This window comes from Pseudopipra pipra, chromosome Z (genome assembly GCF_036250125.1).
Source record: "Pseudopipra pipra isolate bDixPip1 chromosome Z, bDixPip1.hap1, whole genome shotgun sequence".
Taxonomy (NCBI): Eukaryota; Metazoa; Chordata; class Aves; order Passeriformes; family Pipridae; genus Pseudopipra; species Pseudopipra pipra.
In genome coordinates, this window is record NC_087581.1 from 29,772,541 (window position 1) to 29,916,719 (window position 144,179).

At 41.5% G+C, this 144,179-nt stretch overlaps 3 protein-coding genes and 3 long non-coding RNA genes across 9 annotated transcripts; 4 read left to right on the forward strand and 2 right to left on the reverse strand.

Annotated features, from left to right (window-relative positions):
- Positions 1-8,936: 8,936 nt before the first annotated feature.
- LOC135406963 (uncharacterized) lies at positions 8,937-27,845 on the reverse strand. 2 transcript variants are annotated; one of them, XR_010426604.1, is made up of 2 exons: positions 26,734-27,845; positions 8,937-17,005 (listed from the first exon to the last, which is right to left on the reverse strand). It is a non-coding gene; the product is annotated as an uncharacterized LOC135406963 (long non-coding RNA). The 2 variants fall into 2 exon arrangements; XR_010426603.1 differs by lacking the exon at positions 26,734-27,845 and adding an exon at positions 18,400-18,870.
- On the forward strand, positions 19,782-21,148 carry LOC135406961 (probable splicing factor, arginine/serine-rich 7). 2 transcript variants are annotated; one of them, XM_064641578.1, is made up of 2 exons: positions 19,782-19,911; positions 20,319-21,148. In XM_064641578.1, the coding sequence occupies exon 2, from the start codon at positions 20,325-20,327 to the stop codon at positions 21,027-21,029; it is 705 nt and encodes a 234-aa protein (XP_064497648.1). In that variant the 5' UTR covers positions 19,782-19,911; positions 20,319-20,324; the 3' UTR covers positions 21,030-21,148. The 2 variants fall into 2 exon arrangements, with proteins under 2 accessions (XP_064497648.1, XP_064497647.1); XM_064641577.1 differs by having other exon boundaries at positions 19,811-20,092.
- LOC135406960 (E3 ubiquitin-protein ligase Topors-like) lies at positions 21,483-22,981 on the forward strand. Its single transcript, XM_064641576.1, has 2 exons — positions 21,483-21,758; positions 21,986-22,981. Exons 1-2 carry the CDS (start codon positions 21,663-21,665, stop codon positions 22,715-22,717), a joined length of 828 nt encoding a protein of 275 aa, XP_064497646.1. The 5' UTR covers positions 21,483-21,662; the 3' UTR covers positions 22,718-22,981.
- Positions 27,846-33,057: 5,212 nt separating the features above from the next.
- Positions 33,058-38,557, reverse strand: LOC135406962 (uncharacterized). The gene is made up of 3 exons (XR_010426602.1): positions 37,829-38,557; positions 36,107-36,192; positions 33,058-34,548 (listed from the first exon to the last, which is right to left on the reverse strand). It is a non-coding gene; the product is annotated as an uncharacterized LOC135406962 (long non-coding RNA).
- Positions 37,279-119,422, forward strand: PLCXD3 (phosphatidylinositol specific phospholipase C X domain containing 3). Of its 2 annotated transcripts, none has more exons than XM_064641574.1 (3): positions 37,279-37,423; positions 87,304-88,012; positions 111,991-119,422. In XM_064641574.1, exons 1-3 carry the CDS (start codon positions 37,321-37,323, stop codon positions 112,145-112,147), a joined length of 969 nt encoding a protein of 322 aa, XP_064497644.1. In that variant the 5' UTR covers positions 37,279-37,320; the 3' UTR covers positions 112,148-119,422. The 2 variants fall into 2 exon arrangements, with proteins under 2 accessions (XP_064497644.1, XP_064497645.1); XM_064641575.1 differs by lacking the exon at positions 37,279-37,423 and adding an exon at positions 85,467-85,591.
- On the forward strand, positions 67,459-71,420 carry LOC135406965 (uncharacterized). Its single transcript, XR_010426605.1, has 3 exons — positions 67,459-68,613; positions 70,540-70,630; positions 71,046-71,420. It is a non-coding gene; the product is annotated as an uncharacterized LOC135406965 (long non-coding RNA).
- Positions 119,423-144,179: the final 24,757 nt, after the last annotated feature.

Genomic DNA, 144,179 nt, shown 5'->3' on the forward strand with positions numbered 1-144,179 from the left:
AAACTTTTTGGGTTCTGGTTAAGCAGTCACTTTTGTCTGTGTAGGTCTGTATATTAGTGAGTTACCCAGGCTCTACTTCTCCCCCTTTGTTCCGTCCCTCCCATTGTGCATCCTCAGGGAGCTTGTGAAATACTTCTTATGAAATATCATACCTCTGTAGAGTATACAACAGTTTTCCTTACTTTCCTTTTTGCAAAAACCCCAATGCTTGGAAAATCTAAACTGAAGGGCAGAGAGGAGTTGATGGAGGTTTTACCCAGACAAGACATACCATGAGCATTAATGATGTTGTATCAGTATTAGGAAACACTTTAAGATTCAACTTCACCTTTTAGTCTGACCAGTATTTTAAGCAGCTCAAAGCAAGTAAGCAAAGTACAGTATAGCATATACACATTATGTATATGTTTGTTTTGTGTTGGGTCAGAAAGTTTTCAGGTAGTCCAGAAACTTTTTTTTCCCAAGCAAAGAAACATCTCTACTGATCCATATTCCTGTCACGTTTAGTATAGAGTCTTACAACTCTTTAACAACTCTTTATTCCTCTGTCTTAATATAAGGAACCCTATGATTGTACAGCATGCAGCTAACATGTCTCAAAAGCAATGCTGGCCAATGTGAGCAATTCACAACTGTGCTTTGCTAACCATGTTTCATCCTCCTCAGTTTTAGAACAGAGTTCAAAATCCTCCTCCTCATCGACAGAGTCACTGCCAGAATAATCATAAGTTCTCTGCTACTCTGTCATTCTGAAAACTCCATGCTTCAGGAAAGATAACACTTCCAGGACAGGTTCTTGGTCACTGGAGACACAGAGGGCATCTTCAGTTGAGTATCCCTGTAGGAAGAGGGGAGAGTGGGCTGAGCATGAGCCTGACTGAATTGTATAGCACATTCTTCTTTAAGACCAGGGATTGGTACTAAAGCCAATACCATGGCAGAGGGGTTGGAACTACATGACGCCTAAGGTCTCTTCCAACCTAACCCAACCCCTTCTATGATTCTAACACATGCTAAAAAAACCAAAACCACCAACCACTCTCCCCCCAAAGAAGACATCTAACTCCATATGTATACATATATATACACACACATATATATATATATATTCACACCCTGCAATAGGGCAAAGAAATGGGCCAGGCAAGTAGGAAGCAGATTTGTGATTAAGGTGTTGTCCCCAGGCTTTATGTCTAGGCTCCTCTTGTCCATTTCTTAAATCTTTCTGGACCTTGCTATGTCATTTGTAAAATGATAGCTTGAAATACTGCTTTTGCCTTTTATCCAGACAAAATTAAATTATGTCAACAGATGATTGTTAGAAACCAAGATAACGTGAGGATGAGAAAAATACTATTTGCTTTTGAATCTATAGTCCTACTCAGATAAAATCAAACTGAATGCATGAATATCAAAGATTGTTTTCTAAAATTACAAATGGCGGACAAATAAAGAATTCAAGATATGTTTAATATCTTGGAGCACTTTGGGTGAAAGTCACTATAAAATTGTTCATTCTCATATTTCTACACTGGATCAGAGAGTAGCAGCTTTCCCCGTTTTTTTTGGTCTCACCTTACCTTTCTTTAGAAGATACGTTTGATGCTTTGATACTGTTTTTCGCTTAAATTATAACACTGTTGGTTCTACAAAATGGCATAAGTCCAGAGCACATGTCCCACTTGTGCTTTTAAAAAGTTACCACCACGATGCCACACTGCTTGCAAATGTGACCAAGCCTGCCTTGGTTAAACCTCCAGTAACCTCCTGAGCTGAAGAAACCACCTGCTAAAGCTGATTGTCACAAAGCCATTAGTTCTAGTTTTAAGCCATAAGTTCTGTAGCACTAGCAATATGTCTCAAGTCTGGGTAGATGTTTGGCTCCTTTCATTTTGTCTTGGTAAACCATGTTGCAAGAAATTACTTAGTCTAGCTGAGATTTAATAAAGCAGTGCTATTATATTTTATGTTGTGGAAAATGATGTTGAAGGAAGAACATATTCAGCAGGAAAAAGGCTGTGCTTTTTCGTAATGGTTGTCTACCCAAGAAAGAGGCTGTTGTCTGCAAGGACTTGCTATTCCACAGCTCTCCTGGAACTTTGAGGTTGTGGTTCTCACTGCTGTTAATTAATGGGAGACACTCCTCTGTGTGAAAGCAAGCCCTGCTGGCAGCAGGAAAAATTCAACTCATTCCTTTCTTTCTCTTCCCTTCTTCACATTTTTTGTAATCTTGGTAATGACTGCTATTACTATTTTGAAATCAGTAAGCAACAAATTTTTCAGATTTCATATATACCACTGTTAATTAAAAAAAAAAAAAGTCAAATTGCTGCAATGTGAAGACATGGATACCAGTAGTAAGTACAGTGGAGTGAAATGAAATCAGTCACATTACTACTGAAAAAGCTGTTGTGATTATCAAGTAACTAGCATGTTCAGGGATTATTCCCAATTAATTTGGCATACATGATATTCATTCCCTTTGCTATACACACAGTTATTTCTACAGTGGCCAGAAAAATTAAGCTCTCATACACCTGCAGGCTCTGCTCTCATATGCAGTTTAATATGCCAATAAGAATAATGCAATTTCCTGAGGATGAATAACTAGGGCTTGCTGGTTCAAGGTGTGTACAGATGCAATCACACCCTTCTGGTCATTAATCCCTGGGATCAGCATGTTCTGATTATTACTGTGTAATTAGTTAATAAAGCCCCTTTCAAAGTGGAAGAGAACTGCTTTCTCTGAGCACAATGTGCACTGCATCTATCATGGGTTTATTCATTCCAGATGAATCTGATTCCCATTTAAGAAAATGTATTCCGGGGACTTAACATCTCTATTGTGATGTTTCTGTTGTTTCCAGCATTTCAAAAATAAAAGATCGTGACAATTATTAATGATTTTAATCTGAAGCAAATTTCTAAGAACCAACTTACATCAGGCCCAGTGTTTTGGTTCAAATACAAAAAAAAAGAGGTGAAGGAGGAAACTGATATTTCAGAGTGAGAGGTTTACATATGTGACTTGGAGAAGATGACATATATTCTGAACAATAAATATTTTCACTTTCTGGTGTCCAGAAATGGAGTTAGTTATATTTGATTTACTATCTACTATTAAATTCCTCTTCACTAAATTTCTATTCCTACTATTAAAAGTATTTTTTTAATAACTATCTTGAAGAGCAGCTAGTCTTCAAAAATAATTATCTTGAGTTGTTTTAATTTAATGCATATGTTGCATGGTATTTCAATGTAAGTTGCCAGGCCAAATGTTTTGGAACTCCAAGCAACTTAACATTAGTGCTTTCCATGTCAGATCATAGAGTAAATTATTTGAACAGAAAATTCACAGAAACAAATACAAAGAGACCCTATTGTGATCATGTTAAATTATTGTACTGTCTTAACCAAATATTCACAGATAGGGTTGGGTTTTGTTGCTGTTGGTTGTTTTTGGTTCTGTTTGTTTTGTTGGGTTTTTTTTTCTCCCCGGCAGTACTTGGCCAAGATTAACTCATCAGCTTCCCAAATCAGAAAACAGGTCCTACTCCTTCCTCTGTGAAAGTCTGATGAGTTTATGTCATAGTCCAGAAGATGTAGTGAGAATCAAATCCTGCCAAAATTGTCTCAATCCCTAGTCAGTAGCAGCCTGACTTTTTTCATTATTGAAAGGGTCTTTTTCAAGATACCGAGACCAACCATTGCCAGTATCCTGAAATGGGAATGCTGATCCCCTCACTGGTACTGCTTGACAAATGGAGCTGTTACACATTTGTATAAGCAACGAACACAATTGTCTCTCTTCTGACAGCCTCAGATCAACAGTAGTCTGCTTTGAATTACAAATCTCTGCTTGGAAATTAATGGCAGCACATTTGTGCCCCTTATGGAATAACAAAACCTGAAGAAGAGGTGGATGAAGTGAGTCCAGCAGAGAGCCACCAGGATGTTCAGGGGCTGGAGCACCTGCCCTGCAAGGGGAGCCTGGCAGACAGGACTGCTTCTGCCTGGAGAAGAGTAGGCACCTCAGAGCAGCCTTCTGCCTATGGACAGGTCACTGAGGAAACGGAGCCACGCTTCCCACAACACAAGGGAGCAGGATGAGAGAGTGTGGGCCCAAGTTGAAACAGGAGGAGCCCACATTATACAAAAAGGGAAACCTTTTTTTCCCCTGTTGGGGCTGTCCAGTGTAGGGCAAGTTGCCAAGAGAGGCAGTGGAGTCAGTGTTCTTGGAGCTTTTCAAAATTGGTCTACAGAAAGCCCCAAGTCACACGTTCTGACCTTGCTACTGCTGTTTTGAGCAGGCAGTGGCACTGGGTACCTCCAGCCATCCCTTCCAGACTGGGTTACCAAAGCCCTTTAGAAGAGTCCAGGGACACCTGTGTGCCACAGCTATTTGGTTAAATTGTGGTATGTTGAATTTGGTAAGCCATGAAGTCTCCCCCAGTCCTATCCATGTAAGTCTATTTTCTATTTATTCCCTCTGTTTTTTAAACCAAATTTATAGTTTGAAACCCTTGCTAGTCCATTTTCTGCTCAATGTCTGACTCATGCTGTGACACACTCATGTCATACTTCTCTGTATCTCAAAACTTCCCATTTTAAGAAACAGTTCTCTCTCAAAAGCTAAGAAACTAACTCAAGATGTTTAACCAAGTACTGTGAACAGTCATTCTTTTTGCATATATATATATACATATATATATACATATATATATATACACACACACAGCCCTCTAAGTATTCAACATGCTCTCCCTTCCTTATGTGCATCAGTGTGATCAGTCTTTAAAAGTCATCCAGAGCCCTGGGTGCAACAGAGCTCACACTGCATAGGCAAAGTTGCTACAGTCTGTATTTTTTAGGTCAAATGAATGTTTCTTCTTCTATGATTGAATTTTCTCAGCTTGGGGATTACCTCAGTGAGGATTATGCTGTGCATATCTGCTCTCTGCTGATTTCTCAAGTGCACTGTACCTTGTTTACAGTCTATGCAAGCTTTCTGAGTAATACATGTTCATTTTTTTTTTCATTTTTTAGCTCATTACTTATTTTATGAGCAAGCCCCTGTGCACTGGAGCTCTAGAAACTATAGCTGATAACAGTTTTTCAGATTTCGGGTAATATTTTTCACTATTATCTTATAAGAAACATTCCAACACATTAGCCAGTTCATGTGCTTTGAAGGTATTTTGGAGTGCTCATCTTTCAATTGTGACTGTAAAAAACAGTCAAGCACATTTTACTATCACCATTCAAGACTTCAAGCCAGTTTCCTTTACATTCTGCCACTCAGTAATTAAACCCACTCTCTGGCAAAACTTATTTTCCAAATTCAATGCATAAGCTATTTCTCCAGCTACAACTAAGGGGCATCAACTCTGGAAAATAAAAGGAGAGCAAGGAGCACAGAGAATACAGAAAGCTGGGGGAAGGCCACAAAGACCTTAACCTTTGAGATTAACTGCATCTTCTTCTTGACTGCAGAGAGAAAACCTTCACTAAACATTTGGGCAGAATAAAGAACAGCAGTGGCAGATGTGTTGCCATGGTAGATGCAAGATGGCTCTTTTTCTGTCGGCTGAAACTCCTACAATTGATTATTTGATTTTCCAGTATTTTGCCTGAGATTGCTATCATATTAGGCCACCATCTGTCATTCTGTTTGCTCCTGCTGAAGTGTGGACAATGTTGCAGCTCTTCCAGGCATCAGATATTTTCTCTGGACTCTTCTAAAATTTATGTTATATGCAAAATCAACTGTACAGAATCTTCCCCCAAAAGTTTACTTCATGACTTGGGAAAAAGGCACCTGGCCCCATTGTTTCAAGTGTTTATCTGCTACAAGCCTGGTGTGCTTCTTCGGTTACTGCTGGCCAGAGAATCATTTCATGATTGTCAGGAAAATACTTCAAGTACCTCATCTTGATTTTTCCAGATACAAAGCAGTAAATGATTATATAAAGGCAGTTTCTAATGAGGTAGAAAGAGGTGTTCATTAAACAGGTGCCCATCTTGCTTTCGTTATTTTATTTTTTTTTTCTTAAAATGCTTAAATGGAAGTTGTTTTGTTCTTTACCCAGCCTACCATGGTTCTTTATGTAACATATTAACTTCTCTTATTACACCTTCCCATAGTTAGAGCTAGACAACATATTAATTTTACCTATTCCTTCTTGTTTCTTTATTGTCTATCTAGCTTCTATCTGGTCTGTATTTGTTCAATAGGAATGTCTGACCAAAAAAAATTCCCTGCTTTGATTGTAGTAGCTTTTTGACCATCTAAAACTTATCTTAAAGAATGACAATATTCATTCTTGTTCATTTTCTTTTGTCTGGTCTTTCCTTTCAGAAGTTGCCTAAAACTATCCTCAAATAAAATAGAAGAACCATCTCCTTTTTATCAGTACTGTCACTAATCCACGAATTTTACCTCATAGGATTCAGAAAGAACTGGAACAGACACAACTGTTAAGACCTTGAAAGACTTCCAAGTGGGAATGTATACAATGAAACTTTGTGGAGAACAAAAACAACTTCTTTCAATTACCTTTTAACACAAAATTAAAATGTATGGACATCTACAGAAAGCTTAAAAACCCCTATCCCCCCACTCCTCAAAACCCCAAACAAAACAAACCCAGAGAAATACCAGTTAGCAGTCTGAAGGGATGAACATATAGGATAAAAACAGAACTGATAGGATCCAGCAGCATCAGCTAGCATCCAAGTCAAATATCCAAATTTCAAAATAACCTGACTAAGACAACAGTCCTATTGTTTATAAATATACTGTTCTCACCAGTTTATCATGTTCAAGCTACTCGTATGCATCAAACGTGGAAAAAAAGAGCTAAAAAAGGAAAAGCAAACCAGATTTCCATCCTTGGGGTTTTTTCTCTCTCTCTTTTTTTTTTTTTTTTTTTTGTGCCCTTAACTGTAATTTAAAGTCCTTAAGGTGAGCAATGGTCCCTATAACACATGCTGTAATTCTTCCACTTATGCACTTTTGTTACACATGTTTTATTCCTCTTAACCAGGTTAAAAGCAATGCTTTTAACATTTTAGACATGCAATTCCTCCCACTAGGTGTCTGTAATGCCAATTATATTAACAGTCTTCTTTAAAATAAGAAATTTCCAATTCTTTTTGCTTCTTGCTGCAATTTCTGGCAATTGGAATGTTTTCTATTCCGGTTTTCTGCCAATATAGGCCAATTTGTTTATGACTTGCTCAGTTAATATCTATGTTACATTCATCTCATTTGCATGATACTTTCTATTTTTAAACTACTACCTTCCTTAGTTCTCTCCTTCCCTCTATTCCCAATAATTACTGCTGCAACACAGGAGATACTGGTCACTCAGTCTTTAAAAAACTCTTCTGTTTAAGGCTCTGTGAAAAGAAACCCCATTTCACTATATTAAAATCACTAATGATATGTCCCTATTATTTCTATCCTGTTCCTACTTCACTCTTAGGGACAGAAAACATGGAACCAAGTCTTTTTTCTCTCATCTGGCTAGTTTTGTTTGATATCATATTTGTTCCAAAGTGCACCATCATTAGTAGTGTTTTTTGGGATGTCTAATTCCTGCAGGTCAAGTAAAACAGTCAGGATTTGTGCTTTTCTCCTCCAAAGAGACTGCAAGCACTATCCTGTTCTTGAGCCACAAAGAAGAATGGATGCCTATCAGGTAATGTCCCGTTTAACTGAGTTTTGGTTTTTCAGAAAGTTTTTTTGCAATTGATTTGCTATCAACCTGTTAACCATCTCATATCTCCAGTCACATTGAAAAACTGTTTCTACTTCTCATCTTTTACTAGGAGACTCCAGTCTGAACTGTACATGAGTAAAAGTACTGGGGTATGTCAGAGAACAGTGGTTTTCATCCAGTCTTCTGGAAATTCCTGAATATCACCAGACGCTTGAAGTGCCTTTATTTTGACAGTTCAATTAGATGTTTTTTGAAAGGGTTGTTTGATCTGGACCAGCATTAATATCTGTCTAGCTTTGTGGAGTAAAGGACTCTATGACTGATAAAGGTCTCAGCTGAAGTGTCCTCAGTGGTATGGCTGAGGACAAGAAGGTCACAATTTTTTCCCACAGCTTGAGAAACATAAGGTGCCAGTGGGGTTCCTCATACAAAACTGCAGAGCACATCTTTGTTATTTATGCATAAGCAAACACAGAGATGCTAAAATCAAACCATATGATGCTATATTGATATTTTGTTCTTAATATTTGTTCTTGACAGTGGATAAACCAGTGCAATTACAGGGATTAAAAATGTTGGAAGTTCCTATATTTGGACAATGACTGATAAATAACCTTCACAGAAAATACTTCCTTCAGATGAAGGAACTTCAATAACTGCTTTTAAGATACATGCAGGGCAATTTTGATTTTCCTCAACTTGATACCACCTTCATTGAACTCTGAGCTGCACCTGGGCTTATGAGAAGAGACTGGAATCGTGATTGTTTTGTAAGCAAATGGTGATATTGCTGTTGGGGAGGTGTGGTTTTGAGCAGCATAGAAGTGAAAGGGAAAGAATTGAGGAAGAGCCCAAAATGTCACAGCAAAAATGTTAAGTTTCAACTAGGCAAGTTGGTGCTACGTATTTTGAGTGATAGCCTGTGTCCTCTTTCATGCAGGGGAAGCCCGTATGTACTGCTGATCCTGTAACATCTCTAAACTTGGCATCTTCTTGAGCCATGTCGCTTTCTGCTGGCTTCAGACAAAGCTCTCAAAAGTTTTTTTGGGAGGAGTGGAGGATTTAGGGTTCCTGTTCACCAGCAACAATCTATTCAGTTCATTGTATCTCATAATAAATCAGTTTTTAATGTGGAATTTGATATATATTGATAAGCTATTTTTTTTATTTGTGTCCAGCAAACTCAAGGAATTTTATCAAATAAAACTAATCTTGAATTCTGCTACATGTATTTTATTTTACTTCCAATTTCCATTTAAATGTTCCCTTCACATAGCACAAACATGAAGTTTCTTAGAGACGGGGCACACACTGTTTACATTGATGTAGGCAGCTATTGAATTGTAAATGGATATTTAGCTTAACATAGTTATGCAGTCTTATTTAATCTTGTGAAGATATTGTATGCATCCTCGTGTTATCAAAAATTATAAAATCTAGAGAAGGAACTAGAGAAGTGAAAGACCTATAGCAGATGAAAACTCACATATAATTATAGCTTCACAACATGAATCAACTTTTCTTTGGCAAAACAAAAAGAGAACAGGAATAAAATGCATGACAACATGAATGAATACCTTTTATGTGGTGTTGATATGGTATTTCACATCAATTCATCCTGAAAAAAGCATGTAGATCAGGCTTTTAACTCAGTCTGGTGTAATTTGAGCATTATGAAATGTTATATATGGTAAAACTGTCACAGTGGGGGCGTGTCTTTGCCTTTGTTAAGTAGCAGTGAGATGCACCTAACACTGATAAGCAGCCAGAAGGCAGCAGGAGAAACAAATGCTGGAATTTGTAGGAAGAAAGGTGCTAATGGAGCTTGAGTGCATGTGCATTTTCATCAGGAAGCTGCCTCTCCCAGCTCGTGTCCCAGGAAGTGCAGGGCTTGCAGCCATGCAGCAGTGGGATGGGCTCCAGCCTGATGTGCACAGCACCTGAGCAGTGCTGGCTTAGTGGCTGGAAACCACTGCAGGTCCAAGTACACAATGATACCAAATTGCTAGAAACAAGCAGTTCTGAAACGGAAGAAACTTTAACCTTCATCTCTGATTAAACCAGTTCTGTGAAAGTAGGGAAATAAAAGTAGCTCTAGCCCTGTGCATGGCCAGAGTCCGTGCAGCCCCCAGCAGTGATGCAGGTGATGAGCCAGCAGCAGCGTTGCCCTTGCCTTTCCTGGAGCTTTTACACCACAGGGCTGACTTGGGCCAGGGAATAGAAATGGGAATGCTTTAACACATACTGCTAGTAACGATTCCAACAGAAAGTGTCCTCTCATTGCTCCTGTTCTATCTGGGGAGTTGGATGTAAGGGCTTAACTCTGGGGTCTCTGGCCTTAAAGCTGTCTCTCATTCCATGGAAAACTCTTGCTTCCAGAAGGGTGGCTTTCTGGCCTTTTCTGACATTAAAGCACTGCTCCCTCTGTAATGAGATTGACCTAATTCTGATTAGGTGCCTATAGTAATATCAGCAGTCATGAAAACGGAATGCAACGTAGAGGAGAAAAGACAGAAAACCCATCAGAGTTTCTACCATATATTTTTCCTAGCTTTACCCACTTAACGTACCATGGCTTTCCACCAAGGTCAACAGGTGAGAGCAGGAGTTTGGCACTCAGTTTGGTCTCCAGCACTGAACACTGTCCCACGCAGGGGAGCAGTTCAGCGCCACATCACAACCCTGTTTGTCAGCCCCTGCCAGGAGCTCAAGGAACTGGTAGAGATCATGGACCATGTGTTGGCGGGATGGAAAATGTGCTCACTCAGCCTCATCATGTCCATGGCTGGTGACAATCACAGGCATAAGACCAGCATCTGAACCTCTTCAACGAAATGTTGTGGTACTAAAGCATGAATATAATGCACTTCAGACATAAACCTTCTTTAATGACAAAAATCCCCAGTGAATCTATTCAGAATTAAGCAGAGACATCCAATGAATAGTGTTTTAAAGCGTTACAGGAACACTTAAAAAATATATCTGCATGCATCTTCTGTCTTGCTTTTCATGCACTCTGAGTTCCAACCTTAGAGTGAAAAGAACATTTTCCCTGTACTATGAATGTACAAACAGCCCTATGCTGCAAGACAAATAGTGCTGGGGCACTATTTGATATAATTATTTTAGAGTTGCTCTTTGCCTCTGCTTTTGGGACAGGTGTTTTCAGGCAGGGATCAGTGCCTGTATTTGGGCTGGGGGCGAAAGCTGTAGAGAGGAAACAGGGATGCAGAGAGGAAACAGGGACAATGCAGGGAGGAACATCTTCAAATAAGCTGTGCAGAGAACAAAGGAGCTTGCCACCTTTTAGATTCTGTGAAATAGGCATAAAAAGAAGTTTCTTACTTCATTATATGAGTAGAGGTGTACATATCCAGATGTATGTACATATATAAAAGTCTTTAAGCGTTCTTAAAAACTCTCCTCAGGAGAGAAGGACTTATAAAAATCAAGCAGCTGGAAATTAAGAGGAAGGAAAGTTACCGAGGCTGTTTAAAATCCTAAATCTCATTTATGGCCTCTTTTAAAACAGGCTGATTGAATACATGAGTGTTCCTCATAATAAATAGATGTATTTTGTTGTGCTGTCAGATTACCTCATGGGAAAGATACCAGACTCTTAAAAGCAATCATAATCTGGTTATCAGTTGCAAACTCTATTGATTTATTTTTTAAATGAAAATGTAACTGGAAAGGTACAATATTTGCTTTTAAAAGATGACAATTTTCCTGACTTGTGTGGGTTGAGAATACAAGAGGCAGCTGATTGAAAGTCTGCAGATCTGATTGAAGAATCAAACAGAAAATTATTCCTACATGAGCTGAAGCACAGACAAATAGCCCAATCTGCTGTGTTTATGATGGCTGTTAGTGGATCTGGGACCAGGGAGGGGGCAGGGATTAATAACATTTTATTGCTGTTTAGGGAAATTTTAAATGGAGCCATTGTGATCTTTTACTGGTTAAAGCTTCATCAGGGAATGAAAAATTACTCTTCTAGACAGTGAGTAAAGAAGCAAGAACTACTTGCAGATGGGTTTTGCATGTCAAGTGGGAATTGGTACCTCTAGGGCTAACGTGTGTTTAGGATGCAGGGTACAGGCACAGAAGACTACTTCATTAGGCATTTTTTCAAGTCACATAGACTGGAGAAAAATGTTCAGGAAAGGACATGTATGTCATTGAGAGAAATTTGCAAATGTGCAACACAGTTCAATGGAAGTCAAAGGAAAAGAATAGGGAAAAAAAAACCCGCCAACCAATCAAAAAACCCCAAACTTCCAGATACATACTTCAGTGCTGCTGGAAGAGCTTGAAACTCATCTCAAAAATGTCAAGCATAGACATTTCACCGATGCTTTTTCATTTCTATGACAATAAGAAAGGAAGGAAAAGCAGAAAGTGTAGATTTTGGGACATAAAGACTTCAATGTTGAGCTGCCTCAAAAGGGTTCAGAAGCAAAGTCTGTTCACTGTTTCTTTCCTGAAGTGTAGAGAGTCATTCCAGGAGGGAAGGTGCTTGTCCGCCATCATCCCATTTAACCTTTTTGGTCCAATGAAGAGAGGGGACATAGGACTGTGCTCCTCTCTTGACCTCTCCCCTCACGACAAGCCATAGCTTTGTGGATTAATGGGGAGAGGAGAGTGTCTGGTGGACCTTAAGTTCATTTCAGGAGTTTCGAGGAGGAGAGAGGGCAGGATTTATGGAGAACGTCCTTTTAGAGTGGGCACCCACCAACCTGAAGTTGCTGGCCAGTGTTTGGGTCCCCAGATGCTGCTGTCCAGCCCTGAGGGCACAATTTCCATACAAACCCCGTGGCTGTGTCTGGGTTTGCATTAAATTCATCTTCCTCCCAGGCTTCTCAGGTGGTGGATTTAATTATTACTGTTTTGCATCAACTTACTCCTAGAAATGGAGTGGTATTGCAGTGATTTGATGGAAAAGACTACCTCCAACTCTTCCAAGGGAACTATGACACACAGGCTTGCTGACAGCCCGTTTCACCTCCAAATTTAATTAGTTCTACTAGGACTAGTGTAGAAATCTGTCTTCTATTATCCCATAGTCTGACTGCTCTCTATGCAGCACTAAACACAGACTGAAAATCCATGAGCAGCCTCACTAGGACACTGAAGAAATTGGTATTTATGAACAAGCTAAAGGGTAAAAGATTAAGGTAAAACCTTAGCTCTAACAACTGTTGGGTGCTTATTTCAATTAAAATAATGAACAAAACCAAAGGTACGCCATATAAAATGAGCTTCCTAGAAGCAAACAAGTGCACATGAGGCATAATGGCTAATGAAAAGGATAGTCTGCTGATGAATAATAAAACTTTTGACACTTTTAGCTCATCCTTTAAATGTTCCTGCAGGAGAGATTATCGAAGTAAAAAAAAAAAAAAATTGTGTGCCTTGAAGCATTTTTTTCATTCTTTCAAGTATAAGAGGCTGCAATCCCAGGAAAGCATAAAAGAGAGTTATATTTCCATTGTGGTAATTTCAAACTTCATATTAAAAGTATATAAAATTGTGTAAAATTACAGATACAAATAACAAGCAGGTGAATATTAAAACAACCAAAATGCATTTGCATTTTCCACAGGTCTGGTTCTCCTTTTGCAGAGGTTTTATACCAGAAAACCTCATGCAAATGCATGTATGTGAGAAGAGGGACATTTATATTTTTCTAGAAGTATCTAGAGGCTCTTTGGGTCTCTGTGAGACCCAGAAAGCCTTTCCTTGTGTTTCCAGTAGAGAATCAGTTTCTCAATTTTAGTATCTCGTGCCATTTTACAGGGTAAGCAGCGCAGGAGTAGAAGACAGGTGTATGCCATAAAACTGAATCAGAATTTGCATCCCAAATTAAGGAAAAAGGTATTTCAGCTTGTTGATAGAACCAGACATGCAGGTAGTCCCACAAATCTGGTGATACTATTTCCATGGTTAAAGTTCTTTCGTAGCTTATAAAAGAAACTAGACTCATCCTAACTATTTTGTAGCTATAGGGGCAGTTAGCACTTCCCAAAGCTCTGAGAGATTCCTTTTCGATGTAAAATTATGTGTTTGGTTATGTTGGGTAAAAAAAAACAACTGGAAAAACAAGCCTGATTTTGGTACTGCATCGGGTCTAAAAGATCTTGTGTATTTACTTTTTAAAATTGAAAATTGCAGTGAGATCTGATCTACAGAAGCAGTGTCAATGGGAGTTTATATGTGCAAAGCCTAAAGTTTTTTTCACACAATATTGAGCATAAATCCAGGGTTATACTACTGCAAGAATTTATCATTTCAGGTCAAAATGTTACTTAAAAAAATCAACATTATGCATTACAGTTTTAGGCTCTTTTTAAATTAAGGAACAGCCACCAGCTGATGAGAATTTTGGTAGAGTATTGCAAAAAGACTTCAGTGAGAACTCTCGTAGAGAAGGTCTTGACAGAAATATGACTTTTAAATTCAGTACAAATACATGAGGTAAAGGTCGATGGTCTAATAAGTAGAAAATCCCTGCATTAAGACTCTGCTGTTACTTTTCCAAAAGGATGAGGCCCAAAAACAACGGAAAAAAACCCAAAAAATCAACCAACCAACCAACCAACCAACCAAAAGAAAAAAAAATCCAAAAATGAAATGGAGGAGGAAACCATTTGGCATAAACATACACAAGTGAAAAAAAACCCCAAAACAATCAAGCAGACTTCACAAGTACAAGGCAAGGAGGGTATTGCCTAATGTGCTGAAATTAGGCAGACTGACTTCAGAGTACAACTGCTTAGGTAGAAGCCCAGGAATTGAAACCTTGAAGGTTTGAAGGATGGTGGTAAATTGATTTCTGTCTGGAAAAGTCAGGAATTGTGGTTAACTGTGGGCTGGGATAAACCCTGACCAGTGCAGCCAGGAGTAGAGATACAAATCTAGTCCTAGTGACCCGGCTCTCAAGAGATCTTCATGCAGCCACATCATTGTTGCCATTTGAAGCTGAACCCTAAAAATGAGGGCTGGTCTACTGGTCTTTTAAAAGTTTTTCCTCTGCTTACTGACAATGGAAGCTGTAGATGCTGGTGTTACACCCAGGCTACAAGAGGGGGAGGACCCTGGCCTGCGGGTGTTTTCCATTTGACACAGACTGAAAGAAAACACACCAAGTTCATGCTCATGCTGATGTGGCAGGGAAATGCCAGGGAGAGGTGATGCTCTCTGCCTGCTCTGCATCAAGGCTGGCATGGACAGCATGTGCTCAGAAGTGTGAAACAATGGTACATTGGTTCCAGCATCAGCGGGTGGCGACCACTGGGGAGATCCCAGCATTTCAGAGGTTTTATGAATTTCCAGTAAGACTAAGATAGTAGTGGAGACAAAATGTTGACACAAGCAAGTGGTTGCTTGCTTTCTTGCTTTCACCCACAGGTCTTAGCTCTGCACCTGAAAAGCACCTAAAAAGCATTGCCTTGTGGAGGCTGATGCATAAACAGCAGCTTTCGCTCATAATATCTCAGCTTCCAAAGCAAATTTCACCTTAACAAAAACTGTAAATTTTTTTCAGGAAAATATCACTATCTGTCATGATTGTATTTGGCAAGCCTCCCTAGATTTACAGTTGTTATTTAGAAACAGTGTTTGCCAACATGATACAATCATAGATGCAAGCCTCTTTACTTCAAAGAGGAAATAGCTTTGAAATGGCAAATTAAGTTTGGCAAATTCTGGCAACTACTTTAACAGTAAATTATTACTGATTTTTCTTCTATGCAATTACTCCATTTTCTGCAAGAACTGCTGAACAGAGACTCTGAGTAGATTCCTCTGAGCTCAGAGACAGGAGACAGAGTGGTACCACTTTCATAAGCTAAGGCAAAGCCTTGGTAAAGTGTTAAGACATCTACAGCTGTCTTCTAAACTGAGTGATTTAAAGTAGATTATTCTTTGCATGCTGAGGATTTGGCAGGCTGAACTGATATGCTTAGATTATTTATTTATTTCTATGAAAAACCCATGTCTGTTCAGTCTTGCCTCTTCTTTGATGCCAGGGATAGATATTCAGGCTCCAAAGTTTTCTCTCAGCCCTCTCCATATATTGTGCCTACAAGAGTTGGCACTGCAGTTTGTTTTGTTGCTTGGAGACAGCTGCAGGAACATACAGTGGCATAAATCACACCTGACTCTGTTGCTAAGGAAATAAGACCATCTCCTGCCTTTCCTTCAGACCTTTTAGTAAAAGAGGCAAACAAAATTTATATTCAGGATATTTAAAATATTGCTTTAATTTAACAAAAGAAAAAAGGAAACTATGTAATGCCTATCTGTATCACCTTTCTTGGGGATCAAATACTGAAATTTCATTCTTTTGGAGGTGATTATTGGAAGCACAGGATTTGAATATGTTGTGTGATAGAGGATGCTAATTAGACAATATGGATTTGGGGATAAAAACTATAAACTTTTTAGTGGGCTTTTAAACTTGCAGAGCAGTGCCTCCTGCTCGCCCTAACGTCATGGAATTACAAAGAAAACAAAAAAGTAATTTTTGCTACTAGAAGTTTGACTTTGGTGAAAATTGAACTTGAGGCAGTTTTAATGTGTGGGGTTCACTGACTGGCCCTAGGCAATCCCCAGGATGGATCTTCATCTACATTGTCATTTGCCTGTCCCTCATGTTCCAGAGCCTCATACCTCTTGTTTAAGGGCCCCTGGGAAGGCACAGGAGGCCAGTAGGGATTCGTCTGTCACCTCAACAAGGGACCTGTTTCCACTACCTCCAGTATCACCACAATCCACCCTGTGATTGAAGTTATCTCTCTTGTTCCAGAGTGATGGTGTGGTCACCAATTTGCCTCTATGCTTTTAACAGAGATACATTATGCTGCAATTATAAATCGAGGGAAATTTTTGATCAGGTTAACTGATTTTTTTTTTTTATGTATACCTGAAAAGATCTGTGTGACAATGCTAATATGCACACTCTAAGATATAGAACAATATTCAACAATAAGCGTAACACGACATAAATCAGGAAAATTCCAATACAATGCAGCATTAGATTTAGAATTCCTATTGTTTGTGGTAACCACATGAAAAAAATGTCCCACCACTGAGGTTTATTCTTTCCAAGCCATGGTGTATCTCTTCTGCATTGTGATGAATGGTGATTAGAATTCTTTGTCCATTGTTTCGTATGCGGTCCAGCAGTCGACACAGGTGGTTGTGCTGCAGTAATTTTTTTCACCAGCGGAAGGTTCATTCCAGTGGGGGTGGGCAGTAAATCTTGACAGGATGTGTAGCTAGATTGTAGAAATTCATGGGTTGTGACAGAAGCCCCTAATTTGACTAAAAGCACAAATGCAGATGTTTGCTTATTTCTATAGTGATGTTTTCTCTAAGTATGGAATCAAAAATAGTTCTCATACATCCCTTTCCAACATGTATAAACATAGGTTCAAGGATTTCATCAGGATGCATTTTGAACTGAGAAACATTTTGTTCACCCTAATGGTGTTACTTTCACAGATAAATTCCCGTTTTTCCCATGCAATGCATGCATCAATATTGACAGTCTGCTATTTGTTCCCATTTTGTTGGACCCATAATTTTGTGTTATATAGGATAGAGTATAATTCTGTGGTGATTTAACCCCAGTGCAATGACGGGCTATGTGATATATAACGAAGCATTGCATATTGTAAAAACAAAAGTTTTACTTGTTGGTAGGGTCGTAAGTGAAGATGCCACCAAGACTGAAATTTTCTTTCAAATTTATTTGCATTATTCCAGATTACTTTATGAATTTCAGTGGCCAAGACACCCCCATTGTCTTCCCTTACAATTGGTGCTGCAGCAAGTTGTATCCTCAATTGAGCTTGAACACAATTAAGAGGTATTTGTATGGGCTGCACCTAGAGTTCTCACTATAAATTGATGATCCTTTTCATCAATCCTTTCCCATTGAGGTAATATATCTGATGAGAGCAACTGGTTAGTTCCTGCAATCCAATTGGTATAAATCACTTGGCACTGATTTTATTTTGTTTCCTAGGACTTTAGCATTCATGCTCTTCAGTACTCCTAATGCTGTCCCCAGGATACCAGTCTCATCTCTCCTTAATTGTTTGGGAGAGGTGAGGGTCACTGCATGCAACCATGATAACCATCCTATGTAAAATGTACTTAAGAATGGTGAATAAGCAGGTTTAATTGCAGAGGCATTAATCTGCATTGATAGTTCCACTTATTTGGGGGACCGTGAAGGATTAAATAGCACTTTTTCCTGGCCTTTACATTTGATGGCATAGGGTCTAATTTTGAAATGTGTGGAAATAGGGTTTCAACAGCCTTAATGGGAATCTTGCAGATTGTTACTTTCAAGTAAAACTGGTATGAAGAGGAGTTTTGTCAAAAGATAGAGGTGATCAAAAAAATTAATTACTGTACCAAGATAAACTGTGTTCAACTTTTGTACTGAACTACAGTCATCCTCTACTCTGTACACTCCTTTCGTCACTCCATGACTAGGACTACCACAGAGCAGAATGTTAGGATGCTGCAGCAAGGAATTCAGATCAGGATCAAGCTTGCTCACTTGCTCACTCACAGCACTGACATGCAGCAAGTTGCATTAGTTGTAAATTGTGACCTGATGGGTCACATGCAACACATGGTATGAAAACAGAACCAACACCTTTAGGGAGATGTTTAACTCTATACTGTCCTCATATTTTTGTTTTGCTTGTTGGTTTTCTGTGCAATAACTGATAAAGCCCCCGAAGTAAAAAAAAAGATGTGTCAACTTCATGGATGATCAACTTTCACGAGGCAAACCTGATTCTTCATGAACATACAGAAACATTCAAATCTTCCGACATCAGGTAACCTAGACACGCTTCCTTAGCTGCACAAGTGTGCTTTGAGTCACAAAATCATAGAATGCCTGATGTCCAAAAGGACCTCCAGAGGTCATCAGGTCCAACCTCCCCTGCTCAAGCAGAGATGGTGCCCAAGGACCACAGTCACACCGCTTTTGAGTATCTCCAAGGAGGGAGATTCCATGAGCACCCTGGGCAACCTCTGCCAGTGCTCAGTCACCCTCACAGCAAAAAAAGGTTTCCTGATGTTCAGAGGGAAGCTTTTAGCTTTGTTGTGTTTTGCTTTGCGCCTGCCGAAGAAAAGATACAAGGACTCCCTGAAACAACATCTCAGCCTTGGCCGTATTGATCACCATAACTGGTCTACTCTGGCCTGCAAACGGGAGGCCTGGAGACACACCATCTATGACGCAGCTGTCTCCTTCGAGAACACACGCAGGATCACCCTCGAGGAAAAAAGACAACGCAGAAAGAACGCAGAATACACCATCTAAGGAGTCTTTCTGCTGTGCCTTTTGCAATCGGATATGTCTGTCACGTATTGGCCTCATAAGCCACCAGCATGCCTGTAGCAAATGTGGATAGAGCCTTCCCAAATCTTCGTTCGCGAAGCCTAGCCATGGTTGTCACTGAGCATGCCTGACAAGAACCTGGCTCAGTCTTTGCTCTATCCTCCCTTCGGGTATTCATATACCCTGAAAAGTGATCCCCTCTGGAGTCTTCTCCAGGTTGAACAGCCTGGAGACAGCACTTTCCACACCTCCTAATAGGAGAGATGCTGTAGTCCCTTCATCATCCTTGTGGACCTTTGCTGGATGCTCTCCAGTATGTCCACCTCTCTTGTGTTGAGGAACCCAAGACTGGACAGAGTACTCCTGGTGCAGCCTCCCCAGTGCTGAATGGAGGGACTTGGATCAGACCTGGAAAGTTGGCAGAGTAAGAAATGCCTTGAGATGACTTATTTGGAACAAAACAGTTCTGGACATGAAGGGTGAGGCCTGTGACTTTATAAAAATAATACAGCAAGGAAATTCTGCTTGACAACAAGGCAGTCTAGTGAGATGAGCTATCGGAGCAGCTTTTGTTCCCTGAGGCCAGAGTTTCTCTGTTCTATCGGTAATCCCTGAAAGCCCTGTGGTGTCACCAGAAAATCACTATGACGTGTGACGTCAATCATTGTGCCTTCTGAGTGTGATTCCTGAAAGCTCTCTGATGTCGTCACAGGGTCATTGTGACACATGTGACATCAATCCTTGGTGTGGGGCAGGCCTGAAGGCCCAGAGTGCCTGCCCTCCTCCCATGGGAACAGACATCTGCAGTTGATCAGAGTATGGACTTCCATCCTGTTGGCTGCCTTCTAACGGATAAAAAAGATTTGCCGAGGGGCAATAGTGGCAGAGCCTGGGGAGCTGGTCCCAACGCCTGCACATACAGGCTCTGACTGCTGTTGTTGAGGGGCCAGGAACTGCTTTCCCACCTTCCCAATTCCTGTTTGCACATGTCAGAGAGGTCAGTTACCACCCTCCCCAAGAGCTGTCACATGCAAAGACACCTCTGGTGTCACTCATCTGCCTCAGGATAGTCCTTGGTACTTGTAGCACCCCAAGCACAGCCCCAAGGCCGAGCGGGAGCTGTTTAGTGCTCAACTGGGGCAGCTTGGCTGCTTTCTGCAGACTGCATCTCTGGATTGTGTCTCCAGGGCAGGTCAGGAGCTTTGTGTCTCTTTGGTTTGCAGAGCCAGATGGCAGAGGAGGTCTCACCAGGAGATGGCACCTCTTCCCCTGCTGCCAGCACCAACCAGGTGCCCCAGGCTGTGCCTCCACGTGGTTCTGAGTGCCCAATCTGCCTGGACATCATTAAGGACCAAGTCTCTGTGAGCTGGTGCAGACATACTTTCTGCTTTTCTTGCATACTAAAATGGTCTTGCATCAGACCTGTTTGCCCAAATTGCCAGGAGCCTTTCCAGTACCTCTTCCGCAAGGTGGCAGACAACAATTACGAGGTGTACTACATTAGGTTTGACAGGCCTAATCGAGCACAGAGAGCTCGTCGCGGCTCTGCAGGAAGGAGGCGGAATCGCTTCACAGGCCGCCAGCAGCGCAGCTCTTCCAGCAGGGAGCGTGGCACTGGCCGCGCCAGGACCCGAGAGAGGGAACGAAGCAGGTCCCCGAGGCGGCACCACAGGAGCCACAGCAGGGGTCAGCACGCCCGGGACTACGACTCCTCGAGCAGCAGGAGCCAGCAGCAGAGTTGGGCTGAAGACACGTCTACTGACACCTCTAGTGATGAGGACCACGCTGAAAGGCCTGAACAGGATGCCCCGGTCCGCTCAGAGAGGAGCGAGCGCCGCCAGCGAGAACGAGGGGGTTCCTCCCGGGAATCACGGGTGGCAAGGAGCCGATCCCAGAGGAGGTCCCGCAGTCCTGACAGGCGCAGGGACAGGTAGCACACCCAACCAAGAAGGGTAATGCTGTATATCCTGCTACTAGTGCCATGAATTAGAAAGCTTCACACCAAAACTGCTCCTACTTCCAACTCAAAAATAAAGTCAAATACAGCTGTCAAGCTTGAGGCGTAGGATCTATTCTCCATTTAAAAATGCATCCAAAAATCCAGAGACCTATGCAAGGCTGCCCAAGGTTGTGAGGATAACAAGCTAGAAGCTATAAGCTAGAAGAAATGCCTTGAGATGGTTTATTTCTAAAACAGAACATAGAGCTGGGCATAAACAGCAAGGCCTGTGACTTTATATGAAAAATACAGCAAGGGAATTCTGTTTGACAGGGAGTCAGCCTAGTGAAATAAGCTATCTGGGAAGCTTTTGTTCCCTGAGGCCAGGGCTTCTGTGTTCTATGGGTAGTCCCTGAAAGCACTGTGATGTCACCATAGTCATCGTGACATGTGTGACAATCTGTTTTGTGGCGTGGGGAAGCCCTGAAGGATCAGAGTGCCCACCCTCCTCCCGTGGGAACAGACATCTGCAGTTGAGGAGAGCATGGAACCCCATCCCGTTGGCTGCCTTCTGAGAGCATAGAGAGGATTTGCAGGGTGGTGAAAGTGGCAGGGCCTGGGTCCTGGTATGGACCTGCCGCATGCCCAGGCTCCAGATGCTGTAGCTGAGAGGCCAGGAACCTCATCCCCACCTTCCCAATTCCTGTTTGCACGTGTCAGAGAGGTCAGTCACCGCCCTGCCCCAAGAGCTGTCACATGCAAAGACACCTCTGGTGTCACTCATCTGCCTCAGGATAGTCCTTGGTACTTGTAGCACCCCAAGCACAGCCCCGAGGCCGAGCGGGAGCTGTTTAGCGCTCAACTGGGGCAGCTTGGCTGCTTTCTGCAGACTGCATCTCTGGATTGTGTCTCCAGGGCAGGTCAGGAGCTTTGTGTCTCTTTGGTTTGCAGAGCCAGATGGCAGAGGAGGTCTCACCAGGAGATGGCACCTCTTCCCCTGCTGCCAGCACCAACCAGGTGCCCCAGGCTGTGCCTCCACGTGACACAGAGAACCTAATGTGCCCGATCTGCATGGACACCATTAAGGACCAAGTCTCTGTGAGCTGGTGCAGCCACTCTTTTTGCTTTCCTTGCATACTGCGATGGTCCCGCAACACAGCTGTGTGCCCGATCTGCAGGGAGCCTTTCCAATACCTTCTCCGCAAGGTGGGAGACAATAATTATGAGGTGTACTCCATAGGGCACTACATCAGCTTTGTCAGGACTAATCGAGCACAGAGAGCTCGTCGCGGCTCTGCAGGAAGGAGGCGGAATCGCTTCACAGGCCGCCAGCAGCGCAGCTCTTCCAGCAGGCAGCGTGGCACTGGCCGCGCCAGGACCCGAGAGAGGGAACGAAGCAGGTCCCCGAGGCGGCACCACAGGAGCCACAGCAGGGGTCAGCACGCCCGGGACTACGACTCCTCGAGCAGCAGGAGCCAGCAGCAGAGTTGGGCTGAAGACACGTCTACTGACACCTCTAGTGATGAGGACCACGCTGAAAGGCCTGAGCAGGATGCCCCGGTCCGCTCGAGGAGGAGTGACCGGCATCAACAGAGACACCAGGTTTCCTCGCGGGAGCCCCGGGCAACAAGGAGCCGATCCCGGCGGACATCCCACAGTCCTGACGGTCACAGGGGCAGGTAGAACACCCTACCAAGAACGGTACTACTGTTTGCCCTGCTATTAGTGCCACGAATTAGAACGCTTCACACCAAAACTTCTACTAGTAATTTCAAAAATAAATTCAAATCCAACCAAGCTTGGGGCCAAGCATCCGAAAATGCACCTGAAAATCTAAAAAGACCCTTCAAGGCTGCTGAAGGTCATGAGTATAACAGGCTAGAAGCTTTAGTGTTGCTTTTCTCATCCTGTTCTATGTTACAATCATCTATAAAAGCTTGTACTTAACATTTTGTATGGATGTGCCTTTTCTCCCTATATTGCATTTCCACGCTATGATAACTGAAGATGAAAGGAAAAAAATCCTTTCTGCCCTGGTACCAACAACACAAGTGGGTTATTATATTAGATAACATCTTGTCCCTCCACATCATCCATTTTTTCACACTTTACTCCAAATATCCCCCAGAATAACTTCTCATCTTACCACTCTTCTCACAAGGTGGCAGTGATAACTGAAGATGGTTTACAATCACTCTGCTGAATCACAGAGACTGCCTATGATGCCAATCCAAAACTAACACTGGTAGCAAGCCTCTGAGAAGCCTATTTTCTTCTTTTTTCTCCTTACAGACTTTAAAAACAGTCCCCAAAGCCTTTATAGAGAAATTTGTTCCCATGGTATGCTCTGTAAACAGCCTCACCTTTAAATGCCTGCAATGGGAGTACATGCTTCAGACTCTTCAGACCTCATCCAAAGACTACCAAAGACATTTAAAAACAATGGTGGACCAAGAACACTATTACTTTCAAGTAAAACTGGTGCAAAGAGGAGCTTTCTCAAATGACAGAGGCGATTTGAAAAATTACTGGACCAAGACAAACTACTCAATTTTTGTACTGAACTACAGTCATCCTCTACCTGTACACTCCTTGTGTCAGTCCATGACTAGGACAGCCACAGAGCATTAAGGATTAGGAATTCTGATCAGGATCAAGCTGCTCACTTGCTCACTCACAGCACTGAAACGCATCAAATTGCATTGGTTGTGAATTATTGACTGCTGCAGTCACTCCATCATCCAGACTGATCTGCCTCTGTAAAGCCATGCTGTCTATCTTGGATCACCTCCTTGTCTTGTATGTGATTTAGCATTGCTTGCATGAGGATCTGCAACATTATCTACCCAGGCACAGAGGTCAGGCTAACTGGTCTGTAATTCCCCAAGTCTTCCCTGCTTCCCTTTTTAAAAATAGAAGTGATGTTTCCCTTTTTCTAATCACCAAGGACGTGGCCTCACTGCCATGACTTTTGACATACGATGGAGAACAGTTTGGCAACGACAGAGCTCAGTTGCCTCAGGACCCTGGAATGCATGTTGTCAGGCCCCATAGACTTGTGGTTGTTCAGTTTCATCAAGGGGTCCAGAACCTGCCCTTTCTTTAGAGTGGGAGAGACTTCACTCCTCTGACTGCCACCTAAAGGTTTCGGGAACTTGAGAGATGTGGGAAGCCTGACTCCCAGCCAGTGACAACTAAGGTGAAGAACTCATTGAGTACCTCAGCCTTCTCCATATCTGTTGTTAACAGTTCTCATTTCTCATTTATATGGGTCCTTTATCTTCTTGGCCTTTGTCTTCTGTTCTATGTCCTTACAGAATCTCTTCTTGTTATTCTTTGCATCGCTGGCCAGGTCTAGTTCCATCTGTGCCTTGGCTTCCTTTACCCTGTCCCTACATGTCTGAACTGTATCCCAGTACACTCCCCAGGTCACCTGTCCCTGCTTCCACCAGCTGTGCATTTCCTTCTTTCTTCTCAGTTTGAGGAGCAGACCTTTGCTCAGCCATGCTCGCTTCTGGCCTGCCTTGTGTATGTCCTACACATTGTGAGGGAAAGTTCTTGTGCTCTAATGAAAGTGGCCTTTAAGACTTGCCAGATTTGGTCAGTCCCTCTGTCCTTAAGGACAGTTTCCCAAGGGATCTAATTCACCCAGTCCTTAAACATATTTAAATTTGCTCTTCCAACCTTCAGGATTCTGATTTTTTTCCTTGCTAGGCCTATGCTCCTGGAGATTACAAACTTCACCAAGGCACGGTCATTACAGCCTGGGCTGCCTCCAGACTTAACTCCTCTGATGAGCTCATCTACATCAATGAGCACCAAGCCCCAGGCCCATTAATGCTTCCCCTCAGTTGGTCTGCCCCACACCTAGACCAGGAAGCTATCCAGGAGTGTCCTAGATTGCTTATAACCAGCTGCATTGCTTTCCCAGCGGATGCCCAGGTGGTTGAAATCCCTCATCAGGATGGGAGCTTGTGAGCAAGCTGTGTCCCGTAGCCGAACCAAGGTGGCCTCGTCAACAGGCTCCCCGATCAGGCAGCCTATAGTTACCTCCACCTCCAGGTGTCCTTTGTTCGTCCTGTCCTTGATTTTCAACCAGGCTCTCAACCTGTCTGTGACTGTTTCTCAAACACAGCTTTTCAAAATCTAACCCTTTCCTTAACAGAGAGTGCAACACTCAGCTGCAGTGTTCCAGTTGTCCCACCATGCTTCCATGATAGCAATTAGGTCATAGTTTTCTAACTGCATCATGGTTTTCAACTAATTGCTTGTTACCCATGTTGCATGCATTGGTGTAGAGGCACTTCAGCTGGGCTGTCAACTTCTTCACCTTATGGTAGAAGGCCTCTCTGATTCCTTTGGGATGACTTACGGTGCTTCCTAAGGTGTTGGTTCCTGTTTTCTCTGTTCAGAACACCCCTTTCCCCTATCAAATCCTGCTAATAAGTTCTGTCAGTCCCAGAACACTCTTAACCCACTTGGTCAGGTGCACCCCACCTGGTGTCAACATCCCCAGGCTCTTGAAGGTGCATCCCACATCACAGAACCCAAAACCCTGAGCATAGCAGCAGCCATGCAGGCAGTCATTCATCTTATCCATTTTCTCCTTTGTGCTGGGTCCCAGTCTCCAGCTGGAAGGGCAGAGGACAATATTACTTGTGTTCCTGACCCTTTCAACTTCTTTCCAAGAGACATGAAGTCCCCTTTGATATTTCTCAATCGCCTTGTTGCAGCCTAATTTAACCTTACACAAAATAGTAGTAGTGGATGTTAGTCCTCTGTTTTTACAAGGCTTGGTAGCCACTTTGTGATATCATGGATGTGGGTCCCTGGTAGGCAGCAAATGTCTCTAGAGAGGTGATCCAGATGGCAAATAGCTGGTTCTGTGCCCCTCAGGGAGAAGTCTTCAACAACTAACACCCTTTGTGCTTTTTTTAGTGGCACTTGTTCTAACATGGGTGGTTGATTGTTCCTACTTTGTAGCACTGCCCTTTTCTTGGTCTTGACTACTTGTTGCAGAGTCCTCTCCTTCCAGTCCCAGAGCATCATATCTGTTATGCAGGGGCACATGGGTAGCAAGGGGGTCACTTGTCCTTCTACTCCAAGCAGAGGCAAGAGTCTAGTCTCACCTGCCTTGTGAGTCGGTCAGGCCTGCCAGCTCAGGCTTGAACAGTAACTTACTTTCCACTTCCAAGGACTTAAGGCAGGCCTGTCGCTCTGCCTGTGATGAGTACACAAAACAATGAACCTCCCACTCAGATTCCCACATAGAACTTTGCTTGGTTAGCTCCTAATACAACACAGCAACCTGCTCCGAACACTTGCACACTTGTCACACCTGCACGCGTGACACCCACATCTGCCTTCGGGGGGCTTCCAGATTCTGGGGTTCCCTGCAGGCAGGGATCTCTGCCATTTTTGTTTTTTTGTTACACCATTTTTGTTACAGAAGCATGCTTCTCCTGGTTCCTCCCCGGTGAGGATTCAGTGTCCCTCCCTGCCGCCCCGCATCCTGGTTATATCCTGATTATACGCCCGCGCGCTCCTGGAGCCACTTAGCACTTCCCGCGCTTCCCCCTGGGATCGCACTCGCCCCGACAGCGCGTGTTTCTGGCGAGTTTCTCAGCTCCCGCCCGGGTGTCTCTGACCCGGGGAACCCTCAGCTCGTTCTACAACTCAGCCCCCAGACCTGACCGTACCGCCATCGCTGTCGCCGCTCGCCTCGCCGACGGAAGATTCCGGCGTCACCGGAATCTGCCGCGGTTGCCCCTGGCAACGCCCCGGGCACATCAGTCCCGCCTGCCAGAGCTGTCGGTTCCTGCGGGACACTCAGCTCTTCACTGAATCACAGAATCACAGACTCTCCTGAGCTGGAAGGGACCCACAAAGACCATTAAGTCCGTCTCCTGGCCCTGCGCAGGACACCCCAAGAGTCACACCATGTGCCTGAGAGCGTTGTCCAAACGCTTCTTGAACTCTCTCAGGCTTGGTGCTGTGGCCACTTACCTGGGGAGCGTGTTCCAGTGCCCAACTACCCTCTAGGTGAAGAACCTTTTCCTACTATCCAACGTAAACCTCCCCTGACTCAGATTCATGCTGTTCCCTAGAGTCCCGTCACTGGTCACCGGAGACAAGAGATCAGTGCCTGCCACTCCACTGTCCCTCACCAGGAAGCTGCAGACAGCTGTGAGGGCTTCTCCAGGCTGAACAAGTGACTTCAGCTGTTCCTAGTGTGACTTCTCCTCTAGACCCTTGCTTGGTTGTCCCTGACTCCAGGAACCCCCTGCCCAGTTTGGTCTCATACTCAGCCCCCAGAACTTACTGTAGCCACCTCTGCTGTCCCCACTGTTGCTGTGAGCCTCACTGACTGTCCCTAAGTCTTCCTCTTAACTTTTGAGATGCATCTTACACTTCTCAAGCTTTATGAGACATAACACAAGCAACATTTATTCCCTTTTAAGACTCTAGCTTAAATGCCCATTGTTTATCCTCCTGAGAAGTTTTGCTTTCAAAATTCAGGAAACAAAGCTGAGCCTCATAGACTTGACCAGAATATCTTCCTTTAGGCAGAACAAAGCTGTAAAAATTACAAATCTTTCCCAATAATTCCTCTCCTCTGATGTAGGACAAGGCTGGTGGCATGGAATGGCTGGTCCTGGTGATGGCCAGTGGAAGTGGTGGGTCCTGCAGCTTTTTCTACCACAAGGGACTTTGTGACTCTGGGAACACTGTGATGAGCTGTAGAAATTCCAAAGCAAAAGCCCACCAAGGATTTCACATGCATGTTTGACCATATGAATACTATTATGTTAATAATTCCTTAATGTTATTGATTTCTATTGCATTGATGAGTAGAGGTCCTTATTAGCATGGCACTGTGAACAACACCTGAGCAGAAGAATTCACTACTTTAGTAAAGAAAGTATATTGCAAGAAAATGAAAAAGTGAGGAAACAGTGAGGGTATGTCATTCTGCCAGAGCGTCTGCTCAGCCGTTGCAAGGTGTTTTGTAGGTGCTGTGCTGTAAGTAAATGGATTACAAGAATAATTTAAAAGAAATTACTGTTCTTTCTCCTTCCTCCTGACCTCTTATCTCTCACAGACACAGACAGCTTTAGCAGAGAGATTCATTGCCTTTTCATACTAATGTTTTCAAATATTTTTTAATGTGTGTACATGAAATGCCAGAAGTTTCTTCTGTATCTAGCAATACTTCCTTTTTTCAAGTACAGTAAAAGGACATTCAGATTATACCAATATACTTTTGTGTCGATTTTTTTTATTATACCTCAATCAGCAAACTATTTATCCACTGCTGGCACACACACAACTTCTGAAATCCTTTGCTCTCATATTTTTCTTAATTACTCTTCTTCATTGTCCTAGGGCTTCTCTTTGTGCAGCAAAAAGAAGGTGGCACTTCAAACCAATTTCAGCTGAACTTCTCTAATTTACTAGAAGTTGATCAAACAGCTTCTCCCAATAAGGAGAAATTCTAGAATATCTTCTAGTAAGAAGTGTTGGAAAAGAGAGTTGTGGTGGTGACTAGTAGGTATTATTCTCTCAGTGTTGAAATCCCTCTAGCGTGAGTGGTGAACCATGTCCCAGCCTGACTTCCGACTGCAAGTGTGGGTACATGAACCATATTTCTCAAAGCTCTTCTTGGCTTTACTCTTCCTGGAGGCACTTTACTTTCAAAGTTTGCCTTTAGTTTCATGGATTAAATATATCTGTCTCCACACGTCCAGAAAATTTTCCACCTGAGATCCAAAGTTTGGTTCCAGGGAAGAATAATGATGCAGGAGACCAGTAAGCATTTCTGACTGTCATTTGCAATGGAACAAATAGCTCCTGTTTTTCCTTCTCCTTCCGCAACACTCACTTTGTTTTGCCAACAGAACGATTTGCAAAGCTCTTGCAACGTTGCAGGGAAGGCCAAACCAGCGCTTGTGGAGGCTGGCTCTCTTGCGTTTGGCTGCCGAATCTCCTGTCAGCTTCAAAGGGGTGCGGATTTTAACCACTGTGACTCCTCAGCCTGTGTGTGATTCAAGTTGTTTATCATCTAGACCATTCACAAGCCTCCCACTGCTACTTCCCTTTCAGCAGTGGAAAATTCTTCCAAAAACTGAATTCTAAAAATGGGACAGAGTTTTGCTGTCTCTTTCACTTCATATGGCTTATGGAATAGCACATCAGTGCTCCTATTTCTCAGATGGCATAAGCTTAACATAACAGCGAGGAGACTTTAGCGTTCTACCTTTACAATTTAGCTGCTGCTGAATCATTTCCACACAGAGATTTCAAACAAAATACTTATGCCTAGAATCCATGTACATTTTCTTCTATTCATAAATATGAATTGTATGATTTTGACATTCTTACATATGTACTCTTGTAAAAATCTGCTGATTTATACAGAACTGTACCACACTTCAACTCTTGAAGAATCCTGTCTTCAAATTGAACCCAGCACTTAAAATTACATTAATTAAGTGTAATAATGACTACTTTGTTATATTCTGCCACTGTGCTCTGCTTAGAAAGGTCATTTCATTTGTCTAGAGAGAGATGAAACTGAACATGGGGCTTTCCTCTCCACGTTATTCCTCTTCTCCAAGTCTCCCTGAGCTGCCTTTGTTTCATAGTGCCTTTGCAGGCACTGTGGGGTTGCAAAGCTGTTAATTACCACAAGGAAAAGACCTTGGAACTCCCCCTAGGTGAAAGAAAACAGCATGCACGGTGGCTGAATTAAGTTTCTATTTTTCACAACAGTAGAAAATGGAAATCTGTTGCTTCACCCCCATGAGAAAGAATATATTATTGAAGTCTGTATGTCTGTGTGCAGATTCCTGCAGAAGTCTTTCACTTTTCATTGTCTTGTCTGGTTGAGCCCCCACTGACTTCACAGGACCTGGAGCCAACATGAAGAAGAGCAGACACTGCACATTGTAGCACAGTCATGCTCTGACCCGTCCAGTCCTTGCAACAACACACACTGAAAGCAGCTGGTTTGTTGAAAGGAGAGAGAACATTTATTTCTTTAACGGATTGCTTATTGCCCAAAAAGAACTGTAGAAAAAAAACTAGTATCTGAAAAAATCTAGAAAAAAACTGAGTATCTGAAAAAAACCCGGAACAACTAAAAGATCAGACATATTTTAAGGCAAAGTGATGGTATGCTGAGTTCAGCTGATGGGTAAAGAAAAGGAGCTGCCCAGCACCGTTGTGGGACGCACTGGGGCTTTGTTTTAGTCATACTCTGGATTTGCAAGTGAGACTTGGAATTTAGACTCCACTTTTGGTGAGAAACCCTTCTGCCCTTAAAAATTACAACAGATGACCTCTTGTGCATAATTTAATTTGATGAAGGCCAAGGGTGAGGAAGCAATTCAAAGCACAGAGACGTGGAGATGAGTCCAGAGGAACCAGAGTTAAATGGCATTGGAAGAGACGCTTTCTGAAGGAAAAACAAGACCATCTCCTTCACCTCATTGCCCCAGAGGATGGACATCCAGGGGCAGAGATAAACCCCAGAACTTGGTCTCTAAACTCTTGGTGATACCCCCACCTTTGGATATCAAATTTCTCCATCCTTTGGGGGATTCTTTTCCTTTCTTTGTTACTGCTCACTTTTTCCCTTCTCTTGTTACATGATTTGTTCTTTCTTACCTTACTTTCTTCAGCTAGAAGAATAAAAATCCCTGGTTTCAAGTAAGAAGTTTTATGTTTTTGCACAGGATGTTACCTTTGAGTAATGACCACGTAGCATTCCTTCACATCACGAAGTGGAGTGGGACAATGCTGCCACTGACTTCTCATACATACTTGTCATTTCTTTCTTTAGTGTCCCTGCCACCCTCTTCCTACCTCTTCCCCTACAGAAGCCAGATGTACCACATTTTTCTTTGGGGTCAAGACACCCCTGCACTTGTACTATCCAACCTGCAAATGCCAAACTGGAAACACTGCACTGCTCATGCCTATCATGAAGGGGGTGTAATTGAAAAGGAACATGACCTCTCATCCCTGCAGCTGGCACTGACTGCAGCCTGTGAAATGTGGCTGGCATACTGATTTGAGCCTTGTGCTAAAATCTCATTAGTCCTGCTGACTATTTTCAACACCTTTTGGGAATGCTTCATTACCATGCAAACAGCAAGAGCTTGTTTGGAAAGCCTCATCCAGGATGCAGGCATGCATCTTTCATGAAACATGACTCCAGTTGCCAAGAGTAGAACTGACCACTGTTAACACTCTGCAGCTCCTGTTGGGAAGTCTCTGTGTCATCCATCATCTTTTCTATTTAAAAATAAAAAAGACTTCATCTCCAGTGACTTAGGATATATAGCATGGTAGATGCATTAGCTATTAACCAACTGATACTATTTTTTCATTATTTTCACTGATTTTGAACTATTCTCCAACAGGCACAGAAATAAAAATACTTAATTACTGCCTAATATTCATTGCTTACGCAGTCATTATACATTCATTTGCTTTCACTATTTTCTCATTTAATGCAGTTCCCATTTCTTTTAGCCTCTTTTAAATAACAGGACATGAATGGTTTGACTGATGTTTGACTGATCATACAGCAAAGAAATGGGAACTACATAGTGCGTATGTGCTGCTCAGTCGCAGCCAAGATCAATTACAAAATGTCATTCTAAATATCTTGATGGTAAAGAAACAGTAAAATCAGGTAAAATCTGAGAGTTTCTTTTTTATAGCAATTAATTTCCCTACTGTGACAAATTAAAAAGTACTTTAATATTATTTTCCTTTTCTCCCTCAGTTTCTAAATACAGTGCATGGCAGGTCTGAACTGCATCCTAAATGGCTTACACATACGTTTCTGGTGGTCTTCTGTAAAATCCTGCAAGCACTGTCCACTTCTGATTATCTCATCCATTTCATTCCTGCTCCTTTCACTGTTTTTTAGTGTGTATGACCTTGTCTTTTCTTACAAAAATGTGATAACATAATGTATAGTCTATGAAAATAGCTTTTTTATTTTGCTTGGTTCTCTCTTGCATTTTTAACATTTTTTTTAAACAGCTTTTTTAACAGTTTTTACCCTGCCTTGAACATTCCTAATTTGTCTGTGCTAGTTACAACCCCAAAGGTTGTAACTCAGCACCCATACAACCTTCTGAAATGTCTTATCTGCTATTACTTTTTAAAGAAGATTTTAGTTAGACTGGTCAAAATTTTCTATTCGGACAAACTAGAGTCATGGGAATATCTGACTGCCTAGAAAACTTCTCATTTTTTTTGATACTGCTGGGAAAAGGTTGGTTTGAGGCTTTCAAGTCTTTTTTTTTTTTTTAACAAAGGTAGATACTTTCATATTGATAAAGTCTTTTGTGACTGTGTCAACAGTACATTGGGAGGCTACAAGGATTATGATCAGCACTTCATAATCCTTGTAGAGCTTCCTTCTGCTTTGTCTGGGCTAACTCCACCACTAAACTCATTTAGCTCTTTTTTTTTAAAAAAACAATGGTTTTCTACCTTGAGAATGAGGTCAAATTCAAATGCTTGAATCAAGCTTTCTCTGCAAGTTCTTAACCAAGCTGAACATGGGTCCTTCAAGTTACAGAGAAACTTGTTAATGACAAAATGTTCATGAGCTTCTATAGAAAACTTGTAAACATTGTCAGGTTGGTTTAGAAATAAAAGCCAATCTCTCTCTCCCTGTACCAAATTTGCATACTTTGCTGTGATCTTACAGCACTGGCTATAAGAAAATAGGATTTTTCATGTTCTGCTATCGCTGCTCTCAGGGAGTCTTTGCAGTAATGCCAACATAACCAAACTTGTTTGGTTTCAGCCAGGTAAAAAAGTAGCCACTGATGTGCCTTTAAGCAAACATATTAGGTGAGACACAATAGGACTCTGCATGACAAAGTTAGAAAAGAAAAAGACAAAACCTTTTTCCAGAAACCTGAAAAGTACTCTTTAGAAAGGAGTAGCTAGGGTGAAATTGATTTCCACCTGAGGACTGGATAAAAATACAATGATTTGTCTTTTATCCTCTTTATTTCAAGTTTCCAGAATTTGGTTAACTATAACAAACTGTCTTGTCATACACTCTAATTATTTTATTCTTTGTATATTTTTGTAATGTCTCTGCTTTCTTTATAAAGTATGCATGTAAAAACATGCCTTGGATCTTTATATTAACCCATCGTGTTCACAACCTCTGCAATTTATCTCAAGAGAGTGGGGATAACACTAACATCATCCTTACATTTGTCAGCTGCTCAGAACAAATATTGTTTCTTCTCAGATTCATTATTGGCACCAGCAAGGATGCTTAGATTTCCTTAGTAGAGAACAACAAATCAGAGTACAGAATAAACTAAATTTTCTTTTGCTTGTAAAACTGAAACAGACTTATTCTTTCCCATAAACGAGAAAATACTATTTCCCTGTTTCTACAAGGCTTTTTTTCTCACTACTGAGAAATTTTGTAAGCTGTTTTGACAGGACGAATACTGCTAAACAGAAATTGCTTAATGAATGCAAAGTGAGCTTGTCAAAGTAGCCAGATGAGGTATGAAATGACAACGAAATACTTGTCACCGCTTCTATTCACCCACATGGTCATTTAAAAAATTATCTCATTCAATCAGTCTACTTACTTTGAGTCTTTGAGGTTTTATGTGCTTGTCATATAAATAAAAATTACTTTTCATAACTGTTAGCCATGAAAAGTAACAAAATTGAGAATATTGCAGATCCACTGCATTCTCAAGTAACAAGAATATAATTGGGAACTCAGCTGCAAACAACTGGAATTGCTTTAGACCCCCAGCGTTACTGATGGAGTCATTTAAAGTCATGGGAGCTGCAAACACGGGATGGCAGCCAGGATTTGTTCTGAAAAACTTCTATTAATAGAAATGGGCTGTAAGAAGGAGGAAGAAACCAAACCTCAGGAGCAGAATCCACTGTAAAAGTTAAAATATTTAAATAACAGTAATTCTTCTGTTCAAAACCTCATTTTGAATTCAGTAACAATAGATTTAGAGTAAATAAATCAGATATAGAAGGAAAATTACAGAAAGTAATTAAGTCTGTAAATGACATTGTCATTTTTTTTTTACCTTTCGGAGTTGAATGTATTTTATGTAATTTACAGAAAAAGATCCTGCTACTCCTTTGTTATTCACATGATTAAAATAGATGCCAAGGACTTATGGAAAGGCAAAGTATCTGACTGTTAAAATGAGAAAGTGTAACAGTGAATGTTTACCATTAAAATGCTGGGTTTTTTAGGGGAATAAAAACAATGGAAAGTCTTTTTTAACAGTGTAATTAATTTTGAGTGCTGAAGTGACATTTCTACTGGCTAAATTACTCTGTTTTGCTGTTCCATGGAAGCAGAGGTGCTTCTATTCATCCATACTGTTATAGCTGCAGACTGGAGAGAACACAATACATGATGAACAGGCAGCACAATTTCAATTTTCCTTCACTTCATGGCATCTTCAGTGAGCTCAGCGTAGCTGTGAATAAAAGAGCAAAGATGGTATTTTTCTGTACCTTGGCACTGCCTTTCATTTTCATTGTACCTGGTACCTCCTAAGCTTTTAAAGTATTTGATTCCTGCGATCTACTTTCTTTCACAGTTCAGACTTGTTATGTGTAAGGATTTCAGTAATTTGACCAAAAATGTGGGTTTTAATTTTTTTAAATAAGAAAAAAAGTTTGTATGGATACTCTGATTTTGATTTACAGGTTGCCATTTTTCATAAATCAGTTAAAATTAGTAAAATAACAGGTTCAAGCTAAACCACAGTATGCAGCCCTTCAATCATGATAAAAGAATATTTTAGGGTTTTTTTTAATTAAACTCTTCCCAAGCAGATACACAGAGAAATTCTGAAGTCTCAAACCACTGAAAGGCTCCAAAACCTACTTTTTTCTTTAAAGTCAAAGCTTCCAAGTCAATGTTTCTTAGGTTGCTGTATAAATGTTTCTGACTTCCTGGGCCATAAAAGCTTCCTTTCCTATCCCGTTTCTCTCCAAACTATTCAAGCCTGTGTTTCCCCAAGTTCATAGAGACTCAATGATAGATTTTAAGCCTGCTATTTTAGCAGTTACATTGCATTAGAAACAGAGGCAAACCTTTTCAAACACAATTTGTGTGAGACATGTTAGAATGGACTGGTTTTCACAAAGCAGAGGATTCATGATTTGAAAATCCAGACTATGAAGAATCTTACTTTGGGCATCAAAAAAAAAAAAAAAAGATACAAAGGCTCTAATTACTTGCAGAGGGAAATGCCAACAAGTTTCTACTCAGCACAGAGGAATATAAACAGTTCTCCAGTAGAGTAGAAAGCATTACTGAGAGGTAGTTTTAGGCATTATTATACATATTAATACTTTTTAAAATTACATAGGTTTGCAGGTATTTGTTTTATGTTGCTCTGAGCTATACCCAAAGCTTCAGAGACCAGAAGAGATCAACAACAGTAATAACAACGTGTTTAACCTTTCAAAAAGATGTATACTTCAGTTTTTTCTCAGAAAAAGTAGAACATGTTTTGGATAGGATAAAAATTCACCAGCAGTTTTCCAGGTAAACAGTGCAATTCATGCATAACCTTGCCCCTTAAACTGATTTGATTCAATCATGTTGATAAAAACATTCATCGCTCCTTACTGGAATGCTCCTTAGAAATCTTAATTTTTTTAACTATAATTTCTTCCTGTTCTTTGAAGATGATGTAAAGTAATATCTTCCACCTTTAAGTCATTAGTGGGATTTATGTCCTCTGTCCAAAGTGTGGGTTTGTCTTTTTTTTATCATGCTTGCTAATACCAGTGATTTTGGAAGGAGCAGATTAGCATCTTAATAGGTAGGATGCAATACTCCAAAAACTTTAATGGCCTTGGTGGCTGTTTGTTTTCTCCTTCCCGTTTTTCATGTATTGCTCAAATCAGATTCAGCATCTCCCCCAAGGTCAACCATCTGATCACATTTCCCAGGCAAACCCCACCTTAAGAGCTATTTCTGTTGCAAAAAGTGAGTCAGCAAAATTTCCTTTATTTAAATACCTCATAAGTAGTCACTCGCTTTCCAAGAAATTGTTCCTTTATTTTGTGGTTGAAGGAAGAGTTTCTCATTATACTTGCTCTGGAAACTTAGACAGAAAGAGAAAGGTGAATTATTATTAGTTGTTCCCTGAAATTTTATTTTCAAAGCCAGTTGTTATAGAAGCCATTAAGTGAGAACACAAGGACCAGAGGATACAGGACCAGAGCCGACCCTCCTAGGAATTGTTCACGTCAAGGTGAACTGATAAATTGAACCTGTCTCAGTCATGGTTCTGTCCAGGTACTGGTTTTGACAGATCTACTGCCAACACCTACAGCCTGAACACCTGTTTGGTTTCCCACAATCTACCATATGAACTTCTACACACGTGTCAACACCTCTGATGAAAAACGGAAGTTTTCAGACACATTGAAGTCAAAAAGACCAGGCTTCTTGTAACAGTTCAAAATGGCTCACAGAGCTTTGCCAGGTTCATTCATTCATGGATCTGGAGGCAGCCAGATCTGCTTTGTTATGCCAACATTAAAACGCTTCTCCAAAGACAGGTTAGAAATGAGAATAGAAGATAGTACTTTGGATCATCCTCAAAAGGAAAATAAAAAATTATTGCCAAAAAAATTAGATCTCCCAGGAGTGTTCAACTAAGGTGTACTGTTGTTTCTTAGGTGTACTGTTGGTTTTTTTTTGTTTTTTTTTTTTTTTTTTTATGTGAGTAACCTGCTGCAAAAGCAGACGTTCGCAGCACAGGCAGCCGAGGCTGTGCAGGGTGCCGGGTCCCCCCACGGGGCACTCAGCCGACCCACGGCCGAGGTCAGGGATATGCAGCAGAGTTCGAGGGCCACGCAGGGCGGCACCGCCGGGGCCCCGAACGCAATCCCGGGCCCCGACGCCCGGTCGAACTCTGCTGCCGCCGCCCGGCCCGTGGCGGGCGCGACGGGGCCGGAGCGCTGCGGGCCGGCGGATGCCCGGTGCGGACCCGCCGGGGCTGGGCCGTGACACCGCTCCCTCCGTGGTACCGGGGGCAGGTTCGCCCGCCTCGCCCCGGCGGTGCCGGCCCGCAGGGCGCTGCGGCCGCGCCGCGGGGAGGCGGCGGGGGCTCGGCGGGGCGGGGGGAGGCGGTGCCGGGCGGGCGGGGCCCGGGCTCGGCGGGGCTGGGGCCGGGACCGGAGCCGCGCGAGTTGGAACGAGCGGCGGCGGCGGCGGCAGCAGCAGCATGGCTTCATCGCAAGGGAAGAACGAGCTGCTCTTCGCCGACTGGATGGCAGCGCTGCCCGGCAGCCTCCACAGCACCCCGCTCACCAACCTGGCCATTCCCGGTAGGTGCTCCCGGCTGCCCTTCCCACGGCCGGGAGAGCGACGCGCTCGGCGCGGTTCAGCGCTCCGCGCACACCGCTGGGCAGGCGGCGCGCCCCTGCCGTGCTGCCGTGGGGCTCCGTGGCTGTCCCTTACCGCGGTGCTCCGTGGCTGTCCCTTACCGCGGTGCTCCGTGGCTGTCCCTTACCGCGGTGCTCCGTGGCTGTCCCTTGCCGCGCTGCCGTGCGGGGCAGGTGCGGGGAGAGGCTCCCGCGGGACGCATCTCCGGCGGCGCCGCGCTGTGCCCTGCTGGGAGGCGGCGGGAGCTGTACCTGGAGCCCGAGTGGGAAGGGAGCCTGTTCCTGCACCGCCAGACCGGCGTAACAGCCCGATTAGCAGACCTCGCGTAGCTCCGAAATGCCACATACCTCCCGTTTCCTCGTAAACTTATGCGTCTCGGTGGGTCGGAGCGCGGCCGGGCGCAGGGCTGCGGCTGCCGGGAGGGGAGGCAGGCTGCGGCACTGCGCGGCTTCGTGCCTCGTCGCCGTCAGGAAACGTTCGATCTCAACACAAATTCAAATAAGATGAGAAATGGCAGGTGGTGGTGCTCAGGCTATGAACTCTTTCTTTCCTGCTCTCTCAGCTTTTTTTTTTTTTTTTTGGTTAACTATAGCTGTAGACTTAGGCAAAATGCATCTTAGAATGCAAGCCAGTAATTGATTCAGATGATCTCAGGTTTGAGGGAGCACCTCGTTTTGCTAGACCTCTTTACCAGCAGCTCGTCCTCTCTGAGGTGTCTAACGGGAATGACGTTAGAGAGATGCAGAAGCTTTAATACCTTTTAAGCTTCTCATGAGAAATGTTCACTTCTTGCAAGTTTTTGTGTATTAGCCGCTCATGTTACAGGATTTTTTTTGATGTTAAAGACATTAAGGCAATGTATTTGCAGCTACTATTTGCTAGAAGATGTTTTCTGTAGTTTCATTTAAACACAGGTGTGCCCTTCTAAAAGTATATGTCGTAGTTTCTTATAGTTTAGACAAGCTGTGTCTAGCACTTTACTTGCTACATTGTTTTTTTGTTGTTGACCGAATATATCCTGTATAAAATTATGTCCCTCTTAGGCATGGGAATCCGGCGTCCTCAACTGATACATCAACCTCTGTTGGAGCTGTAAAAATCTTTTGGTTAATAACTTTTCATTAACCCGCAAACTGCAGAATGCTCTTACTGAATACTGGCTATGATAAGAAATGAGTCTGTTTCTGATTCATGGTGGCTTCTCAGGTTAAATATTTTGGAGACATTTCCTGGTTTGAGGGCATCGTGATCAAACTTCCTTGCTTCTAGATACAAAAAATTGCCTTTGATGTGCATCACCATTAAGTGGCTTCCTTGACCGAAGGAAGCATTATGGGGCATGGTTATTGGTGCATCTATCTCACCAAGATCTCTCTGTTACATTCTCACAGCCTCATTGTGAAAACTGACCGCAGTTTTTGAGAGTGGACGTTTCTCAGAGCTTGGCAATAATAATACAATAATACCTTGTTAACATGTTTAAATTAAAACAAACTAAACAAAACAAACCTGCAGCGGCCAGTTAATCCCAATACAGCATTAAGCAGCGGGCAAGTTCTGTAGGCTGTTAAGTGCAGAGACTGATCCCTTACATTGGGAGAAGGATTTTGTTCACGTAACGGCCATGAATACAGGGTTGCTTTTTGTGAAATTAGCAGCAAAACTTATATGACTTGAGTGGCATAGTGTTAAGACCTTTGAATTTGTCCTTCTGTTAGTGTAAATTGACATAAACCTCTTATATGCCCGTCTCTGTTTTTAAATGCCAGCTTTGGCAAATAGAGTCGTATGGGGAGGGTGGCAATATGTTTCTTATGAATTTGTCAACTGGGGGGCCTGGCACACAGACTATAGGTATCAATGCAGTTTAAATATTACCTTCTAACATTAAGATTTATTATTATATTTAATATACAGTGTGGAAATGTACAATATTAAGTACAAAGGCTAACATGGGATTGATTTCATCCTTTAAGAAGAAATAACCTTTCAGACATTCCTAATATTTGAAAGTTTTCTCCCACATGTCCACAGCTGAACATTAATGATATATGTGCATAATAACTATTGACATATAACTAGTGTCCAAGTAGTTAATGCAAGGAATGTGTAAAATGCAAACTCTTATATGTCAAATTGTCATAGTTTTAACTCATGAATTTTTAACTGTTTTGGAAAATAACGTGTAAGTACTAAGGTATTCATACAAGTACTGCCATATCATGTGAATAGCATTTTATTTACATTGCCTTTTTTTTTTCCCCCAGCAGGATTTAAACTTCCCTTGCACAGTATGACCTTAATTCAGCTGGAGGAAATTCAGTTATGGAGCCAGAGTCCAAAAGTCGGTCCAGTGCAAATGCTGAAGAAAACAATTAGCTTGAAAATGTTAGAATGAATTTTCCAGTACAGAGGGTGTTCCACTGTATCAAGGGAGAAACGTTGTTTTATTAGAAATCGCCACTACATTTTTCATTGTTTAGCAGGAGTCCTTGGAACTGAGATGATATATTGTGTTGTCTTTGTACAGACATGCTTGTATTATTTTAACTGTTGTAAAGAGAGGCACAAAACCCACAGTATTCTGTCATAACTGTGTGTAAACAATATTTTGAAGGAATGTTCCGTTCATAGTATGTTTAAAAACATTGATCACACTTTTTTATTGGTCAGTTGTCAGGCTTATGCAGGCATAAATTTATATTATTTAGCACCAATTATGCTTTCATAGTCAGTGCTGGATTCTGGTATTATTTCAGTGAGTTCTTTTACTAATTTCTTTCTTCAGAGTTCAAGCCAGGTACTTTTGTTTTCCTAACTCCAAGAACCCTGTAGATGAGGCCGAGGTCTGTAATATAATGTGTCCCAGCCTTGTCCATCAGAAACTTTTCTGTTTGAGTTTCTTCCAAGTATGAGGATGATGCATTATAGCATGAGGTTTTCTGCTTTCATTGTGCTGCCTGTGTCTGTGTTCTCCTACACTGCAAGTGGCAGATTTTCCTCAAGTGATACTACTAGTAGGAAATAATAGTATACATTATTTGGAAATAAAATAGTCCCTAAGTTTCCAGAAAATGCCACACATGCTTAATCTTCTATTGCTATGACAATTAGAATATTGAAAGGGTATATTCCTGGGACTTTAGGCCAAGGTCTTCTAGTGTTTGTAAACTGCCTCTTGTGGTAAAGAATCTACCTGGCTAAACTTGCAACACTTTGGCTAAGAAAAAGATGGAGGATTTTGGTGTTTGGGGAGAGGATGTCATTCAGTAGTTGGCAGAATGTAGCTTTTTCAGTGCCTGTGCCTCTTTGATCAGGATAAGAAACAGGTTTTTGTAGGTAAGGCACGCTTATAGAACTTAAATCTTTGTGCCCCCAGATTGAGGCTGAAAGGTGAGGTATGGAGAGCCTTTTTGCTCTGCTTTGTCAATATGCTCTTCTTATCTGGATTGAGCATATGAGTTATGTGCAGTGCAGTAAATAGACGTGAGTAGGCAGCATTTCCTCATGAACTGATCCACTTACTGATCGATAAACTTTCTTATTGACAGTCTGTAAATATGTATCTAATTTTATATCAGTCTGAGGTTTTGTACAAATAATCTGTGTGATACATATTGCCTTTTTCACTGGTGCTAATATTCCAAGCCTCTGAGAAGTCCATGATAATAATTTGTCATGGAAAAGACTATTTACCTCCTCAGGTAACTAGTCCCTCCACCAAAATTTGTGCTAGCCTAAGATGTGTCGTATGAGCAGTCTGTGGTAGAGACATGTCTGTCCTTCATATAGTGTAGGTAAAGTCTTCTGAATTAATTTAACACCCAGAATATCCCTTGAATGCATAACTTCGACAGTTGTTCTTCAGGCTTTTGTTTCCTAGGAGAAGTCCCTGCTTTCTTTGAGCAGATGAAACTTCTGACCTCAGCATGTTCTCTTATTGCTGAAGGATGCACTATAAGCAACACAATTCTCAATGCCATTTATTTTCACAGTGACACCAGCTTGGCTGCTATGTGTGCCAATGTGCTAATGTAGTTCCTTAAAAGGAATGCACAGGATCTGATTGGCATCTCTTGTTTTCAGATTAAATTTTTTTTTGTTTATTTGTATTTTGACATATAAAGTTCTCTGCACATCAGCTGGAAAGCAACTGCTAGACACAGCAGAGCTAACTTGGCTCCTCTTAAATAAGAAACTGTTACGAGGTGGAATTTTTTACCATTAGCCATCTTTAGAAGGAAGCTCTGTGACTTGAATTTTGTATTTTCCACTGTCATGCTTTGAAAAGAAAACAAGACCTCATAGGGAGTTATTTACGAAAAGAAAGCATGTATGTCAGTGTCAAAGGTGTATTAGAAGATGGAAGATGGAAGATGGTATGGGGAGGCTTGAGAAAAGCATATGTGTTAGTGTAGCTGGAATATTTTAGCCATTTTTGTGAATGACAGCACTGCCGAGTTAACGTAACAGCTCTGTTTTGAATACTTGTAATAGCTTGCAAATTTTCAAGTGATTACTTTGGTTCTTGGTCAGACACTTCTCAGCCCCATGGGGAAGTTCTTTCATCTATAAAAAGGCTAGAAGTTCTTCTTTGTTGGTTACGTAGGCACACAACATTTTCACTGTTTAAATGTTATTAGGAAGCTATTTAATTTTGAGCTTGAACATCCGATGATTTGGATTTGGATTAAAAATGAAGAGTGCTTGTCTTTGAGAAGCACTTGGGACCTGTTTCACCCTTGTGTGTCCACTGCGATCAACAGAGTACCTCTGCTTTGTGTGCCAGGGTCTGATTCTGTACAAAATGAGCTCTGTCTAGAACTGTGGACTGATGATGCAGGTAAATTTATAAATAAGCCCATCATGCAAGTCACCCCTAAGCTTTTGACATGCATATAAGTATCTGGAAAAGCTGTTTCTTTTTCCAGTGCGCGCTGCACTAGTTTTTTGGTGTTCTTCTATCAGAAATAAGTACTTCATGCTTTATTTTCTGATCAGAAAATGAGCAAAGATCCTTATATCTGACCTTCGTAACTTCTTTTAGGATCTCTCTTTTCCTCCTTGTTCAAGTTCTTCTTTTTACATCAAACACTTTTCTCCCAAAATGGCCTCTCACTGGCCCTGCACACACCAGTGTGTCATTTCCAACCCTTTCAGAAATATTTCTGTGTGATACAGTTTCCTGCAGCATTCGCTGTTAATTTCTCCTGCTGCAACATGTTTCTAGCACACACAAAATGAAGCTGTTTGGTTCCTCACACTGCCACAAAATCAAACAGTTCAAGCCCTTCGCTTACTTGCCCATCTGCTACCAGAGGTAATTCGAAGCTGCCTTTGCTTGGTTTCCCCACAGGAGCTGTTTATTAATCCAGCAGTCCCTGTCCACTCTGTCTCCTGCGGCTCAGTTCCAGCAGAACGGCCTTCTCTGACCTGCCTCGCATCCTGCCACCATGGCAGGTGCAACAGAGGGAACAGCTTTGTTGCCATCTGGAATTATTTCTGTCTTTTTAATTCACTGAACTGCTGTTTTATCTCTTGTCTGAAAATTTCTTGGCTGTTCTGTAAATCCAGACTGCCCTTTCCTTCTGACAGCTTTTGACTTCATGTTTGGTGGGATGTGTTTTATGTTTGGTAACTTTCTGCAGTTCTTACTGTAGTGCAACTTGAACTGTGTCTTTCATACAAAATATACTAGGATTTGAAGATCCTCAGACGCACTCAACAGTGCAAGTAGTTAAAAATGCAGGTGCAAAGTAGACAAAGTTATGAAGATTGTAACTTTAAGACCCCTAGGAGGGCTATGCAATCTCTTCTACTGCTCTGCATAGAGATAATAATTAAAATTTTAGCAACTTATTTAGAAATTAATGATGTATAACTTACAAATAGTATTCAAATATAGTAGACAGATATGTGTTTAACAGTTCTGCTCTTCAAAGAGCAGCCAGTTCTAGGGGCAATAGCTTTCATGCTCATCTTGTCTTTTCTTCAAAGTAGGTACAAATTATGGGTGCTTTTGTGAACAGATCTCCTTGTGCAATCCCTACAGTATAGCCTATGGGACACTGCAAACTATATAATTTGAAAGAAAGATGGTTCAAAATCTGGTGGTTTGGGTTTTAATCTAAACTTTTACAAAGCTGAATGTTTTATTTGACCTACTGTAGCAAACCTTGGTTTGATTTTTTCCATTGTTTTGAACAGCTGTATAGTATCGGTCAGTAACTGTACAGAAAGGCTAAAATATATTATTTCTTGTTAGAAAGTATAGATTTCTATTTTAAAACCATTGAACCATTTTCACTGTGGTCTAATTTTTAAACAAATTGCTAAAGCTGTTTTCAGATGCTTTTTTAACCAGCTTTTAAACCATCCCTCTTCACATTAAATAAAGTTAATCTTTGCTTCATTTAATCTCTTTAATCTGGTTAGCTCACATATCTCATGCTTAAATACTTAGTGTTTCAACTGTGAAATAAACTATTGCAGAATAGCTAGAAAAAGAGAAAGGATGGGAAGAAAAAATGGATTTGCTTTGTTGTGGTTGCAGGATTTGCTCCCCTCTGTGCATGTCACTTCGGATGTTTCAGATGATTGGAGATATATGACATGTGCTGCTGCTATGAAGGGGAAAACCTATCTATGAAGTTTACTGGATTATAAATTTTGCTTGTGATTTAAAAAATCCAGGATAAAGGGCACTGAACTAATGTAGGCTTTAAGTAAATTCTGTAGCCTTTTTTTTATAACAAAACAAAACCCAGTGAGTTGAAGATTATACTTTATGCTTTACCTTCTTGTCATGCTGTCATCCACAACGTATTTGTATTTTAATAGAAGACTTTTTTTTTAAACCTGTAAAACCTTTGGCATGTGTTTATACTTTGACAGCCACGCAACTTTGTTTTATAATTACGAAAGGTTGATAAACTGGGATTTAACTAAGAGTAGAAAAAGGTAGAATAGATGAGTTATGCAATCAAACTGATGTCTTAGAGCCTCAAAGTTTATTAGCTTGTTGGTTTTCCCAGATCCTGTTATTAGAACTTTAACCATCAAAATACATGCTTCAAAAATACATGCTTCAAACTAGTCTGGGTGTTCACACCAAAACCAAATGGTGTGTTTGTACATCTTCTGAAACAGCGTGTGACTGGAATTGTCTTCTGATGTTTCATTCAGATGCCTGCCATTGAAGGGTAGAAGAGAAATGGAAAAGTTTGATGCATTTTCATTAACTGACACTGCTGAATGGTCTTATGAAGGCTATTAGAAGTCTCTGCCATGTTTTCTTCTTTGTAGGCTGGGCTGGGTAATCTCAAGACCGCTGATGTGAGGCTGGCCTTTCTCTCAGGAGGGGAACTGGGTTAGGAAGTCTGCTCCATGGATTGTGGAACATTTCAGTGATCCCTAGGCTGTGCTTTGGGAGAAAGAGCATTTGTTTTACACTGCAAAGCTCACAACAACTTTTGGTGGAGTGCTGCTTTCCAGCCGTGTGAATGCTACCCAAAAATTGGTTTGTCAGCAGAGGAGTTTGAGCATGTAGTGATTCTAGTCGCTACTACAGGAATCCCAACACATTTCCTGTTTTGGTATTAGTCTTTCTTTCTGGTGAAGCTGTGAAATTTTACAAGACTGTTCTAATTGTATAGATCATGTTCACAAATACTACCTCATAAGTCATGCAAGCTGGGTAGGTAGTATCCCTTGTATCTCATGTGTGAAAATGCATGTTCCTATCATGTGATCCAAAAATGTGAGAATTTTGGATTGATTCCCTCAGACTTGAAGTGTCTACACCTCAGAAGTGGCTCATATGTCTATGATGGGCAGATCAGGAGGTCACTTTGAAGCTACTGCAGAAGACACCTGGCAGTTGCTTTTTCCATTGCTGGGAAGCAGTGAGGACTGTGTTGGCATTCTGCATGGTACCGCAGTAGAAGTGGATAATTAGTTAGCACACTGAGGTTAGCAGAGGTTGGATGAAGCTGGTTTTGAACAGAAATTCCCCAGTTACCCTCTGGCACAAAAAGTGGGAGGAGGGTGTTTCTTGGAAGTTCTCTAGAGACAAATATCTAACTTGGACATTGAATAGCAGGTGCTATGTTTGTCTGCATTCTTCTGCATCCTCACTGCACTAAAAAAGCACTTTTAGGGTGTTGCTTCACTGGATCCCCAGAACCTCTTCTCAGCAGGTGCAGCTGGAATTAACTGTGCTTACTGCATGTGAGAATACACCACTGAGGTCAGTGGCGTATTTTTTTGGTCAACAAACTGCACGTTTGAATTCAGGACTACTTAGATCATCTAAGCATGTGAACTCAAGCCTGGAATTGTTTGTTTTGGGCCATGTTTGTGTGTTGGTTTGTTGTTTGAGGTTCTTTTTTTTTTTAGTGCTTCAGCTTCTCCCCTGGCTAGTATAGTTGTCTCACCATTTCCAGGATTGAAGTGCAGCTTCTCCAGTGGCTCAGAAGTACCTCAGTTTTGATGAACTATAATCTGCAAAGCATTGCTCAGTTGGAATTCTGGCTTACGCTGCTTCTGGTGTGAAGTTAACAGCTGTTATGCTTTCAAGTAGGAGAGAGAGCCTCAAAAAACTGCTGTCCAGCATGGGAATGGGGAGTGTATGTCTAGACATGCTTCAAGGCTTATCTGGTAGCACAGGCTCTTCCTGTGAGAGGGAGCTGGACTTGTGCCGTTAGACAAGTGTTATTTAGTGCAGGCGCCTACTGAGTGTTTTGGGGAACATTTTATAAGTTGACAATACATAAGGAGAAAACAAGCCAGCTTCAGTAATTTTTGGATGTAGCTGTATTATAGGGGAAACAAGCCAAGGGATACTGTGAAGGACAAGAACAGCATATGTACAAATGAATGCTGTTGCTTCTAGTGTGCAAGAGGCTGGAATCCCGTTAGAAATCACAGTGTGGAGTATGGAGAAAACTGGAATTTCTAAGATCAGTTTTAATGCACTGGCTGAAAATGCTTCAGACTCTTCTGACTGGAAACAGTATAAGTGTGAACCAGTAAAACCAGCATTGACTTCCTTTAGAGCTTGGGATGATGCAGAGGTGGTACTGCAGAGAAATGATTGGCTTTGGGGCCATTATGTATTTGGCCTTGTCATATCCTCCTGCTCTGCAGGGCTCAGAATAAGTCACTGGAAGGTGTAGTTGGTCTAGGATTTCAGTTCCTAGCTCCATGTTAATGTACTCTGTCCACCACAGAATTCTTAGAGCTTTCTGTGTGGCTGCATCCTTTACAAAACCAACCTCTGCTGTTGGAAAGTGCCTTCAGTTTTGCATGAGAGCCCTATTCGTGTTTGGACAAGTAAACACAGGGAGGATTAAACTGAGCCAGGCTTACACTGTTTGGTTGTCGCAAAAGTGGAAATCTATGGCCAGGGTGAGAAGTGCTGGGCTGAAGGAGATCAAAGGTGCAGTTAGTTCAGTGCCCTGGCTCTGGTTCATCTCTGGTTTGTGTACAGAAAAGGCTTAAGGACAAGGTGAGAATACAGGGATACTCCCCCTACATGTATCCCTTTACTCTTCTGCCCTGTGGACTTTCTGACCCAAAAAGTTGCATCCAAGTTATGTTGTATAACCTGATGGCCTGTTTTGCCAGCAGGCATCAAGGGAGAGCTTTTAAGATCTCACAGACTATGCCCCTTAGTGTGTAAAGGAGGCTGGAGTAGGGACTTTGCCAGTTCCCCATGGCTGCGGAAGAATACAGAGCTTGTACTGCTGAGGGGAGAGGGCACAAGAGGGGTTGTGACATAGACATGATGGGAGAACATGACTGGGACAAGAGGGACATGACTAGGACAAATTTGTGTCCCTGCTTCTGGAGCTGCTTGGGGTTTTGACACTAACTAGATACTGGTTAGAGCAACCAGTATGGAGGAAGCAGATGCAACCTGAACACCACCGCTGCAGACGTGTAGGGGTATGTCTGGACATCCTCTTCGTTCTCCCAATGCTCAGTAAATTCTGGCTATTTACAATCCATATATATCTACATTTGTCTGCACTAGAGGAAACATATCTTTCTGAATCACATGCATTGTGCTCCCTACCCTAGGGGGACTAACATTTGTGGTGGCTTCTTTAAGCTCAGCCTGTTTCTCAAGTAAGTCACTAAGCCACCGGTGTAATTTTCAGAACTGGATTTTATCTTTCTTTGTCATTGCTTTCCCATGTCCTAAGAGAGATAAGATTTCTTAATCTTTAAACCACCTATCCTAGGCTGTGAATTAGCTTGAATTTTATCAGGGAGAAGGAAGATGATGGTGTTGTCATTTTAAGGTTTTAATAATTGTTTTCATATTTCAAGAGGTATTCATAAGCGCTGATAAACAAACTTAATTCCTTGAAAGCAACTTCTCCAACTCAAGTGGGAGATAATGCCTTTTCATTTTGAAATTGCCATTGTCTAAGAGCATGCTGTTCCTGGACCACAGAATCCAAAAAGCAAAATGCAATCCCTTTTTACATCACAATTCCCATCAGGGGTTACTTGAACTGTGTCTTAAGTGTGGGATACAGGCCAGAAATACTTATAGAATATGTAAAGCCAGGACCGATATGGAGAAGTAGTCATCATCATCATGGCCAGTCTTCACGAACGAAGATTTGGGAAAGGTCTTTACCCTTCGAGCCTGCGCAGTGGATTTTTTAGGTGAGACACAGTGTGTGCTGAACTGAGCCCACCCTTTAATCCTGAGGTTCATCTGCCGGGGTCGAGCGAGCTCGGACAGTGGCAGCGAGGTCCTCAGGACGTAGGTTTGTTTAGAGTGACCTTCTCTTAGATGGATGGCCTTACAGGGCTGACGAGCTCCATCTGCCTGGAGGAGTTCCCTGACCGGGAATCAAACCCGGGCCGCGGCGGGGAGTAGTAGTATTCTACGTGGAAATCACATTTGAAAGTAGGTGGGAATAGGCTAACAGTCCTATTTCTACTAGATTAAAACAGTGCTTACAAGTTATTAACAGTCCTGTTTCTACTAGATTAAAACAGTGCTTACAAGTTATTATCTAAGACAAAGTAATGTGCTCTAAAAATTTGCACCAGCTTACAGGCAAACCAGGAAAGATTCAGGAAGAAAGAAGGGAAATATTATATTTAAAGTGAACTTTTTGTGTAAGTTCAACGCAGTTCATGGCTTGGGTGGGTTCTTTCTTTTGTTGGTTTTCAGCAGTTTATTGGATAACAGGATTCACTCACTGACAGGAGAAATTTTGACATTAGTCTGACTGGCTCTGGTTTTCTACTACCTTACACTATGTGTAAATGCAGATCTGTGTGAAGTGTCACTAAATCTGGGCAGTTACACTAATTTTTTTTTACTTTGTGCACTATGCAGACTGTAACTAAGTCTGCCTCGGTTAGCACTTGATGAATAAATTGCTCTGTGCAGCTGAAGAAAGCAATGCTGATTAGATGATGAGCTTAAATATGGCCCTCTAAAATACACAATGCAACACATTTGTTAGAAAGAAGAGTACGAGCTTATGTTGCTTGAAATCTTTAAGTGAACCATTGTTACATAGCTACATGAAAGAAAAAATAACCTATCTTCAAAGTGAAAAAATCACAAGCTTTACAATTCCGTTCTACCAAAAAGTTCTATTGTCTTTCCTTATGACCTAAATATAAATTGTAGAACAGAAAGTGAAAATCAGATTTTGGGATTTTACCTGTGGCATTTCACAGTCAACTGACAGATGATGTCTGTTGACATCATCAATACTGTGATGACTAATAGTGCTAGATCAGGGTGTTACGTAGAGAAGAGGAAGAAATAGCATATAGTCTAATTGAATATTTTGAGACAGTGCCCTACTAAAATACCACCAAGTAATATTTTGGGTTTGATCTATATTATAATGATATTTGAGCTAGTGGGCCTTACGCAGACTTGCTCCTTTTTACTGTGGAAAATATGATGAATTAACATTTATTTATAATAACATCTTTTAATATTTAGACCTATATATTTCAAAAACAAGCTGGCTTATTTTCAAATTCTTATTAAACTATCTTTTAAGATGTTAATATAATTGAAGTCTGGAGAACTCTTGGGACAAGTAAAGGTTGAAATTTCTGGGGTTTGTCTCCCAGATCAGATGTAGTGATCTTTTTCTGGAATTACTATGGAATTGAGACAGACATTGAAACAGAAGATACTCTTCAAGAAAAGGCTTTAAAATGTTCATGGTGCATTTGACGCTGCATATGGTTGTTCCATAAGAGCAGTATTGCTCAGCTTTTTGAAACCCTGGAACACCTAGGCTCATCATATCTCTTGTGAACAGCTTCTTACAATAAGACAAATCCTCTTGCTTTAGTCTCTGATCTTGGATGGATTTTCTTATCGTACTGCTAAATGTGTGATAGTTGGAAAACAGGTAGTTTAAACAATGCTGGGGAGAATGGAAGAGAAACACTGCATGGATTTCTGTATTGAATGGAAGATAAGGATTTATGGAGTTTTTGATGCCTGGACTGGACACTGAGAAGAGCAGTAGAGCTTGAGATCCTTGAGACATCACAGTGGAACTGACCAGACTGGGTGACTTTTACATTAGGCCATCCAAAGTGTGCAGCAGACACAGCTCTCACAGTGTCATCATGTGAAGACACTAACAATTGGTGATGGGGCTGGTCTAGTACAGGGCTTCTGACTTCTGGCTTTTCCTGATGCTTCCAGAGGGAGATGTTAGGTTCTGTGAAGTGGACTTAGAGCCAAAGACGTATACGTAAAGCTGCTCTAGAAGAAATGGTCAGAGCATGGAAAGTGTGTGCATCGTTTAACCATCTGCATAACCTCCACACTAAATGCAAATTGTAAAGGATTCATTTTCTGTATTATGACAGAAAAGTTCCGTGTTTTATTGACCAGAAAACTAAATTACTTGATTCAAATAGGGCATGTGAGGCAGGAATAGAAAATGAACTTGAGTTTTGTAGATCTTAATTTTTCCTAAGCATAGAGGACAAAGAAGGTATCCATGTCAGCTCATGGCAGCTGACACATTAGATTTTTATGTTTTGTACGTGAGATTTGTGTGGTTTGCACTATGTCATACCAACAAGGAAAGGAAACATTTCTCACAGGAAAGCAACACATGTTCATTAGTCATCAAATGTGATGGCACAGGGAGCGCTGCATCACAGTGCCCATCTGTGAGGTGCTCTCTGAAAAGCAGGACCAGTCAGAGGTGAGACCAGACTGTAAGTGGTTTGTCAGATCTCTATACATTAGAGGGTAAACTGGAGAAGATGAGGTTTCTGGCCTCATTTGAAAAGCAAATACAGTGTTACAGCAGCTCTAGCTGAATGGGAGGTTTACAAGCTGTGCAGGGGAAGGGCAGGCTAGCTAGCAACACATTCCGAGCTACATTAAGTGTCGCGCATGCTGTCCATTGGAGTTACATGCAAACACCACCTCGACATTATGCTGGACGTTCTCTGGTGCCATCCAGCTGCACTTCTTCCCCTTTCAATTTGTGAACCACACCGGTTTTATCTGTGTCCTGTGCCCGTGCAAAGAACCAGAATGTGAGATTGTTTCTTCATGTGAAGATTATTGAGCAAGTTGTGTATTTCTGTAGTATTTAATGTCTTCTGGTGGGGAGAGGTCTGAGGTGTGAGCACTTGGAAGCCTCCTAAGCATTGCCTGAAAGTATGAAGGCATCAGCATTTTCATCCATGCACCCAAAATCCCGCAAGAGATAATAATGTTGAAAGGGGAATAAATACACTGAAGGCTGGAGGGATGTGGACAAGCCATTTAGGTTACCACCCAAAATCCCTGTCTGGACATTAGGGGCTGAGCACTGCTAGATTTAGTTCCATCTCTTTGCAAACCATTGCTTCAGAAAGCATCTAGAGCACAGTCCAGGAGTCTTTTGCTGGCTGATTTTGCTTCCAGAACTTCATCAAAAGTGAAGGAAAATGTGTGCTCAGAAAGAGGGGGCACAGGGGACACATTAATTATGTTGCTGTTGGGGAAAATAACTGAAGTTTACAGTAACAAACCCCACATTTTACTGCTAAATAACGGGATATACCCAGGCATTTCACCAGCTGCTAAGTCTGTTTGTGGGCTCTGAAAAGACTGCTTTACTTCTGCTGTTCTCACCTATGTTCCGAAGATATGTATGGCTGCGATACTCCTATCTAGTAAATTTTGTTCTCAGAACCCCTGTTAGGAGAGAACTGTCTGTATACCATTGCAGCCCAGGCCTTCCTTTAAAAAATGTTGTAGTGACAGAATTTGCTGTGAAGTTTAAGTAAAGGGAGTGATAAACCATACAGGAAAAGGTTTCTGCAAGCTCACAGTCGAGTGGGGCTGTATTCTGACAATTTGGTGCTGACATCAAGCAATTTTGCAGTATTGAAATACTTCCTGAGTGCCAAGCTAGGATATTTAAAGTGAAAACTGTTGACAGAATTTTTTTTTATAGCTGCCAAATTTAAATCAGGATATGTAATTGCTGAAGCCCTAAAATCATGTTTGCCAGTACGCCTGTGCCTGCTGTTACACCTTTCTTGCTGCTCTTCTTGACAGTGAATTCATGATGACTGTAGAAAAATAAGCTTCAAGGAATTTCTTTGGCGGTGGAGGATGGGGCTGATTAATGACTTTGGCAAAACAACAGATTAAAACTTCTTTACTGTTATTCCCATTGTGTATGATACTTGTTAAAAGACCACAATAAATCTTGGTAGCTGTGTTTACATCCAATCAATCTGAACTTGCAGGTGAAGACAGCACTGAACAGGTAAAACTTGGTTGTGGACAGGGTGCTTTTCATTGCTGCAGTGCTTGGGTCCTGTTTCTTTAAATGTTTTTTCATTAATAACCTAGGTGAGAACAAGCTCATTAGTGCAATATGTGAGTAATACCAATTGAAAGAAGCACATGAGAAGAACAGTAAGTCTGTATTGCATCACAGAGAAATGAACTTCGTTTTGATAAAAATAAACTGAAAGGCAATTATTTTTCCAGAAGGGTGATTTAAAACATGTTAAGTTCAGGAAGAGACTTGGAGTCTGGAATTTTCACGGGTGAGAGACGTGGGAGGAAATCACCACTGCATGGGTTAGCCACATACTCAGAAACATCATGTTTAACATAGAAATGGTAGTCTGGTATGGCTGTAAATGACATATGATATTCATGGTTATTGGAAATACAGATGGAAATGAAAGCTGGAAATCATAGAATCATAGAATCAGCTAGGTTGGAAGGGACCTCTGAGATCATCAAGTCCAACCCTTGATCCACTACCGCTGCGGTTACTAGACCATGGCACTAAGTGCCACATCCAGTCTCTTTTTAAAAATCTCCAGGGACAGAGAATCCACTACTTCCCTGGGCGGCCCATTCCAATGTCTGATCACCCTCTCTGTAAAGCAATTCTTTCTAATATCTAACCCAAACCTCCCCTGGCACAACTTGAGACCATGCCCTCTTGTCTTGCTGATAGTTGCCTGGGAGAAGAGACCAACCCCCACCTGGCTACAACCTCCTTTCAGGGAGTTGTAGAGAGTGATGAGGTCTCCCCTGAGCCTCCTCTTCTCCAGGCTGAACAGGCCCCCCTCAGTCTCTCCTCACAGGACTTGTGCTCGAGTCTCTTCACCAGCCTTGTTGCCCTCCTCTGGGCCTGCTCCAGCACCTCAATGTCCTTCCTGAACTGAGGGGCCCAGAACTGGACACAGTACTCGAAGTGTGGCCTCACCAGCGCTGAGTACAGGGGAAGAATCACTTCCCTGGACCTGTTGGCCACACTGTTCCTGATCCAGGCCAGGATGCCATTGGCCTTCTGGGCCACCTAGGCACACTGCTGGCTCATGTTCAGCTTCCTGTCAATCCAAACTCCCAGGTCCCTTTCTGCCTGGCTGCTCTCCAGCCACTCTGTCCCCAGCCTGTAGCACTGCAGGGGGTTGTTGTGGCCAAAGTGCAGGACCCAACACTTGGCCTTGTTGAACCTCATCCCGCTGGAGTCAGCCCAACTCTCCAGCCTGTCTAGGTCCCTCTGCAAAGCCCTCCTGCCTTCCAGCTGATCAACACTCCCCCCCAGCTTGGTGTCATCTGCAAATTTGCTGATGATGGACTCAATCCCCTCATCTAAATCATCAATAAAGATATTAAACAGAACTGGGCCCAACACTGATCCCCGGGGGATCAGTGATAAAGGCCCTTGAGATAGTGTGTCAGTGTGAGGATTAGTGGAGCACATGGAAAATGGGCTGAGCTCAGGTAGAAGTGACATGAGGAAAATGTATGAATGATGGACAAACTTTTAATGTGATTTAAAGAAAAGTGAGGTATAAGCCTTTGAGCCCCTTTAAACATGGATTAGAAAGAGTGCTGTATTGGGTCTGGCTGAGCTGGAGTTCATTTTCTCATGGTAGCCCTCACAGTGCTGTGCTTTGCATTGGTAGCTAGAAGGGTGTTGATAAACAGAGTTATCACGATACCCAGTGGCTGTCCTGTTCAACCTAAGCATCCCTCTCTTCCCATCCTTTACTTTTCTTCAGGAAACCTAAACTGAAATGTGGTCTTTTTCAACCAGCCTCATTGTCAGTAATGAGCTATAAATCACAATAGTTCATGTGTAGAAAACTTGGGGGCTGCTGGCGGATAAGGCTGTTGAGGTCTTGAAGTTATGGCTTGACACATCTTCACCATCACCTGTAGCTGTCTTCAAATCTCCCTTCTTTTCCAGTGTCTTTAACTGTTGAACGTCTTGAGGAGGTTATGCTGCGTGTGAATAAAGTCAGATGGATTCCAGGAGCCCTGGTCATCATCTGCACAGGCTGCAGCTGCTGCACCTGCCTGCTGCAGGTTGGCAGCATGTCTGTGATGGTTTACTCATGAGGGAACTCTCCACAAAACACTTCCAGAAACTTCTTAAGAAATGAAAAATGCTCATCTATGCCTCATTGATTTCTCTTTAATTGAGATTACGTTCTGGAAGAAAGTATTTAGAAGAAGTAGTTTAGAGAGTAGCAATTAAGATGTGTTTATATTTCTTCATCAGGGACAAATTTGGAGAGGTAGTGGAAATGGGTTTGCTGCTAATTAAAACTGTGGCTGAGTTACTAAAACTGTTGCTCTATGAGTATTCATGATGCTAGTGCCTTGGTAAGGTTAGTTTTCCAATGCCACTTGAAAAGCCTGGGCAAGTGCTGAAAGAGCGATTATTTTTTACATGGCTTGACTTGCTCCCTGAGCTCTTCTCTGCAGGGGGCATCTTAAACTGCCAAAATGGAGTGCTCCTTTTCAGTGAAGTTTTGTGGTGAGTAGCTCTGTTGGTAAAGAGCCAAGATGTGTGACCTGTGGCCTGCGTCTAGGTGTGTGGCAAAGCCTAAGCCAATTGAATTACAGCCTGATAATTATGCAGAAATCCTTACTTATCAAGGAGCAAATTTTGGCTCTTATTTCTCTTATTAGTGAGGTTTTTTTATATGAATAAACCCACTGGTAGGATTGTTTACACCTTAGGAAACCTCTTCTAAACTGGAGGATGAAAACAACATTGAGCCTTAATTAGTCGTTTGTGTAACTCAGGTGAGAAGTAAATTCATGCTTTAATTATTTGCTGGAATCAAAGCATGTTCTATCCTAGAAAAAACATAAAGCAGGGAAGATGTGAGGAAATATATTAACAATTAAATGCAATATTACTTTTCAAGATACAGTGATACTTTGAGGTTGGCTGTCTCTGGGCTGTTGGAGACACCTGACCAGATACTTTACAGGGCAGTTCCCTAACAGCTGCGCTGCCTTGCAGCTCACTTCCCCTCAGACTTGAGCTAGGCAGACTGAACCATTATTTTTGGGCACTGCCTAAATGTCCTTACTTCTCTGGCAGCATTTCATCCTTAACCTCTGCAAAATCCAGACAGAAAATTTGGCTTCTCCATATGTGGTTCTGGGGTGCTAGTCATGTCTTGTGTTGCAGAAATATTTCTGTAAGATGAAGACAAACAAAAGGTTTGGTTCTGTGGAAAAAAAGACTAGTGTCTCCCTCTCTGAAACATATTTAGTAAAAATACATACTTAAAAAGAATTTCTGTTACTTCCAATTTGCACAGTTTCTGAATATGCGTGTTAAAATGCTGTGCCTGTCAGGGGGCCCACACGATACCAAATAATGAGCTTCTCCTTTAGAGAGTGATGATGACTCTCTGAGCTGTCCTTGTATCTGCAAAGGAAAGAAAGAACCAAGCCACAATCACCACAGTATTTGTCACTCTGTTCATTATACTTGAACAGCTCTTCCATCCCTAATACAATCCTCTTTTTTACCTCTTTCAAAGACTGTTCGAGGTTCAGGTATGTGGCAGTATCATTCTTACAAAAGTGTGTTTTGACTGTGCTGTGCTCCATAATCGCAGCTCTCTGATTGCCTAGGAAGAGGGTACTGCTGTTTAGTATGTCAAAGTAGGATTTCAAGGCACCAAGAGCAAATGATGAGCAATTGCTTACCCCAGCAAAGGTGAGGAAGAGGAAGCTGGCGATGGCTGGAGAAGAAGCTGAAATGTTTACTCTGCCTGTTAATTTCAGTCTCAGTGTCCTTGGGTGTCAATTGAAGATGATGTCCCATAAGTTGTTCCATGAGCTATCCTTTTAAAGCTTTTAATGACACACTTTATTCTGATACTAGAAATTATGAAATCCTGAGGAGACCATTTGCTACATCAAGACCGTGAAGAAAGTTAGTGTTAGAGACCCTGTGAGAGTCATATTTTTGATGGAACTGTCTCTTCCTACAGGGTATGAAAATGTTTCTGAGTCTGATTAAAGAATATGAGCAATGATTTTTCAGAATGGCTCTCTGGTAAGAACATAACTATCACAGCATACTCTGGAGATAGTCAAGAAGTGAAATATAAATGTCATTTTTTACTCCATATATATTCAGCCTGAAATTAAACTGCATGTTTTTACCAATGGGACTGCTAGAACAACTGATAGATTGAGAAGTGAAATCTGTTAAAAGTGAGAGTTCTTTCCAGAAAAAACACTCCATCTTAGTACAAGGTTTCAGAGTTGCTGCAGAGTCTATTAAATGGAATTATTACATGGCCTAAAACGATTTCTTCCATGCTATACAACAGTCCACCATCAATAACCATTACCTATTGTGGCCTTAGAGGTCTATAAAGAAACCTTGGTCTGAAATTCCCTTACTCTTGTTCTCTATTTTCCAGCAAATGCCTTATTATGAGGAAAAGAACTTGGAAAGTAACATGCTCTTCTTCATTAGAAGTTGATGAAAGACAACGAAAAAGGAATACCCCTTTGGGATGGAAAAGTAGGCATTTCCTGACTCAAAAATAAAAAATTTTACTTCAGTCATGAGCCAATTTAAATGTATTATTTCAGTAATGGCAAAATATGTTTCAAGCATTTATTTCAAACTAACATGTTATGTTTAAAGTGATGTATAAGTAGCAGTACTGCCATTCCCCCATAATCCTGTTCTCCAGAAGTGACCATACACAGAGTCATAGGGAAGAGCAAGAACAAGGGCAAGCAGATCTGCTAGTTGTTTTATATACTCTTGCAGTTTCCAGCTACTAACTTTGCTTTCGTTTCACTGAAATACTTCTTCTAAGTCTTTTGGTGATGCTGGATGGAGAGATGTGTGCTCTTTTAGGACCTTGAAAAATGTCCATCTAGTTCTGTTCAGAAAAGCGTAAAAGTTGGTTTTTATTCTGTGAGTTTTTCCAGATTTTGAGAGTCTTCTGACTTTTGTCTGGGTCATTTTATCAACAGGACATTTCTTGTAAAGGATTTGTTTGCAGGAAGCTGAATGCCTCTGTACAGAATACTGAGCTTCTCTGAAACAACACATAGCAAGCTTCTATTTTAAAACTATTGTAAAAAATTAACGGATTTCTTTTTGAAAGCTTCTCTTTCTGTGACATATGGAATATAGATTTTTATTATTATTTAAAAAATTTTTTTAGACTCCTTATGTTACATATTTCAGGTTTTGCTGAGTGTGGACTTAGATCAGAAATAGGACTTGTGAGATGGAAACTCTTGGCAAAGAGCCAAGATAAGCTGGACATACTCAAGAACTAAGTACCTTTCTGCTTCCAGTGTTTTAAATCCACTTCTCTCGTGGAGCTGGCTGTTTAAGGCTGATTTTGTTGAACAGCCTATATAGAGTTCTAGTATCATTTTGGTGTGAATCTGTAGATATTGTCTGTTAATTCCCTTGGGTTTTTCTGTTCTGTAAACCAACCATTTAAAATTACTTTCCTCTAAGATACTACCTTTCAGACATTCTTGAACAATAGAATGTGTAAGCATGAATTGATAGGTGAGCAAACATAAAAAATAATCTTATCTCTTGCTGACTTAAGTAATAGGAAATATTTTATGAAATGGACATGTCTTTATGAAACAGACATGTCTTTTAACAAAAATAAGCCTTTTTATATTACCTGTATGACCTGGAAAGTATGGTAGTATCACCACTTTGCAGAGGCTTCTGAAATCTGTCAGAAACCAAACCATTATCACTTCTTTTTATTTAATAAATAAAATTTTAAGAAATTTTTCAAGAGGCAGAACCTCCTGACAAGGGTATGAAAGTATATTTCACTGCAATGCCGATTTTGCTGTCTGCTTCAGGAAGAATTTCACCTGGATGACTAAATGACTGCTTTACTTTTACGTACCCTGAAACACTGATTAATTTTTAGGCTTTTAGGAGCAGAAGTTTGGGGTTTAGGAGCCAGAAGCAGGCAGTGATATCTGAAAATACTTACTTAGACAGCTAATATGTGGGCTGGCACAACATTGCTCTCCAGATTGAACAAGGAGCGATAGTTGTGGCACAGTTAATCAGGGGCATTTAATCATGGTTTCAGCAGTTTCTTAGAACTAGATTTTTCCCTTCAATTTATTTCTTCCTTCATAGTCATTAGACTTACTTATTTGATGTGCACAACAGAGAGTGCAATCCCATTGACTTGTAGAATTTTTCCTTTCTATACTCTTTCTTTTGACATTAGTTGAGAAATTTTTCATCTTTAATCTTTTAAAAATCAAACTTATTTTGTAGCATTGGAATTAGGTATTTTCTTTTCATCCTTTTTTGGAAGAAAAAGCAATGTTCGGTAAGGGTTTTTCTTTGGCTGTTTATTTTTGCTATGGCAGAATAAGGTCTCAAGTGTGGACAGTTTAGAATGAATGTATGAACATAGACTGTAATGGAGTACTTGAATTACACAGAACAGGGCGTAGCAATGAAAACCACATTGTTTTCAGCAGTAACTTTTTTTCAGTCTTTCTGTCTAAAGTATAATCCTTCCAGCATCAGAGGTGCTTAGATAGAACTTTGTTCACAGGATGTTTTATAGAAGCTCAAATTGTAAAAGCTTACTCATATGGTCAGAACAGGAGAAGTCAGACTGTAAATAGGGTGCACTGTGGCTGTCATTCTGGTTCAGTAGCTTAAAAACATTTGGGGTATAGTAAATTAAAATTCCAAAAGGTCCTTCTTGAATGCAATGACCCAGTGAACTTCCTCAAACACTTGCATAAACTTTCTTACAAGAAGCAGTTATGTGTGGGAAAACAATTTAGAGAGTTTACTCACCTCTACTCACAGCAGAGTAAATAGTCTGACTGATAAATAGGCTGCAACATTCAGACAGTACTATTAGTCCCAGCCCAATTCACTGTTTCAAAGCAAACTGTGGACCAAGTTACATAATATGAAAAGTGAAAATCTATGCTTGGAATGTGTGTAAGGACTGTGAACAGCTGAGCTATAACATAATGGATGAAAACTTATAAACTACTTAAAGACAGTGAACTGTTTTGCTAAGTGATCAGCAAAAGAGTAAAGGTAATGAAGACATTTTTACTTCCTTGTTTATAACACTGGCACTAGACTCAGAAGAAATGAATATGTGTATTTTTCATGCTTCCAGGTGCTTAATGTTGGGTGGAGATGAACAGAATGCAAATATTTTTCTGTGGTATTTAACATATTTAACAAGTGCTTACCTGACAGTCTAAGATTTTATTTTTTTACTCAGGTAACATGCATACATGATTTTACTTTCATGAGAACTAGTAAAACTTTAAATGTGGATTTTCAAATGCGCTTGGAATTCATGAAAGCATGTTCTTGAGAAGTCAGAATTAGGTCAGTGATGAGGTCCATGTACATGTTGCCCCAAGGTGGCCCATATGAACTTTAAGTAAATGTATGTGGAGGCCCCTGAGGACAAGAAGTTTTTTGTTTTCCAGGCATTTTGAAAGTGACCATGTATGGGATGTTTCCCCATTCCCTAACGCAGGGCAGACTACTGTCTGTCTTCTGGGTGTCCTGCTGATTCCACCACATGTTCTTGAATTCCTGGAAAGGACAGTGAGTGGGATTAGGATGTAAAAAATTATTGCAAGGATCCATCCCAACCTTTTAATGGTGTCTGTACATGTTGCAGAGTAACTCTTTAGGCTCACATTCAAAGAAGTCCAGCACACTTTTTAATTATATATATAAATATTTATGTATGTATGAAGAATTGTTTTAATTTTGTATATATATATATATTTATATTTTTATATATATGTGTGTGTGTGTGTGTGTAAATACAATTCATTAATTCCTGTTTTTTCCAGCTCTTGAGCTAGGCTTTCATCTATAGTGATCTCCTAAAACTGATTATCCTATGTACAGGTCTTGAGGGTAAATAAGTTAAAATGCAGTATGACTTTTCTGCTCAGAGTTTATCACTACCTAATTGGTATATTGGAGCTGGCAATATTCAGTGTCCTTAGTCCTGTGTTGGACACCAGCTGTGCCACTGATTTGAGAGATGGTTATTAAAAGTACCTGAAAGATTAACCTTCTCTTCATCAAATACTGTAACCAGCTGAACACAGAGGTTTGTAGCTACTGGTCTCCTTGAGTGAAAGTAGTATCACTCATATGTGGTCTTCATTCACTTCATTCACTTTTACTACAGAGAGATGCTTTAGTCACTGGGGTTTCTTTCTTGAGTTAGGGATGTTAGCTCTTTGAAACGCATTGTTAAAAATGGACTGATAGAGACAGGTTGGTCCAACTTGACCCTCTCCCCTCTGTGCATACTCAAAGGGCTTGAAGATCACAGAGCCTGAGCTTGCTCTATGCTGCACATGGGCACAGGGCTCATGTGCTAGAAAGGGTAGTTATGAGATGTGTTATTTTAAATCTTTGTTGAATTTGTACAGTTATGTGGCATTGCTGAGTCACGGAAGAGTTTGATTTGGAAGGGACCTTGAAAGGTGGTCTCATCCAAACCTCCTGCAATAAGGAGGGACATCTTCATGAGCAAACACTTGCCAGAGATGAGCGTGGTCTTACTTCGAGTCAGGTCCTTGTTAGACCATCCTTCCATGTAGGAAAGCTGAGGGTTGCTCTTCCTGTACTGGGAGCAGATATGCAAAACCAGCATTAACATGAACAGGGATTTAAAAAATGTAATTTCTCTCCAGTCATGGCTACTACCAGTAGTTTTCTTTCTCTTCCTTTGCACTCTTTTGTCTGTCCATCTCTTGTGCTTGTAGACTGTAAGATGTCCAGGGCAGACACTGCCTGTGGCTTAGCACACTTAAGTTCTGTGCAGGGGTACTATTAGTAAAATACCTAATTCTAAAGAGAAACCCCACCAATAAACAACAAAACAAGAAACAAAACCACAAAAAAGCTGACAAAACAAACAAACAAACAGCAAAAGAAAAACAACCCAAAACCAAAAAGGGTAATGAATCGCACTTGCATTGGACCGGCTGCTGGGCTTTTTTTGATGACGGAGTGAGAGCAGAGATCTCAAGAACTGAAAAACTATCCTGGGATGAATCCTGATTATTTTGAAGTCTGTCTTTTTGAAGACAAGACAAAACCTTTCCTCTACAGGAAAGCAGATTTCCCCTTCAAATTACAAAGGTTTCACATGATGATAAATTAATCACTTGGTTAGTAGATACAATAATTTGGACATGTGTTAATCAATGCATTGGCTCATAATATGTATGTGCATGTGTGTGTTTGCATATGTATACATACGTTTTTCTGTGTTTTTTTTCTTCAGGTGATGATTCCCTGTTGAAAGTTCTGAAGGGATGAAATTAAACTTCATTTTGCAAACTGCACAAAGTATATGGGAAAAATCCAGGGACAAATAAAGAATCTAAAAAAAGGAAAACTTGTTAAGAAAGTTTTTATCTCTTTGTAGGAAACTCTGAAAAGCTCAACAGTCCTTTTTCAGAGTAAACATTTCCACTGTGTTCTCCAGTTCTCTATTCCTCTGTTCTCTGTGTGTGTGGCAGTGTTGAACACATGGGCACCCTATACTAGGTAGAGCAGAAGCAGCTGAGCAGTGATACCTGTCTTGCTGTCATAAGAACCCATATGGGAACTCTCAGAGAACATATGTAATTTGTGTCTCAGTAGTGATTTCTGTTCTGTTTGGCAAAGAAAAAGAGTGTAATTGTCAAGGCAAATTATTTACTAGATAGTTCATATCATTACCTCTTTACCACTTGTAAATGAACATACCCCAGAGAAGTTAATTTAAATTACCAGATCCTGTAGTGACTGGACAACTCCCATTTAAAAGATAAATCACAGTTCTTTCCTTTCTTCCCCTCCCAGCACTTGTGCATGATCTGTCTGATTTGGCTGGAAAAATGTGCTGGGGGGAAGAAAACTTGATGTGGGGATTGTGTTCTGCTGTGCGGTGGCAGTTCTGTGTGTGAAAGCTGCAACCCATCTTCCTGTTGCAAGTGGGTACCAGGCACTTCTAGCAGCCCCATGATTTAAACTTGCATGTTTGCAAGAGTACGCTTAAACTCAGTAACTCTGTGTCAGAGACGTGTCCCCTGTGAATAACTTGGTGTTGATACTTTATCTTAGGTGATGAAAATCTAGAATTTAGGTCGACAGGTCAAGTGCTGTCTCTGTGCCTTCAAGCCTTCTTAGTAGCTAAAGCGTGGCTTTGGCAAAGTGCCATCTGTGCGTGCTCAGCAGTGTAGGGTGAGCTCCTCCAGGACTTCTGACCAGCTTCAGAGACAACCTTCTCTGCAATGCATGAATCTTATCTGTAGACTAAATAGTGTCATCTGAAGCAAAATAGCTTTTAGCGGTGAAACAGCCCCTGGCTTTGGAGGCTTTAGACAAATTCTGTGCCCTTCCCATTTCTTCAGTTAAATGCTTGTCATCCTCCCCAGCTTTGCTGTGATTGGACACGTGCTAAGGACGTTCTCTATCAAATGGAACCTAATAGGGCATTGAAATATTGATGAATAAAACGTTAATTTTTAATTCTCCATCAGTCTTTACTAATGGGAATCCAATGTGCTTCTGTCCAAGAGACTTTCTGACATTATGTGGTTTAATGTGTCTGCACATTAAATAAAGCATGGAGCTACAGGGTTTTACTTTGCAGGTGCTTTGTTTAATAGAAGAAAACAATGGAATCGTTTAAGTTGGAAAAGACCTCTGTGATCGTCAAGTACAGCCACTAACCTAACTAGCAGGTCCACCACTAAGCGATGTCCCTAAACACCACATCTACACGTCTTTAAATACCTCCAGGGATGGTGACTCCACTTCTTCTCTGGGCAGCCTGTTCCAAACTTTTCAGTGAAGAAATTTTTCTTAGTACCCAATCTCAACTTCTCCTGGCACAACTTGAGGCCATTTCCTCTTGTCCTATCATTTGTTACTTGGAGGAAGAGACCAACCCCCATCTGGCTGCAACTCCTTTCGGGGTAAAGTCTCCCCTGAGCCTCCTCTTCTCTGGGCTACAACACCCCACTAACTCAACCACTCCTCACGAGACTTATGCTCCAGACTCTTTGCCAGCTTTGTTGCCCTTCTCTGGATGTGCTCCAGCACCTCAAAGTCTTTCTTACCGTGTGCTACTATTTGTAGTTATGCCAATGTCCCAAACTCTGCTCTTTGGTGGTCACCACATAATGCTTCATCCATTGAGCTAAACCAGCCATAAGGTCTTCATAAGCTTATGCCACAGATCATATATTAATAAATTACATATATTAATAAATTAATAAATTCCAAAACATTATTGAGCAGATCTGGACAATGATATTATGTAAAAGCAGATGCAAAACCCGTGAGTATGTAGTTAAACATTCCTTCTTTGTGCTGGATCACTGGCTTGCCATCCTGAATAGTTGCATGTGTGTTTATGACTTGGGAGACCTGAGTCAGATAGTGTGATGATTGTCTCACTTCTGTCCTCATTTGTGTTTCGTTTTCTGATGGTTTTGCCTGATTAAAATGCATAGATGTCTATTATGTCTGTATTTTGAAATATATGATGATGGTCAAAAATCCTGATTTTTATTTATGAGATAGAACTTAACAAAAAACAATGGAAAAGAAATGTTAATCCCTGCTTTTCATAGTCAAGCATTGTTTCATTGAAATGGATAAAATGCAACTAATATATCGGAGCCTCTTCATGCTCCAGGATAAAGGAGCTTAGTAACACTATAAGAAATAGGGGCAAAGAACTTCAGAAGATAGGGAAATGTTCCCTTTTGCCTCAGGAAAAATATATTATTCAGTGACCTCCACTGTGCCTGACTGAGCCAAAACCCATCAGAGTTGTGCTCAGGTTGCATTTCTGTTGAAGTGAGCACAGGCTGTATTTGCATAAGCAATAGACACTCAGTAGGTATGGCCACGAGGAGAAGCTGGGTAGGTCACCAAAATACCTACTTCACTGGTGGTTGTCCAGAATATCAGTTCCAATTGTGTGTTTGCCATTGAAGCATTTATGTCAGGCCCTCTTTGGCATTAGAAGTTTAGCCACTCCACTGCTGGAAAAGATAAACTTGGATTCTTTTGCTCTTGCCTCCTTGATGTGTTTTTTTTTCCCTGCAAAACTGGGGAGATGATTGCTGGTATATGCATGGTAATAAAGCTTGTCAGGCACAGACAGTCAGAATTCTTCTGAATTCACATTTAATTTATTCACGGCACAGCATGCAGCAAAGCTGATGGCAAGTTAATGTGCTGCACTTTAATGAGATAACTGTTTGCCTCCCAGGTTTTGAGGTTTTTGCTAGTTTTATTTATCAACCTGGCCAAAGCCAAAGCCATAAGGCATTACAGATCTACACTAAAATATTTTATTTACTTAGCTGATGCTTTTGCCAGAGGAGAAATCGGTGAAGTAATTAAATAGTGCTGCTTTTATTTTAGAACAGACATGGGGTCTTTTTGAGTATACAATACGTCCTTCTCAGTGTTGTGGCTCACAAATACTACCTAGATCAAAATATTCTATTCACAGTTTCCGAGCTTTGATGTAATTAAATTTCCACCTGTCTTTGAAAATTGACCCCCTCATTCTCTTTAGAGGTGTGTATTTCAGGGGAGGAGAGACGGAGGGAAAAGTGTAGCAACTCTGTAGTATGAAACGCAAATGCAGAAATTTCAGTGTGACAGAGCTGCAAAGTCTTCCATTAAACAACAGATGATATGGCTCCACTCAGGTTTTGAAATCTAGTTCATGCCAATTGAGTTCTTGTGTTACAACTTAGTCTTTTAGCAATTGCAGTTCCTCCTCATTAGCTAATTACTGCATCAATAATGAAAAGAAGATGAACCTTAGTCAAGAGAATGATGTTGTGATGTATCACTAATGAAACCATTTCTGTCACACAGTGGGAGCATGCCGGGATCAGGCTGTGGATGGCTGTGAAATGCCAGTCCTCACGGGTCTGCCAGCCCCTCCCAGGGTGGGTGGAGAGGAGCACAGTGCGTGGACACCATGTCCAGTGTAGGTGTCCTCTGAGAGGCTTGTGTTAATTTATCTAAAGCCAGTTAAAATGTCATTTTAAGTCTTGCTAGTACTCATGCCACTCTTTGGTGGACTCGGAGTCCGACAATGTAGGTTGTTGGACTTGATGATCTTCAAGGTCTTTTCCAACCTAAATGATTCTGTGATTCTATACAGAAACGTTGTTTCTGTACACAAAAGAGTGCTTGGAAAAGGGTCTTTGAGACGGAGCTAACATCTTTTGTGTGTGTTAACCTTTAATGTCTAAAACCTGTCAAAGTGAAGGTCAGATTGACCTTTCAATTCACTGTTGTACCTTTGCATTATGTTTTCTGCAAAGCTAAAACCACATTTTGCAGTAGGAATACAGTCAGGTTACGAAACTGTGTAGTTATCTTTCAGTTTTGTGCACCCTTTGTGATATAAGCTATTGTCTGTTTGGCTACAAATTCATAAATAAGTAATTATTAGGAAATAACTGATAGATTTATGGGGAAATGCAATTACAGGCTTTAGTTGAAATGTGCCTGTTGTTAGGTACAATGTTCTCCTGTTTCTTTGCTGCTAACAGAAGGCTGAGAGAGTGGAGAGGAATGGGAAGGGAGTGTATAGGAGGGGATATGCCACTGAGCATAATCAGTTTTGGGAACAAGGACAATCAAATTTTGTCCAGCCCTTTGCTGAGAGACTTCAGGAAAATACATGCAAGGTTTATATTTGGAAATATCAAACTGTGTTTGGCATTCAAGTCAGGTAATGTAACCCATAGAAATCACAAGTTTGAGCCAACCTTCTGTGCGTTTCTTTAGGCAAATTAAGAAAATGTTAATTTCGGATGCTGTGCAGGTGGAAAGATGCACATAGACAAAATATCAGCACATTTGCCTATCTGTAATGCTTTTTATTTATAAATGTCTTTCTTTTCTGTTGGACCATGAGCTGCCTGTTAAGCTGTGTGTCTCCCCTCAGATGCCAATATCATGTCAAAAGGAAAAGTTGGGCATGTGAGCAGGGATGGCTGGTGGAGGTCATTGAGGGAGAGGGGCTCTGCCTTCCAGCAAGTGCCACCTCTGTACTAAGACAGTTCACACATCCTCTGGGGTTTCTTTCCCATCTGAACAATAGAGCCTTTGATATCAGAGCAGTCTGGAGTTTAGTAGTTATTTACTTGGCAGAGAAAAAGGCAAACTACTGCCACAGACTGCCAAGTGGTGTTACCTATATTGTTAAGGGCTGGCATTGAGTCTGTTGATCAAGCATTAATGGGTTTAGCTTAATGAAGAAACTTATGGTTCACAGAAAAATATTAAAAGTTTAAGAGGTTTGGGTTTTTATTAGCATCCTTCCTTTCAAGAAATCTTTTTAATGACTTAACTCCAAATTTGTGTCCAAAGGTGTTCAATCTAACATTATTGTTATTTTTCTCAATGCATTTATAGGGTTCCAGGATTACTTTGTTGCTGACAGTGGATGTTTTCATCATATTAATAAGATTTTTTTTCTTCTTTTGTCTATTACCAAATTATTTTGCCAGCATTTTAGGGTTTGCTGTTGGTTCTGTTGCACTGATGTTTTTTTAAGTGTTTTGAAACACTTTTCTTGTTTCAGTTATTTCCTGTGGAGTTGAGTTAGCTGAGTGAAACAGATGACTTCTCAGTGTTTTAAATTCTCTACCTAGTTGTATATAGTAGTTAAAAATGAATAATATTTAGAGGTTGAGGGTATAGGTCTTCTGGGTATGATGTGTAAATTTGAGAACTAAATGGTAATGTGGCTTCATTTTTCTTCATTTTGGGCAATCTCCATTCAGACACCAAATTCAGTATCTTCCCTTCAGCAGTTTCCTTATGACTGTGATAGTCCCAGGCACATAGAAAAGGTAATAATTTTTGATGACCAGCAGCTATAATTGGAAAAAATTGGATAAACTTTTAGATATAGAAAACCTTTTTCCAGGCCTGAAATGGAAGCAGCAGACTTCAAGCTAAGTACAAAAATACAACCTGACACTAATACTAGTGCCATCTAGGAATATATGCACTCTGAGTAGCTCAGTCTGTGAAACTTGAAAGTGTAACTGTCTGGATATCAAGTGGATTCCAACCTGGATTGTGCTAAGCATGTTCCAAAAACTGCTTTCCCTCAGCACATCAAAATCTGGGCGCTGTTCTCCTGTCGTGGTGGGAGAAATACCAAGACAGCTTGTGTAATTTTAGTTTGTCTGACAGAAAGTGTTACGCTGTTTCTCCCCAAGGATGTAACTTACAGAGAGCACTCAGATGGGGTTTGTGGTGGTTCTCTCTGGGCTGTGTAAGGCCACATATGTTCCTCCCTACACACTCACACACAGCAAACATGCAGAGGAAGGGTGTATTTCCCGCGGGTGTTTTTGCAGGACCCGTAGCAGCAACTCTGGTCTTGTAGGCTCTCCCTCATTTTGTCCTTGTCCACACCTCCCTGCCCACAACGTCAAACACAAGGTGCTCAGACCTGATTTTAGAACCCAGCTTGCCTCAGCCCAACAGATTAGTCCTGGTAGCTGTGCAGGGCTGGTTTTTGCTGCATCCATGTATTAATGACCCCTACTCTTGAATCTGAGTCAGCACTTCCCACAAAGCACCATCACCTTTTCTCCTGTGCTTTTCTTTTGTATTACTGTGGGGGAGAACACTGTTTGAGAATGAGAGGTTTTTTTCCAATCAGGCAGCCACTAAGCTCCATGCCACTGCTCACTCACTCCCCTGCCAGCGGGGTTGTGGAGAGAATCAGAAGAGTAAAAGCTGGAAAACTCATTGGATGAGGTAAAAACAGATTAATAGGGAAGGAAAAAGCCACACACACAAACAAAATGACACAAGGAATTCATTCACCACTTTCCATGGGGACGCAGGTGTTTGGCCAACTCCAGGAAAGCAGCTCTCCATCACACGTAATGGTTATTTGGGAAGAAAAACGCCGTCAGTCCAAACATCCCCCCCCCTTTCTTCTTCTTCTCCCTTACCTTATATACTGATTATGATCTCATGTAGTATGGAATGTCCCTTTGGTCAGTTGGGATCATCTGTCCTGACTGTGTCTCCTCCCAGTTTCCCATGCACCCCCACTCCCCTCACCAGCATGTAAGCACTGCTCAGCAATAACAAAAACATCCCTGTGTTATGTCTCTGTAGAAGTTTCTCTGATTCCTGTCTTGAGCAAGGCAGATGTGTTCCTTGTTGAGGGCTTCTTCAAGCTATCCCATACAAATGTAGCTACTGTAATTGCACCTCAGTGAGACAGAAAAGAAGTAAGACTCTTTGTTCCTTACCTATCTTCCACAGAGGGGTTTTCAGGGTTACAGTTTTAGACTTTAAACTTCTGAATTAAGTGTAGATGGACTGTAAATTCTTTCAAAGTACAAATTCCAGATTCTTGAGACCCAAAGTTGCCCATTAATAACACAGGGATAATATTTCCCTTCCTTTAAAGAGGCATTCATTAATAGTAGAGATATATATGCAGGGATTCATCTCACCTAATTTTATCTGACTGAGCTGTTTTTTCTCATTTAAAGAGTGGAGAAAAAGAGTCACCTTCACTAATGAAGCATCCTAACTTATAAAAGTCACATATATGTGAACAGGATAAATACACTCCAGAGGTCCCTCTTTGTCATCTCAGAAGGAATTTAGATGACCAGTGCTAGTTTAGATGAGGCTTAATTTTAAGTGGTTTCAACTGGGTGAAGTAGATGGTGTGTTAAACGTGGACAAGCTAAGTGAATGTTCTTCTGTGTGATGAAATTAAATACCCAATGAATTGCTGCTCCTGTAAACAGAACCTTGTTCAGATGGAGGCAGTTTTTAGTGCTAGAATTTTGTCATGATTTCCCAGTTTCTCATTGTTAATGGTGAGGATTCAAATCCATCCTGAAAATCTGTAGGTCTAAATATCACCATACGGTTGCAGGGGCAAAATCATGAAAGCGTATCTTTCCTTTGGCTTGGTTTCAAACAGGGTGACATCATTTTTATCAAACTGCCTCTATTAGTTCTTTAATTCAGCAAACAGAGATTGCTAAGTAAGGTTCCTTTTCCAGCCAAAACGTCAATCAGAACTGTAAGCTCTGCAGAGTACTGTACAAATTAACATTTAAACATCGCTATTGTAGTAATTATTTTGAACATCTTTTTTTTTTATGACACTCAGAAGAAAAGGGATGACTTGTCGTTGAGTTTCCAGACTCTAATTTTCTCCCTATATAAGTGTGCTCTGCCGAGATCTCTTTCCCTTCTGGCTGTGCAGTGTTTCTGTGCTGCTCATACCCAGCTGGGAGCTCCCTGTCTTAGTTATTGACCTGCCACAATAGAGGCAGGAAGAATCCAAACAGCCTTTGTATATGTGGTTTGAATGTTCAGGGGATCTGATGAATAGACAAACATATGATTTGACTGCTAGGGAGATGATTTGATGGCAAACAAAAGGTCACATACCAGCAAAACTGTTAAATGGTGGCATGAGAGTGGGACTGCTGTTCTGCTCCCTATTCAATTTCCTCCCACACTGGGGGCCGGATTCTGCCTCCACTGCAGCTGCTCTTGCTGCATGGGATTAGGGAGTTTTTTGGGTGATGTGCTTGTGTGAAGGCACTAATGGAGTACACAGCAGACAAGGGTGGAATTCAGCACGGATCGTAATCCTCCTTATGGGCTGTTGATGTGTGGCATCATATGCAAACCCCTGCCTGGCACCTGCATTCACACTTGCCTCATCATCCTTGAATGTATCACTGACTGTCCAGAGTGTAGTGTCCTTTTGTGCCTCTGCTCTTGCTTCACTGGTGAAAACCAATCAGTGCTATGAAATCTGGCTCTTTGTGTGCAAATAATTGGACCATCTTTTTTCTGGAGTTCTTCAAAGGATGCTGACTTGTGGAAGAGGGAAACAATTAGTGTTTCATGTGGATTTGTACCTCTTCACAGATGGGTATGCAAGTAAAATGAGGCAAAAGGTGGAACATATCTTCTGCTTTTTGGGATAGCTAAGTACCTGGAGCGAGAAATTCCTGTGCTTCAAGTGCACTTCAGCAAATAAAGAAGGCATTGTATTTCCAGTCTCTTCTCAGACAAAGTAACTTGCAGTTCAGAAGCTTTTATTCTCAAGGTTTTGTGCTGATTATTCCTTTGGCTTTCACTTACCTGCACGAAGTTTGAGTTTTGTTATTACTACTTAGGGAAGATTACAGTTCACCTAGAAGATTCAGCAAATTCATAAACTCTGCACTTGATAACTGAGCTCCAATAAGCCTTCCTGGAACAATGCTCGTAAGTCAACTGTGGATGTTGAAGAACTATATAATAATGAGATCTGAACTTCAGTAACACCAACAGCTATGTCACTATTATAAAGGGTAGAAATCTTTAATTTCAGTTTCAAAATTGTGTTTCTTCAATAGCAGTAGTACTGCATGTTGTAGTTAAGCACCACCAGTCTTAAAACTGTCTGTCTCACTTGGAAGATTCTAGCTGTCATTGACTCACAATAATAGACAGAATCCCACAAGTCAAGGTTTGAAAGGTCTTTGGAAACAGAAAGATAGAAGGATACATTCAAAGGGTTTTTTAAAAAAGCTGAAGATTAGTTTCTATGTCCTGTTGAAATGTATTTGAAAAAAATACTAGTCTCTATAGCAAAGGAATGATTTTTTTTTCTTTTTTCTTCATTGTAATCAATGAACAGATATTTTAATACTTTTACCAAGTAGTTTGCAAGTGACTTTTAGGAAACTAGAGTGCTTGAAGTGGAAACCAGGTATGTCATAATTCATTATAGGAAAAAGTATCTTTCCTTTTGCATTAATGAATTCTGTAAGATTTATGAACTGTATGTTCATAAAGATGCACAACTGCTTCAGAACAAATGCATCACAATTTTTCTAGACAGTGATTATAATTTGTGAATTAGAGCTAATTAAGGTATGTCAGTAACATAATGTAAAAAATGGCTGATTACCGGTTGCAGGAAAGATTTTGGAGCTTCCTGCGAAGTTTAATTTTGGTGAGTATATTTAGATTTAAAAATGTACCCTCTGATAAGAGGTATTTTATTCTTTGTTTATAGGTCAGTAATGTTGTTAAGAACAGAAGATTACAACCTAGGTGTTTTTCATAGGTGAGGAATAATTTTCCATGCAATTACTTTGATTCTTTCTTTTTAAAATATTGAACGTTTTAACTGTGTGCAAGGGTGAGTGGTTTACAGTCATGAGCACAGCACAAAGCTGAACTTCTGCAGAAAGCCCTCCTCTGTGGTGTGTGGGATCTGTGTGATTGCTGATGACGCTACCAGGGCGGAAGGGGAGGGCAGTGTCCTCACAACACCATCTGGAGCACCGTGTGCCTCTGAGCTCCGAGGGTGGAGTACAGGCTCTGCAGCTGCTGTCGTGGCTGTTTCTGGCTGGATGAACCGGCAGCAGTGCCGAGGGGTGCCTGGCTGCCCATGGTGTGCAGGTTTGTGGGGTGAGGGGCAGCAGTGCAGCAAGGTGGCTGTTGTGGGCAAGAGGGACATTCCTGTGGTCCATGATAGGCATTAGCAAGAACATGGTTAAGTCTTTGACTGTGTGTTTGCACCAAGCAGTGCCCCAGCTAAAAATCCAGCAATACCTAGCTCCTATGTGGCACTTCTTACTAGAAGAATTTTAATGGGAGAGGGTGTATTAATACCTCAACATTGTAGAAATGACTGTTGAGCAATGAGGAGATTTCCACCAAAGCTACGTGCTGAATTTGTCTTCCCCACTGCGCTCTGGATCACAGCTGTGTGTTGGAGGGATGGAGAGTCCTGGGAACTTTGTCTTCACATGCTCCAAAGCTTTAGTAATGTCCCAGCAGTAGGGCAGTTCTGTATCCAACAGAGAAGTTAAGGTTGTGGATAAGCTTTTTAAACAAAGTTAAATGTGAAGATCTTGGTCTCTTGCCAACTCGGTCCTCTTTTAGGTAACTGAAAGGGGCTTTTTCCCAGTACAGCTGCTCCTAAAAATAGTAGGCAGGATTTTATTTTTCCAAATACCTCAGTTACTCAAAATTTGCCAAATTACTGAAATTATATATATGTCTATAACTGGAGGAAAGGCAAAGAGGAAAAAAAGTAAAACCAATAAAGAAAAATAATGGTGCAGCTTTGACAGTCTCCTTGAAAACCAGCAGTAGCAGCAGTGTTGAACAGCTGCCATTGTGTTTGGCAATGCAGTGGGTCTGTTGAACAGAGATGCTGTCTGCTAGTGCCATTTTATTAAATAATTACTTAATGATTTAAAACAAAGGATCTTCTTCACACAAGCCATTCACATCCTCTCACATCTGGGTCAGAAATGGACCCTCTTGAGCAAGTTCTTGCAAGTGTCTTGAAAATATTCGGGGTGGCATAGACCTAGAGAGTGGAGAGGAAGGGGGTGTTAAGTCAGTTTGATCTGTGGTATTTCCAACTGAATAATAAGGGTAATTTCAATCCAGAAGAAAAGGGTGACATGTTAATTTTTTAGAGTATTCAATGGAAGCACAGAAGAATCTGTGCTGGCATCATCATGGCACTGGAAATGTCAGCTATACTATTATCATCACCTTTACCAATATCATCAGCTATGGAATTACAGCAGATAACAGTATTTTGACTTCTAAGATGTGAAAGTGTCACACTGAAGCCAAAACACTGTCAGTCTAGGTGGACTGCAGTCATTGCCATGATGTTAAAGAGAAAACATGGCTTTTTGGGGGGCACATTCAAGACTGAAAACATTCCATATTTGGGTGATTTGAAAGGTCCTTAAAATACATTTACTAATTTGTAAGTTTTGCATTGAATCGCAGAATCATAGAATCAGCTGGGTTGGTAAAGACCTTTGAGATCATCAAGTCCAACCCTTGATCTAACACCACTGTGGTTACTAGACCATGGCACCAAGTGCCACATTCAGTCTCATCTTAAAAACCTCTGGGGACGGTGAATCCACCACCTCCCTGGGCAGCCCATTCCAATGTCTGATTACTCTCTCTGTAAAAGATTTCTTCCTAATATCCAACCTAAACCTTCCCTGATAGAGCTTAAGACCATACCCTCTTGTCTTACTGATAGCTGCCTGGGAGAAGAGACCAACCCCCACCTGGCTACAACCTCCTTTCAGGGAGTTGTAGAGAGTGATGAGGTCTCCCCTGAGCCCCCTCTTCTCTAGGCTGAACAACCCCAGCCCCTTCAGCCTCTGCTCATAGGACTTGTGCTCGTGCTTAACTTGAAGTTAACTTTTGAATAGGGAGGATGAAAACAATTGAAATCAGAGGATGATGACAGTATCCAATTACATGTTAGGAAAATACCATGAAATGTTATATTTATATAGCGTTAGTACAAAACAGCTAAACTAATAATTGCTTTTAAAGACACAAGCATATCCAGCCTAAATTAGATGTATCCTGGGTCTGGGCAAAGTACAGATCATCTGTCTGTTCTTTCAGTTAATCAATAGTACCACCTGTGCTTTTTCATTGACTTCTTAATGCTAAATGGTAAACACTAACAGCCAGATCTGCAGTAGTCTAAATTGGCCTAATGGGTCATTAGAGCTGTACTGATAAATGCCAGCTGGGAATCTGGTGTGGACTGTAGGCTGAAAACTTAGGAAATGGAATAGCATAAACACTACTTTATAACTGCTTTAATTAATTTCTTGTAGTCCTCTGTATTGTCTAGTGGCTTGTTTGACTTCTGTGTTGAATAAAGCAAGGATAATGTTAGCAGCAAAGAATGCAAGAAGAACTGGACTGAAATCAGATTAGTAGGTGTTACAAGGTGTTTGATGGAACTGTATGTTGATTGATCGTGTGAGCCTTTAAATTGCCTCTTCAGTGAGGGTAGAAGAGATGTGTAGAAGACAGGTATTGAGAGTTTGAGTTCTCTCTGTTCTGTTTCTCTTTACTTGACTTCATTCTTTTTGCAAAATGAAATTAATAGTATCTTTATGTTCCTGGGCCAGAGAGGATGTGCACCAGGTGATGCAGAAGATACATACATTTTGCAATCCTACCTAAGACTCTTTCAACAGTGGCACTTGTAATGCTTACCTGTATTACAGTGTGGTGGTTTGTTTTGTTTGTTTTTATTTGATCTACAAGCTAAAATAGCATCCAGGTGTGTCCCATTTCCTGCCTGTTGATTGAGATTGATACCTCTGCTGTTTTGCAGTGTTTTATTTTCTGTTCTTTTGTGATGTATCTTGGGGTTTATGCCAAAAATGAAATTAGACATATTTGTAGCTAGGAAAATTATTCAGAGTTACAATTAAAAGTGGTAAACTCTGGAAGTGGTATTATTAAACCTCATATTTTAGGCCTTAACTTTATTCAGAAGTCACATTGTGAACCTGAGAGACAGAGGGGGTAGCAGATTATCCCATACCTCTGTCTGAAGGGCTCTTAAAACTCTGCTGAGTGTAGCCTCTCGCAGAAGGGGGACACTGTCTCATTGCAGTGTAGCTGGTCTGACAGTGCTTATCTGAACCACGCTGAGCTTCGATAGGATTTATTTTTAAATCTCCTGTTTGGTTGCAGGGAGATGATCTGCCTATCCACACCTCACAGTCAAGCAGTAAAAACACAGCTCACTTTTGTGTATATTTCCATTTAGCAGTGGGTTTTCCTTTTCCAGCAGGGTGCATTTCTCTACTGTTTGCACCTATAAAGCCTCTTGGCTCATTGTCTTCCAGTCCTGGTACCACCTTACAGCAATAGGTTATTTTTCTGGCATTGATCCAGGGTTTTACAGGTGTTGTAGTCACTTTTCTTCATTCAGTGTGCAGCAAGTCACATTTTTATCTTCTGTATATGTCCTAGAAAGGATAGTTTACAGTGGCTATATGTGACTGGAGATCTTCCATGAGAACCTGACTAGCAAAGCATGGTGCAAGAAGGGGCTGAAATACATGCATAATTGGTGAATTCCTCAAGTTCAGGCTTCAGCTGCTTAGACATGTTTTTCTGGACTTTGGCAGGGAAAAAATGCTTCGGCACAGGTGACAGTGTTTTCGATTTGCATCTCAGGGTCTGGGGGAAATTGCTTCACTATTTTCCTCTAGTGCACATGAAGTCAGACCTTACAATGTCTTTGCTTATAGTGGAGGAGACTTTCCTTGCATGAGAGAGACTGCTTTTAGAGCACCTGGTCTCAGGAGACATGTCTTGCATTCAGCAGAGTGGCTAAGGGAGTTACTTTGTTTATAGTTCTTTGTCAAATCTGCCTGGCAATTCACAAAAGTAGAACAATGTCTAATGTGAAGGTTTGAGGCAACCAACAGATAAGAAAAGATGCATAGTAAAGGGAATGGTCAAAATATAGAACACCTGAAATGCTTCCCCCTTCCTCCCCTTCCTTTGCAGTATTTTACATCCTTTTGTTACCTCTCAGGCTTGGTGTGGTCAGTCAGCTAAGTCTATATGGACAACTTAATAACAGTTATATTTTAAGAGAGTTTCTATGTGAAAGCCTTTGCAAACTGAGTCATAAAAGGGTGTAATATTTCTCCTATCTGCTCTTCCAGCTTTTTACCCCAAGAATCAGGTAAACTGCTCAGATTTGCCTCAGCTTTTCAAACTCCGAAAATGAGAAGGAAGCTAGCCTGGATTTCTTGTATGCTAATAGAAGACTCTATCAGTATTATCCCTGGGACATCCCATTTTAGAGTGCTGGTAAACTGACTGCCAGTGCACTCATTACAGTGCAGGCAGAGTCCTTATTCTCTGCATTGCAGATGTTCTTGCAGTGGAGTTTGGTACTTGAACAATTGAAAAATCTTGCCTTTTAAATTTCTTGTGGTGATCCATCTCAAATGGCAGTGGCTTTCTTGTAGAGATCTTAAAAGTAATAAGAAGCCTAATTTAAGGGATGCAGTTTCATTTTATCCAGATAGACCTCTTGGTTTTCCTTTTATTGGACTTTAAATTATACGTAAAAATGCAGAAACTACATATGCTGTGCAAGTAATTTCTGTCAGCTAAAAGATTGCTGGAACTGCTCAGTAGTGATGCTCAGATTTAGTAGAAAATACTGTGCTGTTTGTTGGGTTGAGGGTTGGGTTTCTGTTTGGTTTTTTTTTTAATTATTACTGTTTTTTAAATAGAAGAGAGAGCACAAATTAATAAGAATTATACTGAGGCTAATAGACGTGTCAATGCAGTCATGAATTAGGAAAAGGATATACTGTATATGCCAGAGAAAAAAAGTGTAGATCAAAGAAGAAGGGATAGGCAAGAGATGAGGGAAAGGCAAAATCAGATTTCAAAACAATTCTGTGTTTCCAAAAAGATACAATAAGTGGCAAGAGAGATATCAGTGTAATCAGGAGCAATTATTTTAGGGGGAAGTTCTCTAGTTACCATTAAAGGATGTTTTCCATGACGGTAAATAAAGTAAAAGCTCAAGAAGCACAGGTTTTCTGATTTGATGCTATTTTAGAGTGTGAACATTGAATTACTTGTGCTCTATGTGTGCATGGAGAGGAAGAGATATGAACGCTCTCTTTTTTAGAAGCCTTCTCGGGTGCTGTCCTGTCAATGGGTCCTGTCACTAGGGTTATGAATTATGGTCAGAAGGTGCTCACTGTGGGGAGATGCCATTTCTTGTGCTCAGCAGAGCTGCCTGGGATCATCACAGCCTCTCAGTAGTCCCAAAGCTACTGGCGCACAATTCTAGTGCTACTGATTGCCCCAGGAGATATGACTTGGATGCTGATGACATACTCAGCCAGACTGAGCTGGTGCCAGAACAAAATACATCCCAAACTATTCCTGGCACATTAATTTTATGCTTTAGATTCAGATATACCTCTTGCTATTTTTTCCTCGCTCTTTCCTTGCTTCACATTCTTGTCTGCTAGTCCCTAAATTAAGAAGAAAAGTAGCTATTACGGTACTTCTGAGACTAGCATTTAACTAAACATGCAGCAGTGAGCTTGCAGAGCAAAAAGAAAAGATAGAATAGTACTTTTTTTTCAGTGTTCACAAAAAAGCAAAAACTTGAAAGAACTGTCATTTGTGGAGTTTGGATAATTGACCATAGCTAAAGCTCTGCCCCCATGAATTTTCCAATGTGAGATCTGATAGAGAGCTCTCATGCATCTGAACATGCAGCAATGAGCTTGCAGAGCAAAAAGAAAAGATAGAATAGTACTTTTTTTTCAGTGTTCACGAAAAAGCAAAAACTTGAAAGAACTGTCATTTGTGGAGTTTGGATAATTGACCATAGCTAAAGCTCTGCCCCCATGAATTTTCCAAGTGATTAACTTTGGCTTCAAATTAGTTGTCCATTCAAAACAAGGTTTTATGTGATATGGAATATTCTATTCAATCCTCAAAAATGCAACCAAATGTATAAACAAGAAGGCCATGGTAGTCTGTCTGCTACAACACTTGATCTGAGTCATGCAGGCTGTAGTGATGTGTCCATTCTGCTGTTGAAATTATAAATTCTGATGATCTTAAACGGTATGTTTTAGGTGCTTGGTCGATCCTGATGTAAAGATTTTGTTTTAAATTGGTAGTTACTCTTGCTGTGTCAAAAATTATGAGATGATTTACTAAGTTTTGTAAGTTTGAGTTGAAGTCCTTCCATGAATTCTGTTGAGTTTTAGTCTGACAGGTGAAGGGAACCTTCTTCTCGTATAGAACTGCTATGTGTTTGCTTGCAAACCATTTTGAAATCATGTTTAGAGTTTCACTTGACTGAACAAATAAAAATAACTTTTCTAGTGGCTTACTGTGGCCAGGTTTTAAAAATTTTAGGGCTTTTGCACCTTTTAAAATTTCCAGTGCAGTGCACAAATGTTCAACAGGGAGGTTTTTTGCATGTGGTATATGCACAAGCGGTATTGCTGCCTTCCTCCTTCAACTTTTCTTCTATGTGCAGATGAGAGGTTTAGATCACATTTGGAAAAAAATAGTGGAGAAGGCACTCCAACTGATTCCGTCCTCAGCATGATCATTTCGACTTTTACTTCTATAGTGCAGAAATGTTCCCCATGCTGTTTGCCTTTGCATGTCCGCAGGAGTTCTGATGTCCTGGCTTGGGCTTGGTGAGCAGCAGGATGTGGCTCTGGGGCTGGTGGGGATGGGATGAGATGGTGAGCAGTGCTGCTGCCCCGAGCCTGCCCCACTGCAGTGTTGGGCAAGGATTCTGCTAAGCTGAGCAATCATGAGAATGAGCCTGCTCTGCCCTCTCTGTGTCCTCACCTTGCCGCACTTTTCCAGTGGTGTCAGTCTTACATTTATCTGTATAAAGTCTGTCTTCTTTAGAACCTACATTTGGTTAACTAGTAATTCACTTAATGGTGAACTTTTAGAATACAATAATCTGTGGCTCTTGGAAGGCCCCTGCCATCCACATGCTGCTGCACCATGCTGCTTTCTGAGTGCTGCCTGCGTGAAGTCTGCAAGGAAATCTGTCTGGAGGTGGTTTAACTGGGAGAGGTGGGAGGCTATCTACACTTAGCAGCCTCTCAAAAAAAATTACTTCACCTCATGCTACACAAACAATTACAGGACAGTAAGGAAGTTATCAAGTAAGAAGGGAAACATGCTCTCAGGATGGCAGCATGTGCTAAACTTCTGTTTTAAAGACCAGTTTCTTTAGAAAAATTGACTTTGTGATGGCCATAGTTGTGAATGTGCTTGCACTGTTTGGAGAGCTAGAAATATAATTATAGCTTGGTTTTTCTTATTTCTTTACTTTTCAACAGAAGTATTGAGAATTTGAAATGTGGAATTAACTGTGTAATCTTTTGAAAGGAACAGGAGCTGGTCTTTGTGTTTGCAGGAGGGAACTGTAAGAGGCTGCATGTGGGTACTTTTCTATACAACAAACGTATTAGTAGGAATTGAATAATGAGTAACCTGATCAGATTTATAGCCAAGCTTGCCTGTCATACTGTGATAATTACCAGCTACCTTGGGCCTTAATACCAAGTGGATGCTCCCCCACCTTCCAAGCCATTTGATTTTTTAGAAGTGAGTTCTTTATGGAAAAGAAGCAGTGCTTAGGGGAGGCACTGGTCTTGGCTCAATACAGTGATCAGAAACACTTCCCAATGCAGGCACTGCCATATTCCACAAGCTGTTTTTTTGAAGAGCAACTTAAATGGTAACAGCTTTGGCCTAAGAGCGGTTTGTCATGGTCATGGAAGTTACTGGCAACATCAATGGTTGTGGGCTCCCCTTGGAGACAATTATAGCCATGTTCAAAAGTACAAAACAAAATGGTGATAAGGAGATGTAAGAAGAGCAAGTAATTGCTTAAAATCCTTTCTTGTTGCATGAAAATTTTATGTGTTTATCGGGAGGACAAAAACATGGAGTCATTCCAGTCTGAAAGTTGGTCACTAGATATGGAATGCCATCTCCAGACGGATGGACTACCAGTTCTTCTTTCTTCCTAGCTAAGAAGCTGATTCAGAGAGGTGTTTTTGTTTAGTCTTCAATGGTTTGTTATATGCATACATTTTTTTTCTTTCACTCAGGAGGAGAGAGGGTTGGGCTGGATGATCTCGAGGTCTCTTCTGAACTCAGCTATTCTGTGAATATCTGAAGGATAAAGTCTTTGTTCTGTATTACATTAGTCAAAGAGCGGTTGCTTTGTGTTGGGTTTTGAGTGTTTTGTGCTTTGCCATGCACAGCTCTAGGCTGTGTCCATCGATCCAGTAACTGGTAAGTCTGTTGTAGTTGTGTTGAGAAATTTGTTGTGGATTAAGGAGCTTCAGCTGAGATGTTTTGCCGGGTAAATGCAGAGTTCCATCCATGGCAGAAGTATCATTAGAAACCCTGGCAGAGGTTGACAAGATGTAACTTTCAAGTGGTTTGTGATACAAAGGAGTTCTGTTTGCCCTTGCAAGCAAACCATGTTAGAATGTTTGCATGGTAGTTACTGTGCACTTGTCTGGTTTCTGAGATTGTACCTTTGACATGCAACTTTGACTGCAATAACAGTCCCAATAAGGCAGCACAGGGCAGACTCCTGGTGCTGTGTTCCCAGGCACAGGACCAAGGTCTGAGTTACAGTTGTGTGCAGTTGGGATGACTAGTCCAGAACTCACCTGGGGGTGGAGAGAAAATGCAACTTTATCTCCTGCAGGAGGAGGGTGGGGATGGAAGCGGAGGCTGTCGGTTCTGGGAAGTAATGGTACAGAAAGGAAGCAGACGTTTCCTTCCCTTTTCTTTTCCTACATTGTGACCAAGGTCTTCAAGGCAGAATGAGATGCAAGTAGAAGAAGAGTAGAATTTTTGGGTTTTTTGAGTGTATCAGTAGTTATATAATCTATACATGTATATATATGTTGGTTTTGTAAGGTCATGCAAGTATTCCTGTTCTCAGGACTTGTTCATTATCTGGACTTTTGCATTACCTGAGGTAGTGTCTACCTCTCTTCCCATGCCTTTAGACCATAGACTGCTGAGTGTGTATAGGTGGCTAAGCCCTGTGACCTTCACTTGGGCTTAGGGGCTCACAACCAGCCATGAACACTTTAAGAGCAACTGGAAAGTGAGGCAGTTTCCTGTGGTGACACTGGGCAATTTAAAATCTCCTTTTTTTTTTTTTTTTCCTAGTTGTTTTGGCTTTACTCTCCTGGATAATGTTTTTATCAAACAAGGCTTGTATCACCCAAGCAGTTTGCGTGCTAGAGGGAACTGGATTGTGAAATCTGAATTACATTGCTCTTGCCAGCACCCCTTGACTTCTAAAGATTTTCTGTTGCTTTGATGAAGGGAACAATGCTCAGACATCTTAAAAAGAAGGTTAAATGTAATATTGAGGTGCACTGATTCTATTGTTCATGAGTAGGTTTTGCTATTCCTTGAAATGGCAGTATGACTAGCTGAAGATTCACAGGGCTTTACCCTTGTTTGATTGATTTTTAAGGCCAAAAAAGACAGTGAGAACAAACCAAATGAGATTGCAAGAACATCTGCATTGTTCTCCTATGTATGGGAGGTCATGGACTTTGTCCTGGCTATCCAAGACACATGTTGTAGTCTGCTATCAGTCACTATAGAGCCTTCAGTGATAAGGATGAGAAGTTTGGTGGCATTGCATGTGACATTTCAGCAACAGTCACCAAGGGATGACATCTCCTAAATACAGAATGAAAACAGAAGGTAAAGCTTTTAGTGACATCCAAAGCAGCAGTAAAAGACTCCACTTCCAACAGCTGTTGGATAACTCCCAGCACAGAGACAAGAGGAGCTTGAGATCTGTGGGAAAAGGGCAAGAGAGTAAAACAGGCTAAAAACTGTGAAACTTTGCTTCTGTCTCTTGTGGTTTTTCTGATACCTGTGGATCTTCAGGGTGTGATTGCTGCTGTTGGGAGCATATTGGTCAGTGCCATTCAATTTTAGGTGCTATTTACCAGGCTGTTTTTACAAGGGATGTACAGGGAAGCAAGGGCAAGCCACAGCAAAGTTCAGCTACACTTGCTGGCTTTGTGAATGATATATTTAAGCTTAGCCACCAAAAATAATAGTTTTGCCATGCCTCTGTGTAAACCTCCAAGAGACTGAAGAAATGATTCTGAACTACAATGCATTCTCCCTAAGGGACTTCTTGCAGCACTGAGTCCAATTATTTTTTAAATGTGGGGTTTAGCCCTCCAGGGAAGCCGTAAATGTGTCCATAACTGAGCTGTAGTGGGTTAAATATTCCCGATTGTCCTATTACAGGAATTCAGCAAAGAAAATAGGAGACAGTTCTCCCTAATAAAAGTACTAGCAGCTATTTTCTAGCAATGTAAGGGATACTGCTTCATTTACTCTTGAATATCTAAATAGTGTTTGGCCACATCTAAGTTTATTTAAATTTAATGTCTCAGTGGTTGAAACTGACCACTTCTATTTTTTGAATCACCTCTGGTGTGGACTTTTTAAGTGTCTCTTGATGATTACTTATAGAATAATGGAATGGTTTGGATTGGAAAGGATCTTGAAGATCGTTTAGTTCCAACCCCCCTACCATAGGCAGGGACACCTTCAACTAGATCAGGTTACGAAGCCCCATCCAACCTTTCCTTGAACACTTTAGGGATGGAGCATCCACAACTTCCTTAGGCAACCTGTTCCAGTGCCTCTCCACCCTTATAGTAAATAATCTCTTCCTGACATCTAATCTAAATCTCTCCTCTTTGAGTTTAAAACTGTTCTTCCTTGTCCTGTGACTGTCCATGTGAGAAGTTGCTCTCCCTCTTATTTATGTGTACCCTTTAGGTACTAGAAGGCTGATGTTGACCAGCCTTCCCTTCTCAAAGCTTAGCAACCTCAGCTTTCTCAACCTGTCCTCAGAGGAAAGGTTCTTGAGCCCTCTGATCATCTTCATGGCCCTCCTTTGCACTGGCTCAAACAAGTCAACTTCCCTTCTGTGCTGGGGGCACCAGAGCTGGATGCAGAGCTCCTGATGGGGTCTTAGCAGAGCAGAGGGGCAGAATCACCTCCCTCAACTTGCTGGCCATGCTGCTTTGGATGCAGCCCAGGACATACTTGGCTTTCTTGGCTATGAACGCACATTGCCAGTTTGTGTCCAACCTCTCATCCACCAGCACCCTCAAGTCCTTCTCTCCAGGACTGCTCTTGATCTGCTCATCCCCCAGCTTGTGTTGATACCAGGTGTTGCCCTGACCCAGGTGCAGCACCTTGCACTTGACCTTGTTAAACCTCATGACATTCCCATGGGCCCAGTCCTCAAGCTTCTCCAGGTCCCTCTGAATGGCATCCCACCTTTCAGGAGGTCTCTTGCCCTGTTTTGTGCTGGAACAGCACTCTCCTTTCTTCCTTTTGCTGCTTACGGATCTGCAGGAGCAATCTCTTGCCTTTCCCATCCCTTGCAGGTTTCCCTTATGAACTGTGCCCTTTGTAACTCCCTCCCTGCCATCCTCCTCTGTTTCTCCCAGGTAGCCTGTCCCTGCTTACACTTTCTGCAATGGCTTTCCAAGGTTTGAGGTCACTCCAGAGTTACCCATTCAGCCAAACTTGCCTCCTGCATTACCTCCCTGTTTCCTCACACTCTGTACATATGCTTTAGAGAGGTTGCCTTTCAAGTTCAGCCCTTTCTCCTGAGTCTCTTGCCATTTAAGGTAATTTAGCTTTTACAGGCTACCACTTACCAATTTCCTGAACAAGCCAAGACTGCTGCTCTGAAATGTAGGATCTTTATTGTGCTTTTTGCCTTCATTGCTTTCCTGAGTATTTTAAAGTCTTACTACACCTCACAGTCACTCAATCTAAGGCTATCATCAGCCTTATGTCCTTAGCCATTCCTTCCTTAATTGATACAAGATTGAGCAGTGTGCCTTTGCTAGTTAAAGGAGTACCTGCAATAAAAAAGTCTTTGATGCTCTCCAGATTGCCTGTGCTCTGTTGTTCTATCTTCCAGCAGATGCCTCAAAGTTTCTGCATGAAGACATCTAATACTGAAGCTTCTTTCAATTGTTTAAAGACTTTGTAAGCTTTTTCTTCTTGACTGGGCACTCTGTAGCACGTGCACACACACATATGCAAACCCTTGCAAACCTCCAGCCTTGGCTTCCTGGGTCAGTGATATGTTGGGCTGTTGAAACAGTGGGAAAACAGTGTGCAATATTTTAAGAAAGTACTAGACACAAAGTAAACTGGTGAGAAAATATGTTTGCACAGAAGAGGAATATTACCTTTTGCTCCCTGCATGACTTGGGATGAGTAATTTCCCCTCTTTTCCTCCAGGTCTCAATCTGTGAAGTCTCTGTGGTAGTAGACCGACTATAATGAAGATAGGTGATGTGTAAGCACTGCTACCTTCCAGAGATTGCAGGCATCATTGCATTAATATTCCTAAATGTAGTTTGCATCCTCTCTTCATGGAAGCTGAGATTTGGTGATACAGAGAACATTCAAGATGACTGCCCAGTGAAAAAGTAGGATGGGAATGTCCCCATGCACAAAAGCGAGGTTTGCAAGGAAGCATGGTTGCTAAAAACAATGTGTATGTCTGTACAGCATTCTCTCATTACCAGGAATAAAATGATTTTGGGCATGTGGAAAAGATCATACTCTAATTTGCTCTGTGTAAGGATTTTGAATTTCTGTGAACTACATGAGTAAGCTGTCTAGTACTGCAGAGTAGGATTAAGGCAAAAGATGAGTGCATGGTAGAAATAAATATTTAAATGACCTCTTCAAATTACTCATACATGTGGAAAGACAAAACATTTGTATTTTTCAGTCAAGAGGAATCTTTACGTACTCCTGAACAGCTGACATTTGCTTCATTCAGTGTCAACCAAGTTAAGTCAAGCCTTGTTTCCTTTTTGTATTATGCTGTGGGGCTTCCTTGTTTGGGTTACGAAACATGGAGATTCTCAGTGCACTGTGCACTTTTCTCTATACCTTCCACATAGAAATACCTATTTTTAGGCTCAAGTGTGTGCACAAAGACCTTAATTAAGAAAATATGTTTTTCTGAACTACCCTGCTTGTAATGTCCAGGTGTTTCTAACTGTGGTGTTTCCCCAAGCCCACTTTCTTCTCAGTGTCTTGCATTACCAGTAGCTACCTGCTGACAAGTTTTTCATCTTAGTTTTCTACTGTAATAATTGCACTGCCTCTCTTGACTTAAGTAGTTTTAAGTAGTAGTTTAAACCAATATGTGTATACTGGCAGTGCTGGTCAAGTTTATCTACTCCTTCTTCTGCAACTTCAGGTTGCTATGTCTGTACATCAGAAAATAAAAGAACAAGTGGTTCAATTAATCTTAATACCATTTTGAGCCTGCTGCTCTAATCAGTTGATCATGTTTACACATGTACTTATTCTGACATAAAACCCTACAAAAATAAAAGGGACTTCAATGGACAAAGAGAGGGTTTGCCAAATCCATCCCTTGCTAATATCAGTAGCTATGCCTTGTTTTAAACAAGACTGGATTTACTTTGATTTCTGCATTAGTGCAGATTACACTGAGCAGAACATTTAATGTATCTCATTGATTTTGCCTGTAATACTGTTGATACAGAAGTCACTGCTCTAATCATTTGTTTTACCATTAGAATTCTGTATGCAGATCTAGTCCCTGAGGATATCAGTGTGTAACCAGATACTGCATGATCTAATCAGGTTCTGCAAGAAATATGTTATCACTTCAACACTTAGCAGCAGAAAGCTTCATCAAAATGGAAAATTTATCTAATATTTAAAGGAAAATGCAGTTCAAAGAGACAACCATGAAAAGCAGAGGTATACAAAATTTAAAGACATTTCTCAGATTAAACAAAGCCAAATCCAAGCCAGAGTCTAAGGTGATTTGTTGTGACTCCAATTACTGCTAAAGGAGAAAATGTTACAGCTGTTGCCTCCGTTTATAGGGTTTATTCCAGTTCAGGTGAAATAGCATCGCTCTCAGAAATGACTGACTGGCAGGATTTCATTAATGTGATACTTATTTGCTACAGCATGCATGCTTTGGAAAGTAATTTTGAAAAGCACCTACAAAAGCATCGGTGACAGGCAAGACTAGTGCTCTGAACTCATTTTGATGTAGGATTTGGATGTCGGAGGGCCTAGTGCTGCAGTCCATTTCAAGTCCTGCTGACCTTGAAGGAGGTTTGCAAGCAGTGTGTCTGAGGCAGAGGAGCAGATGTGCTTGCTGCCAAGAATCTCACCACAAGCATCTTCTTTGGCTGGAATAGTGAGAGTGTGGCTGTGCCAGCAGATGGACAGTGTTTTTGTGGAAACTGCCAGGTCTTACCACCAGGTATTCAGCAGGCTGAGGGTAGACAAAGGTGATAAACATCTCCTCTGGTCAGCTTATCTCTCCATAAAGCAAGATGAAGCCCCTTGCAGGGGAATGATCATGCAGATCATTCACAGATGTCCTTAGATTTATCACCTGCTTTCATGTGGATGTCTAAATGCTGAGCAAAATTAACTACTGCCTTTTTTTTTTTTTTGATTGGTTGGTTGGGGTGTTTTGGTTTTTTGGGGTTTTTGTTTGTTTTTTTTGTTTGTTTATTTGTTTGTTTGGGTTTTTGGTTGGTTGGTTGGTTTTTTGTTTTGTTTTGGGGGTTTTTGTTTGTTTGTTTTTGGGGCTTCTGGGTTTTTGTTGGTTTAGTTGGGTTTTTTTGGTTGCTTTGGGTTTTGGTGAGTTTTTTTTTTTTTTTAATGGACATACCTTAAGGCAGAGAATTTTGCATAGCAAAGTGCCACACATATTTGTATTCAACTATATTGTAGAAAATAATAACTCCTGTACATAGACATGTTAAGAAGTATACCCCATTCTTGTCAAGAGCATGCAGTGGAGTTTCTGAATTTTATCAGTGGAACGCAGTGCTGTCCTTGTTTCTATCTATTGTACTTATTTAGCAAAGTAAAGGAAAGAATTTTAGAGGTAAATTTAAGAAGGAAAACAGGATTCAGTAACCTTGTGGATGAGCAAACGAGACTTGAAATAAAGGTCAGAAAGATTACGTGTCCTTGGCATTTTTTCAACTCCTATTTTAACTGGCTATAAAGGTGTGTGTGGAATGATATTGGTTTGTTTTGTTTCCTTTGATTCTGCAAATTAGACAGTGCATGATTCAGTGTGCAGGGCCAGACTCTCCCTGTTGGCTCGAGGGATTTATTATATGACTATCTTTGCTACCAGAACTGCTTCAATGTTGAGAACCTACTGGCTTCATTGAGCTTAAAGGCATAAGTAAGAGCTGGAGGAGAGTGACCAAGCATCAGACAAGCAGTGAAACAGGCATTACCTTTTTTTCAAGTTCCTGCAAAGTGCTGGTGGGGAAATGCTGCCAGACAAATGTACTGTTATTGAGGGAAAGGGCAGGAGAGGTGGTTGATGAGTGTGGTACAGGTCAGAAAATTATGTTTATTAAGGAAAAAATCACTAATTACTTTTAATCTACAAATACAATGCTGATACTTTTCCTCTGTTGTGTTTTTAGGGTCTCATGACTCTTTTAGCTTCTACATCGATGAAGCCTCTCCAGTTGGGCCTGAACAGCCGGAAACAGTCCAGAATTTTGTGTCAGTTTTTGGGACTGTGGCTAAGAAGCTGATGAGGAAGTGGTTGGCTACACAGACCATGAACTTCACCAGCCAGTTGGGGGCAGGTATACGGTATTTTGATCTTAGAATTTCCACCAAGCCCAGAGACCCAGACAATGAGCTCTACTTCGCTCATGGTTTATTCAGTGCCAAAGTCAAGGAGGGTCTGGAGGAGATCAATGCATTTCTCACTGAGCACCCAAAAGAAGTGGTCTTCTTGGACTTCAATCACTTCTATGGGATGCAGAAGTACCATCATGAAAAGCTTGTCCAGATGCTCAAAGATACGTATGGAAACAAAATGTGTCCTGCTATATTTGCCCATGAAGTCACCCTCCAGTACCTGTGGGAGAAGGAACACCAAGTGCTGGTGTTCTACCACAGTCCAGTGGCTGTCGAGGTAGCATTTCTTTGGCCAGGCCAGATGATGCCAGCTCCTTGGGCAAACACAACGGATCCAGAAAAACTGATTCAGTTCCTCCAGGCATCAATCACTGAAAGAAGAAAGAAGGGCTCCTTTTTTATATCTCAAGTAGTGCTGACACCAAAGGCTAGTACAGTGGTGAAAGGGGTTGCTAGTGGTCTCAGAGAAACAATCACAGAAAGGTAAGTTTATGGCTGGTAAGGTGTGCTGACTGTGCCAAGTGTGTGTGTTGGTAGTGCTGTTTTTCTAATTCCTTTTAAAGAAACCCCAGCAGAGGCATTTCTCCCATGCTATTGTGGGCTAATCAGAACTTGGGCACAAATCTAAAATCTTAAAGAGAAACACATTCAAGGACAAGCTTTTATGTCCTGAATGAAAATCTGCCGCTTAAAGCCTAGTGAGATATTATGGGATTGGCTTAATTTTTACTTTCTTTTTTTTTTGTGAACACAGGTTTTGCTAATTTGTTCTGTTTTTCAAATTTGATTTCTCACCATGTCTGTCTTACCTGGGATTTCCCTACTGAATGTGGACAAATCTATCTACATGATCTAGATAATTTGAGGTTTTATTTATGCATCAGTTATTGGATAAATAATTTGTTCATCCTGGCTCATCAGCAAAGCCTGATGCTGCAGACTTAGCATCCTTAACTACATTTACACACCTTAAAGCTGCGTAGTTTCTCTATCTCCATACAATCACACATCATATCGAAGCTAGCAGGACAACATTAGACTGAATTCGACTCCTAACAGTCTCTCACTTATATAGGAAAGAGACTGCAGACCATTGTATAGGTTCTGTACATGGAATACTTTTTTGAAAGGCTATTAGTTGTTAAATTACAAAAAAAGCTGCCTGTGAAAGACCTGCATTATTTATACCTTTCTAACTTTATTAAAATCATGGCCAATTTTCAGCTTAAAGGCATACATGTGCACTATGTTCTTGACAACTTGGTAGGAAACCTGGAATTTAATGCCAACACGCGAAAGCTGTTGTTTTTGGGTTTTTTTCTCCATAAAAATAAAGAGCTGCAGAGTGTAAAAAAAAATTTACAGTGGGGGTCACTGGCCTGTTAGTATTCTGCTCTCTGCACGAATGTGCTTGTGCCAGGAAGGTCTGTTGCAAATACTATCCCATTCTATGAGATGAATGATGCAGCGCCTGCAAAGAAAACATGCCTTATCTTTGAGAAATGTTGAGCCATTTTTATGGCAGCTTTCCAGGCAACTGTTAACTTAAAAAATTAGGCGAAAATTTTACGTGAAATGGTAAAACATTGACAAAGAAGGTTTTATGAGCAGTGGAATGTGATTCAGAAGTTCTTGTGTGACTGCATTTGCAGCTGTTGGTATATCCTTCATCTATGTTTTATAGGCTCCATTGGACTGGAGAATCTCCCTTTCTGCCAAGTCTGAAGAGCACTTCTCTATGCTGAAATACTACTTTGTTGATGAGTTTTACCAATAAACACCTTGTTGTTCAGGGATTTGTTTTCTCTGCTACACATCTTTCTGACTGTTCTTTAGAACATGAAGTAGCACAATCAGGAAACTAACAGGTTGTTCTTAAAGCTTGCTGCATCAATAAAATAGCAATTAAAATCCATTTTCTTCTTCTCTAGCTCATAATGTACTTTCTTGAAGCTGCTTGGAAAAATAAAGGCTTCAAAAAGATGCTAAATATGACTTAGCTCTGAATGTCCTGAGCCTTTGAACTCATAGTATGTCTTTCTCTACATCAAATTTTGAGATTGTGACTAACCTGAAATGTCAGTGAATAATTGGGATGAAAAACCTGGAAATACTGTTTTTCCAAATTTCAACTAAGATTTTTCACATGAGCCTCAAATGTGTAATCACATCTGCTTCATGGGTACTTGCTTCTTTCTTTGCATAACTCTTATAGCCACTATGAAAAAAAAAAAGGACCTTTAAAATTATCTCCAGGCTTGGAATGTGTGATAATGTAGAGAAAAACTGAGCTTGTATGTTGAGTAAAAGTAAACATCAAGTATATTCAGAACTGCTCCTCATTTTATGATGATCCTGTTAAATAGGCGAGCAATTAGAAGATGAAATGTAATTAGTAGAACTTGCACAGTCCTCTTCAACCTCACTGCCTTAAAGTTTTGGTAACTTAAAAGTATGTAATCCGTATGAAAAGAGCCAAGATATATGTTCCAGTTGTGCTGTGTTTGCTACTTTGAACCATCTCTTAATTAGTTTTAAAAAGATTATTCTGTCCTTTTCAGAATAAATATACAGGTCAAATCTCATCACCGTGTCTAGGTAGATAACATATGGACTTTTTTTACCAGTTACTAAATAGACTTATACATATTATACTGTTTTCTCCTTTTTAAGAAATGCTGGTGAAGAGCTTTATGTTAAGATTGCTTTTGGCAGCACTTTTGTGACCGTACTTAGATGGGGGTTTTCTCGCACATTAAATTTTAAAAGATCTGAATGCAAATGTGGAAAAAGGTTGAACTTTTCAAATAATCCTAGTGCGGGGTTTTGGTTTTTTGGTGGTTTTTTTTTTTTTTTTTTTCTAAACTAGGCATTACATTTGAGAAATATTTCTTTGGCATTTTCAAATAAAACCTGTGTAATTTCTTTTGTTTTTTCCTCCGTCTGTACAGAAGCCTTTTATATATGGATAATAGAGCAAAATTCAGATCCTTTCAAATTCAATAAAACATACCAGGTTTTGATCTCTGCAGTTGTTTTTTAGTCCTGAGATTATTTATGATTTGAAGAGCAATGGCTATCTTAGAGGGAGAACCTGGCTTTCCTCAGTCACAGCATCTGTCAGACTAGAAAAACTGTGAGCAGACACTGTGCAGCAATCCATGCTCCTTTCTGCTGTTTTTTAGCTTATGTTGTGAAAGAGCACAGTGAAATATTCCTCTGTAGCCAAGATGGTTGGTTTAATGGCTTTTCATCATGACTACCTGTGGTGGTGGAGGTCCACACATTCACACTGCAGTAGAGCAGTCTCCCAAGGCAATACATTTCAGAAGGAAAAGAGAAGTTATTCCTTAACCTGTTCCCCACACCACAGATATGCAAGATGGGAGGCTCACAGTAACCTTGATTAAAAAAAAAAAATCAACAAAAAAACCAATTTCATGCTCCTAAGTCTGAATTGAGTGAAAATATACCAAGACTGTTTCCTGCTGATAAGGTTTGCTCACAGGCTTTGTCGTCATCACAGGTAGTGTTCTGTGGTACAGTAATTAGAAAGAAGGAGAAATTATAAAGTCATGAAGCCTTCTGTCCTGCACAAATATGAGAGGAAAAAGCCATTTCTTGTAAGGTCTCCCTAGGACCACAGTTCAGTGTAACAAAACTTGATAACACAGATTTCATCTTCATTACTTGAATGAGAAGAATTGCTTGCATGTGTGCACATTATGTTTCTTGGATTTGATGAAAAACTTTGAGGACTATCAGTATGTTTTCAGGCTTAACATTCTGTCACTCACACAGTTTAGATGCCAAGAAATACTCTTTGATTAGCAAACAGTATGTGCCGAATAAATTATGTTCCGTGTGTTCATTGAATTAAATTCACAGTGAGGCAGCTGCCTTTAGTACATCTAAAAGGTGGCTGTGAGACACCCTTTTGATTAGTGTAGAGCTGTTCTTCCTAATAATCTAGTTTGTTTTCTGATTTGCAGTGAAATTACTAATTTTATCTCTGACACTTGAGACAAGCATGATATTCTCTTTGTAGTCTCTGAGGTTTAGTAATATAGAAGAAGACTAGATCTCCTTCAGACGATGCAAAAAACCTGTGGTACTTTTAAAGCTTTCAAAAAAAATAGAAAATAAACGCATCCCCTGCCAATTGTCACTTGATTTCCAAATTAATCTCTAAGGATAATGTTCCCTGTGGCTCACATATGACTAAATCCTTGCCTACCATGCTAAAGCTTCCTCCTTATCAACCAAACCAAATTAAAAAAAAAAAAATCCTGCACATAAGAATGAACCTTTGGAAGTGGAGGCAAAGCATCCAATCCACACTATTAACAGCAGGGGTGGTAAGTAGGCCACAGAGGCTGTCGGGAGAAAAGGCATCTCTTGGTACAGTCATGAACTAAGCAGAGTCAGATTTAGCTAGAAATAGGTGGATATTGTATGAAAAATGATCCCTGAAGTTGCAAGAAGTGGGATTTTTTTGAGTCAGTTACTGATGGTGCCATAGCTTGATCAGCGGAATTTTTGAGTTTCTGCGTGGCAGGAAGAGTGGGAATTGATCATACTTTGATCCTTGGTACCGACTGATGCCACACTCAAACTATTTTATGTGAAAAAGCAAAACAACAGAAATGGTGATTGTGACAGCTGTATTTTTCTAATTGTCTGTGCATCCTTCCTGATTGTAACCTTGATATCTGTCTCTGTGATGGACTGCAGGAGAGCAGCAGCCTCCAGTGAGCTGGTTTGGATTTCAGAACTCGACAAGCTGATGTGTCAGCTCCTTAACTGCCGACAGGTGATCAGGGCTCTGTCCCTCACTAATGTGTGTGGTATAACATACTTGCTTGACTGGACCATGCTTGCCTTTGGAGGTGGTTGTCTTTTTTTGTCTCTTCCCCCCCCCCCCCCCCGCCCCGACCCTAGAAGGCACAAAATGGCATTCTGGTATGTTGGTAGGGAATTCAAAAGTACTCTGGCCAATCCAGATAAATCCTTAGTATTTCTATTCTTCCTCAAACTATCCTTAATTACTTTTCCGGTCTTTCCACACAAGAAGCAGTGTCTGTGTTTGCACACAGAACAGCACAGGGAGACCTTGGTTTCATTTGAAGAATCTATCTACCATGTCAACAGGCCTGCACAGTAAAATCCCAAGTTGACTGTGTATGTGTAGTGACATTTCATCGGAGCATCTGTCTGCATGAGAATTTTAATACAGCATTCCCATAGGAAGGGCCGGGTGGTTGTGTCTGAAGGCTTTGGTCATGAACCTGGAATAGTATTAAATTGCCACAAAGTAACAGGAGCAGAGGATTTTTAATAACCTCATTGAAGCATTTATCTACATACCTACTAGTATCCTGTGGGATTTTGTCCAGAAAGGAGACTGTCATGGTGATCACCAGCTCTGTAACCACCAGCATTATCAGTGTCTTGTTTTTTGGGTGTTTGTTTGAGGTAGTTGTCTTGGGTGTTTTCTTGTGGTGGGTGGGGGTGTCTCACAGTCTTTCCCTCTATTTTGTCTGCTTGTGAGCTTTATCATGTTAGGCACCGAAACACCTGCTTGCTGTGTGAGTTATATATACTGTGTTACAGTATATGCTGTGTGACTACTTGTAAATATATTTTATGTGATCCTGTCACCACACTCTGAGCACAGTGTGACCCTTCATGTACAGAAAGCAGCAAGTGTTTTCCATCACAAACAGGAAATGTTCATTCATTCATTCAGCCCCACTGCTGTAAGCTGTCACTAACATCTACTTGCCTCAAAGATTTCATGCTTCAGTCTCTATGGCTGCTGTAGTGAAATTGCAAATGTCTCACTAAGTCAGTTGGGTTTTCTTTGATCTTTCTGCATTACTCAGATCACTAAGGAAACTCAACAGCTAATAGATGCTAACAATTGCTGACCCCAGGGAAAATGCATTTGCTGATGTTGGGCCTGGGTCTATGTACCTACTTTTACCTCGTTGTGAAGGGATTGATTCCTTGATGGATTGATCCTTCTGCTCTTCATTTATAAGGTACAAAATGAACATAGATTTACACAAACAAGCTCTTCCAGATGTATTCACAAGGTGATTTTCAAGCTGGTAATAATTTTCTGTAATACAATGATATGTAATACAAACTCAAACAAATACAAACTCAGTAGGTATTGGGACATCCATGTCTCTCTGTTGTGTTAGCACCTGCAAGCTGCAAACCATTGCCATCAGGACTATATGAATAAGTAGATCTGTAGACACATCCTTGTCGAATTTTAAGCAGAGAACTGGACAGTTCTGGACTAACTAACATGTTTGGTATATGTTTGAACATGCTGTATCATTCCTGACAGACTTGAGCAATTCTCAGCATCCTCTAAAGCCTTAGAGAGCTTTCAAATGCAATCTAGGGAGAATGTATCTGCACTGTCTCATGAGAAGTCAGCTGTCTATCCCTGACTTCTGTCTACCTCCATTTGGATGGTAGGAAAGGTGTAAGATACAAAAGGGTGTTAAGGAAACCTTAGCTACAGAACCCCCTTAGATCCATTGTCAGAAGGTACACCAAGCCTGCAATTAATTTCATTAAATGCTTACAAACAAGTAGCCTCTGTGGACTGAATGAGCAGTTGGGCATGCAGGCTACAGCCAGAGTTCTGTTGGGGTAAAGTATGCAGAAGAAGCAGGAATTCTGACACCCTGGTCCCACATTGGTGAAAAAGAGATACTGGAAGAGGGGGATGGAAAAGGATTTGAAAATAGGGAAAGCAGTCAGGCCAAATATCTTGGGGATGTACCACCTTCTATATGATGCAGAATTTGCATAAGCTGTAAAAATGCCCATGCTTTTCTTCTGTTAAAACAGTAATGTCTGTGGGATACAATGCAATTCTTTCTTAAGGAGCCACTACTGTTGTGAAAGATGCAGGTTTCATGCAATATAAAGCCTGGAAATATTTAACCTTCTTTTACTGATCTTTTCTTTACAATTTTACTTCTAGCCAAATGTTTCATAATTCTAATTTCCTCCAGAATTGATTTTTTTTTTTGGGGGGGGAGAATAGGGGAAGGGCTAAGATATAAAATTGATGTAGTCAAAGATAATAATAATAGTTTGTCTATAATTATAATTATATAATTGCATGTATTGACCCTGGCTGTACAGTTGCTTCAACAGAGCACAGCTTGTTATATTAAAATGTTTTTTAGTATTTATTTCAGACCCTAAGAAAAATAATAAAAGACATGTCTTTAAGATGTTGAATGATCATACAGTGGGATTTGACCTTTGGCAATATTTTAATACTGTAGCTGTTGATCTGAGGGTTTTTGTAACTAAGCAACTGTCATCCAGAATGTATTATATCATAAAAGAGTATTAAGATATGAACGAGAGTAAGTGGTTAGAGTGGAAAAGGAGCTGTGGTGAGATGTAGGCACTTTCCCATTGAACATTTTTGTTTTCTGAGCTATAGCAAAAAAGATGAACCTTGCCATCATTTGTTTCATGGTGGGGTATTGAAACCTGCCTAATTTTATCTTTCAAACAGCATTCTGGAACTCTCAGTTCTTCCAGCATGCACTGTTGTGCAGTAAATCAAGTATGATATCAGATCTTGGGTAATGGACACCTTAATTTTGCTGCTGGACAGCAGAGGGACAGCCATGGATCTTTATTCCCTTCCTACTTGGATTTAGAATCAAAAAATCACTAATGTTGGAAGAGATCTTCAAGATCCTTGAGTCCAACCTTTGACTGAACACTGTCATGCCAACTAAACTGTAGCACTAAGTGTCACATCCAGTAGTTTCTTGAACATTTCCAGGGATGGTGTTTCCACCTCCTCCATGGGCAGCTTGTTCCAATGCCTAACCACAGTTTCAGTGAAGAAATTCTTCCTGATCTCCAATCCAAACTTCCCTTGGTGCACCTTGACACCATTTCCTCATGTCCTGGGAAAGAAGGTCAACCTCCACCTTGTTAAAACCTGTACAACGTTGTAGAGGGCAATGAGGTCGCCCCGAACCTCTTTTTCTGGAGGTGAAACAACCCCAGCTCCTTCAGCTGCTTCTTATACGACTTAATCTGTAGACCCTTCCCCAGCTCTATTGCCCTTCTCTGGGCTCATTTCAGCATCTCAATGTCTTTCCCATACTGAGGGGCTGTCTCAAGTGAGCTGTCAGCTGTGGGGGTCATGCCGCCCTCCCTGCATCAAGAAGAGGATCTGCCTCTGTGCAAGGACTACTGTTGTCACATCCTTTCCTTAGCCACCTTTCTCCATCTCATTCCTCCCACACATGCTCTTTTTACTTTGTTTTGCTTGCTTCTCTAAGCTACTGCAATCAGTCAGCCCAGCAAGTTTCATTTCCACTTCAGCTACATGTGAGGTGATGGTAAGGTTTTGGGCAGTTAAGGTGAAAATATAAATCTGAAACTAGAGTATTACCATCAGCCTTTAAAAATGGTAAAGATTTAGGAAAAAATGTTCCATACCAGGGACCCTGTTTCAGGCTGTTGTCAGGTGCTAGGCAGGTGGTCCTAAAGCTCATTGCTGGAATGTCATCAAGGTATTTGTGTGTTGTCCAAGGTACTGGCACTGTTTCTGAGAAAAGTAGGAGCTCGTGGTGTGATGAGTGCCCAGTCTGATCCATCTGTTAAGCATCCTTCTGCCAAAGGTAAAGGACAGGGCTCAGCTGAGAGGGGTAAGGTCATCACCGTGGCACTGGAAATGAGAGTGTGCTCTTGCCCTATTTTCACACTAGGCACAGTGAGTTCTTCTGAGCCTTTTGCGAATCTCAGCGCAGAACATTTGGCTGATAATGATATGCCTAGTGGTGTTGGCTGCTGGCTCCCTCTCTCGATTGGATAGCATTTCACTGCTGTTACTGTCTGGCTATGCTAGAACAGGAGAGACATAAATCTAGTTGAATGGTTTTGTCTTGATGGAAACCTCTCTCCTCTGAGCTCTCCAGTCTGAGGAACATTTTTGGAGGCATTAATCCTCCATGATAAACATCTGAATTTTTTTTTCTTCTGAGCTATTTCTTATAAGACAGATAGGGGGGCTGTTGCTTGAAAAATACTTTTCAGCTCAGGAAGGACGTTGCTTTGTTCTCTAGTAACTGAAACATAAGCATCCAAAGGAGAGCTAAAAAGATGCTGAAGGATCTAGAGGAGATACCATATGGGGAGTGTCTGAGGTCACTAGGCTTGTCCAGCCTGGAGAAGAGGAAACTGAGGGGAGACCTGATAAACTGTCTGCAGCTTCCTCACGAGGAGAAGAGGAGAGGAAGGTGCTGATCTCTTCTTTCTAGTGACAGGTCTTGAGAGAATGGCATGAAGCTGTGTCAGGGGAGGTTTAGATTGGGTATTAGGAGAAGATTCTTCACCCAGAGGGTGTTTGGATGCTGGAACAGGCTCCCCAGGGAAGTGGTCACAGCACCAACCCTGCCAGACTTTGAGAAACATTTGGACAATGCTCTTAGGCACTTGGTGTGATTCTTGGGGTTGTCCTGTGCAGGGCCAGGCATTAGACTTCAACCATTTTATGGGTCCCTTCCAAATCAGGATGTTCTGTGATTCTATGAAATAATGCACTGGGTGGACTGACAACAACGGTTGGTTTCTGTAATTCCCTCTCAGTAACCTTCCTATTCTGCTAACAGCCAGCATTCACTGTACCAGCTGCACAGCTCTTCTCAGGGTACATTTATTCTGAAATACAGACTCACATCTGCTTGTTGTGATTTTTGTAAGTGGTTTGTATTTTCTCCAGGCTTATGTTTGTGAATCCATGTCATCTCTTAAATAACATCTCTGTCGATGCACAATATACCAGTGCATTGGGTCACACTGACAGTATATAAGTCCATAGGATTTGATGAGATGCATCCTGAAGTCCTGAGGGAATTGGCTGATGGAGTTGCCAGGCTGCTCTCTATCGTATTTGAAAAGTCATGGAAATCAGGTGAAGTCACAGGTGCCTGTAAAAAGAGAAACATTGTACCCTTTTTTAAGAAGGGTAGAAAAGAAGACCCTGGGAGCTACTGACCTGTCAGCCTCACCTCTGTGCCTGGGAAGATAATGAAACAGATCCTCATAGAAGTTATGCTCAGGTACATGGAGAACAGGGAGGTGATTTGGGACAGTTAGCACGGCTTCAACAAGGGCAAGTCCTGCCTGACCAAACCAGTGGCCTTCTGTGATGCACCAGTGGACAGGGGATGTCATCTGTGTGGGCTATAAAGCCTTTGACATGGTCCTCCACAGCATCCTTCTCTCTAAATTGGAGATATGACCTTGATGATGAAAGACTGTTTGGTGAATAAGGAATTGCCTGGATAGTCACATCCAGAGGGTAGTGGTCAACAGCTCAGAGTCCTGATGGACATCAGTGACAAGTGGTGTCCCTTGGATAACCTTTAAAGGTCTATTTCAACCCAAACCAATCAGTTATTCCATGATGTCTTTATTATAGTGTTTCTCAACGAAGTGTCTATCCTGGCTTTTCTCCAGGGGAATTTTAGTGTGTTGTTGATGCATCCTCTGCAGTCCCCTACTAAATTTTTACAAGCTATATAGTGTATTTTTTAGTCTACCTTTTCCCTGATGGTTAGCAGCCATGGTTCATTGATGTGGAGTTCTCATTAAATAAAATATGAGATCAATCCAGAATTTACCAGTATTACTGGAAACATGAGACTTCTCAAAATATGTGCTTATATTTAGTGCTAGTCAGAACCAGTAAGAGCGCTACAACATTTTTGTTTTTAAAGCTAATTTGAGCTCACGTCAGTGGTATATTGGTTAATACTTTATTTCCTTTGTTAAGAGTTTGGTCTACAGTTATTGGTTTTGTTAGATGTGACATCAAGTGCATGTTTATGTAAATTGTTTCAATCCATTTGTTCTTTTTCCCATCAATGCAGCTTTTTATTGAAAACTGCAGGTGTCTTAAAGTCTACTCTTTTTCCAGGAATGCTGCTTTTGGAGTTTTTCCCCAGGGAGAAGTCTATTTTAACAAAATATTTTAGGTGAAAACATTTCCATTTTCACTTCTATTAATTCTGTCTTGTCATTAGATTTATGTTACAGTGTTAATTGCAATATTTAGTGCTGTTTCTATATTCACAGCTTTTCATTTTTGTAGTCAGAAATAGGTCTTGAACTTTTTTTGATGGGAGAGGCCAACATTTTGGTTTTGCGTTCTAATTTGAAACAAAATCCCATTTTTAAATGCTAGAGTTTTAACAGCAGTTGTTGGTTTTGATATGTTGGTTTCAGATCTATTTAGTACCACAACAGATATCTAGCATTGAAGTATCCAAGCTTTGCCTGCCCCTTGATATTGATCAAGTGACAGTCTCCAGATAGTATACTTTTTGTCTCATTCCTAAAGTCTATTTTAATTTTGCTTATGGCTATTAGAACCTACAGTTTTATCTACTATCTATAGGGTGAATACCACCAGCCAAGCAAAGTAGAATTATTATTAACAGTGTTAATTAACCTGGAGTGCGTGGTAATAAGCACTGTAGAAGGGCAGAGTTCTTCAGGGAGACACTATTGTCCAAGTAATACTGTGGCGTATTTCAGGGTCTTCTGCTTTTTTTTTACAGGAGAAATAAGTTGGAATCTGTTCTTAATTTTTCCCTGAGAAAGTTCAACCTCATTGTTTTGTCTAGAAGTTAAATGGCCCAACTGCCCTCTCTAAAATTTAAAATTATTTGAAGTCAAGACAGACAGCATGTTGGCAGCTGTAGTCTAGAGGTAGTGATTTGTGACTGTGCAATGTGGAAGAGTCTGACTCAGCTTTTTAACTGATCTGAACTTCACTGTCAGTCGTGTTATGCTGCCATTGATAGACTTCTCAAGACTGTTGGCAATAAGGTTGAATTAAGAGTAAAGATGACTATTTGTATTTGATTTGAGAATCTACCAGTAATGAATGTTAAAAAGGATGTCTTAGAGGTCACCAGAACTATCTACCAGAGTGAAAGAAGCAGATTATATTTCCTCCAGTGGATTCCTTTGTACAGTGAACTGTACCATTACTACCTTAGTGATAGGTCCTTGTGATTTGGTTAAAATAACTGGTATTAATCCCACATATCTTCATGTCCAGTTTGGAAGTTAGTTTATCAAGCAGTGTTTGAATTGTCAGGATTCCATCTGGAGACTTCTTTTGCCACTCTCAATATCATTGGGGAAGATATTTCATAATAGCTGTTAGAAGTGAATATGTTCAAGCAGAGAGCATATTCTCCATGTCTAATCTCCATAGCAGAAAAGCTAGAAGACTATCATGAGCATTGCACATGTTAAAGCAGACCTCTGAAAACAGTGGTTTAGAGTGGAGAGCAGCAAAAATTAATGACCTAATCTAAAAATGGCAGGGGAATGGTCTGAGCTGCCTCCACTGTTCACAAGAGTGAAGAGCTTAGACGGAAAAAAATGATAATTGAAGATACAGAGGTTAATGGAAAGCAGGATAAGTGTTGATGAGGTTTTGCCAAAGGTAGATAGTGTCATCATGCATTTGGTTTTGTAATCTGTTCTATGGCAATTTCACAGGAAAATTTTGGGATATCAGTAATCAAAGAATCATAGAATGGCTTGGTTTGGAAAGGACCTTTTAAATCATCTAGTTGCAACCCTCCCACCATGGCCAGGGATACCTTCTGCTAGACCAGGTTGCTCAAAGCCCCATCCAACCTGGCCTTCAACACTTCCAGGGATGGGGCATTCGCAGCTTCTCTGAGGAACCTTTTCCAGTGCATCACCACCCTCACAGTGAAAAATTTTTTCCTAAATCTAATCTAAATCTCTCCTTGTTTAGTTTAAAACTGTTCCTCCTTGTCCTCTTTTTTATAAACCCTCTTTTATAAACCCCTTTAAGTACTGGAAGGCTGCTATAAGGTCTCCCTGAAGCCTTCTCTTCTCCAGGCTGAACAACTCCAGCTCTCTCATCCTGTATTTGTAGGAGAGGTGCATCACCTCTCTGATCATCTTTGTATCCTGCTCTGGACCCACTCCAGCAGGTCCATGTCTTTCCTGTGCTGAGGACCTCGGAGCTGAATGCAGGTCTACAGGTGGGGTCTCATGAGGGCAGAGGGGCAGAATCACCTCCCTCCAGGTCACACCTGGTATGGCCAGGTGCAGCTGGTGAATAATGTATAATGCAGCTGATAAAGTGTTAAGTAGGATGTTATCAACTGAAATGGAGTTTGGAAACCCAAAACTAAGTTGGACTTGCTGAAGGGTCCTCAAAGAACTGGGTCATGTCTAGTTTTTCCATGAAGGAACTTGAAGTCAGCTGTTAGGGAACTGCTAGTGGAGTTTGCTGGTAACATGAAGAGGCTACATTGTAACAAAGGAAAGCTGAGGGGAAACATACAGCAAGACCTGGATACCTCAGTACTTAGAGATAAGATGACATTCAGTGATAAAATGTGCAAGGTCATAGTGATGGGAGCACGCTCTGGTAAGGTGAGATCTCATCAGCTGGGAATAGCAGGCAAGGCAGATGCTGGAGTGTCACCCATGGTTGGCTAAAGCTGAGCCCTCAATAGGAAAAATCTGGAATAAAGGGTGATATCCTCTTGATACACACCTAGACATTTCCAGCATGTGCAGAAAGGTGGTGATACTACTATCTGAAGTGTGGGTAGGGTATCTTTTTTGGATGTTCAGTGCAGTTCTGATCATCCATGTTCTGGGGAGTAGATAAAATTGGCACAGATGCAGAGAGGGACTACTAACTAGGATAAACAGGATGTGAATTGCTGAAGATATTGAGAGAACTTGTCTTGTTAATCCTAGCACAGTGAAGCCCGAGACACTGTGTGATTGCCTACTGTCTGTAAATATCACAGGGGAATAAATACCAGGGAGGGAGAAGAACAGCTTTGGCTAAAGGCTGCTGTTCTCAACAAGAGCAACGTGTATACACTGAATAAATAAATTTAGGCTGGAAGTGAGAGGAGGGCTCCCTGCAGTGAAGTTTTCCAGCAGTCTTACAGCTGGAAAAGTGGAATTGAGTATGCTTTTGAAAGAGAAACAGAGATCATTAGTTAGCAGGTTCCTCCCAGGCCCTCTTCTACAGGAGAACATCATGGCTGCTAACCTGGCTTTCCAAAGGCAGCTATGCTCAGGTTTGTCCATGGCACTTGCCTTATGACTGGAGATGGGAAGACAGGACCTCACAGTGTTCTGTTCCCTGCTAGTCTGCTTGCCCCAGGAGTTCTCTGGTCTTGAGACACATGGGATGGGGACCCCCACCTGGGGATGGGGAAACAGGTGCTTTTGCAGTATTCATTCATGGTTACTGAGGAGTCAAAGAAGTCTTTCTTAGAGGGACAGTTTTTCCTGACCTGGGACGAGCTTGGCAGGAAGATAACCCAGTGAGCCTCTCGGCCCCAGCTGTATCCAGAACAAACATTTCTCACTGTAAAAGAGCAGTGACTATTTTTTAATATCTCCTGGGTACTGTATTTGGGGTAATTATCATTGGCATAGTAAAGGATTTATCATGTGAATGCTCTGGGCTTTTTAATTCTGGGTTGTGAGGGAAGTAAGTAGAAGGAAAGAGGAATAGCTCAGGGAAGGCTGCTCCTGGTAAATGATTCACAGCAATGCCCAGGATGCTATTTAGAAGGATAGTGCCTCTGGGATCCAGCTGATTAACAAAGCTGGTTTAGCTGTGGGAGGCCAGAGCTAGAAGCCAGAAAATGTATAAATTATAATAAGCAGCCTAGTCCTCCTCTGTGGTGAGAGGAAGCCGTTTTTGTGGAGAAGCTAGCAGGTGTGTGACATCCCTAGACCCCTTTAGCCTATGGTCTAGGCACCAGCCTGGGGTGCTGGGTGCCAAAACCCTGGGTGGCCACGACAGTGGTGCAATAAGGACCCTTGACCCTGTGTATCCCTTTGGTACACACCTTGCCAGGGAAACTGTAAAACCAGCTATGCAGAAGAAGGCTTGGTGAAGAAAAGAATAGACAGCAGGAAGCAGAAGAAGTGGTGCCTCAGATGGAGAGAGGTACAGCAGAGAGGAATTTTGATGCTAAACAGAAATGTGCTGGGAAAACAGAATTGTGAACACTGTTGATTCAATTTGTGAAATGGGGTCAAACTTGACTAGTTATGTTTGAGGAAAATACGTAAGACAACGGTTAAGCTTAATATTTTCTACCTTAATGTTTTAGAAATATTGAAGTGTTTTGACAGTTTCAAAATAGCTTTTTTTTAAAAAAGACATCTAATTTAAAATTTTAAATTTTAAGACACCAAAGAGTGAGAAAACAATGTTTAATTGACTACATTGAAGATCATCTAGACATTTAATATTTTTTTAATTAACTGAAAAACTGTATGTTCCTATATAATTTTGTCTCAACCATCTAATTTTCTGACTTGTTTTAATCACAACATCATTCATCATCTGTAATTATGGCCAATTTCTGTTATTTGGATGTGTTATCTGAAGCCCTTACTATATCCTTTGCTTCTTGCTGTATAGATAGCAGCAAGAATAAAAAACTGCTATATTCCTGTAGCTTTTTTTTCCACAGGTAATTATTTCTGTCATAATTTACCATTTGAACTTTGTTAGGTTGATTGCTTCATTGTAAACCTTTAAACAATAAGAAAATATAAAACTCCTGCAAGATACATCTTTTTACTCGAACTTTCTCTTATTTGAATATAGTTATTTTCCTTGCATTTTTCAACATTGCCTTCCATATGAATTATTCTACATATGTCTGTCTGAATAATGTATTTTGGAATATACTGAACAAGGTACTATGGCAAATAGCTGCCTGCAGTTTCATACCTTTTAGTTGTCTCCGTATTCAATAGCAAAGAATTCCAGTATTGGTGAGATTCAGTTTCATTTCAAGGTAGGAAGAAAACAGTTTTGCAAGCTACACTATTAATCTGAAAAAAATCCACTCTGGTCTCCCTGATCACCACTGTGTGATCTCCAAAGACATAACCAATTAACGTGGAATCATAGAATGGTTTGGGTTGTAAGGGACCTTTTAAAGGTCATCTCATTCCAGCCTCTCCGCCATGGGCAGGGACACTTTCCAGTAGAGCAAGTTGCTCAAAGCTCCATCCTGGCCTTGGACACTTCCAGGGATGGGGCATCCACAGCTTCTCTGGGCAACCTGTTCCAGCGTCTCACCACCCTCACAGTAAAGAATTTCTTCCTAATAAAACCTGCCTCTTTCAGTTTAAAGCCGTTCCTCTATGTTCTATCACTACATGCTTTTGTAAAAAGTCCCTCCCCAGCTTTCCTATAGGCCCCTTTTAGGTACTGGAAGGTGCAATATGGTCTCCCCAAAGACTTTTCTTCTTCATGCTGAACAATCCCAAGTCCCTCAGTCTGTCTTCATAAGGAGAGGTGTTACAGCCTTCTGCTTCAGCTATCATCTTCATGGATTCCTCTGGAGTCATTCCAACAGGTCCATATCCTTTCTCTGCTGGAAACCCCAAACCTGGGTGCAGAGCTCCAGGTGAGTAGAGGGGCAGAATCCCCTCCCTCGACCTGCTGCCCACACTGCTTTGGATGCAGCCCAGGACACATTTGGCTGTGAGTGCACACTGACAGTTCCTGTCCAGCCTCTCATCCATCAGCATCCCCATGTCCTTCTCCTCCGGGCTTCTTTCAATCCCATCAGCCCCCAGCACGTGTTGATACGGGATGTTGCCCTGATCCATTGCAGGACCTTGCATTTGGCCTTGTTGAATTTCATGAGGTTCACACAGGCCCATCTTCCAAGTCTGTCCAAGTCCCTCTGGATGTCATCTCTTCCCTCCAGCATGTCCACTGCACCACACAGCTTGGTGTCATCCACAAACTTGCTTAGGGTGCACTTGATTCCACTGTCCATGCCACCAACAAAGATGTTAAAAAGTGCCAGTCCCAATACCAACCCTTGAGGAATGCCACTTGTCACAGCTGGACATTGAGCCATTGACCCCAGCTCTCAGAGTGTGACCATTCAGAGTGTGACCATTCAGAGTGTGACCATTCAGCTCTCAGAGTGTGACCATTCAGTGGACCATTGGTCCATCCACCAATTTAATGTTGCCTCAGTTTAGAGACAAGGATGTCATGACTGTGTCAAAGACTTTGCACAACTCCAGATCAGAGGAGCAGTTGATGAGCTTGTCTAACTTGATCTGCTGGATTACTGAATAAAAACAGCCTTTGAACAGAGGCATCCTCGCAGTAGGTAGTATTTTTCCTGTTAATCCATGGACTATTATGCATTTTCCATACTAGCATAAGTCTTGTTTTACAAGGCCTTTTTCAGTCTTGATGTAAAAGCTAAATGCCACACTTACGTGTGGTAGCAGCTCAAGCTTTTAGCTCTAGCATTGCCAGTGTAGTTCCCTACTACATTAACCAAAATAACCAAAATACTAGTTGTCTCCTTAGTGAGATCTTTTGTACTACAGCATCCACTGAATCCTTTTCCTGCTGTCTGCATTCCTAATGCTGTTAGTTAATGCTCTAGGTGAAACAGTTTAAAACATGGAATCAGGGAAAAATAGGATATTGAACATTAATCACCTCCAGAAACTACCATTTGCTGCTACTAAATATCCCATTTCATTTTTGTACAAGGATAGACATGTAGATTCAATACATTTAGCTGAAATGTTCTTTGAAGGGAGAGTAGGACTAAGCATTTTGAGCTCATTTCTGCCTCTCTTTAAAAATGAAACCCAGAAAGTCAACAATAGCTCAATCAGGGAGAGAAGACATCTGGCTCCTGGTGACTCTGAAGAGTATGCTGCTAAGATCAGTTAAAAGATTCATCTGACCCCAGCACAGTTGTTTGTGTCATCTGATTAGATGTGTTTCCAAACTGTATACAGCAATTGGAGATGACTTAATTACAGACAAATTTTTCAGAAGAATAAATTCAGTGTTGCTGGAGGTTAATGTAGGTAGTTCTTGTAACATGTCAGCTGAATGTTCATTCAGGATCCAGGGAAAGAAATTCCTACCCAGTGTTGTCCAAATTTTCTGGTTCTATTCATCCTGACCTTGGTAGTGCCAAATTTATGACAATGCTACTGCTGCCTAGAGAGGATCTGAAGGGTATGGAAGTGCATTTGTGGAATTCCTTCCCAGCCTGTTTGTGTGGAGCTCATGTAAATCTCTGTGCTTCAGTTCCTTTGTTCCTTGTTTGTCTCAATTCAGCAGTTTGGAAGGATCTGACCTGTTATAAATCAAATCTTGTCAGTGAATTAGGGACAGAGAGGGAGCAAAAATATTTGTTGTGTTTCTCTTAATCCAGACCATTTCCATGTGCTGTTTTTATTTTTCCTCTACAGATCTATTAGCACAACTGAGAGAATTGTAAATTTTGATCAGGGAGCAGAAATAAACAGCTGGCATATAAAAGAGGACCTTTTAAACTAGTTTTACCACAGATAAAATTATGGTAGAATTATATCGTGTGGAATGGTACCTAAGATTCATCCTCTACAGAGAAGCTTATTTACTGATGAAGAGTAAATCTTTAGCAGGAGCAGAGTGAGGACATGGTGAACACTCTTGAGCAGCATGCCTTAATGCCATCATTTTGGTGGCATCCATTTGTGGTTAGTCCAGTTGGAGGTAATGAGGATGTATAAGGTTTTTTATATAGGGATATTCTGAATACAGAGAAAGTTTGTACGTACTGATTAAATTGAACATTTTCCAGGAGTGATTTGTATCACTCATCTTCATGTAGCTGATCCTGCTCAAGGTGGGCTGGATGAATTTGAATGACTTTTCAAAGTTCTTTCCAGTCGTGATTTTTATGATTCAGTGACACACAAGACATTCACTGCTCCCACTGGAGCGATGAATCTCAGCATCCTTGAAAAACCAAAGTCAGCATGTGCTGAGTTACGGCTCCAGAATTCAGTGTTCTTCCAAAGGTTGGTAAAATTGGATGGAGCAGGGGAAAGTTAAGGACTATAGGGATTCCTATTCAGGCTCGTGTGAGTACGTCCTCATGCAGAGGGGTTCTGTTTTTTGTTGAACAGTAACACCAACTTGCTAGAAAGGCTACAGGGAGGGAGGGTGTGTGCTTCGTTGGAGGGGGAAGAAATGCCACATGTCACTTTGCCCTGAGCAAAGGGACCTGCTGCAGTTCTCACTGGTGTTATTGGTAATGGGGACTTAATGCTAGTCAGCATCACACCCTGTGAATGAGACTAATTTCTCTTAGTGACTCCTTGCACTCCCAGAGAAAACCTGTTCTCTACCTTTAGTGATCAAACTCTAAACAGCAAACAGCTCTTTTGTTTTGTGTTTGCAAAGTTGCTTTTTCTCCTCCTTTTCCCTGAAAGCTCTGCAGAGAGGAATGGCTGTTTCACCATGGGAGGTCCTGTCTTAGAGTGCTGCTGTCATTAGTCTTCTGTCACATTGTCAGCCTTTGATGACTCAGACATAAAAAAACCCAAATGATCAACCCTCTTTCTGAACTAAAATACCTATGAACAGCTTTTTTAAAGCAGATTTTAATACAAATAATTAGGTCATTTTTTTTTTCTGAAAGCTTTTAATGGAGCTTACAGTTTTGCTGCTTGAAGTTACTTGAATGTTTAATTACTATTTTTTAAACAAAAATCAATGTCATTGAAGTCCACTTGAGAGCTTTGATAGATTTAAAGAAAAGAGAGGCCTTGAATATTCAGTAGTTTTGAAAAGGTCTAAGCCTATTTTGTTTTGATTTAGGTCAGCATTTCTCAGCTGAGTTCCTTTAATGCATCAGAAAATTGTTGCAGAAAGAAGAGAAAAATTTAAAAATAAACCTGTGCATATTTCTGCTTATGCAAGCAAGCAGGCAGAACAGGGAAAATAGAGGTAATAAAATAAGTGTCAAAGCTGAGCCTAGATTTTACCGGGTTGTAAATGAAAATTGCTATAGCAGTGCTATATGGGAAAGTATACGGCTCCTTAAAAAAAAGGCTGAAAATTATGTAGGGTATGTTTGCAGTCATGATGTAAGCCATCATGATACCCAGGTCATGTCCAAATTATGAGTACCTCTGACTGACCTATTGAGGTGCTACCTCGAGATAAATGCTTTGGTCTCAGAAGGAATACAGCTACATTAAGTATCTCTGCATGACATTGCATTGTTCAGCATCAGTAGGTCCCTACTATGCAGATCTCCTCCAGTCTTTCCCTTCTCATGCAGTCTTTTTGGCAGGTGCAAAGGTCACTCCAGAAATCTGCTGGGCAGCGTGAGTGGTGGGATGGATCTGGCTGCTGATGCTGAGGTGCGGTAGTGGTGGCTGAGGCTGGACCAGACCCTTTCTGTGAGGTCCTTCCACATCAGATCAGTTACATCACTTTCCTCCCATCACCCTGGGAGGGAGGGAGGGGCAGCAGTCTGGTACCTCCTGGTTTCCAGTCAGTGCAAGAAAATGAGATAGTCTACATATTCCTTCAGGACAGAAAATTTATCACCAAGATTCCTGATCTCAATCTGTTGTCAAACCCAGGTAACATGCCATTCTTATCCTCCCCTGCCGCAGCTAAGGCCCACCAGTCCTGTATCTTTCTCCTTCCTGCACTACTAGTGCCACTAGCTACTCCACTTCTGCCAGGGATGTGGAAAAGGGAGTTGATTTCAGATGCTGGTTTGTGGGGCAGTGCTGCACTGCCTGGCAGGGTCAGATCTGGCCAACTCGAACTCAGGACAGTGGAGCTGCAGCAGGATGAAAACAGTGCCCCAGGTAGTAGGGTGAGAGGAAAAGACTCTTCTCTTTCTCCTGGCACAGGTCTTGCTAAGGAGCACCCCTACTACCTCCACCCTGGCTCTAGGCTAAGACAAGCAGCACTCTTCTGTGCATGTGCCGCGGGGTTACACATGGCTTTGAAACCCTTAGGAATTAGAAATTATTCCTTTTGAGAACTGGGATTGTGGGCATAAGGGCTGGACTGGACCAGCTGTGGAAGGCAGCAGACTCAGTAAGTTTAAAGGGCTGCAAGTATTCTGCATCTGTCAGTTTTTCCTGCTGCCTGGCTCTTAGTTTGTAGCATGTTAAGGTAAGACTTTTAATCTTCTGTGGCCTTCAGAGTGTTTACTCAAGATGCTGACACCCCACAACAGGACTCCTGATCAACTCATCCAGCTTCCTCTGTATAATTTACAGCAGAGCAGCTGAGTCACTGGAGGACTGAAAGGCTTGAGGTTGTCCTCAGGGGAGCCAGAGCCTGTCCTGCATGCAACTTCAAAGGTGGCATTGCTGTCACTATTACAAGCATGACTCTGTTTTTTTAGGAAAAATCATTCCACTAACACAATGGACTTTGAATGTATGACTATGCCTCTGTAGTTATTGGGGTAACAGCAGACATTACAAACCTTGAGCATCTAAAAGTGTAGTCTGTGCTCACATGGCTGGGTTCTCCTCAGTCCTTGCAAGCTTGGATCTGAACCCAGACTGGTGCCACATTGTTGCCAGAGCTGCAGTGAGATCCTAAAGCATGGACATCCTCTGCAGGAGAGCTGGGATCTGCCTAACACAGAGGCAGTAATGCTGTCAGGGTTGGCAGACTGAGGGGCTTGGGCATATATGCTCATGTGTAAAATAATTTCTTATCAACATTGCAAGATGGATTGGGTTTGCATGGCAAGGTTTTGGTAGTGGGCGGTGCTGCAGGGGTGGCTTCTGTGAGAAGTTTCTAGAAGCTTCCCCTGTGTCTGACAGAGTGCAGCACAAGAACATCTGTGAAGACCATGGCACATGCTGGGTCTCTATAAGCACAGTCATGTAGGTGGTTTGTTCACGTGACTAAAACCCTCGGTGAGAACAATCACTAGTTTGAGGCACAATTTGGAAATGAAATTAAGGGGTGAACAAGGTTTTTACTGCTACCACCCTGAGGAATGTTAAGTCAGGGTTATTCTAATAATTATTGTGAGCATGTGAGATATTTGTACTGAAACTGAACAACATGTGGTTTCTTACAGTGATTGGTGTAATCCACTTTCAAGATGGCACTATAGGAGAAAGATGACCTGTATGGGTTTTTGTATTAATTTCCATCATAAACAGAGTCACATAGCCTAGATCAAATCTTTCGGGTCAGTGAAAACTTTTCTTCAGTTGTCTTTTTGTACAAGATTGTGTTATTTGGCTTTGCTGTGCGAATAAGCTTTTTGTTTGATAATGTGATTCATTTCTGACTTATCTTTAAATGTTCTCTAGTCTCATGAACAAAAGATTTCCATTATTTTATCTAACAATATGCATATGAGCAAGGGGTCATGCAACTGTGTCCTGTGTGAAATATCAATAAAAGAGAAATAACCCATTCAACAGTCAAGCCTAACTGCAGAAGAAATGTCAGGGCAGACTGAGTTTAAGATAAGGCACTAATCAAAAGGGGGCATGACTTTGTTGAAGGCTGGCTTAATAAGAATACATTAGGAAAACGGTATTTTGATCAGTATGGGTAGGTGTATGGACAGCAAACTATGGTCTGAAGGCAGAATTACATCAGAACTAGCTCCAGAACAAATGAAAGACACCAAAAGAAGTTAACTATGCCTCAAGGGGGTGTAAAATATCAAGGTCATCAACTTATACAGAGGGAAGGAAGGAAAAATCTGTGCCTGCCTACAATCAAACAGTTCACTTTTAAACCCCAAACTCTTTGGGCTTAAATAGGATGGTATTAAATACAAAGGCAACACACTGCCATCTTTTAAGTTCAACCTTGTGTCTTTGTCCAGAGTTCAGCTGTACATCTCACATGTGAAGATGAAGTGGAGTTTACAGATGCTCTGAGCCACCTTTTATCGCCTTGGTGGTCTATGCTTTTCTGCTGAGATCTGTCCTGGTTCTTGTTGCTTGCAGATCTTTTCAAGCAGCCCAGCATTGCTGGGTATTTAACACCTAACCTGTGCCTGTTACAGTTCCACAGAGTGCAGCTCCCCAGGATTGCATAGACTTAAATCTAAAGGTGCTGACTGGGTTCATAAACAGCAGAGTGCTTCAGTTCAGTTTTATGAGGTGGTGTGCATTCAGTCATACTGAATCAATGACTGAAATAAAATATTTTGCTGGCCTTAGATGTGAATCTTATGGTGGATTCAAGTACATCTTGATGAAACAAAATGTTAGTGTTGTGCTTTCTCCTGTAAAATCAGAGGCATATAATTATAACTGCTTGGGGTTTTTTTCTGTTTTAAACACTAACTGATTCTAGTAGCCACTGACAAGTACAATCTGTGTCTGCCAATAGTTCTCTTTTCTTTAGATCTAAAGCTTTTGAAAGCAGATTTAGGTTCAGCATGTTCAGCTTGATTTAAATTCTGTCAGGCCAAAATTTTACATGTACCTTGCCCCTGTGAAAAAGGCTGCACAACATGCTGACTGAGGGGCAATCACATATTTATAGACCTTAGAGCAAAGGGAGAACACAATGTTCATCTAAACTCACTGCAGCCCTGCCCAGACCTTAGGTTCTTTTATTTAACTCAGCAGCTTGAGGTTGACCAAGAGTATAATTTTGGAACAATATCGAGGCTTGATTTAAGGACTTAAAGTACTGCAGAGTTTGTCACAGTCATTGGGATTTTGCTCCAGTGGTCAATTACCCTTTCTCTGAAAAATGCCCTTTCTCCGAAAAAATCTGTACCTTGGTTTTTTTTGAATTCTCTTAACTTCTTTCTTATGAAAACTGGATTTTGCTGTTTGACTTCCTCAGCAGGCCTAAGGAGCCTTTTATTTTCCCATAGATATTTTTTGTGATTGTTATTTTGTATTTTCACAGATCAGAAAAATTTCTGTACATTCACAAACCCAGTTAGGCAGGCATCTTTTGCACCCCAGTATTCCTGTGCTAAGGATCTGACACAATAAAAATATGACATCTTAGAAAAGAGTTGGTAGGATTAAATATAATTCATGGCTGAGATGTCAATACTGTGGAAGAAAAGGTATTGTGGTATATGCTGTACTTACACTGTAGAAGTCATGGTTGCTCTAGTGTCTCTCAAAACATTATTTTCACCATTTCCTTCAATGTGTCAAACATGCTTTAAATGGCTTGAGTGCTCTGTTATTTCTTTTTCCGTAAACAATTCTTATGGAGTCATGTGGCCAGATGATAACAAAAAGGTATCTGGTCCATTCCCTTGTCCCTGGGCAAAATCAGTAATTACTCTGAGCCTATATGATCTTCCTTCCATTCTTTTCTACTGAGAAGTTGAAATACGATCAACATATTATTTCCGCAGAGAATGAAAATTACAAAAAAAAAAAAAAAAAGAGTTTTCAAAAAGCCTGAGTCCTTTCTCACATGGTAGCATAGAAAACTTAGAAACCAAGTAAGATTGATGGGAGTCACTGTTGGTAAATCCTGCCTCAATGCATTTGTCTCGTTGATTTATGACTAATTATTGTTCCTCTTTTCTCCTTAGGGCGCTTCCTGCGATGATGGAGTGGGTCCGAGCTCAGAAGGCAGGAGAAAGTGGTGTGAATATTATCACTGCAGATTTTGTAGAACTTGGTGACTTTATCAGCACAGTCATAAAGCTCAACTACGCCCTGGGTGAAGGTGAAGATGACACTACTTGATAGTACTGTGATATATGTGTTGTTGCATTATTTAGCATTAAAAAAAAAAAGATTGTATTCTAAAAGACTTATATTGTAAAACACTCATCTTCTTGTAACACACTGAGGTGTTTAGGGCTTTAGCGGGTGGGCATAAGGAAAATGTTTTCATCATTTATGATCATTTATCACATTTGTGTTTCATGTGAAGAGCAAAACTAAACATGTTTACAGTGTTTGATGAAAGAAGGCCATTTACAGGTTCTCCATGAGGTACCAAATGTGATTCATGTGTCTTCTGTGGTTATGAACAGTGCCAAGAAACTTGTTGCAAGGGGATGTATATTGTCCTCTTCCTGCTCACAGCAGGATTCCCAGCGGTGTGAGTGTTACACTGGGAGACTGAGGGCAGTATATCTGGCCTGAAAATTTTAAGCTGCTACATTTCATCTCTTAGGTGGTTTAACCAATCGTATTTATCAATGAGCTACAGGTTTAAATGCCTTTGTGACGTGAATCCAAGGTCATGCTTTAACACACACATAATCAGTGGACAGTAAACATGATGTGTTACATACCATAATCAGTGGACAGTAAACATGGTGTGTTATGTACCATAATAAGTGGACAGTAAACATGATGTACTGTGTAGCTTGCACAGAGCACAGACTAAATCCTGCTTGCTTTTCATTCTTGAAATAGGGTTTTCCAATGTCTCTGCCTCAGGTCAAGCCAGCAGATAATGTGATACTGGCCTAACTCTGTAATCACAGAATCATAGAATGGCCTGAGTTGGAATGGACCTTAAAGATCATCTAGTTCCAACACCCCTGCCATAAGCAGGACAATTTTCACTAGACCAGGGCTCAGAGCACCCTCCAGCATGGCTTTAAACACTTCAGAAATGGGGCATCCACAGCTTCTCTCGGCAACACGTTCCCGTGCCTCATCACCCTCACAGTAAAGAAAGTTTTCCTAATATCTAATCTAAACCTGCTGTCAGTTTGAAACCCCCTTGTCCTGTCCCTACATGCTCTTGTAAAAAGTCCCTCTCCATCTTTCTTGTAGGCTCCCTTCAAGTACTGGAAGGCTGCCATTAGGTCACGCTTAATCCTTCTCTTCTCCAGGCTAAACAAACCCAGCTCTCTCAGCCTTTCGTTATAGGAGAGATTCTCCATCCCTCTGATCAGCTTGGTGGCCTCTTCTGGACTTGCTCCAACAGGTCGATGTTCCTCCTGTGCTGGGGACCCCAGAGCTGGATGCAGTGCTCCGGGTGGGGTCTCAGCAGAGCAGAATAGAGGGGCAGAATCACTTCTCTCAACCTGCTGCCCACACTGCTTTGGATGCAGCCCAGGACACATTTGGCTTTCTGGGCTGTGAGTGCACATGGCCAGTTCATATCCAGCCTCTCATCCATCAGCATCCCCAAGTCCTTCTCAGCAGGACTGCTCTTGATCTGCTCATGCCCCAGCCTGTGTTGATACCGGGTGTTGCCCCGACCCAGGTACAGCACCTTGCACTTGGTCTCGTTGAACCTCATGAGGTTCCCATGGGCCCCCTTCTCGAGCTTGTCCAGGTCACTCTGAATGACGTCCTGTCCTTTAGGTGTGTCAACAACACCACTCAGCTTGGTGTCATCTGCAGACTTGCTGAGGGTGCACTCAATCCCTTCATCTATATCATTAATGAAGATACTAAATAACACTAGTCATAATATAGACCCCAGAGGGACACCTGCTGGTGCATATTTTCCCTGGTTCTAGCAGGAACACAGTTAAGCCAGCTTGGAGCACCACTTCTTCCCAGGATTAATATTATGTAACAGCTTGATCCAGTATCCACTGAATTTAATAGGAAAATGTCCTGTGTTTAGTATGGATTGATCATAAGATCGGTAAGTTGTGTGCCCTATAAGATGTGCCGTATTTTGTCCCATAGTGGAAACCTCATTTCTGCAGGACTGAAACTGCACTTAAAAAAAGATAGGTACAGTCTAAGCCTTTCTTTAAGGCAGCTATGAACAGAACACTTCAACTGATTACAAAAAATCAGTGCCAGTTTCATCAGTGAAAAACTTCTGTGGTAAAGAATGTAGTAGTTCAATTCTAGCAAATAGCAGTACTTTATAGTCTTTAAGTTGTCGGATATAATACTGCATAACACAAGATTGAAAGTCTACTGAATGGCACTGTTCTAGCAACAGAATCACTGATCATCCTACTTTTAATGAAACACATATAAAAAATATATTAAAAACTTAGTGATTTATAAACTGAGAGCATTGCAACTGTATGACACCTAACTGGATAAAACGCAATCAGTCATATCTCCTGCACACATCAATACATAGGTACACAACTTTGGAAAGCAAAACATTTCATTTGTGCAAAACAACAGATGCTATTACATCTTACAAGGAAAACGCTCTTTGAGATATTGCAGGGATTTATGGGATAGAACTAAGGTCAAGTTTACGTTGATATTACTAGAACTTTTGGTTGAGTGAGGAGAATGGCATCATACAATCCTTTGCTATTTTCTGTCAGATGATAATGGCTACCATCTCCCATCAGAGTTTAGAAAATCCAAAATGGTCTTATTGAACAGTTGGACTACAGGGGTATTATAGAATTTTTGTTGGTTTTAGTTTAGGAAGTGGAATAAAAAGGACACTTGCTGATATTTTATGCAAAGAGGATGCCTTTGAAAAATGTGTGTGCTAGTATGTGTGTACTGTAAAGAAAAATGTTAAGTGTGTAGTATAATGACACTTTAAATGTATGTATGTGACACAAAGACATCCGTACACACTTGCATAATGATATTGGTGGTTCCGGACAGGAGTATTATAAATTTGTTTGAAAAAAACCATATAGCTGTTATAAAGTCATGATGCCTCCTTCAATAGCGTTTTCTTCTGTGTATGTTAGGACTGTAAGAGTCATCCTCAGTGAAATCTGTGATCTAAGCCAGTTAGGTTTTTTACAGCATTTAAACTTTATCCAGACTGCCCCAAAAATTTACCTAAGAATCCCAGTTTATCTTTTCATTGGAACAAGGGATAGGACTTTCACGCACAACTAAGCAAGATGTGGGGTGGTTGATACACTTTGTTTGGGGTTTCCACAAGCTCTCCTAGTAAAATTTATGTAACAGATGCATAAAATGAAACATGAAAATATATTTTTGAACCCACACCTGTGTGGGTGTCCTATACAGAAATGTGAAAATCTTTGCTTATTTATTGGCAGTGTGGTGTGAAATGCTTTTTTCAATTTTCCGTTTAGCTGGATTTAGTTGCTTCGACACTCTTCCTGTGATCCTTCAGCTGCTTAAATATAGTCAAAAGAGTTAATCTATCCTTCTAACATAGTAAAGTGATCTGAATCTTTGGGTGGAGTAAAAATTAGGTTTCTTTTTTTGGATTCTGGTTGAAATTCTGTTGCATCTGAGAGCATCAACACCAGGTTCCTGCTGGTACCCCCTGCTCAAATCAGGGCATCACACACCAGCTACACTAGGCTTTTCGCTTACAAAGAGGTGTACTCAAGGCAAATGCTCTGCTGTATTTTAATAAAGTGTGTATGTGTGTGTGCCTGTATATATGAATAAGTATAGAGCTATCTAGAGTTTGTTAGCATTGTTATGAAATATTTGCTTAGTGTCAGTTTTATTCTAATTGTCATTTGGAAATAAATGAAAAAGAAAAAGCAAAGCAAAAAAAATCCTCTGACAAAAATCAGTAATAGACAAATCATATAGTTTCTCCATTAATGGGGAAAAATACTAGCAAAATGTTAAATTCTGGTCAGAAAAGTATGTTTTTGTTTAGCTGTTGATCTTTCTATTGGAGAAGCACAGCACTTTATGGTAGGAACAGGTAAACAATCTTGCCTTAATTACTAAAAGAAAAAAGTGCATTTGGGGATATGCTATCCATGCTCTTCTGAAGATTTCATCTGTGAGGGCCCAAAACTCTAAGTCCTGATAGAGATGCACTCCCTGTTGATATTGTTTGGGGATCTTGCCAAAAAAGAACAAGCCAGAAAGTACTATGCAGCACAACTGGACCATTCAAGAGCCCAGTTTTGCCACCCATATGCAGCTAAAGCTCTCTTTGATTTCAACCAGAAACGTGCTTGCTGGGCTGGGTCAGATGTGTTTTTCTGACCTTATTAATGTGGAAGGTTTCTTCATATGTATTATGAGGAATCTTGCATGGGCAATGAGATGACTGTAATCAGCCCATCAAGGAGAAAGACCTGTCTATACTATTCATCTGCATAAGCATCTATTTATTCAAACTGTCATGTCGTTGCCTGCCAGAACATTTTTTTGCTTCCTATGCTCATTTTCCCCCCTGCTATGTGCATGATATATACATCAAGTACTGTTGTTTTCTGACATTTTTATGTGATTACTTGATCCTTTCTTTTCAACCACACATGAAAAATGGCGACTGTGCTACACACACAGAGTGTCTCAGCTGGTGTAGACCCACCTGGCTCCATTTTTCAGTTTACACACGCTGAGACATCTTTGTTCAGTATTGATCTAACCTGCAGCAATCTGGACCAAACAGGAGGTGATTCCTGGAGTCCAGTTCCTGCCTGGTTTGGTGAGGGGTAAATCAGAATGAGACCGCAGGAGCTTGGTTTTAAAATTAGTGGGTTATTTGCATTTTTTTTTGGCCGTTGGATACTTTACTGGTTTTGTAGGTTTCAAATCTACAAACCATTCTTTTAAACGTACACATGTATGCATATATAAATATATATGCATACATGCATGAGAGGGAACGTATGATCCTGTATGCTAGGCTAAGTCATTACTGATACAAATCTAGACCATTTCTGCTAACTTCAAAGTAGCTATTAAGCCTTTACCCTGAGATGAGAGGGAGCAGATAGTCAGTGTGTAGTAAGTATATGCTGTGTTGCAAAGGAAATTTAAAATTGTGGAGGTTCATTCCACAAAATAAAAAAGGCAGAGTGCCCTGAAAACACAGTTCCAGTGCTGTCTATCCTGAATTTAGTATATGAAGCACTTCTTATTAGCAACTGATTAGGCTATTTGGTGATTTCAAGAGGTCAGGTAACACCATTTTAAAGTTCTAAACTCTTTTTCAGTGAAGTAAAAGCTAATAGTGTATAATGTATTTGCCATATCTCAGTGGTAGCTTCTGTGTTACATACAGTCAATGTTGTTCTGAATTGTATATGTTTACCCAATGATGAGGTTTAAAATATGCTGTATAGTATGTGCAACGTATTGATTACAAGTATGTTGGAGTTCAGTGGTCTATTTAGTTTTTACTGTGCTGCTGTTCCGTAGGTATATGTGTGTATGGGATTATGAATTGTCTACAGTGTACAAGAAAATAATAATTAATCCTAAAGGAAAAGGGCAGTTATGTAACCTGCCTTAATGCATTAGTATAATATTGTTAAATCTCATAATTATCAGTTCTGTTTCAGATGTTACCAAGGGTTGTCCATAGAGCTGACTCCCTCACTTTTTTGGCACTAAGGAGTTAAACTTGAAGTAACTTGGAGCTCACTTACATATTTGTACACTAAGAATAGGATGTTTGCCTGATCAACTACCTTGATTGTACAAGGTGGCAAAGACATGGTTTCCAGTGTGTTACAGATTAAATCACTTCTGCGCACACACAACTCCTGCTGAAGTCAGTGGGAATTGTAATCATGTAACTGAGTGGCCTAAAATTCATCTTCTGGAATACAGTCATGATAGGAGGATGGGGATATCCTGGCTTTAAGGAAGTGCCTGGATGCTATGCAATACTGCTCATGTCCTGTGTTGGAACATAGCTTTAAATTTGCAGGAAGAGCTTTGAACACTGCTCCAGTGTAGGTTGGACTGTAAAAATCCGTATGTGAAAATTATAAGTGTGATAGCCTGATCAGCCTGGCCTGCCCATATACAGCATTCAGTTTTCAGGAGTCATGGCAGCTTTAAAAAAAACAAGCTATAATAATTTCCCTGTGGCTGGCAGGACCTACTTAGGAATCTCTACATTGCCTACAGGTATGACTCCTCTGCCATTCCCACAACCAGGTCTAGCTGTCGCTTCATGATTTCTTTCTAAGATGCCTCTGCATGAAGCCAAGGGTAATTATGAAAGTTGTACTAACTAAACACATAGAGGGTCCACCTTGTGCCTGGCTGGTCAGAGTAGGCAAAGGGTGCTTGCCCTACAGCAGCACATTTGGTGTGAAATCAGCTTCAGTCAGACCCACATGAACAGTTACTGAGGGAAAGCAGAAGTCTGATTTCAGACCCTCTTCTGTTATCTTTGTCTAGTTAAAATGCAGCATCTTTCCACTTCTCTCCTTTGCCTCTTCTCATGCTCCTTATCTGAACTTCTGCATACACATCCCTCTACCTGCCAGCTGTGAATATTAGAAATTCGTCAACCTCAGTACCCCGTAGCAGTCCACATGCTCTTATAAGATGCTAAGTGTGGGGCTAAAAGATGGCAGTGGACCTCATCTGATGTCCCAGGATAATTTATCTCCACACTATAAGTTGGGCACACGCATTGTCTTAGATGGGCCTCAGCTTGGCCAATGCATATCTCCTAAGATGGAGGTACACTTACGGGGTTTTTTTCTGCAGTGAGATGGCAAGTACTAGTTTCTTCCTTCAGCCCTGGGTCCTAAAAATGTCAGTTTGACTGGGAGAGATTCCTTGAGTAGCTGCAATTAGTTTTGCTGTGAAGCTGAGAACCTTAAAGCAGAATCCTAAGGTTATGTGTAATAACTATTACTGAAAATAAAAATCTGTGGTTAAAACCACAGTTTTAAGAAGAAAAAGAAAAATTATTTGGGCTTGCCAGGACAGCTGTTAAGTTTTTGACTGCCTCAGTCAGCAGTAGCTTTAGGATCATCTGGGTGATGATTATTAGGATGTTATTGCCACACTGCCTCCTGACACTGTTCAGGGTCTCTGTACAGAAGCCTTATTATTCCCAATGAGCATTAATGCATTTGAATGACTTTTCTCCATTTTGGTGGGAAAGATGATTGAGTAACACTGAGGACATGGAGCTCCCTGTGTGTTGTGCCCACAAAGGTTCACAGAGCTGCACCTTCTCGTTTTAGGATCTGTTCAATGGTACTTTAATAAATGTTGTGTAAAAAATGCCTACAGTTCTCTATAGCAAATGTGAATTTTTATGACAAGAATGTGTATTTAGAGTTAAAAAAAAGTAATATAAAATCTAGTTTCTTTGTACACAGTGAAACATCTAATAAAGCTCTGGTACCTGTATTCTTGGGTTTTTTTGTATTCTTGGTTTTTTTCATTGCTTCATTTAAGACTTTATATGCAGGAGGCTTTTTAAGCACAATTTTGGGTTATGGGGTGGAGTCGTATGTTAGGCTGTGCTCTTATGTTAGGGGCCTGCATGGACTGCCCCATGAGGGCATTGCAGTGAGAGTGTCGTTTCTTCTTGGTTTCTGTGGGACCACTGCATACCACAGGATCATAATGTGCTGTTCACACTGCCCAGGACAGGCTCTTGGCTGCCTCTTTCCCCAGTGGGGTTCTCCAGCCTCAATTTGCCTCAAGCACCAAGGGACCCAGCTGTGTAGCCTGCTCGAACCCAGGCTGCTGACTCCTGCCATTGCTGGTATCTTGTGAGAAGGAAGGAGACAGAACACAGGGATTGTACCTCTGAAGTGCCAGTCTGTGCTGTTGTTCCCCTGGGCCCTCCCAGCACTGCTGCCTGCAGCCAGTATAGGCACAGTGAGCACTGACCACCACTGAAGCAAAACAAAACCTGCTTGCCTGCAGGTGCAGGTGGAGACTGCCTGCTGCCCCAAGTCTGGCTCCAGGACATGCCAGCGAGTACGTGAGTCCCTCCCATCATCTCCCTGGTGTCTCCTGCAGGTTCAGGGACTTCCCTCAGAGGGCGACACAGGCAACTACCCACCAAGAGTGCTCTGCACCCAGCAGCATGGCCAGCAAGGCGTGGCTTTGCAGTGTTCTACAAGAGTGAACTGTGGTATGTTACAAAGTAAAAGCCTTTCTGAATGGCAACAACTCAAAGTTTAAGGTTTGTATTGCTTTGTCTTCCTAGTGAGGCCGTAAATGTTGTTTTCCAGGACAGACCTCTTTTGCTCACCTCTCCTACTGCATCATGGCAAATGTGGCCCAAGTGCACTGCCTTCCTACACTCTGTGGCCTCTCACTTGGCCCAGGTGAAACCAAGGAGCCAGGCACAGGCTGCCAGGGTTGCAGAAGAAGATGCCACGAAAGATGAGCAAGAGTCTCAATGACTCCCTGCAGAAACCCATGAATTAAATTTGCCATCTCTTGAAATGCCTCCCCACTTCTTCCTACCCCACAGGTACTTACCAACAGCAGCGTGTGACCTGCTCTGTACACAGCATGAATTTACATGGTTGCTAAGTGGTTACTGAGCAGTAAATGTAATCTTTAGTTTGGATCAGTATCAATCAACAAAGCTTCCATCTCTCCTTTAAAATGTTGGAAGTCATACCAAATCGTCATGTAGTCAGTAATAGCTCGCAAACCTGCCCAGAAAGGAGGGCAGCTGGAATAAAATCTACAGCTCTTGGGAGAGGGGGAGAATTTAACTCTAGTGCTGTGGAATGGAGCATGTCGGGGGTGGCACAAATTGCAGCAGGAGCTGATCAGCTGCAAGGTACCCAAACACGGGGCTGAATTTAACAGGATGGCTCTCAGTGCTTTTACTCATGCATCCAAATCTGAGTGTTCAGGCTGGAAGGGGCGGGAAGGGGTAGGGGGAGGTCAGCAGGAAGATATGCACAGAAGCTTCCTGCAATCTTGGAAGACCCAGTTGTTCCAGTCTCCATCAGCATTTCATAGCCTTTTACAGGCCAATGTGCACTAACGTCAATGCAAACAACTTCCCCATCTCTGGAATAAATTAACTGTGCACACAGATTCAGGCCAGCCTGAAAGTATGGTCTGAAAGACATACATGAGCACCTGTACCTCCAAATAAGAATATCTGAGCCAGGTGAAGCCACAGAAATAGAAAAACTTGAAGACTAGAAAACAGTGATCTGCAGGCAGGTAGGAGTTTGCAGGACTTCTGGAGAGACATTGCTCCCTCACAGTATTCTGACTAAAAGGAAGAGAGCTTTAAAAGACTCCTGCTTGATTTACATGATGCACACTGTCCTTTCTCATTAAGCCTTTCCATCTATGCAGATACCTTCTCTTTCTGGTTCCTCTGTAGTTTGCATGGGTGTGGTGGTTTGAAATGCCCAAGAATCTAATTTTTAATTTCAAGCTCCCCCCTCCACCCCCCCCCCCAGTTTGCCCCTGGCAGAGGGTTTAGTGATGGTATGGACTTGATATCTTTTTCACCCCATGTGGAGAGTTTTCAGACAAAACACAACCATTCGTTATTGGGGGAAGGGGAAAATATTTACAAAAGTTTATTTACACCCACATATATATATTTACATTAAATTAAATTTCTCCTCTTCTTCAATAAAAGTCCAAGAAGAAAAGAGAAAAGTCTATCACCTCTCAGGCCACAGCTCCTTCATTTCAGTTTTTCGTAGCACTGGTTAGTGTCCTTCATTTTCCTGAGGCAGCAGATTAAGTAGGGCAGTCAGGATTCTTGTTCTTACTTTGCAGAAATTTCAACCCCAAGCCCGAGCCTTCGGGGGATTTCCTTGTAGATCTTCACTCCTCTTGGGTTAGAACATTGAAAGCAGCTTTCAGTTCAGTCTTACCAATGCTCTTTTGCTCTGTCCCAGCTCAACAGCTTGATAGAAACAGCAACAGCAGCAGCAGAGGGCACGGCCACCTCCTCCGCATTCCATCCTGGCTCAGCTCTCAGGACAAACTCCAGGTTTTCAGCTCCTTTCTCCCTCTCTCTAGTTGCTGCTGCATTTCGAGACTCCCTAAGGGTTTGGAAGTCCACCCCTCCTCTTCAGAGAGTCTCTGGTTTTGGGAAAATAATACAGTCTTACCCCAAACCAGCTCTGTTGAGTTCACCTCTGTTTTGTTGCCAGCTCTCCCTCCTGCAGGAACATCTCTGTGTCTTTCAGCTGGCTTCATGTTATCTCATTACTACTGGCTATCTTTTGGCTTTTAGCCATCACTGTCTCTGTTCAGGACTGCTCCGCTGCCGCTTTCAGTGTCTTCTGCTGCTGCTGAAAGTAAGGAAACTTTTCCAGCTCTTGATTACGGGACCTGGTCCAGCTTTGACACTATACTGGGTCTCCCGTGACCTCAGCTGGGGTCTGGGGACCCTTGGGAGCCCCCCCAGAGGGGCTCACTGGCCCCCTGCCTCCTTGTGGCTCAGATCATGGCTACCTACCTTCTACACTACCTTCACCACCTTCTCTTCTGTTTCTGTGGGTAGGTAATTTCCGTAGGGCGCACGTGGACTATTGATTGGACCAGTATTATCAGTAGGGCAAACCATTCTTCATTACTACCTCAGAGAAAAGGATTTTCAAACCACGACAATGGGTGAGGAAGCATCATCCTCATTAGCAAAACCACTTAGCAAACCACTTCCATTCCCTGGGTAGCCATCACATTTCTGAAACTTGTATAGTTTTCAAGGAAGAATTGGAGGGCATGAGCTAGGATGTAGGTTAGATGTGTCAGGTACCACATGGATGAAACAGCCAGAATATATTTTACCTTGAAGTACAAAAGCCCATTGGGTCCTGGGCTGGCTGGGAGTCCCCCGGGAGTCCCCCCCCGGCCCTGCGCATGCTCTGCACGCACGGATCAGGTCCCAGGTGCAGCCGCAACAGGAGAGGTGAGAGAGAGAGTGGGGGAGCCTCACCAGCAATTGTTGCACGCCCGTGGAGGAGGAGAGAGCAGCTTCGGAGCACACTGAGATTTGCCGTTCCAGGTTCGGGGGGGAAGGGGGAGGAGGGTACAGGGGATGGGAGGGGGGGTACAGGGGAGTGGGGGTGGTGGAAGAGAGGGGAAGGATATCGTGTGGGCCATGGGGGTCCTCTGATCGGCGGGAGGGAGAGCGGGGCACTCCTCTATGAAGTGTCACAGGTGAGCAGTGTGCCTTAAGATACATGCTAACACAGTGGAGGAAGGATATGGTCAGGGTGGATAGTGGGGTTCCTTTAGAGTCATGGGGGTTCCTGCCAAGCTGGGACCTTGAAAGGCACCCCAGCCTTGGATGTGTACAGAGGCCAGAACGGTTGGTCGGTTTGTTTGTCTGTTTGGTTTTGGCTCACCTGCGGCTACTGCCCAGGTTTGGCATGTTCTGGATATATTTGCTTTGCTCTGTTACATCCTGACAGGGTGGGCAGGACAAAGGGTTGTTCCTGGGTATCTCCTTACGACTGTATATAATTAGGTGATAATAATAAGTAGAAAATGTAAAACTTGCCCAAACCATTCTAACAGGAATGTAGCCTGTGTAATCCTATGTGGTTGTGAGCTATGCTGGCGATGGTACATGCCTTTGGTAGGGTCACCCATGCCAGAGAGGTCAAAACCGTAGAGCCAGATACAGTACATCCGTGGGCAGGATGAGCTCGTTAGCCTTCTGGCAGTCATCCTAGGAGAAGGACAACTCTAATCCCAAACCTGGGCAGATGGAGCTTGCTTAGCCCTGTAAGGCCATCCATCTAAGAGAAGGTCACTCTAATCAAACCTATGTCCTGAGGACCTCGCTGCCACCGTCCAAGCTCGCTCGGCCCTGGCAGATGAACCTTAGGATTAAAGGGTGGGTTCAGTTCCACGCATACTGCATCTCACCTAAAAAATCCATTGCGCAGGCTTGAAGGCTTTACCCACATGCAAAAAGCCCTGTAGTGACAGGCGAGGGTCGAAACGGCAGGTGAAAGGTGCACTGGAAGCCACAGACCCAACCCTGCATGCAGGCGGTTCAGGATATTGGTCATTTGAGACTGACCAGAGATGACAGTCTCTTGGGGCAGCACCCTGAACGACCAAGCAGCCTTTTCAAGGACAGCACTGCTTGCTCCACTCGGAGAGGGGCCTAGAAAAGGTGGCCTAAACAAAGCTCATCTCCACCTTCACCCAGTTGGTCAACTGCAGGCCAACGGGCATCTTCTTCCAACGCGGTCACACAAAGATAAAAAGACAAAGGCACGCATCTGCCTCCAAAGGTGTACCTAAATTAACTCTAGCATGTTGGAACATCAGAACCATGCTCGATTCTGTGGATAGCGGATGTCCTGAGCATTGGTCTGCCCTAATTGCCCATGAACTGGCTTGTCTCAACATCGACATTGCTGCTCTCAGTGAAGTTCGCCTTCACGAGGAAGGCAGCCTCAGAGAACATGGTGCCGGTTACACACTCTTTTGGTCAGGTAAGCCCAGAACTGAAAAACATCTCTCAAGAGTTGGCTTCATGATTAAAAACTCTATTGTTCCAAAACTCGAAAATCTGCCGACAGGTCACTCTGACCGCATTATCTCCCTACACCTTCCACTCCACAACAAACAACATGTTGGCATCTTTAGTATATATGCCCCAACTCTCCAAGCTGACCCCGCTGAAAAAGATAAATTTTACGCTGACCTGCGCCGCCTTACCCAAAAGGTGCCTGCAGATGACAAGAAAGGAATATTAGGCAAGCATGGTGTTGGAAACTGCAACGATAATGGTCGACTTCTGCTAGAATTCTGTGCGGAGCAACAGCTCACCATCACCAATACTGTCTTTCAGCAGAAAGATAGTCTGAAGACAACCTGGATCTAAGCATTGGCACCTCATCGATTATGTCTTGGTGCGACGGAGAGATGTCTGCGATGTCCTCCATACCTGCGTGATGCCCAGCGCAGAATGCCAAACAGACCATCAGCTTGTGCGCTGTAAACTCAACTTCAATCTCAAATTCAAACCTAAAAGGGGCAATATCCCAAGGAGAAGACTCCAAGTTAACAATCTCCAATCAGCCACAGTAAGAGACAGTTTCCAGGCAAACCTTCAAACTAGGCTTGAAAATCACTCCACAGACTCTGCAGATTCCTCTCCTGAAACAATTTGGCACCATATTAAAACCAGCATCCTGCAATCCTCCAAAGAATCCTTAGGGTTCTCCCTTAAGAAGAACAAGGACTGGTTTGACGAAAACAATCAAGAAATCCAGGACTTGTTGAGGAAGAAGAGAACCGCCCACCAAGCACACCTTGCACTTCCATCCTGTCACATAAGAAAAGCAGCCTTTTGTCTCGCATGCAGCAAGCTCCAGCAGAAACTCCGTGACATCCAGAACAAGTGGTGGATTGATCTAGCTGAAAAAACTCAATTATGCGCGGATACAGGTGATTGCAAAGGATTCTATGAGGCCTTGAAAACAGCATACAGGCCTACATACCAGGTACAAAGCCCTCTACTCAGCGCTGATGGTCAAACCCTTCTAACAGATAAAACCTCCATTCTGAATCAATGGTCTGAATATTTTCAGACTCTTTTCAGTACCAACCGTGTAGTCCAAGACTCAGCAATTCAGTCCATCACACAACAACCAGTAAAGTATGACTTGGATACTGCCCCCACTTTAGGAGAAACCCTCAAGGTCATACAGCAGGTGAAAATCGGCAAGGCAGCTGGGGTTGATGGAATTCCACCCGAAGTCTGGAAACATGGGGGCCTTGCACTCCACACCAAATTTCACGAGTTTGTGGTGTGCTGTTCGGAACTCGGCAAAATACCATCAGACCTTCGTGACGCAGTCATCATCACTTTTTATAAGAAGAAAGGAATTAGATCAGATTGCTCAAATTACCGTGGTATTACTCTGCTCTCCATTGCTGGCAAAATCCTGGCAAGAATACTCTTGAAAAGACTAATACCCACTATTGCAGAAGGAATCCTACCTGAAAGTCAGTGTGGTTTCAGAGCCAACAGGAGCACCACAGACATGGTATTTGTCCTCAGACAACTGCAAGAGAAGTGTAGGGAACAGAACAAAGGTCTCTATGTAACCTTTGTCGACCTCACCAAGGCTTTTGATACTGTGAGCAGAAAAGGTCTGTGGCAGATTTTGAAACGTTTAGGTTGTCCCCCCAAGTTCCTTAAAATGATCATCTCACTCCATGAGGATCAGCACGGCCAAGTCAGATATGACAACACACTTTCTGAGCCCTTTTTAATTAAGACTGGCGTGAAACAAGGCTGCGTTCTCGCTCCTACCCTATTCACCGTCTTTTTCAGCATGATGCTCCAAAGGGCCACGGCAGACCTCGATGATCAGGACAGTATCTACATTCGATACCATACTGATGGAAGTCTATTCAATCTAAGGCGACTGAAGGCCCACACCAAGACCTTAAACCATCTTGTCCAGGAGCTGCTTTATGCTGATGACGCCGCCTTTGTTGCCCACACAGAAGCAGCTCTGCAGCGTTTAACATCCTGCTTTGCAGATGCTGCTGAGCTCTTTGGGTTGGAAGTCAGCTTAAAGAAGACAGAGGTCCTCCATCAACCTGCACCTCAGGAAGTCCCCCATCATCCCCACATCACCATTGGCCAATCAGAGCTCAAATCAGTCCAGCAGTTTAATTACCTGGGTAGCCTCATCTCCTCAGATGGTAAGATTGACGGAGAAATAGACAACAGGTTAGCAAAGACATATAGTGCTTTTGGAAAACTCCACAAAAGACTATGGCATAATAAACACTTGAAGAAAAGTACAAAGATCGGTGTTTACAGAGCCATCGTGCTGTCTACTCTCCTGTATGGTTCCGAATCATGGGTCATCTACCGCCACCACCTGCGTCTCCTAGAACGCTTCCATCAGCGCTGCCTCCATACAATCTTAAACATCCACTGGTCAGATTTTGTGACCAATACATCTGTTCTAGAGCAAGCAGCAGTCACAGGTATAGAGGCCATGTTGATGAGAACACAGCTGCGTTGGGCAGGGCACGTCTCAAGGATGAAGGACCACCACCTCCCTAAGATCTTGATTTATGGTGAACTTGCCACTGGCTGCCGCATGAGAGGAGCCCAGAAGAAAAGACACAAGGACTCCCTGAAACAACACCTCAGCCTTGGCCATATTGATCAACATAACTGGTCTACTCTGGCTCCAATCGGGAGGCCTGGAGACACACCATCTATAACGCAGCTGTCTCTTTTGAGAACACACGCAGGATCACTCTCGAGAAGAAAAGGCAACGCAGAAAGAACCGTGTATTGCAGAATACACCATCTAAGGAGTCTTTCTGCTGTGCCTTTTGCAATTGGATATGTCTGTCTCGTATTGGCCTCATAAGCCACCAGCGTGCCTGTAACAAATGTGGATAGAGCCTTCCCAAATCTTCATTCGCGAAGCCTAGCCATGAATGAGTGAATGACAAAAGCCCATTATTAGTTAATGATCTAAGTCCTCTGGCTTTGCTTTTCTAGTAACTCAGGAACATGGAAACCATCTGTCAGCTTGCATTCCAATCCAGGAAGACAGACTTACTGAGTAATACCTGAGTGAGTTGCTTATTTCTGAGCATCCAAGCCCTGCCTGCCTGATGCAGATCTGACCTGCTGCAGCCAAGAGCACAGACACCAGTCAGGGTTTAGCACTTTCATTTTGCTATACTCATGACCTTGGCAGTCTTCTGACCAGAGACATCGAAGATCTTGCAGAAGGTTTTAGAGGGTTGGTTTCTTGATAACAAATCAGCACATTGTTTCCCTGCAGTAATGGCAAGATTTGCCCATGTTCATTAAACACTTGGCCTAAATTATGAGCAAACTCCTTTTTCACTGTGTCATGTACCTGCAACCCCATAAAATTCACCTCTTCTTTTCCTCCAATTACAGCATTGAAAAATAGAAAGCGTGAAAAGTTTTCATAAATAAGACATACTGAGTGTACTTTTACATGCATTAAGCCTTGTAGCTGATATAGACTTGCTGGAAGCTCCCAAAGTGGCCAGTACATTTTAATAATCCCATTGGGATTGCTTCAAGAATAAGTGTCTGGTTTTATATTTTAACTGAAATTAAATATGCAATTAACAGAGAACACAGACAGTGAATGTCTGTAGTCTATTTTCCAGGCTATTGAGAAATGTGTATTTGTCATTTGTCTACCTTTTGAATCTCTATTGACTGTTACCATCAGCACTGAAACAAATTGTAAATAATGGAGCAATAAAATTCATTTGTTTTGGTGGTGAAAAACGGGATCATGAGGAAAGAAATGGGAACAAACCAGAGCACATCATTATGAGTTAATTTGGGCAGCATCCTCATTTCAATACTGAGTGCAGTTTGGTTAGGCAGTATTAGGGAACATGTGGCAGACATGAAAAAGACACAGTAAAGTCAATAAGGATGAACAAAGCTGTGGCAAACTTTGACCTCAGGAAAGACAAGATCAGGACTCTTTGGACTGGAGAAGAGTCTAATATGAGGAGGTGTGATAGATGGCTACGAAAACATGAGTATCATGGTTACAAGTGGTGGTCCACAAGCAGTGGAAGGAGGCATCAGCTGAATCTTTGCAGAGGCATGTTCAGAGCAAACATGAGGAGGGGATTTCACCTCCTGTGTAGTTACAACACTCCTTGCCCTAGGGTGCTGGGGTGGGTGTTGAATGGTTCCATCAGCCCAGAGGAAGATTAGGCAAGTTCATGAAAACTAAATTTATTAAAGGTTACTAGCTACACAGACAGTGGACTCATCTCAGGGAATTACTAAACTGTGAATGGTTTGGTGCTGGGAGAAGCAGTTGTTTCATAACAGAAAGAAAAATTATTACTTTTGATGGTAAATAAAGGATAATCTTTCACACGAATCAAAATCTGATAGCACTTGTCTAGTGATGCGTAAGAAAAAAGCTAGTTCAAGTTATATGGATGTGCAGGTAAGCTCTGCTTGGATAGCTTCCCTTTGAGCACTCTGCTGATTTGTTATCATAGGGTCACAGAATAATTCAGGTTCATTTATTTCCATATTTAATCCTTCTTAATACCCTTGGCTAGACAGGACTATTAGGTACTGAAAATATTTTCTTGGAGAAGATCTTGCTGTGTCTTCATTCATCTATTTGATGTACTGATTTTCATAAGACTGTCTGGAGATTCACGTAGCCCACATTTGTGTAACAGTAGTGTTGTGGTTTAAAGATTTGAGCATGTCATTTAGGGCAGAGTGGAGAGCCACAAGCACTTTATTAGCTGTAGTCACAGCTTGCCACAGGGCCTGGTATCAAACTGACCTGCATGCCTTTTCTCCACAGTCCAATCTGAGAAGCTATTATTGTGTCTTCATTCTCCATGTTCAGTGAAATAAGGAACACAATAGTCTTTTCCAGATGAAAAGCAAGCTTCCACATTGAATGCTTTGGGATGATTAACTACAGAGTTATATAAACAGGTAATCATACCCACGATTCATGGACTTGCACAAAATAGCAGCGCTGCAATTAATGAAACCTTTCAGAGATGAGTTTGTTGTCTACTTGAATTACTGCATTGCTAAAGCTCTAATATGGTCAGATCAGGAGCTTTTTTGTAATATGAGGATTATTACTCTGTACATCTGTTTGTGCAGACAACGTAGTCTGCAAGAAAATCAGGTAATCTGTATTCTCCTTACTACAACAGTTAAATGTGCAAGCTAAACTTGGATGAACCTTTTTGTACATCTGCATAATTAGTCTGTGTGTAGCTGGGAAGCGAGGAGGAAGCTTTCGAAAAGCTTCTTGCAAAATCTGACAGCACCACTGTAAGAAACTGACCACATAATCTGAACATTGAGATTTTAGCTTCCAAACTCAAAGTTGAAAGGGAGATAAGGTGTATGGCCATTAGCTGTCCCCTCTTTGAAAAGCATCAAGGCCAAGCTTGTGTATGTCAAGGCTAGTGAAAATTAATGGGGGCTATTGTACCACATGTTGCCAGCAAGTACTGAAGTACACTTGCTGTTTCAGCAAGGACTAAGGCTTATTGCGTTTATGGCAGAAGAGGAGCATGAACTACCCAGCCAGCCATTACAGAGTACTTAAGATAAAAGAAATTTAGGCTTTTGGGTCTTATTGGCAATAATTAATTAAGAGCTGATACCCTTAATTCCCACTCTGTCCAGAGGAAAGTACATCAAGCATGATCTCACATTTCTAAAGGTTCAACTAAACAGTTCTGTTTTTATGAAATTTGGCTGCAGTTTAGCCTGATTAGGACAAACTGGTGATTTAAAACCAGAAACAGGAGCAGTTGAAAGCAAATGCAACCCCACCCTTCCTGGGCTGTTTGCTGGTGAAGGGAATAAACACGGCTGCTGCTGCTGCTGCTGTCAAATATCTGTCATTTTCCTTCTGCCTTTTTTTTTTTTTTTTTTTTAATAAGGCCTTAGTCCTAAATTAGAGTTTGCTAAGAGGACTTGACAAAAAGAAATGTAAATCAACACTTTATGATGAAACTGCTTTTCAGCTTTCAGGGCTGTTCTTTCTGTACATTGAAAACATCAGTTGTGCAAAGGCTGCAGTTAACAAATATGTGTAAAGTGTGTTAATTTGTCTGTAATCATAAAGTTTGATCACACAGTAGAGCTCTGAGCAGCTTTTCCTCTGATGTTCTCTTTCTGCAATCAAGATTTCATTTTATTATTTGATTAAATAAATGCAACTTTTAGAGTAAAAAAGAAGCCTAATTGAAAAGACCAAGTTACTGATACTGAGAACTTGTATATACATAACTAAATTATTCAGTGAACCTACTGCTATTTTTTTTTAATTGGCCCCTTTTTCCAGACATATGGAAAAAAATCTCTTGACCTTTGAGTAGAATTAAATAAATAGCTTAGAGAATTATGCTTAGACAATTTTTGTGATAGCTTTTAGTCCCATAGCATTGAGTACAATAATAGAGGATTGGACTGGAATATCTCACTTTTCATATCAAAACAAATGCTTGAGCCGCTACTGCTATAAGGTGTTTTTTTTCTGTTTCTTGGGCATGATGGACAAAACAGGACAAAACCCTTATGCTGTTAGCGAGTGGTGTTTAATTGCAATGTCCAGCAGCTCCTGTTACAGCCTTTGAGCATCAGTTAGATGAGGTGAGTGAAAGGAAGTGGTTCAGTGGAACTTCATGGTGGCAAAATATCAGTGGTAACTTTAGTTCTCCTGTGTCTTGTGGGACCCAGTGCATGCTCATAAATAGTTTGTTAATGAACACAAACAGCATTTATTTACAGATTTGCACAAGGTCTCTCTTTCTTAAAGCCAAGTGGTAAATACTGTAACTTTGATGATCTGAGTGCTGTTTTGATGCATTGAGAATTTATCCTACTGAGTTGCAAGAACTTTGTCAATTTTTTAGAATAACCATGTAAAGGATCTGAACCAAACTATATTTACAAAGATCTGTCATACATCTATGTATTTTTATTTTTTATGTATTTTTATTCTCTAAGAAAAAAAGAAACAGTGATTCTGCCCTGTAAACATAGTGCATTCATAAGTGTGAGCACTTTCATGTGAGTATACACTTAAAAGAGAGAGATGACCTCTCCAAAGAGGAACTGTCTTGTATTGTTATAATGTACAAGTTATCTACTGATTTGGGATTGGGCTTTTTTCCTTTTTGAAGTTTGTTTTCAGAAACAAGTTTTTTCAACATGAAGTTGCTGTTCTCTGTCATGTTAGACCAATACTTTCATGGTGCAAGATGACTAGACTTCAGCCCCAGTCAGTTCCCCAGGAACAGCTGTATGTGTCAACTGGTCTGAAGCTCTTCCATTCTATCCTCCTGTCACTCTTTTATGCTGCATAGAATGCTTAAATACTAGTAGATGTGGAAAATAAAGTATCTTGATTCAAGTCCATACTCCCCTAATAACTGGATAAGATGGAAGAGAACAAAATGGTTTGGGAACCTTTCTCTTGCTATTTTTGTGATTATGAAGGGGACAGGTAGCTTCAGAAGAGTAAAGAAGAGGACAAAACATGTTTGTCTCCTGTTTTTTCTCATGCATCTTTCCTTGAATTGCTATACAAAATCTGTGTGGCAGGTGGTTCAGAGCACATTGACATTCCAAACAGAAAACCCTCTTTCTGAGTAAAAGTAGATGTAGATTCTGCCTGTGTTATGTGTAGCTGCATATGTGGAGCCATTTGGGGGTCAGGTGCCATCTTTTAACATGTAATTGTCTTGTGCTTGCCTCTTACAGTATTTCTGGTGTAGGAATGTGCCCTGGTTTTGCTCTCTTTTGTCTTTTTCTCACTATATTTGCTCCTCTACCTTGGAGCTTGCCCGACATTTATATTTCATGGATAGGTAAGATGGGTGCTCTAATTTGCAAGTATTTCATATTTACATGGCAGAAGTGTAAAGCCTTGGGAATGGGAGCTTCTCTGTAGATCTTGCAGATCAGCTAAGGACAGCAGTGGTGGAGGCTTGGAATCTGGCATGTGCCCAGCTGCCCAAGGGAGAGCAGGAACAGCCTTTCCATGTGCTGGAGAAGGCAACATCTGCTACATTATGTTGCAAAGGATATTCCATTTTAAAGTACAATATGACTGCCAGTTTCTATACCTTCAAGCTGTTCTGAAAAAACAGCATTTTCTTTGCCTGACTTGTATCTAAGCTGTGTTATTTGAGATCCTATTAACTACACTTTTATGCTAGATGGAGATGGCTCTTTAATTTCTTCACTGTTCAAAGTTTGTCTTCAAAGGTGCAGCTGGCTCTCCTGCCTGGCTAACACCTTCCTGATAGTTCCCTGGCACGTCAGGATATAAGCATGGCTCCATAATAAGTCCAAGTACCTTTGTGTTGCAGCTGTGTGTCCAGATGGCAGACAGAATACTGTCTCCAAGCTACACTAATCCTGTTGCTTTGAAGGTGATGAACTGCGTAATTCCAAGCATATTTGTGTGTTGCTGAAAGAAAGAAGAATTTTCAGGAAATTCAGGAGAGACATCTGACTCCAAAATGAGCTCGTTCTCCAGACCAGACATGGGGCTTGGGTAAGTCTCAGCCTTTAAGGACCCAGTTCTTGGTTATTATAAATCCATGTGGTTCTGTTGCAGTTCCTAAAGCAAAATATGTACTAGCTTATTGCCTGGGTCTCATCTGTGCTTATGTCTCACTTATGTTTAATCACACTGAATCCATCCTCCTAGGCATCATCAATGGTTCAAAATACTTCCAGGCAAACTGACCTGCAAATCCCAGGGAAAGACTGTTGCACTGGTATAGAGAGTTTTACGGGAATTTTGCAGTGGCTAATTGTGAACTAAGAACGTACTGGTTCTTCTCTTTTCAACTGAAAGCCTAGCATGGACTTTTTTTTAGTAGGGGGAAGGAAAAGGAAACATCTACTTTCAGGACAGTGTCCTCTCCTTCCCCATCCCCACCCTGCCAGAAAATGTGTTTGTAAAACCTTAATACACTGAATTTTGATAGGATTTAAATGATCTAGATTGTATCAGTCTGTGATAATTCCTTTCACAGTGTTGCTCAAGGATCAAATCAGGTGAAAAAGGGCTTTTGAAAAACAAAGAATGTGCAATGTGGGCAGCTGTGAGGCTGTGGGCACAATTTACCTTAGTGCCACCAGCCAAACATTGAAACGTGTTTGCGTGGTACTTTGAACAAATCACGACTTAAATCAAGATAAGTTGCTGCTTTACAGCAGTGTAGCAACCTATAAATCCTACATTAAGGAGCCAAACACAAGACATGCTTGCTTTGTCCTGAAGTCCTTACATGTTGTCCTGCAAATACTCACTGTATTATTTCCAATGCCAACCACTGTTAAGGATGGCATGACTTGTCTTGTAAGTCTCTGCTGCTTGATTCAGCAGTGTTGTGACCTAAGAGTTATATTGCCACAGTAGTTCTTACACAAATCCATACATTCCAATTGTATGTTAGTCCTGGACTAAAACTGAATAGTAAAGCACTAAATAGTGGTGTTTCTTCCACTCAAAAGAAGTGATGTTGAGGCTGCAAATCACACTCCTGAATGCAGATAACAAGGTTGTGGTGTGACTTATTACAGACCAGACTTTCATGGTTATCCCTGAGGACTTGAAAAAGATCAGTTATTGCTCATATTTGTAAATTCTCACATGAATAGTGCAGTGAGACTTCAAGTGATATTTAAAAAATTAATTCAATATTATAGTAGCGCCTCTTCAGCATTCATTCTTGTCTTGTGTTAGGTAGAAAACAGTAAGCCTGGCTACAATAAACAGGGGCGCCTGCTGAAGGCAATATTTGTATTAAGTAAGTTGTGATTTCTTTTGGGAGAACATTCAGGACAAGCTCCCTCTTGTACAGCATTGTGCTGAACGTGTCCTACAAATCTACCACACATAGCTTTGCTACTATTATGCTTCATTTAATTTAGTAGTCCTAAAACTGCTTCTGGATTACACCATCTTTCGTTTTAGGCAGATTGTGAGGATTCTAGAAATGGGCAGTCTGTTGTGAGGTATCGGCTGGTTCATGTTTAATTAGATAGTGCACACTCTGGGTAATTAATTTATTTTTCTTGAGGCAATGGATCCTTCCTTTCCTCAATGGTTCTAATTCTCCTACTAGGCTTTTATAGTCATATTCCTGTCAGTAAAGCTGAATCTCACCTTGTTCATTCATAAGAAAAATGGAACTGAGGTAATGTGATGATACAAACACCCTTTATTTAGGTATTTTGTTCAAAAACAATTAGAATGTCTTGGTCATACAGAACATGATCCTCTTTGTTATCATGCCCTTCTCCAAACTTCCAGTTCTACTTGCTCTACTAATCCCTCCTCTGCATACTCACCTTCTGTTACACTCATTGAATCTGACAGAGAAGCTTCTCACCTCATTAGTTTTTAATTTTTTTTAATAATTTAAAAAATATCCAGCCACGATCACAAAATATCTCAATCATTTCAAAATGAAGAGTCCTTTATGTTCTTCCCAGGGTCTTTTATAACCTCACTTGTATGTATGACCTTTTCTAATCTTTGGCTGAAGGAATAGTCTTTTTATACCTAGAGATGGAGCTAACCATGGCTATAGCATTGCAATTGCACTGTTTCTATGCAAAATTCAGATCACTGGCCATTTTCTTACCTCTGCAGAGCAAGTTTAACACTACAGTGTCAGTTAGACATTGTTGACTTATATTGCTTTTAATGAAATTAAAGGTATTTTGCATGACCTTCTTGCTCAGGGTGAATAGCAGAAAAAAGAAGAAAAAAAGAAGATATATGTTGACTCATTTTTTTCTACAGGTTCCCTTAGGCTAAATTATTACAGTGATGCAATAAGCTTTCTTCATCATTGTTAGGAGTGCTGCAAAACCTCTCATTATGGCTATCTTTATGGGGCAAAGGTGGTGCTGAGCAAGTGTTAATGTAATATACCTGGCACCTGGCAATTGCAATATGCTGATGCTGAAGTAAGTGTTCAGCTCATTCTATGTTCTTTCATGAAGACTGGCTTCAAACATTGGAATGGGAACCTGTATAACCAAAACCGTGATCTTGGAAGATCCCTTTCATAGTCACCACAAGGCTTACCTGCAGCTTGTGGTGCCCCAGTGGAAAGGGATATGGTGGCAGTCTGGAGCAGTCTGTGGAGGAGAAACCTTAACCAGGGTACTCCAGAGTGCTGCCAAACTTCTGTGCAAACAGGAGGGGTGAGTGGATATAGGGATGGATGGATGGATGGATGGATGGATGGATGGATGGATGGATGGATGGATGGATGGATGGATGGATGGATGGATGGAGAGAAGGAGACTCATGAAGGACAGTGGCAACCGGTCATTGCAGCATTATGAATCGACAAGGAAAGATGAGTGTCACGGCTGTGGTGGTTATGTACCAGGAATGTATACAGCAGCTGGGAGCAGGGCTGTCCATGCCCGAGAACTGGGAATACATGGATTTTGTGAAGGAAGTGTGGGTGGAAAAGCAAGCCTCAAAGTGCCTGCAGTTAGCAATGTTGATGCACTAGGGGCCCGAGTGTGCTGTTAGTCATGAGACCTCCTTCCTGTGCAGTTAAATCCTGGAGTGTGCTGTAGGCTGGCACCTTCATCAGCTGCCTTCATCAGCAGCCTCCTCTCATTCTGCATCTCTGCAGCTCACAAGCACAGAATGAAACCCCTCCTGGTATACTACCTGCTTCTGCACAGCTCTGAATTCTCTCTCTCCAGTGCGAGTTTGTACAGCTGCAGGGAGCAAAGAGGGGAGTCCAGGCTGTTCGGCAATGTATGATGAGAAGCAGACCTGGCTGTCAGTGATGTCTTTATCCAGGAAAATTAATAACTTGAAGATTGTGTAGAGGATATAGAGATGAACAATAGGGGATATAGAAGTGAATAGATCTTTTTTTAAGTAGATGAAAAAAGTCCCTGAGTCTAAAAATAGCTGAGGAAACGAGCAAGAAAAGTGAGTGACTTGGCACAATCCATAGAAAAGGAGCTATGAGACTGGATGTTGTAATGTTGAGTTCCTAACCTTGTGTTTGGTTGTCTGGACAACGCTTTCCTCTGCTGTCCTATCTTGAATTTCACTAATTTAATTATTTCAATGGGAGTAGGAGCAAGACCTTAGGCTGGGATTTTCAAGGACAGTTGAGGGAGTCAGACACTTATGGCTGGTTTCTAGAGTGATTTTGTTGGTTTTGAAACCTATTGGAATGCCAAGATTTCAGTTACTTGTAAATGGTAGCTTAGGGGATTTGAAGTTCCTTTATTCACCTCCTTCTTGATAAGCAGGAGGTCAGAAGAATTATGTGGACCCTGGTAGAGCTGTCGGTTGATTGCTGTGTTTGTTGGCCATTGCACGTAACTTCTGAGTTCCTTCAATAGTATATGCATATGCTTTCTACAGTACATTTTTAAGAAAATTAAAAATAAATACAAAACTAAGAATTGTGAGACAGGTAGATTTACAACAAAATCACAGTATGACCTACTTGATCCACTTCTTCAACACCTCAAAATGTGTTAATACAATAAGGCTGAAGATCATAAACTCAAAAATTACTCACTGAGGACCTACTGACACCTTGAGCAGAGGAAAGGATAGCCTGTGACTGCATGGATTACAAAATGGGCTCAAGTAAGGAGATGATTTACCTTCTTCATCACTCTGTGTGGGTTTCCACCCATCATCTGTTACAGAGGAATTAATGTGAGTAGATCATGCATGGATAACATAGATCCCCCTTTATTCTCCTGGGTATGCAATGATTTATTGTGCAGCTCAGAGGTTAAGCCAGATGTAGTCAAGCTGGGAGTTGGGTGAGCCTGAGAGTCTCATCACACACCTGAAGAAACTCAGTGGGAAGAGTGAGAAAAAGAGTGTTGGGTAGAATGGCTGCCTGAGCCATACATACATTACATAGCATGTAATTTCTCTCCCATCTTCATACATTTGTTCAAGGAGCCCTGGATGCCGAGGTATTCACATTAAATTTACATTACACTGCAGCTGCACTCTGCATGCAGGTCACATGCAGATAAATGCAGCAAATTCAGAATGCAACTCTCCCTCAAACACGCAATGTCAGCGTAAAGCACGAGAATTAGAGAGCCACAGCTGAAACCCTAGCCATTAGCATGCAAAGGAGTTCCAGTATCATCAGAGTTCCCTGTGCTTTGTCTTACCACAAATGGATCACGAATAAGACATTCTGAGTCATGGAGGAGAGCACAGCTCCTGTAGTTGCAGGTGAGTGATGTAAAGATGGCATGGCAACCCCACCAGCTCCATCCCAAGGACACAGGCAGTGACAGAGAAACAGTCAATGTTGGCTCCATCAGCAGAGCTATCTCAGCAGTCTGTCTGCCTGCACTGAGGCACATGTGCACCTGCAACTATCCTGGCTCTGCTGGGGTGTTGGACTGGGAGTTTAGATCCATCCTAAGGCTTGGGTGGAGAGCTGAGAAAATGCCTTTCTAATGCAACAAACTCCTCCACTGACTTTTGGATTTCTTCTGGAAATTCCATCCAGTATTGAACAGAATTGCTTCACCACAAAAATGCATACATGTAAACATTTATTCATGTTTTCAGAACCGCAACTAAAAAGGGGACAGAGCTGATTTTGAGAAAAAATTCCTTTCAGGTTTTGTGGAAAGGAATGGTGTCAGTGGCAAAGATGTTACTGTCCAGCAAGAACTGTGGTGAAACCTGCCATGTCTAAAGCTTTTCTATAAGGGTAGGGACGCTGATGGCAGAAGAAAAAGGTCATGTTTAGTCTCAGGAAAAGCAAAGCAAAATGCAATTTCTAAATTTGGCCTTTGTATGGGGTTCACTCTAAGAAGAAAAATCTGCTGCTTTCTTCTCTACTTCTGTTGTGGATGACCTGTAAAATAAGCACACAAATAGGCATGCACACGTCTGTCATTCCAGCTGCAGTTCTGATTAGAAAGATCTAACCCCATACTTGTTCAAGTTACTTTCTAAACCCCTCGTGACTGATATTGTGTTACGTTTCTTGGAAGCAGCCTGCTTCAGGTCGCAGAGTGTAATTAAAGGCAATTAATGCAATTACTCACAACTGTGCTACTGACAATGCTCCAGATGCCATTACAACACTGTGCCTCCTGCTGCTGGTCCTCACAGCCTGGCCTTTATGTTCTCCTGGTGTTGTCATTGTGGTTAAACCAGGGGGCTGAAAATGGGAGTACAATTTATTGCTCCTAACTCCCCTCTCTCTGAAAATTTCAAGTGTGCTAGGCAGACCTTAAATCCATTTGTTTACTCACTGACTGAGGAAGAATAAGAAAGATTCTTATTCTCTGTTGAGATTGCCACAGAAAATGGTTACACTTGAAAGGTTATAAAAAAAAATATAAAAATATGTTTTACAGTAGTCTGTTTTACAATTAAACATGTACTAAATCTGTTTATTTCTACTAATGCATTTTACAATTATTGAGTAGCTTTTCAAAGGGACTATAAGTTTAGGCAGTAAAATCTGAAAGACTTGAATTAGCTGTGAACTTCAAACTTTTCATTTGCAATTCATGCCTTCATTTCCCTTTTGTCTCAGCCACTGCCAAGTAATTTACAGTTCAAGAAAGGCTAATGGAGCTATAAACAAAGCACAGATGCCTCTCACATTTACTTTATTGGGCTGGGGTATGAAAATAGCCACTGCTTCCCTAGAATGGCACACACATAATTACAGAAGTACCTCAAGTCTCCTGCTTATCTGCAGGTAAACTGTACATCATCTTTCATCTTCAGTGGAGTTCACTTAAGCGGCTGAAACCTACCTGAATTCACTCCCTGCCCTCTGAGTTTATTTTTGTAAAGTGAGTGTTGGTCTACTGGGATGATCATTAAACTCATTAAGACTCTAAAGAAGGATTGACTGCTCTAAGCTCAGTTTTAAAAGCTGTCTCAGATAGATAGTGGGATATCTTTGGATCCCCTCGTGAGCCTGTCAATCACTGCAAATACATTAAAGTTCAACATTTCCCATTTGCAGCAGCATGAAGCAAAAATACCTCAGCTGAGCTGAATGGTTTTGAAACAGTTTTGTAGCAATGCAGTTGTGACTGAGTTCATTAGCACCAGGTCAGGGCTGCCTCCTGTTCTCCTGGGCCCTTCCCAAAATGCAGGCTCAGCAGTGCTGGAGCCTGGGCAAACACCACTATCCTGTTGCAGCTGATGTCTTCAAGTACAGCCTGCCTCCAGGGCCAGCTCCTGCTCCTGCTGCTGTTGGGACAGGGACATGGGGTGGTCCAGGCAAGTCAAAAGCTTTGGCAGGGAGGGCTTAGCCCGTCTTATTCCTTTCCATGAGTGTGGTTGCAGTAAAGGGGAGTCTGTGTCCTTGGAGAAACACAGTTGGATCCATACAATGTTTCCTTTAGAGAAGGCTGACTATGAGCAGGTGCTGGTAGCTGATGGTCAGAATCATTGCCAGCAGGTGTGTTAGTGCACACTTGGGTATTTCAGGACACAAGCGCAAATAAGCAGAGGTCAGCTGGCCTGGACGTGCACCTTGCAGTTCATTCCCCTGTTTGCTGAAGTTGTGTTTGCTGGGTCTGGGACCTTGAAGGGCAGGCAATCCTATCAGACACAACTGGGCTCTCTGCAAAGCTGAGGCTGATCTTCAGCTGCAATGAATAGGCAAAGAAACTATGTAATGTATGTACCAGCCAGAGGTAAAGCTTTCCAGACTGACAGTGTTCATGAGCCCTAATGTTAAGCATTTGCATCTCAGCTGAAAAAGAGCCATGGTTTGATTTTTAGTTCTGCTCAGAAATACCACTGGTAAAGGATGGTACAGTTGCAGCAGAGACCTTGGGACTCCTCACAGCTTGGGACCCTTTTCATGCACTCCTGCCTGACACCAAACTTTGCTTGTTCCACTGTGTGTGATTCATAAGCACTTTGGAGAGCAGACATTTAGATGGGTGATCTGGCTATAAAGGGAGGTCAAAACCCAGGTCTTTAATGTAGAATTTAGTATTTCTAATACTAAAACTACTTCTACCAACATAGGGCATTGTTCCATTGCTACATTGTACAGCCATATAATACCCAGCAACTCTCAAGACTTTCACCCTCTTTATGGTTTCTCTTATCCATCTTGGCAGAGTGTATCAAGCATAAAACAGGTATGCACCTACTGCTCTCAGCTCCATTTCATTTCAGCTGCTCCACTTCAGCTCCCATTCCTATTGCCCTCAAACACACAGTGCCCAGGTGGACTAAGGAGTACCTGGCTGGGCATTGGAATCCCTGGCCAGCCCAGGAGCACCACAGTGCAGAAGCCATCCCTCTAAGTGTGGTCAGGAATGTCACCTTAAGTGTCATTGCAATGTACAAGTTTGGTACAACAAGGAGTTTTCCTACTGAATTCAACTACACCTTCTTTTCAAATTTAGAGCACGCTCACTACAGTGAACTGACTACTGGAAGGAACAAGGTAAGAAATAACATGCCATTGGTGAAGGAGAGAGCTTAATCCAACTGGAAATGGGCTACCATGGTAGGATAGATGAATGCAGTTTAGTTTCCATACAATAACCAAAATGGCTTTAAGAAGAGTACTCAGTGTGCAATCATTCACTGCATCAGGTCTGTAGAGCTTCACATAGTGCATCTTTTGACAGTCATGGCACAAATATATTTGTTCAGAGAACGTCCTTGCAGTCATTCCTCAAATATGGAGGAAACGCCCCTTGACCAGTGGCTATAGACTAACCTCCATTTGAACCACCTCTGTTTTGTGGGAATCAGTGTGAGATATGCTAGGCCTGCTTCCCAAGTGGAGGGCACTGTCACGAGTGCACATCCTGGTTGTTGGGGACAATGAAGACTAGGAAGATCTACAACTTGAGTGGTTCCTGAGCCACTGAACAACCAAGTTCACTGAACAATCCCATCTTCTAGTGTTAGAAACAGAAGATAGGACATGAAATGTTATGGTAATCACCAGTTTATTGGAGTCAAGGTTCTGTTGACTTCAGCCTTGCTTTCGTTTCATTGTTGTGAGGCTCCTGAACACCCCAGTGGGACCTGACTGATGGAGTGTACAGCTAAAACTAGAATAGCCAGAGCACAGTCTGACACCGTGCTTAATGTCACCCCACCCTGCACAGGTGTTCAGAGCAATGCTGACATTTTGTGTCAAACTCAGAGAGAAAGGGAAGATAAGGAGGACTTATAATTGTGATTCCAGCAAGAAGAACTGAAGTTGTACAGGGTGAGCTGTTAGCAATCATCTCTGGTCAGTCAGTTCTGCTGTGCAGACTGGGATTTGAGCTACAGCTCTGAATTTTCTTTGTCTGCCTCTGAGTCATTGCCAAACACTGACAAGAACCCCTGATCTTGATTTGGCACATTAAAAAACAAGCTGTTTGTTCTCTTGGCTCTGTAATGTACTTTGGGTTTGACCTAGAAAGTTCATATCTGGTGGAGAAAGAATGCTTCACTGCCTGGTATTTTTATTTTTTGTCGTGATAAAGTTACCAATCATACAGAAACTTGGAAAAAAATGAGTTGCAGAGATGAATCAGCAGAGCTTGATTGGTATCAATTTACAGGCCTTGACTAGTGATCAAATAAATTAAATTCGCTTGCCCCATTACTTCTGATTCATCTAGTTTCTCGGTGGGTAGTTATAAAAAATCGCAATTCAAAATATTTATTGTGTCAGTGTTAAATGCATTCTGTATTTTGTGTTTGGAGTTTGATTTCAACAGAGAAGCTCTAAAAAAAACTTTTGTCTGTTGGTGCTCCCTAGTGGTGAAATTTGCCTTCAGTGAAGCTGCAGGAATTTTGCTAGTGATTGTCCAGTTCGGTATCTTAATTTCTTTACATCGCTCAGAAAGCCTTTTTGGGGGTATAAAGTCATTCACACGTTGCAGGCTTTCAGGACTGTGCTTTCGTGTAGCACAGGGCCTTTATGATGTGAAAAATGGACACTGAAGCAAAGAAAATCCTTTTTCCTTCCCAAGCTTTTCTCAGTACTGTCCTTAGCATTAATGTGCGACATGAACTGTCCTAAATAGGGTGAGATATGCCATTCTTGTTCTTTTTCTCATTCTGTGTCTGACAGAAAGCTAGGCTAAATGCAGTGTGTTTGGCTCCATGGCTCCCTCCCCATAAATGTGCCAGGCTGGGGACAAAGTATTTGTGGAAAGGACTTTGATAAATGCCTAACTGAACCTCACTTGTGGGCTGAACTTTATCAACTTGAGAAACATCTGAGGGTGGAGGAAATCCCACAGCACAGGTCAATCCCTGCCTGCAAAACAGCTGCCACGTGCCACAGCTTCCTGCTCCAGGGAAACTACCACTAATCCTGGTCCAGGACAAGGCTGACTGTTTAGGTTCTGCAGAGAAAGGAAAATTGTCCAAGGACTTTGAAAGACCCTGGAGAAAGCAGTGGAGCCATCACTGCTTTTTGCCCAGAGGAAGTGAGCCTGGGCAGGGAATGGGCACACAGAAGCAGTGGTTAGGAATACACCCAGTTCCCTTCACCTTTTATGGGTGGGGTGGCTTTCAGATGCTGTTTTAATCAAACGTCACTTACCAGATGCTTTGATAGATGATTATCAAACTTGTTTGATAGTAATTATCATTGTTTATCAGGGATCCTTTTTGCTTCATACTGTTTCTTTTGAAGCTTTCTCTATCCTTTTTTTTCCTGCCAGACAAGATATTATCTTCCTTCCTTCAATGTTTCCAGCACCATGCTACCTCTTTCAGGAAGGTGAGATCTACCAGCAAACTGGCTGGAAGCAAATTGAAATAAATCTGTGGAACCTGTAAAGGAAAATTTCACCTCCTAGTAGTTGCCTTATGTACACACATTACTAGACCTTCCCTCCGCGTGCAAGAAAGCCCAGTACAGCAGATGACTCTTGCAGTTGCCAAGTGTACTTCCAGTGGCCTGGAGCAGAGCCTTCTCCCCACATACTTTCCATAATTTGAGGCAGCTTCTGAGAGGTGTTCCCCAGGCAGCATCCACAGCCTGCAGGCAGGCAATACACACCCTGGCTGCCTCATTGCAGACAGGGAGTAGTTGCTGGTAATAGTGGGGAAGTCAGCTGTGACACAAGATGCTGTCTCCTGGACTGTAGGTGTGCTCGCAGGTACTCATGATGCCACCATCTGAATCGAGCAGTGATACAGCTGCAGAGTTAGTTGCATGAAAATACAGATATTTTCTTCTCTCTTTTATTTAAAATACCTGCTCAGCTATGGGGTACAAGTACCTCACAGTTCTGTTGTCCCTTCTGTTTTTGCACTCCAGAAGTACCATTTCACAGCTTCCATCATGGCTGCTGGGTGAAGTCCTAGGGATTCCTGATCTCGAGTCCTATTCACTGTCTCAGATCTCAGCAACCATCTCTCACTCCAGTGCTCCAGTGCCTATGGGTACCAAAAGAAAGTGAATTTGTTTAATGACTTGTGCAATCACTGCCATATGACAGACAATGGTGTAGGATGAAGTGATGGTGCCAGCTCATGTACACTGATGCTCATGGTCCAGCATGAACCATGAGCCAGGTTGATGAAGCATGTACCAAAAAGCTGCCATCCCTCTCCTGCATTCACTCCTCTGTGGCTGGGGACACTTATGG

Coding starts and splice junctions, on each gene's coding strand:
- LOC135406961 (XM_064641578.1), top strand. CDS start 20,325: ATGGCAGAGGAGGTCTCACCAGGAGATGGCACCTCTTCCCCTGCTGCC.
- LOC135406960 (XM_064641576.1), top strand. CDS start 21,663: ATGGACCTGCCGCATGCCCAGGCTCCAGATGCTGTAGCTGAGAGGCCA. Junction 21,759..21,985: donor TGTTTGCACGTGTCAGAGAG/GTCAGTCACCGC, acceptor TTTGGTTTGCAG/AGCCAGATGGCAGAGGAGGT.
- PLCXD3 (XM_064641574.1), top strand. CDS start 37,321: ATGGCTTCATCGCAAGGGAAGAACGAGCTGCTCTTCGCCGACTGGATG. Junction 37,424..87,303: donor CACCAACCTGGCCATTCCCG/GTAGGTGCTCCC, acceptor TTGTGTTTTTAG/GGTCTCATGACTCTTTTAGC. Junction 88,013..111,990: donor AGAGAAACAATCACAGAAAG/GTAAGTTTATGG, acceptor TTTTCTCCTTAG/GGCGCTTCCTGCGATGATGG.